The following is a 121,896-nucleotide window of genomic DNA, read 5'->3' as shown; positions in this document are numbered from 1 at the left end:
AGAGAGCCCCCTGAACACACGTTTCTAAGATGGGGAGCAGGCTTTAGAGGCCGGACTCAGCAGCAGCTTGACTGCTGAACAGGGGGAGGGCAGTCCACACGGGGATCCAGATGTGGGACCAAGTAAGCCCCACACTCCAAGACACCTGCAGCCGGACTGTACCCATTAATGGCATCAGAAATAAGCGGGACTCAGTGCTATGTTCAGAGGGCCTGTTGGGGGCGAGTTATGCTCCCAAGTAATAGCCTGGCCTATAAGCCTGGGATCATACAGGGTGTTTACAAGGTGTGAACACTGAGACTTTCATATGGAGAACAGGAAAGCCCTAAATCTGCCCTCTGGGCCAGTCATCACCTCAACCTCCTCACTGTGAAGTGCCACTTCCCCAGCCAGGGTCAGCACAGGGATGGAGCAGCCCAGGTGCGGTGCCCATGAATGACAGACTGCCACTCGGCCCGCTTGCGGGTTATGACAAGTCAACAGCCCAAGATGCCTAGAATGGTTTAAATAAGGGAAGACTCAGAGCATATTCAAAAGCAAACACAATCTCCAAAAGGTCAAGAGTTGCTCAAAATGCAGTAAGAGAACTCAAAAGATTAGAAAAAAAAAACTTTATTTACAAGCATGTGAGTCCCACAGGAGTACACGAAACACACAACATGTGCACACATACAATGAACCTCTGACGTCAGCGCCATGCCCTCCCGGCCACATCCTCAGTGTCCAATCTGCACCACCATCACGGTGACGTTGTCTGCAGAGCCCCGCTGCACCGCCTTGCTGGCCAGCCTGTTGCAGGCTGCTTCGTAGCGGGCGTCGGTGGCAGGCTTCCCCTCTCGGCTCTGAATCTTCTCATCCTACCGGACAGGGAACAGCATGGTGAGCAGGGGAACCAGCACCCCATCACTCCCTGAGACACCACTGCCATGAGAACTGCTCCCTGCTCTCCAACTGACAGGTAAGTCCCTGGGCTCACTGGCAAAATAAACTGGGGCCGGACACGGGAAGGACGGGTATCCAGACTTCTCTGAAACGCCAGTGTGGCTGGGGCGACTGGCTTGTGAGACTCCTCACCTCAAGGCAGGACAAGATGAAGTTCACAGCTTCCTCCGGGGTGAAGACTTTGAAGAGGCCATCGCAGGCCAACAAAATGAACCTACGACATGGGAACCACGGTTAACCCAACTGCTGGGTGCTGCACATCCTGAGACAGACAAGGAAAATCACCCCGTGGTATGATAAATATATGCTGAATTTCTGCCACCACGTCGTACCTTGAGCCACTTCCCAAAGAAGTAAGATGACAGTCTCGGCCTAAACAGAATGGCCTTGGGTACTCACCACCCACGTGAAGGCTGTGAGTGTCCAGGACCACAGAGGGACCAGCACCCACCTCCAGGTGAAAACCATCTTCTCATCAAAACCCCACCCCTCTTACTTCCCAGGGACGTCCCTCTCCTCATAAGGGATCAGAAGTAACAGTTCTCATTCTCCAGGAGTCCAGAACGTGTCCCCACAGCTTTAAGGTGTAATCGCCTTCCCTTTCTCATTCTAACACCCAGGTCTTGGTTTTTCCCTTCCAGTGAGGTGACAGACCCCGGGTAGCTGATCACACAAACCACAACCACAGCCCAGAGCAGTGGGAGCCAGCACAGCACGTTTGTCAGGGCCTGGGCCCGTGTGGAAGCTGACAGATTTCCTGGGGCATCATTTAGAAAACCCGAGGAGTGGCTGGTGGGAACATGTCCCACACCCTAAAACTGACAAGAACATGGCATGCAGAAGGCAAGCACGGAGAGCAGAGAGGCGGGGAGAAAGGGTGCGGCGAGGCCCCTCCCTGGCAGCGTGGGGAGCAGAGCTCCGAGGAGCCACCCCCAGGACATGCTGCAGGAAGTCCCCACATTCCCTCCGCGATCAGTCCCAAGTCCTAGCATTCTGGGCTTTTCTCTATTTTCCTTTCCACTGGGGCCTTAGTGCAGTCACCCCATCAAGCCACTGTGTCGGGTCCCGATGAACCTCCCGGCTCCATCCACTCCAACCTGCAACCACAGCTCGCTGGCCAGCCATGGTTACCTTCTCCCCAGGCACTTTTGGGTGATGCACAACTAGACAGGGGGCCTCTCTACCCACCTCCCATGATTCTCCACCAATTATAATTCAAACCACTCAACACAGCACTCAGGGTCACCCACAGTCTGACCCTGAGACGCACTGCCATCACCTTCCCACCACTCCCACCACTGGCATCTGCTGGGCTGTGTTCTTCCGCTGTCCTCCCTTAATGCCTGCGTGGAGTCCTTCTGCCAGAAACTCCTCTCCTTTCTCCAACAGAGACATTGCCCTTCTACGGCCAAAGCCTTCCAGAGCACCCATACATGTGTGCTCCCCTAGCAGACTGTGGACCCCAGCAGAGCAGAACCGCATCTCACTTATCTTGGTACTGCCAGGGCCCAGCACAATGCCGAAACCATGGCTGTCCCCACCCAACGTTCATTACGAACTGGAAAAAGTCGTAAAGAGAAGACAGGCCACATGTACGTGTGCCTGTCCCTCTGGCGGGTCAATTCACCTGTCATTGGGGGTCAGCTGGCAGCGTCTGATATCTGGCACAGATGTGACCCCGCAACGCTTGTACTGCCCATCCCCGATAGAGCGGGACACCTCCAGCACACCCAGAACACGTCCATCCCTAAAGTGAGAGGAAAAACATTTTAAGACCCTGACAGATCATGGGCCCACAGCACTTCCAATCTGATCTTAAAAGCAGAAAAACGGAGAGTGGAAGATACAACCTGTAGAATTCATATTAACCTGTACTGACATCTCTTAGCCACGTCTACACATATTTGTGCTGAGCCTTCATGGCTCTAGGTTATTAACATTCCTGCCGCCCCTGGCACCTCAGCCCAGCTACAAGCTGATGGGAGCAGCACCTGCCCAAAACCGCCGATTTTGCCCATGGCTCAGAGACCAGACTGGGTGGGGGCCTGGCTTTGTCTTTGTGTTGTGAAGCTTCTCAGGTGATTTGAACATGCAAACAGGGAGAAGAATAGCGGGAACACACAGTATTTTATACTTTGATCCAATCAGATTTAGAAAACTTCTGAGATTAAAGATGGTGGCGTGAGAAGAGAGACAGAGGCTTCCTCCTAAAACCGTATACAATTAGAAAACATAGTTGATGCAACTAATCCTGAAAGAGCAACAGGAAAGAGGACGCATCAGACTGCACACACCTGGAGAAAAGAGCAGACCTCGCCGAACGGGGTAACGTACCGGAGCTGTGGCTCCGCAGGACCCGAGCCCCTCCCCCACCCCAGCTCACCAGCGGGAGGAAGAAACGGAGCAGGGAGGGAGTGGAAGGCCTGGGACTGCTGAATACCTAGCTCCGGAGACCTGCGCTGGGAGCACAAACCTACATTTCATGGTACTGTCATCATATTCTTCTGATTATGGGGTTGGAAAGCTAAGACAGGCAAAATTCCTGGAGACACTGAGATTCCACCCACTTGTGGAAAGCAGGGATCCATATCTGGCTGCTCTGGGACAAACGCTTATACCTGTGTGACCGGCCCACTGGCTCAGGCAGTGGAGACAGGCACAGCAGCCGGAAGGTGGGGAACAGCTCTTTCCTACCCCCAGGCACCAATACTGCTCCCCTGCGACCCCCAACATTGCTTCAGGGGCTCAGCAGCTCCAGAGTAGACCTTCTGGACACTAGAGGGCGCCATATACAAACATGAAACGCCAAAGGAACCTGGTCCAGAGTAAAATTATTAATACAACTCCCGAGAAAGATTTAAATGATATGGACCTCGTGACTCTTCCTGAAAGGGAGTTCAAAATAAAAATCATCAACATGCTAACGGAGGTACGGAAAGACATCCAAGAATTCAGGAATAAATTCAGGTCGGAGATCCAATCGCTGAAGAGCATGATGGAGGGTATTAAAAGCAGGTTGAATACGGTGGAGGAGACAATAAATGAAATAGAAACTAGAGAAGAGGAATACAAAGAAGCTGAGGCACAGAGAGAAAAAAGGATCTCTAAGAATGAAAGAATATTGAGAGAACTGTGTGACCAATCCAAGAGGAACAATATTCACATTATAGGGATACCAGAAGAAGAAGAAGAGAGAGAAAGGGATAGAAAGTGTCTTTGAGGAGGTAGTTGCTGAAAACTTCCCCAATCTGGGGAAGGAGATAGTCTCTCAGGCCATGGAGATCCACAGATCCCCCAACACAAGGGACCCAAGGAAGACAACACCAAGACATATAGTAATAAAACTGGCAAAGATCAAGGATAAGGAAAGACTATTAAAAGCAGCCAGAGAGAGAAATAAGATCACATACAAAGGAAAGCCCATCAGGCTAACATCAGACTTCTCAGCAGAAACCTTACAGGCCAGAAGGGAGTGGCATGATGTGTTTAATGCAATGAAGCAGAAGGGCCTGGAACCAAGATTACTTTATCTGGCAAGATTATCATTTAAATTTGAAGGAGGGATTAAACAATTTCCAGATAAGCAAAAGCTGAGACAATTTACCTCCCACAAACCATCTCTACAGTCTATTTTGGAGGCACTGCTATAGATGGAAGTGTTCCTAAGGTTTAATAGCTGTCAACAGAGGAAACAAAACCACACTAAAGAAAGTAGAACAGCTAATTACTAAGCAAATGCAAAATTAAATTAACTATCCCCAAAGTCAATCAAGGGATAAACAAACAATACAGAATATGATACCTAATATATAAAGAATGGAGGAGGAAGAAAATGGAGGAGAAAAAGAAAAGAACCTTTAGATTGTGTTTGTAACAGCATCTTAAGTGAGTTAAATTAGACTCTTAGTAAGGAAATTAACCTTGAACCTTTGGTAACCACGAATCTAAAGCCTGCAATGGCAATAAGTACATACCTATTGATAATCACCCTAAATGTAAATGGACTGAATGCACCAATCAAAAGATACAGAGTCACTGAATGGATAAAAAAACAAGACCAATCTATATGCTGCCTGCAAGAGACTCACTTTAAACCCAAAGACATACACAGACTAAAAGTGAAGGGATGGAAAAAGATATTTCATGCAACTAACAGAGAGAAAAAAGCAGAAGTTGCAGTACTTGTATCAGACAAAATAGACTTCAAAACACAGAAAGTCACAAGAGACAAAGAAGGACATTACATAATGATAAAGGGGTCAATCCAACAAGATATAACCATTATAAATATCTATGCTCCCAACACAGGAGCACCCACATATGTGAAACAAATACTAACATAATTAAAAGGGGAAATAGAATGCAATGCATTCATTCTAGGAGACTTCAACACTCCACTCACTCTGAAGGACAGATCAACCAGAGAGAAGATAAGTAAGGAGACAGAGGCATTGAACAACACAATAGAACAGATGGACCTAACAGACATCTACAGAACTCTACACCCAAAAGCAACAGAATACACATTCTTCTCAAGGGCACATGGAACATTTTCAAGAATAGATCATATACTAGGCCACAAAAAGAGCCTCAGTATATTCAAAAATATTGAAATTGTACCAACCAGTTTCTCAGATCACAAAGCTATGAAACTAAAAATAAATTACGCAGAGAAAATGAAAAATCCCACAAACACATGGAGGCTTCACAACATGCTCATAAATAACCAATGGACCAATGACCAAATAAAAACAGAGATCAAGCAATATATGGAGACAAATGACAACAATAATGCAACACCACAAAATCTGTGGGACGCAGCCAAAGCTGTGCTAAGAGGAAAGTATATTGCAACACAGGCCTACCTCAGGAAAGAAGAACAATCCCATATAAGCAGTCTAAACTCACAATTAATGAAACTAGAAAAAGAACAACAAATGAGGCCCAAAGTCAGTAGAAGGCGGGACATAATAAAGATTAGAGCAGAAATAAATAAAATTGAGAAGAATAAAACAATAGAAAGAATCAATGAAAGCAAGAGCTGGTTCCTCGAAAAAATAAACAAAATAGATAAACCCCAAGCCAGACTTATCAAGAAATAAAGAGAGTCTACACACATAAACAGAATCAGAAATGAGAAAGGAAAAATCACTACGGACACCACAGAAATACAAAGAATTATTGGAGAATACTATGAAAAATTATATGCTAACAAACTGGAGAACCTACAAGAAACGGACAACTTTCTAGAAAAATACAATCTTCCAAGCCTGACCAAGGAAGAAACAGAAAATCTGAACAGATCAATTACCAGCAACGAAATTGAACTGGTAATCAAAAACCTACCTAAGACAAATCCTACCATTTGCAGCAACATGGATGGAGCTGGAGGGTATTATGCTCAGTGAAACAAGCCAAGTGGAGAAAGAGAAATACCAAATGATTTCACTCATCTGTGGAATATAAGAACAAAGGAAAAACTGAAGGAACAAAACAGCAGCAGAATCACAGAACTCAAGAATGGACTAACAGGTACCAAAGGGAAAGGGACTGGGGAGGATGGGTGGGTAGGGAGGGATAAGGGGGGGTAGAAAAAGGGGGGTATTAAGATTAGCATCCATAGGGGGGTGGGAGAAAGGGGAGGGCTGTACAGCACAGAGAAGACAAGTAGTGATTCTACAACATTTTGCTATGCTGATGGACAGTGAGTGTAAAGGGGTATATAGGGGTGAGCCTAGTAAACAAAGTATTCATCATGTAAGTGTAGATTAATGATAAAAAAAAAAAAGCAGTTCCTGTGTGGTGACCTCCAATGAGTTCTACACAATGATATAAAGGGCATATAAAAGTGTAGGCAAAGGGTCTGTTTGTGTTTATACAGAGGATCAAAGCCTAATTTGGCTACCCCGAAAATGAACTAAGATACGATATGAAAAAGAACTTCCAACATCAGCACTCTCTGGAAGACTCATGCCAGAAGATGATCATCAAAAAACCCCAACAAAGATCCACGCACTGCTACAGCTGTAGATGCACTCATCCCACCAGTTCCTGGACTTGCCATGGGAATGAAGGAGGAGATATCCAAGCTGGCCTGTGCATACAGTAAAACAACAAATTTGACTGGATCTATACTGTTGGAACTCAACCAAGAATTAGGAGAAGTGCAAATTGTAGCACTCCAAAATCTTACAACTATAGACTATTTACTGTTAAAAGAACATATGGGATGTGAACAGTCCCCAGGAATGGGTTGTTTTAATTTATCTGAATTCTCTCAGACTGTTCAAGTTCAGTTGGACAATATCCACCATATCATAGATAAGTTTTCACAAATGCCTAAGGTGCCTAACTGGTTTTCTTGGTTTCACTGGAGATGGCTGGTAATTACAGATATGCTTTGGTTACATACTGTACTCCTATTATGTTAATGTGTGTGCACAATTTAATTAGTAGTTTAAAACCTATACATGCTGAAGTTACTCTACAAGAAGGTATGTAATTACTCTACAAGAAGAAGGTAATTACAGGTATGCTTTGGTTACGTACTGTACTCCTATTATGTTAATGTGTGAGCACAATTTAATTAGTAGTTTAAAACATATACATGCTGAAGTTACTCTACAAGAAGATATGTCAAAGAAATAACCAATCTTCCCAGGTTTTCTTCTGCCTGCTACTTCTATAGCTTTTCTTCTTCCTACCTAATTACAACCCTTAAATAGAATTCGTGCCACATATCGAATTTACCGAGTATCATCATTCTTCCAAGTGGTAAAGACACCTCAAGACAAATGCTGGGCATAGAAGCCACAGGGCATAAATACGCAAATAAGTAAAAAGCTAACCTTGTCAAACAATAAGGCTTCTCTCTCACTTACCAACTTAACATTTCCCTGTATGGCCCCGGAAGATGACTGGTTAGCCAGAGACGGGTAAGATTCCTCAAGGGAGGAACAACCTAAGACAGGCACAGTCGCAGGGGGGCCATCAGGTGAGAAATTGGGGATCAACAGAGGTGAGGCTTAGAACCTCACCCCCTCTGTTCTGAGAGAAATCTTATGCATACGTGGATGTTTTATTGCCCTTGTCTAGCTTGGATTAACACATAGTCTACAGGCACACACCTGATATCTACATTTGCTCTCTTACAACACTAAACTATGTTTTCTACCTTTATCTTGTATCTACCTACCACTTCAGCATTTTATTAAAAATAATAATAATAAAGAGAGAAATGTGGTATCCACATATAAATCAAGTATAAAAATCAAATGTGTATTCATATTTGAACTGACTGTTTATAGTTCATAATGCATGAGCAAAACCGAAAGTTTCTGTGATGACTGCCCTTGTACTGTTCACCATGTAACTTATTCACTATGTAAGAATTTGTTCTCCATGTAAGAACTTGTTCGTTATGCTTCAGAAGATTGGAGACTGACGAAAATTAGGCTTGGGGTGGATTAATGATTGTGCATTGAGCATTGACTCCCCTATACAGAATTTTATTGTTGTTAACAACCATTTGATCAATAAATATGAGAGATGCCCTCACACACACAAAAAAAGTACACACTTCCAATTGTAAAATAAGTAAGTAACCGGGATGTAATGTATAGCATAAGGAATATAGTCAAAATATTGTAACAACTTGGTATGGTGATAGCTGGAACCTAGAATTATCATGTATATAAATGTTGAATCACTGTGTTGTACACCTGAAACTAATATAATACTGTGTGTCAACTACCCTTCAATAAAAAATAATTATCCAGAAAAAAAAAAACCTACCTAAGAACAAAACCCCTGGACCAGATGGCTTCACCGCTGAATTTTATCAAACATTTAGTGAAGACCTAATACCCATTCTCCTTAAAGTTTTCCAAAAAACAGAAGAGGGAATACTTCCAAACTCATTCTATGAGGCCAGCATCACTCTAATACCAAAACCAGGCAAAGACACCACAAAAAAAGAAAATTACAGACCAATATCCCTGATGAATATAGATGCAAAAATACTCAACAAAATATTAGCAAACCGAATTCAAAAATACATCAAAAAGATCATCCATCATGATCAAGTGGGATTTATGCCAGGGATGCAAGGATGGTACAACATTCAAAAATCCATCAACATCATCCACCACTTCAACAAAAAGGACAAAAACCACATCATCATCTCCATAGATGCTGAAAAAGCATTTGACAAAATTCAACATCCATTCATGATAAAAACTCTCAACAAAATGGGTATAGAGGGCAAGTACCTCAACGTAATAAAGGCCATATATGACAAACCCACAGCCAAATTATACTTAACAGCGAGAAGCTGAAAGCTTTTCCTTTAAGATCGGGAACAAGACAAGGATGCCCACTCTCCCCACTGTTATTTAACATAGTACTGGAGGTCCTAGCCACGGCAATCAGACAACACAAAGAAATAAAAGGCATCCAGATTGGCAAGGAAGAAGTTAAACTGTCCCTGTTTGCAGATGCCATGATATTGTTCATAAAAAAACCCTAAAGAATCCACTCCAAAACTACTAGATCTAATATCTGAATTCAGCAAAGTCGCAGGATACAAAATTAATACACATAAATCTGTGGCATTCCTATACACTAACAATGAACTAGCAGAGAGAGAAATCAGGAAAACAATTCCATTCACAATTGCATCAAAAAGAATAAAATACCTAGGAATAAACCTAACCAAGGAAGTGAAAGACCTATACTCTGAAAACTACAAGACACTCATGAGAGAAATTAAAGAAGATACTAATAAATGGAAACACATCCCGTGCTCATGGATAGGAAGAATTAATATTGTCAAAATGGCCATCCTGCCTGAAGCAATCTATAGATTCAATGCAATTCCTATCAAAATACCAACAGCATTCTTCAACGAACTAGAGAAAATCATCCTAAAATTCATATGGAACCACAAAAGACCTTGAATAGCCAAAGCAATCCTGAGAAGGAAGAATAAAGCAGGGGGAATTACGCTCCCTAACTTTAAGCTCTACTACAAAGCCATAGTAATCAAGACAATTTGGTACTGGCACAAGAACAGACCCATAGTCCAATGGAACAGACATTGAGAGCCCTGATATAAACCCAACCATATATGGTTAATTAATATATGATAAAGGAGCCATGGACATACAATGGGGAAATGACAGCCTCTTCAACAGCTGGTGTTGGCAAAACTGGACAGCTACATGCAAGAGAATGAAACTGGATTACTGTTTAACCCCATACACAAAAGTAAACTCAAAATGGATTAAAGACTTGAATGTAAGTCATGAAACCATAAAACTCTTAGAAGACAACATAGGCAAACAACTCCTGAATATAAGCATGAGCAACTTCTTCCTGAACCCATCTCCTCGAGAAAGGGAAACAAAAGCAAAAATGAACTCATGGGACTACATCAAACTAAAAAGGTTTTGTACGGCAAAGGACATCATCAACAAAACAAAAAGGCATCCTACAGCATGGGAGAATATATTTGTAAATGACATATCTGACAAGGGGTTAACATCCAAATTATATAAAGAACTTAACACACCTCAGCACCCAAAAAGCAAATAACCCAATTAACAAATGGGCAGAGGACATGAAGAGACGGTTCTCCAAAGAGGAAACTCGGATGGCCAACAGACACATGAGAAGATGCTCCACATCACTAATCATCAGGGAAATGCAAATTAAACCCCCAATGAGATATCACCTCACACCAGTAAGGATGGCCAGCATCGAAAAGACTAAGAACAACAAATGTTGGCGAGGACGCGGAGAAAGGCGAACCCTCCTACACTGCTGGTGGGAATGTAAGCTAGTTCAACCATTGTGGAAAGCAATATGGAGGTTCCTCAAAAAACTAAAAATAGAAATACCATTTGATCCCGGAATCCCACTCCTTGGAATATACCCAAAGAATACAACTTCTCAGATTCAAAAAGACATATGCACCCCTATGTTCATCGCAGCACTTTTTACAATAGCCAAGATATGGAAGCAACCTAAGTGTCCATCAGTAGATGAATGGATAAGGAAGAGGTGGTATGTAAACACAACTGAATAGTATTCAGCCATAAGAAAGAAACAAGTCCTACCATTTGCAACAACATGGATGGAGCTGGAGGACATTATGCTCAGTGAAATAAGCCAGGCGGAGAAAAACAAGTGCCAAATGATTTTCCTCATTTGTGGAGTATAACAATGAGGCCAAACTAAAGGAACAAAATGGCAGCAGACTCAGAGACTCCAAGAATGAATTAGTGGTTACCAAAGGGGAGGAATGTGGGAGGGCGGGTGGGGAGGGAGGGACTGAGGGGTATTATGTTTAGTACACATGGTGTGGGGGATCACAGGGAGAACAGTGTATCACAGAGAAGGGACACAGTGGATCTCTGGCAACTTGCTGCACTGATGGGACAGTGACTGCATTGGGGTGTGGGTGGGGACTTGATAATATGGGTGAAGGTAGTAACCACATTGTTTTTCATGTGAAACCTTCATAAGAGTGTATATCAATCATACCTTAATAAAAAAAATGTAAAAAAAAAGTGCAATTACAAGGGTTAGCAAAAAAATAAAGAGTGCTCTTCTAAAAAGCATACTTTTACATCAGGCTGAAGTTGTACTTCTGAATTGTCTTAGTGAAGGTACTAGATTTACTGTGATAGCTTTAATAGTTGGCAGTGGTTCTAATTGTGTGTCACAATAACTGATAGAAACCCGGACTAAGTGGTGGGTAGATGAGGTTGAGATACTGGAAATTGCATAATATTAAAGAGAGAAAAGAATCCAAAGATTATGCAAGATAAGGACCCAGATTAGACTGAGCATATGCTCCCTTCCCCACTCTCCCTAAATTGTTCCTTTCGGAAACCAAGAGTATGCGTCCTCCAGCAAGGCCTTGAGGATACACTGGAATGGAATCTACAGCATCATGAAATGTTTCCCACTTGGTGTGCTGTTCAGTGGGGCATGTTTCCCAGGTTTTTAGACGAGAATTCACACTGAGGGAGCCTGACACAGCATGAGGGTGATGCGCTTCACATGGACTCACTAGGCAGATGGAAGAGAATTTCAGTTGAAAATGAACATTTGCTTGGAACTTTCAAAGTGTCAACCACTCAACATTGGTGAAGTCTGTTCTCTTTGAAAATGCAATGTGAGAAATTTTTGACATTTGAAATTTTTACTTCCCGCCCCAGCAATAAAAAAAAAAGAAAACTCCTGAAAATGATTACTCCCAGATTCAGCAGCCTGCTTTCTTTACGTGGGGTATGGGTGTGATCTGACTTAAATGCAAATGGTCGTCATGGCACAGCATGATACTGTGAGCTGTTCTATTTTTAAGTGAGGGATGCAGAGATGGGAGGTGACCTTTGAAGGGGACTCCGGTGGTACAGCAGAGTTCTATTGGGGAAATTGTCCCCTGCTCAATGTCCCCAAGGACAATTCTTATTGGGATTAGTCACTGGGTAACTGAGACACTGAATTGTAAAATTAGAGAAGCCACATGCAAAAGGTGAGTGTGCCTGGCAGACCCTGAAGCTCACCCTGAGCACATCTCTCAGGCACCTGTGTGTGGAGGGTCAGCATCACTGCAGGGCCCCCAGATGATGGAACAAGCAGCTCTGATATGCTGGCGGACACATGCATGCAGCACGGGACTCCCTGCCTGGGTGTGAGCCACTGCCTTGGAGCTGGGAGTTCAGCCTGACCTCTGGCCCTTCACTGTGTCCACAAAGTCACCCTCCCAGTGGTCACAGCTGAGTAGGTACCAATAAAGACTTATGCTAGCATCTATGAAAAGCTAAGCAGTCTTGAGTACATTAAATCAAACAGCAAGTGGGACCTGAAGTGCACAGGAACAGCTCAAAACTTAAGAGGGGTGAGGCAGGGTTTCTCTATCGTAAGAGCACATTTAGGCAGCAGCTCAAAGCACAAGTACCATGAGAAGCCCACAAGGTACAGTGACCCACTGATGGGGTGCCTGGGGGCGACTCCCTGCCCAGGCCATAAACCTGGCTTTGTTTCAACGAGACCGAGCACAGCGACCACCTCTGCAACGGCAGGTCCCGAAGTTATCCCAGTAACTTCTGGTCCAGCATGACTCAGTACAGAAACCATGGAACAACTCCTAAGTCTGATAAAGAAAAACACATATACATCACAGAAGCTGCCATTTTCCTTGTTTGCTCAGCAAAGTTACAGAGTGGAAACCTTGAACCCACTCAACTACAGGGATGATAAGACAAAGTAACAACAGAGTCACGGACTCAGGAAAAGCCACTTATGGTGCAGAAAACGACACACAGGAAGGTCTGATCCTGCCTGACTCTGAAGCCTTTAGACCTAACCTCCAGTTTACAGGGAATACAAGTGAACAACTTAAACAAAACCCTGAAAAAACAGCAATCTCTGAAAGCCGATGACTCTCAAACCCCTGGCTGGGACTACTGCCATGATCCATGCCCAGGGCAGCAGCGACCATGCTCAATGAAGTGCTGAGTCCAGGGGAATCACGAGCAGTGACTGGCCCCTGGCTTTGAAGACACTGGGCAGGGGGAGGTGGGGTCACTGGGGAACTATGAATACAGACAGGGTATTAGATTACCTAATAGAGCCGAAGGAATTAATATTTTCTTGGGTGTTATGTCTGCAACTATTTGGCCTAATACACACAAATACAAAGCGAATATGGCAAAATATTAACTACTGTGTCTACTGGTAGGAACTGAAATGTCTGTTTTACCATTCAAAATCTTCTACGTTTGAAAATTTTGATAAGTGGGATGGGGTGGAAGAAAAGAAAAAAGGACCCACCCTAGCGCTCAGCTCAGGAAGAGAGGGGACCGCAGCCCGCACCTGCTGTCTCTGAGCCTCCCACCCCTCTTCTTTGAAATGAGGAGCTCACCCTATGCCCACACGGGTCGGTCAGGCGCCTACATGCCGCTCTTAATCACATGGGGATTGGGAAATACAAAGCACGGTGACACAGCTGACCTCACGTTCAGCTGCAGGACTGTCGATGTCTCTCTACCTTTCCAAGTACAGCCAAAAGCAGAATTTTAAAGTTATAAAGAAACTTTTGACCAGACTCTTAAGAACTGACTCCTCTACAAAGACCTTCATTTGCCACTGGCTGGAGTCAGCCTGGAGCACTAAACAAAGACGTCCCCAAATGGACGAGAAAAACTACATTTCCAAGAACAAGTAACCAGTGTAGTACTTCTTTCTTGTCTCCAACAGAATAAAAAATCCTAATGGTCAAAACTGTAAAACGAACCAGAAAACACTTTTGGCCAATTTCATGATGCAGCGTCCTTGAAGTGGGCTTCTCCTGAAGCACTCCCTCCTTAGCTCCCGCAGAGACACGGCCGGTGACACACCAGAGCGGCCCGCGGCTTCTGCAGACCAAAGGGCGGCTGAGAGCAGCTCTGTGCGGAGCAGCTGCTCCCCGCGGGGCCCAGGGGCAGAGCCCACACCACAGTCACTCTCTCAGTCACTTCAGATTTTCTCTCTGGAGAACTTGGCTAAACTGCAGCTTAGTTAGTTATGACAAATGATGGTGTTTATCAAAGTTTCTAGGCACAGAGAAAATGTTGCAAATGATGAATTTGAATTTGAGACAGTATTCCTCCTTCTGCACACATAGGGAGACATGTTTCTTATACTTATTTTTTGCTCCCATTTGGACATACATAAAATCCTACAACATCCATTCATGCTTCACTGGGTTAGACCTCAGAAGGCTGGTCTCATCACAGTGAAGACAGCGTAACCTGGCAAGGTCTCGCAGCCACTCCGATGGGGACCAGCCCTCCTCCCTTGCCTCTCCCAGCAGCCTGATTACCTGACGTTTCCTCCAGCCTTCTGTATTCTCATCCGCTCTTCATACTGCGTTGGATTATGCTCCTTGCTGAGGCTTAAGGCTGCGTGCTTTTGACTCTCCTCATTGTAACGACAGAGGATTGCCTGGGAATGTGGAGATGACACCAGTCGTGAAATTCTAAGTTTTCAGTGGAAGAGAAAAGTTAACAATGGAGTTTCAGATACAGTCTCCTGCTGACAAACACAAGCTCAGAAACAAATACACACTCAGGTTCAAGCAGCAAAGTGGTACCACAGAAACACCAGCCAGGGAGAGAAGCCCTGGGGTTTGGGTCCAGACTCAGATGCAAACCCTACTGGGGGCCAGGGGCAAGTGCTACCCCCCTCTAGGTGCTGTCTTGTCATCTCTGAGAAGGGAGGCGCTTAACAAGTGTCCACAAAGCCCTCTAGGCGTTACTATCCACGTGTACAGCACGCAGGACAGGGCAGTTGGGCAGGCTGACTACATGCATTTCTGTTTCCATAACCACGTGCCTTGTGCTAACTTCTGGGTAACCCTCCACTTCACAGAGGAAGCTGAAGTTCAAAAGAGAAGGATTGTGTCTGAAGTCATATGAGAGGGCCAGGATTCAAATTTGAGTGTGACTCCAAAAGCATGTGTGTGCATGCCCACATACCCACATGTACGCTAAGTGTACTCACGCTACTTTTTAAGTCATTTGGTCTAAACACCCATGTGCTAGAGACAGTCTGCTAGAGGATCACCAGACTGTAAACTCACTAGGACAGGTGTCACCAGTCACCAGTCATGTCTGCTGCTACACCCCCAGTGCCTGGTATTTATCTAATCCATACATCACCCTAAAAACCACAGGGTTGGGGGCAACCACCTCTAGGTCTGAAGATGCTGCTTAAGAGTGGGAAAGGTCACTTCAGGACTGTGACTGAAGGACCACGGAGGCTGGTGGAACACCCATCAGCTCACTGAAGGTGCTGCCGTGGGAATGCACACACGGCCCTGGCGGGAGAGAGGGAGGCCAGGAGCCGGCCTTGTGGAGGGCTGCCCTTTGACCCTAAGCCATTCCCCACAACTGTGACCGGGACACAGGAGGCCACCAGTGGGAAGTAATTAGCTTTTCTCCCTTGGACTTAGGGACTGGGGTTAGTGGATGAATGACACATCCCCTAACACCTTTCTAGCTTCAGCTTTTGAGTTATTTGGAAATCATCATGATTTTGAAAGGCAGAAGTTAGTATTTTTTATTTATTACTGTCTGAGGTCAGAGAAATGAAGCTGAAGAATATTTAAGCTACTTGCATACCAATTAAATTCCAACCCACAGCACTATCTAGAGTACACACACACACACACACACACACACACACACACACACACACACACACACACACACACACACACACACACACAATATCACGGAGACAGGGAAACAGTGTTAACAGACTTTCCCCAGAGAACATACTGCCTCAAGTGTAGCTGCTACTCCCCTACCTACAACTTAATCCCTCTAGCCAACCCCTGCAGGGAACCCACTGGAAGAAAAACTGCAGGTCCAGCCATTGTCATTTTAATCATGTTCAACAAGTGCTTGCTACATTGGTTCTCCCCCCGTAAAACATGCTATTATCTAAGCGGGTGGCTGCAAAGCCACATACCCGACTATCTCCAAGGTTGGCAATGTAAAGAATGTTGTCTACAGCCAGAACGCACGTGGCAGTGGACCCATCTTTCCAGGCAGGCTTCCTGGGGAGAAACACATCAGAAATATAGTCACCACCAACATGCACTTTGACACTGATTTCCAGAGTTGAATGGGAAGAGTCTTATAAAGTGCACCATTTCCTTGACAACCTGCTTTGTTCCTTGTTTCAGATTTAGTTACCAGTTGTTAAGAGCTTACTAGGTGCTAAGGTACTTTTCAGACAGTGACCATTAGTATTAAAGCACATCAGGAGACCTAATACCATTTAGGAAACCACACACACACTCCACTCATACTTCTTCACATGGTTATACTTACTGGCTCGAAGCTTGTTTAAGGAACTCTTCATCAGTGTGCTTGAAAGTGTCCAAAAGGCATCTCTTCACCGTTTTCTCTACACTGATTACATCTCCTGTCACAGAAGGAACACAAGAAAACAAATTCTTGAAGGAAAGCCATCCTCCTCCCACTGTCACTTTTGTTTTATGACCAAGAACAATCTCTTATTTGCTCACCTATTAGGCAGAGAGCCATTTGGATTTGGTTTTACCAGCCTCCCAAGTGTGACGGTAAAACATTTACTGGTACCCAAAGACATGTCACGAGAGGTGCGATCACTCAGACATATGGTGGTTCTACACCAGACACACTTGCCTGGCCACTGCCCCAGCTGCCTCAGAGCCCTGCTCCTCAAAGTCACCAATGAGTCCTTGCTGAAGCTCACATGACATAACTCACGAACTCTCACATGCAGCAAACACGAAGATGAACATGATTTATATCTCAGTCTCACCTTTAGGAAACTTCCTGATTAAGTTCTGATGCAAATTCTGTGCAGCAAATTTTGAGGCTCGAATTCCTCCATGTCCATCAAAAACAGCAAAATATGAAACCCGGGTACTGGAAGAATGAACTGAGAGTGAGTGAGATTCTCACAGCAAGGATTACTCTTCTCCACTGAAGTTTCTACACTTTATTTCAAAGAGTGAATATTAGTAAGACAGAGGAAGACACCAGTCACACTGTCTCACAAATGGAAAAAAAAAAGGCTACAACATTAACTAAGACAAACGTTTAAGTAACTCTCATGGCATTTTTAAATTTAGAGTTAAAAATTACCACTTTTTCAAAAATAAAGATGTTAATTTGATTTTTCACTGAAGTTGAAACTAACATTCAGTTTTTCTACTGAAACCAGATTTAAACACTAACACACAAGATAAATACAAGACAGTCAAACGTATCTATGAGAGCAAGGATAGCTCCTAAGCTGTACACAAATTCTAGCCAGTATCCAATTCTTGGAGCCTTTCTTACCAATCTTATTCCTACCTTCTTTCAAGTTCGGCCAGAAAATTCATACATACGGAGTAAATGGCATGAAATAATGAACTGTTTCAATAAAGGAGGAAAAGAGCCCATGAGACATGGCATTTACTCTGCAGAGCGGCCTTTTTGCTAACTTTTTCTGGAATTCCTCTCCAATATGGGGCACGATGAGCCAAGAGACAGTAAATTCAGTCTGGTCTGTGACTCAGAACTGTTCTCTGACAGCATGCTATTTGCTAGGTACGGTTTCGTGTTCCCAATTACATCACTCCCCGAAGGATCTGCCCCCCTGGAGCTCTGCAGAAGCCCCTTTCCTGTGTGAAAACCAACTCCAAGGCATCCTCGCATGTTGGTGAGCAGCAGCAGGGCAGCAGCAGGGAGCTGTGTGACGGTAGCTTCCGCAGGTGGCTGGCACTCTGCAGGGCTGTCAGCTCCTCCCGACTAGACCCTATCAACTGGACAAAAGCCACTGCTTCCAACACACTGTATGACTAACTGGTGTCAGTTAATGAACACAGCATATACTTGTTATTATAGGAATTAGGTGGCATATGTATCACATAATACACACGCTATTATATATGTAAATACAATTCATGTTAGTGACCAACTCAATGTCCTAACCTTCTGGCCGCTTTTCCTTCAATTTTTCCTTCAAGCCTGACAGATGGCTCCACTTTAGTTTGTTTTTTTTGTCCTCTTTCTGGGCCCTATCTGCACTAGCTCCCCCTGATCACCACTCACTGCTGTAATTAGTAGCTTCCAACTCTTATCTTCTGGGGCACAGAGTAAGAATACGCCCTGCTAGGAGTTCTTCAGATACTGAAGAATAGAACCCTTCAAAGACCCACCACACAGACACTCATTTCCCATTTGGGAGGGTTTCCCAACTTCAGCATGGCAGATATTTTGGGCTGGACAGCTCTCTGTGGGGCTGTCCTGTGTGTCATACAGATGTTTAGTAGCACCCTGAGCCTCCCCACCACCAGATGCCAGTAGTACACTCCTCCATTATGACAATAAAAATTGGGGGCTGGGAAGCCTCAACCCAGCTAAGAACCCCTGATATTGAACCAAGGAGCTCAAGTGATATGTTAGTCTTGCTGATGCATACAAACTGAACACGGTCCACAACTCTAGTCGTAATGGAAACATTTATGCCAACCAGACTTGCAGCTTGGACACTCACATGAGGGATGACAGGGGCCTACATTCCTCGGTGATGTCATTCAGGATGACGTGGGCATCCTGCATCTCCTCCCGCTCACCCTTCCGCTCGGCCACATAGCCTTTCAAACCAAAGATCACTGAAGAGGCTAAGGAAAAGAGAACAAAAGCCAATACAAAACTGTGCCCTGTCCTCAGGAAGCCCTGGTCCCAGAGCAAATAGAGGGATTCTGGCTGTTTTACTCAGCAATGTCCTAAAGGTGCAAACACTTAAGCCGTACCTCTCAAGGCATCTATTGCCCTGGCTGCAAGATTTAAACTAAAATCAGACCACTGCCAGGCAGGGCCAGTATCTGAAAGGCTGAACGGTGGAGAGGAGACAGAGCTACAGCCAGTTACTACAGAAGCGCTTAGTTTAAGGCGGCATGAAGCCAGAGCACGGCAGCAAGGGGTGTGCAGTCATCTGCAGAGTAGGATTTAGGCTAGGGGCAAGGATTACATGCAAATCGAGTCTCATCAGTCATTTAATGAGGCAGAAAAATTCCTAGTTTAGAGAAACAAGTAAGTAGAATTTATCCCAAACACCCTGCTGGGCATCTGAAAACATGTCCTTTTAAGCTTGAGGCTGGTGAAGAATTTGAGCAAATGGTACGATCAGTTGCTTTAACTGAGGGAAAAAAGGATAAAGGAGTCTACTGTAGGCAAAGAGACTTACTTATGTTTAATGGCCAGGCCAGCTACTTAAGCTGTTTGCTGAAACACTAGGGCCACGTAAATAATAAAATGAGCACTTTTGAAGTGCTGTTGCTAGTAGGCCGAATGCTCTTTGGCCGAAGCCAAGCTGAAGAACAGGTCTTTATAGCAGAGCTGGGGCAGGGCCTTTGGCGTGCCTCCCTGGGTACCCTACAGCTTTCATTTGAGATGGTTTGGGGCAAAAAACAGGGTGGTCTGGTGCAGCACACAGAAAGCCACTGTGCTCTCTCTTCAGTTGGTACTTTTCATTTCTTCTCCCCTAACTTTGACAAGTTCCAAAGCTGACTACAAATTTCCACCATTTTTTCCAGCCTCAGCCTCTCTCTTGGGAAGCTGCTTACTGAGCTAATCACAGAATTCAAAGTGACAGTCAAGAGACTGTGAAAGACAGGAAGTCAGAAAGAAACTGGCATTTTTAATAAGCTAACCATTCACTGGAGGAGAAATCAAACTACCCGGGTTTGTGAACCTTGAGGGATGGGGGTCGGCATCCTATCTGACCAAAGGTGGGGTCAGAGACAAACATAAAAGTAAAGAGAGAGGAAGCCAGAGTAAACCGGCAGGTAATCTGTTTGTAGAAAGGGAACCCTACCTGCTTCTTAAATGCAGACATAAGCAGCTAGTACCATAAATCAGAGTGGAGCTTGCTTTTGCTCTGGGTTGTTTTAAAATATGAATCTAATACATTTGTTTTCAAACTGTGTGAAAACCTTTACAAACTTTCTTTTCCACAAGCTCTTCGCTGCCGTTCTTCTCTTCTTCAGGGGCTTTTCTCTTTGCTCCTTTCTCTTCATTCTTCACCATCTGAGACATCGAAGTGTCAAGAGAACCTGGAGATAAGTAAAAGCCAGACAGAAACAGCTGTAGAATGTTAGGGAGTCCCTAGCACACCAGGCTCCATCCCAGCCCTGAAAGACAAAATTGTATGTCAGACCTAGAGGGGTGGGGCAGAGGACTTGGGTGCCCACCACAGGAGACTGCAAATTCAGAAAGATCCAGGCCCTGCTCAGACCAGCCATGGGAGGGGTTACAAGATAGGGCTCAGGAGTAAAAACACACATTTTTGGGCTGTAGCACATACACGATATTTTATATTACAGGCCCTTTTTATATAAATAAGCAAGTGTCTAAAACCTGCAAAGTGACAGGTCCTGAACAAGTTCAAAGAAGTAACAAGAGCCAAAAAAAAAGGCTTAGTATGATGTAAACGTCAGGTTTCAAGAACTTCATGTATCCTCAAAGGCAAAAAAAGGGCTGCTGAAGCTGCTCCCACTTGTAGAGGGCTCAATGTGTACTCAAAACCAGCACTGAGAGCACTTGCAGTGAGCACACATCACAGAACAGGAAAAGTCATTTCAAATCCCGGTTCTGCCATCTAAGACATATGCCCTTACAAGTTACTTAACCTTACAGCCTCAGTTTCTTCATCCGTAACACGGAGAATACTGTCATCTCAGAGGGCTGTTTTACAACTGACAGGGACAAAGTATATAAAGCATTTATGACAGTACACTGTCCACCAATTATCTACTGGATGACAGCTGCTGTTGTAATAGTGGCCGAGGTACTCTCTGCATTTAGGTAATAAGCATGCAACCATTTATTCAACTGCTCTGTTAGATGTTTCTCAGTAGTGAGGAAAAAGGCAATGAAAATCCCTGCCCTCAAGAAGAGTCAATTACTTACAAAGGACAGATTTCGTCAACAGAGTGTACAGACATCCCACCACACATACTAATCAGGCAAATTCACTGAGAATGGTTTGCAGATGTTCCCAGCAGACTCCTGTCACTTACTGGGCATGTTCCAGTTTTCCCAACATGTATGTAAAATCCTCCTTTCTTTTAAATTGCAGAACATACACATTTTAAACCTTTGTTGTTGACTTCTAACAGAATCACAGTGTAGTCAGAGAATGTGGTATTCAAAATCAATTCTTTATTGGGACTTACTTTATGGCCTCGAATGTAGTCAGTTTTTGTAAATAGAGAAAAATATAGAGTATTTCTTCTCAAGAAATCCAAAAAGCGGATGCAAAGTGGATTCTATATCCACCCCCTGCATCCCCCCCAAAAAATCAAGCGTGTTAACAGTGGTGTTGAAATCTCTGTTTTTGTCTTTTGCACTATGGTTAACTACAACATAGCTATGTCGAACCTCCCTTTCTTTAATTAAATCTGTTAAGAGCCCTATTTGCACACATTTAAATTCATCATAACTAACAGTATTGTCTTTATTGGGAGGATTTTAGGCTAAACTGTATGAGAATGTTGTAATTTTTTGGTGTAGGTTCACAGCCCTAAAAACTTGAGAATTCTTATGCAAGATGACTGTGATACTTTTCCTAAATATAGGAACTAATTTAATCCATACTTTCTAGAGCAATTCCAGTAATTTTATAGTAATGAATTAACAATACAAAAAAAATCTACTGGAAAAGCAGCAAGTTTTCTATTTGAAGGTTTTTATACCACAAGAGAACCAGCCTGCACCCCCACTGTCCCCACAACACACATCCTACTCCACTCCCACCCCCAGGGAATTCCACGTGATGTTCTCATGGGTTGGAAAAACAGATTCCCCATTATGACAACCTAAAGAAATCGGCTCTATTCAACCCTCTTGCTTAATTGGGACATAAAAGGAAAAGGAAAACATTTACAGAACAGGTAGAGCCAAGTTAAGAGGCTTAAAGAAAATGAAATAATATCAATAAACAGAATCCTGAGAATATGTAAGAATTGACTGGAAATTAACTCAGGTCTTGACTTCAAGAAAATGTCTGTACCAGTCACTAAACCAGTGTCATTCAGACTTCACTTTTTAATGATCAAAATTCTTAAGTAACTGGCATAAGACAGAAGACGTATTTATCCGAATATATGGGTTCAGGGATATATAAAGTATTTTAACTGTATTTCATATATTCAGACACTTTTGCTGGATACCTTTAGGTCTGTCAGGAACATAAACCCAGAATCACAGTCCGCACGTTTTTAAAAAACAGTAACAACAAAGTTCAAAGTAACTTACTGAACTCTTAATTCTTAAAGTCAGTTACAATAGGTCGAACCCCAAGAAGAAGATAATCACCACAAAGTGATGTAGCAGTATGGGCCTATCTTTTGGCTTCCACCCGATGTACCTATTTAGTTTTAAGAAACCTTTTATGCCTTACACAATTTAATGTCATTCTAAACACTGTTGAAACTTTAAATAAATAAATTTACATTAAGAGTAAAGTACTATGTATTTCTTCCCTCAGCACATTGGACTTTTCCCTACCACTTACCTGAATCGCCACTGCTGGCTGGTGGGAGATCATCAAAAAGCAAAGGTCCCCCCGATCCTGAAACACAGCAGAACACTTGGTGAGCCACACACCCTGGAGGAGGCTTAAGTCTCAGAATCCATCCCACCAGGACGCCTACACAGGTCATTTGAAACAAACTCAGAACTCTTGTGTCAGTCCAGTGGTAACTCATACTTCGGTAAATAACGTCTCGAACCTATTTTGCTTTAAAGTCTTATCATTTTAAAGGAAACAAAAACCTGCCTTTAAGAGTTAAAGCTTATTCCAGCTACTAAGACAAACACTCAAATGAACCAGAGAAAACTGCTCAACACTTTTACGCAGCTTCTCAGGGCTAGTGACTAGCGGATTTTTCTGCCTTACCTGACGCCATGGATTCAAAACTTAAGACAGTCCAACACCTAAAACATCTGCGTGTTGAAAATGGGGGAAAGGGAAAAAGATTGAGACAACTACAATCCCAGGATGACGCGTTGACACACACCTGGGAGAGCCTGGAGACTGTACCTGAGTCAGTACTGCTGGCGGGAGGGAGGTCGTCGAAGAGCAGAGGTCCTCTCTGAGCTTCCTCATTCCCTAAAACACAGAACACATGCTTAGAGAGCATGCGGTCAGCAGCCAGGGTGGGTTTTCAAAAGGGGACACCTGTTGAGACAAGTTTGCCACTAAAGTCAATTTCCTCCTCTCTGTCGGACAATATTTACTTTTAAAAGTATTTTACTGACAGCTATTTAATACGGTCATTTGCTTCCAACAATTACAGTCAACATAAACAGAATGAAAGAGACCCAACAGGTATTTTAAGGGCCACTGGGTATTCTGAGAAAAATAAATATTTTTCTTGACAATTTCACTATTGAAAGCAAAAAACATTTAAAAATCTTTCTTTAAAAGTGAGTCCTGGGAAGAAACAAACTTATTCTACAGGAAGAAAACAGTAATTTGGTGCCTCAAGACAGAACTTCAGAGATAAGACTCTTAAAAAATCCTGTTTTGATTGCATTCTGAATTAACCACCAAGCAGAATCTCAAGCAAAGGAGCAGAGATTGTGAGAGGCCAGGAAAGCACATCTGAGTTAACTTGGCATCCCCATCACAGCACCCAATTCAGTTAAGTATCTATGGGGAAAAGTAGGAATTTCAGATACTCCAAAATAAACCTTTTTTTAAGCTAATTTTTTTAGGCTTTTATTTTATCTTATTTTTTTATTAAGGTATCATTGATATACACTCTTATGACAGTTTCACAAGAAAAAATTTGGTTATTACATTCACCCTTATTATCGAGTCCCCTCCATACCCCACTGCAGTCACTGTCCATCAGTGTAGTAAAATGCCACAGAGTCCCTATTTGTCTTCTCTGAGCTACACTGTCTTTCTTGTGACCCCACACACATCACGTGCACCAATCATGATACTCCACAATCCCCTTCTCCCTCCCTCCCCACCTGCCCTTCCCCACCCCTCCCCTTTGGTAACCCACTAGTGCCTTCTTGGAGTCTGTGAGTCTGCTACTGTTTTGTTCCTTCAGTTTTGCATCGTTGTTATACTCCACAAATGAGGGAAATCATTTGGTAGTTGTCTTTCTCTGCCTGACTTATTTCACTGAGCGTAATGCCCTCTAGCTCCATCCATGCTGTTGCAAATGGTAGGATTTGTTTTTCAAGTTAAATTTTTTATCTAAAAATCTGAACATTCACACACTGAAAGTATTTGTCTTAAATGTTTTATATTCAATTATCCCTTCCCACATAAAATGTCACCACCATTCCTCATTCTCCAGCTTTCCCCTCCGATTCCCAGTTCAGCAATTGGATGAACTCGCACAGGAACGTGGGGGTGAACACAGGGCTGAAGATGAAGGTCTGGGCACTCACATCCCAGGAGATCCCACACACTGTCCCACCTCTTGTTCACAAGGTCACATACAGGAACAGAATCATTTAAATACAATTCACTCGCAAGCTCCAAAAGGCTCATCCATAAGTCTTTGTGCCTCTATGTAGAAATGAGCTGGTTATCAGTTCTCTTTTAAATGCAAAAACTTGAATTAAAATTTATTAACTCCAAGAAGGAAATTTCTTCAGGCATCTTTAGGTCAGAAGAACCTTAAATACCTGAAAAATCCCCGATTCAACAAAAAATAACTCCTCTGCTTTATACCCCAATACAAATAGTAAACATCTATTTCATTAAACTATATTCTTACCCCCCAGGATTACCCTAAAGGCAAATACTTTAATTTTTCACACAAGTATGACAAAGACTCTATAGAAAGTATTCAAAAACCTGTATTCATGGGACATTAAAAGGCATTTTGGATAACCACTTACTCAGTGTATTATTAATCCTTCTACAAGAATCCCTAATATTCTAGCAGACCACTGCAAGGGGAGCCCAAATTGCACTGGGTCTAATCATCAAAATGCCCATTGTCCTAAGAGACTCAAATGGCATGGGATGATCCGCAACAAACGTGCTGCAGTCCACGGAGTCAGAGAGCCGGGTACCTTGGGAGAGGGAACACTGCAGGGGGGAGGCCAACCTGAAGAGCAACCAACCCTTCCACTTGTGCCAGGTCAGATTTTAACTTCTGAAGTAAAATCAAAATCAGGTCTTCCCAGTGCTGATGTCCAACGGGGAATGTCTTCTCTTTACCCAAGTAACACGTTTGCAGTTCTTGCAAGCATTCCCCACGATTCCAGCTTAGCACTGCCTGGCCACCTCCTTGGCTCCAAAGCTGTCTTAAGTGCCCCAAACTGAGCACCACCTCAGTGAGTGGCCTAGCTCCTGGGGCAGAATGGAATGAGCCTCTTCTTCTTCCTTTCTCACTCTGGCATTCTATGCGTTGTTATTTCCATTAAACACAAGGAGATCATCTCACGTTTTTGTTGGCCATAACTGAGAATGGCTTATAAAAATAAAAGTAACATTTACTGCTTGCCAGGCTTTCCTAGTGCTCTACATATTTAATGCATTTAATCCTTACAACAATCTTATGAGGTAGGTGCTATTATTACTGTTACTTACAGATGAGGAATCTGAGGCACTTAGGTTAAAAAACTACCCGAGAGGGCCAGTGAGGAGTGGGGGGTTCCAAGCCAAGCACTCTGGTTTTCCAGTCCCTGCTCTTGGTGGGGTGGTACATGGCGTCCATATGCTGGCCTGGCACCATTCTAGGAATCTCATATGGACCATTTCATTTAACCCTTACAACCACTCCATGAAGATCTTACCTGTAAGATCTCTGGAACCCTTTGCATCATCAAGAGGATCAAACTTGGAGTATGTTGCATCTGGACTCTTAAAAATCTGTAGGTCACAGATGCTATAAAGGGAACTTTTGACTGGCCAGAATACAATTTTGGATAAAGAGTAATTCAAACTACCTGGGATTGCAATCATTGGACAAAGTGTGACCTTGACCCAAAACTTTGGAAGAAGTTCCTCTGAATTCTTCCCCCCCAGGATTACCCTAAAGGCAAATACTTTTTTTGTAAAAAGTTTTTCATTACAGCTAATCTGTAATGAAACAAGACAGTTTTTCATTACAGCTAATCTCTCCTAAGATTTTTTTTCCAGTTATCTACATTCTGAAGCTGAGTCTACTGATAGTCATATTCCATGCTGAGAAAAACACTCTTGGGTTTATCATAAGAGTACATACAAGAAAACAATAAAAAGATAAAATATTTTGTCTAACCAGTCTTTTATTCCTGAATTTCCTTTTCAACCACAAACAAAATACATGTTTTCCAAACACAGCACAAGTATAAAAATACAGCCTGGCCTCCCCAGCAGTCCCCCACCACAGCAGCAGTTGAGTGTGTTTGTTCTACTTTCCTTTATGTTGATGTACTTGTATAGGTGCATTTTAATTGTTAAAAGATAGAAGCATACTGTACTCAATACTCTGTATTCACTGCTCACATAAGCCATCAGTGCATGTTCAAGGTCAGCACATCTGGGCCTAATTTTTCTTTCCAATAGCTGCTTACTATTCTACTTGGGACTTGGGAAGGGCTGCCACTCACTGATGGGCATGCAGGCTGATTGCGGCTCTTCATGTGACACCATCATGATAAACAACCTTAGATATATATCCTTTCTTAATCTGCTAAACTGTTGGTCAAAAAGTATGTGCAGTTAAATTTGACAGATGCCAAACATGCTCCCAAAAAATTGTGGTTCCTTCTCCCAACACACTATGGGAATGTCCATTTCGCTACATCCTCACCATGTTGCCAGTTCTCGATGTGACTGTGAGCAGCCTAGGCGAGCAGCCTGGTACATCAGGGACCTGCTATCCTTCCACAGTGGTTGAGGGAGTTGAACATGGATTGATGGGCCACTGGCATTTCTTCTAGAAACTGTCAGATACATCCAGAGAATTTTTCTGACATGGGGTATCTTTTTCTTACTGATCTGTATGAGCCTCACACTTCTCTGGTATAGTAATGTGTACTGCAATAGCTTTTTCTGTTTGTCTTTTGCTTTTGTGATTTTTGTCCTGCAGAAATTTTTGTTTTTACACTAGTTAAATACATTTATATTTTCTATAATTTGAGTTTTTTCTTGATTAACCCTGAAATTTTACGTCTAATTTTTCTAGTATCTTAGTCTTTTATATTTAAAGCTCTAATTTTTAAAAAATTCGTATTTTGAATATGGCCTGCCAAGCAATATTTATTTAGTTCCTGACAGCATTTGAAGTATACTTGTGTAGCAACCTAATAAATGAAAGAACCACCCTATAGAACCAAAACCAAGTTGGGGCTGAAACAACTTTAAACCAGAATACCTCAACCTTGTTTGGATTACCATATATAATAAACTGCCCATCTTAAAGACATCAAGTCACCACTTTTATGAGTATGAGAGAAGTTCCATTCCTGTCTCATGAACATACTTCCTCTTTTAGGTAAACTATACATACACAAACTTGAATACTTATTTGGGCTAAAATCTGATGTTTAATGCATTCTTTCTACAAATGTCTTCAGGACATGAAGAGAGGCTTGGAGGTAGGAATTTTAGATGATATGTTTAAAACAAAAATCAAAGAACTGAACAAAATATGTTATCTGAGCAGTGTGGTAATTCTTCCCTTTGGACACTTAAGTGTTTTCACAGAATCTGTTTAAGAGTGCATTTTCTTCTCTTTTAAACAGCTGTTAAGTTACTGGCTCATGTACTCGCAGCTAAGCACTGACCACGTGCCCACCCTGAAGGAAGCACTGTACATGGAATGCTCACTACAGTCCCTACACTATGGGTAAGGGGCAGCACGCTTACTACTTCACAGATGCAGGAACAGCTAAGGAGGATACAGTGAAGAGCAGAGTTGGGACCTGAAACCACTCTGATCCCACTCCTGGAACAACTTTTTTCAGGGATTATGAAAATGACTAGGTCTCTTACTGTTCCCTGCATTAGTTCAGAAATCTCTGGCACCCACACATCATGTGTGAGGGGCATGATGGCACAGTTGTGCCTCATCTTTCCATCTACTTTATGAAACCAACCTTATGTTCCCTTCATTTACTGATTTTTAATTTTATCAATTAATACCATCAATTTTCCAAAATAATGTATGGCACTTAAATTAATTTTTCAAAAATCGCATTATTTCCACAAGGTCGTGAAATTAGATTCTGTTCTTGTTCAAATGATTTTTTTAACCTGTTAAACTTCACCTCATTGAGTCTAACTGCCTGTCAAGATAACTTTGGATCCCAATTCTGTCACTCACTTTAAGTAATCCTTCTCAGCTTCCTGTGGAGAAATTAAGAAAGCACGCTTTGTTTAAAAGCTATTTTAAAAATACATTCAGCCAAGCAAGACCTGACAGTCAGTAGACTCCCCTCAGGCAGGGAGCAGTTCACAAATCCACTCTCCAGGGAAGCAGGGTTTAAACACCATGCGACCCCTCTGTGGTCCCGGCATCTCAGCCACGGTTGGGTATGTCCACCCCACTGTATTTGGCGACAGGCTACCAAGTGCCAACTTGTAAGACTTGAAGAGTTGTCAGGTTTCCTATCACCTCAAGGGTGTCTTCCCCAAGGAGACCCAAATTAATTTCGGGTAAAAAGTTATAGAGATTTTTTTTTAATACAAGCTTACAGGCACATCTGCAAATCCAAACTCCGTCCCAAGCACATTCAGTCAGAAGTTACACTCCATCAACAGAGTAAAGACTTGCATACACAAAGCTGAAGTTTTTATGCACAACTAGAATAATCTAGAAAACGAATAGCCAGGTAGAGCACACAGTTATCTGGATGCTTCTGTACCACTAGAATGGTCAGTGGGGAAGGGTACCGGTGCCATTACTGGGAATAATGGCCGATAAAGACTGGCCGGGCCTTTCCCACGTGCCAAGGCAGAACCCAGGCCTTGCGGAGGGCAGCACGAGCCCTTTAGGAGCCGCAAGCTGCACCACTCCCCCACGCCGCTGTTCTCAGGCAAACTGGAGAACGGTTCCCCCACATCCCGCCCTTGCCTAGAATCTCTGCAGATCACAAGTCTAACCGCCTTCGGAGACCCGATTCCAGCACCACCTCCTTCCCCGCTTCCTCTGGACGACTACAGACACCCGCCTCCAGGCACTGGGCATTTCCCATTTCCCGGTCATTAACTTTTGCCAGCGGTCGTCATAAGCACCTGCACCCGGAGTCATGCCCTCTGACAGCAAAGGCTGCTCTCGCCGAGGGGTTGGTTCCCCGGGAGAGCGGATCCTCGACCCTGGTCTCCAGAACCCGCAGGGACGGCCAGCCGAGGTCCTCTGGGGTTTTCCTAACACTGAGAAGGACCTTATTCCCAGACTTTTCGATTTGGTGGGAGTGAGGTGAGCCTGTAAGTCTGAATTTGTTTTTAAAGTTTTCCAGTTTCTCTGCCACCGTTAGGCTTAGACTAAAGTCCCAAACTACAGCCTCCAGCCTAATGTCTTGCACGTGAATCAGGAAGTCTCGCCGAATTAAACCTGCGGTCACGGCCCGACGGCGGGGCAGCGCTACCAAGGCCTGAGGGTCCAAGTGCGGGCGCGCGGAGCTCGGCCACAGCCCGCGGGACGGGCACCGGGAAGGGCAGGGGCGCACGGTGAACCCCGGGACCCTGGGAGCCCAGAGACGGAAGGCTCTCTCCGGGCTTCACCCCCACGACGCGTCAAGTTGGCGCTCGCTTCCATTACTGGGGTAAAAACAAAGCAAACCAAAACCCTGCGCTCGCGGCCCGCCGGGAATAACCTCGCTCCCGGGAGAAGTGATTTGAACGCAGGCCGCAGAGCGGCAGCGCGGCGGCGGGCGCGGGGCCTGGATGTCGCGCCCCGGAGGGCCGCTCGCTGCGCGCGGACTCCGGGCGACCCGGCCGCCGCCCCGACACATGCGGGCCGCACACAAAAGGCGTGGCAGCCGCGCGCTGCCCCCGGCCCGCCGCCGAGAGCGCGTCCTTCCTCCCGCGCAGCGAAAATGGCGGAGGCCTCCGGGGCTCCCGGAGTCGCCGGGCCCGGAGGCCGCACTCGCCCGCCCACCGCCGCCTCAGGCGCCGCGGCCTCCCAGCCGCCGCGGTCCTGCCCTCAGCTGGGCGGCCACCGCTTACCGGCAGCTGGGCGCGGCGAGCGCTCGGGCTCGGGCAGGTCCCCGAACAGGTCCATGGCGGAGGTGGGCGGCGGCGGCGGCGGCGGGCTCCACAGCCGGCGGCGGCGGCAGCGGTGGCGACGGCGGCAGCGGGTAAGCAGCGGGGCGGCGGCGGCCCGGACGCCGTCAATCACCTGAAGGCGGGCCCGGAAAGCCACCAATCGGCGCGCGGCTTGCCCTGGCCGCCCCAGAGTCCTACGCGCGGGAGGGGCGGGGCAGTGAAGCGGCGGCTCGGCGCCGCGCGCACGCGCGTTGGTGTCCGCGTCGCGGGTCGCGCTCTCGCGCACGAATCCCCGGAGTGTATGCCGCGCCGCCATGTTCCCCGCGTACGCAGGGGCGCCCGGTTCCCAGAGGGCCGGTGTGGGGACGATGGCTGAGCTCGCGGGCAACTCTAGGTAGCCGTCGTGCCCGGGGGGGCTCCGTGGAGCTTTTCACACCCGTGCCGTCGCCCGCCCTCACGCCGCCACGCAGGCCTCGCTTCCTGCCCCGTTCTGGATGTTGAGACCCCGAGGCATGGCGGCGCCGGCCGGTGCGGCGGGACGAAGCCCCGGCGGCGCAGGGTGCGAGAGGCGGCCCGAGCTGTCTGCTGGACCCGCCCGGCGGCACGCACGGCCAGCCTGATGTTCTGCTGCATGTGCAGCGCTCTGGACATCGGGCTCTGGAAATGGGACAAAACGAGGCCCCATCGTGTAAAACACAGAAAAAAACACGAACATAGTCTAAGCCACAAAAGTGACCAAACATCTATCTGTCTTGGCTACTAACAGCAACTGCTCCTGCTTTACCGGTTGCAAGGTTCGCCCTTGTCTAGTCCTGCCACCTAGGTAAGACCTCCTAGGACATCAGGCAAGGAGTTGCCTCTTGCGGACGTGATCCCAGCAAAGCCAAGCCCGCTTCCACCAGCGCAACCCGGGTCTCCCCACCGTCCCTGCGCTTTCCCCGTGGCAGGGGTCTCCTTGCTGGATGGGTAATAAACCAGCCCCTCCTACCCGAGATGGGTCTGGTGGTCTCCGGCTTTAGGACACCGGCGGCCCCTCCAGCCCTCGTGCCTCTCATCTCCCTGACCCCCGGCTCCTCAGGCCCAGCAGGTGAACTGCCTCTTCCCACGGCAGAAGCGGTAACCATACCAACCAGCGCTGCTTCCTCAGCTCGGCTGCTCCTCAACTCAGCCCACCGGACCCAGCTCGACCTCCTCACCTCCCAACAGCGCCCGCTAAGCTCCCCAGGGACTCCCCACTCTACTGCTAAGTGTTCCTGATCTTTCTGATCCTCACCGTACCTGAATCCCTGCAGGACTGACACGATTCGCTTCTCTTGTCCTTTGGTTTGTGGATACATTACTCTCCTGGGTCTACTTCTGCCCTCCGGCTGCTCTCTCTCTGTGTCCTTTCCAGGCTCGGCTGTTTCTGAACAGCTATTAACTGACCGAATTCTTTAAGACTTGATCCTGGGTCCTCTCATTCCATATTCCCTCTCTGGGCAATCTCATCCACCCTTGGTTTGAGTTACCACCATTCATCTGAACATGATTCGCTAATTTATATTTCCTACCACTTCCGGGTCCACATGGTCACATAGGTATCCATGTGGTATCTCTGGATGTCTCAAAAGTACTTCATACTCAACACGTCCCAACTGAAATAACTTTCTCTACTCCCCACCCTATCCCCTTCAATCTGCTCTCCTTCCAGGGCTGACACCCCTCTGTGTTCCTACGGCAGAACCCCTCTCTGGAGACAGCCTCTAAGATCCCATCTCCTAGCAGTCAGCTCTCGTGCTTCGAGTGTGGTCAGGGCCTGGGACTTGCTGTGGCCAAGGGTCTAGTGAGAGTGTCGGGATGTATGTGATTATGTGCATGTGATTCCTTCACATGGGTTTGCGTCCCATCCTGCTGGGATTCTCTGTGTCCTTCGCTGGCTTTGAAAAAGCAGGTTGGCAGGCATGTTGTGAGTTGGCAGTACGGAGAGGACCACAGAAAGGAGCTGAGGGCTGCTTCCAGCGGACATTGGGGAGGGCACTGAGGCCTTCGATCCAAGAACCCACAAGGAAATGAATCCTGCCAACAGCCGGGTGAGCTCGGAAGTGGACCCTTCCCAGTCCAGCCTCAGAGGAATCCTCAGGCCCGGCCAGCCCCTCGATTGCAGCCTCGCAGGGGACTCTGTTGTGCCCGTCCTCCTGGCCTGTAGAAACCGGGGTATAATAGGTGGGTGTGGCTTGCTACGGTTTTGTGATGCAGCAGTAGATAACTCCTGCCCCTCCATCACCAAGTCCTATCAGTTTTATACCGTGATTTCGTTAGAATCCACCCCAACCTCCACCCTCACCAAGTCTGTCACTGAATTACAGCCCCGCTTCAGGCTCCCCTCGAGGCTTTTCCTCAGTCCCGAACACTTGTCTTTCTCATGTGGGACCCTTGGCCTGGAATGCGCTCTTTCCCCTTCTCCAGGGTGAACTGGGTTCATTCCTCGGATTGCAGCTGCGTCCTCGGTTCCTCAGGAAAACCTTTCCCGGGAGCCCAGGTGGACGCCCCCTCCTGCTGCCCCCGCAGAGCTTCCGTCGTGGCTGCCACCCTCCGGTTCCTTGTGTGATTCTCTCAGTGATGATCGTATCTCCCACCAGAGTGGGAGCAGGACGAGGCCTTTGCACATTACTGCTGGTACCCCCGCCCCTGGCGCATCGTGGGTGCTCACGTGTGTTGGCTGGCTGGCTGGATCAGTGAGCGAGGGACTGTGTCCCTTGCTGAGGCTCAGAGTGCACGGCACGACCCTCGCTACCCCAGGATCGTCAGGAAGGTTGGAGCCAAGAATGGTGCCTCCTGTGGGCTTGCTCAGGACTCCCCAAAGTTCACTATTTTGCTGTTAGAAAGAGATGGATTTCTGATTATGAGACTTTACACTGTCCAGAGATGATGATGTCCCAGGACATTATCAGCAGCTTATGTGGAAGATGGAATTTTCCAATTTGCTGAAACAGTATCTCCCATCCCACTTGGTCTTCAAAAATGTGTTCTTGCCACCCCCCCTCCCCTCCCCCCATCAAGAGGTAGGCTCAGGGCCTCCACCCCCTGAACCTGGGCGAGCTGTGACCACGTCCACGGATAGAGAATGGAAGATAAGCCATTATGTAATTTCCAGGGCTGGGTCATAAAAGTCCATGCAGCTTCTGTCTGATTCTCTGGAGGCAGCTGCTCAGGGGAAGTCAGTCACCAAGGAAGAAGTCCGGCTTTTCTGAGGCTGCCCTGCTGGAGAAGCTGTGTGTAGGCCCTGTATTCAACAATTCCAGGTGAGCTCCCAGCCAGCAGCCAGCACTGACTGCCAGCCTCGCAGAGTGAATCATCTCGGACATCCATCCCGGTAGAACCCCCAGATGACCCCAGCCAGCATCTGCGTATGAGCTCATGAGGGCCCCAAGCAATGACTGCCAGCTAAGCCCGTTATAAATTCCTGACCAACAAAATCACAAGCAAAATAAAAAAATGTTTTTAAGCTGCTAAGATTTGGGGTTATCTGTTACACAACGGTAGCAGTAGTCAGAGTGGGATGCTGACAGATCAAAATCGCACACCATATGGTACTGTCCTCTGGGACCATGCAGCAGGCAACTGGAAGGGCTTGAGAAGACTGTCAGCGGCCCCCGAGGGGCCTCACGGCTGATGATGAGGCTTGAAGAAAAGTGAGAAAAATGTTATTCGAAGATGGAGAGAAGAGTACCATTATTAAGCGCTGGTGGAAAGTTTAGCAAAACTATTGCCTGCAACAATGGGGAAATAGAAAATGGACCCAACGCACTGATGAATCTGGCTAAGATTTCCAGGAACAATGTCGGAAGTACCATGGCATCTACACGAGAGACCTCAAGCACGAGGGGCCAAGCCAAGCCCTGCTGGAAATTCTATCCCACAAAATACAAAATATGGGCAAAATGAAGCGGTCGTTCTAAACTGCTAAATTGGTGGGTGGGGGGAATACCTATAATGCAGAGATAATAACTGAATAACCTGTTACACAGCTTGTTTTGTGCACTGTGACAGAGGGCTGAAAAATAAAGAAATGACAACAGTTCTTCTCCTGTGGCAATGGGGAGGGGGATATTATAGCAACTCTGGTTTGGGGAAGTTTAAATAAATGCCAGAAAAACTCTCTCACACTGCAAAAATAATCAACTTTGCTATTTTTATTGTAACCCATGTTCTGTAAGGAAGGGGCAGAGAACTGTGAATGCCACATGCCTGTTTGGGACCAAGTAGGCACTTTGCATGTGTGAATTTGATTGAACCTCTCAACAGCCTTGTGAGGAAAACAGTGTTGCTTGTTGATAGGTCTGCAAAGCGTTGCCCTTGAATGTTCAGGTGAGAGACAATTAGCACTGGAGTAACATACCCACTGAGGCCGGGAAAGAACAACCAGGAAGGAGCAGGCACAGTGATTCTCAAGTAGTTCCTCTATCCACTAGCAGGGGAAAGTCCTAGCGATATATGGGACATATGCGTGTGCACGCAAGTGCATGTGTGCGAGCAAATGCATGTGTGGAGTGGATAGATGTGGTCAAGGGATCTGAGGGGACCTGGACTGGACACTTCACAGAACCATCTACCTGGGGCTTTGAAAGTTGGATATGATTTTAATATACCGAAATTAGAGATTCATTTTGGGTGGAGGGCAGAGCACAGAGGCCTGGACATGGGGCTGCAACATCTCAGTAAGGGATGGAGGAGTTGGGCACATGGTGGGACTTCAGGGTCTCAAGTTAACTTGGGCTTATTTCACAAGGGGTCCTGAGTGACTTTAGCTCAATGTGGGAGCTAAAGATCTTTTTGCAATTAGAAAAATGTCAGTGTTCCAAAAAAGAGATGGATGGGAGCAGCCTCTTCTGTTCCCCCCACCCCCATGTGCTTGATCTGTAGCCATTTCAAGGGGTGACCAACCCATCTATTGTCACAGCAGAAAGAGCCCCAGAGGCCTTGTAATCCTCCACTTCATGTTAGAGGAGAAATGTGGCCAACACTGAACGCTCTTTCCAGATTCAATTTATTGGCTTCTCTTTATCTAGATGTTGGTGTGCCCCAGGGCAGGGTCCTAGACCCTCATGTCTTCCAATTTACTCTCTTCCAAGGTCACCTTCATTAGTTCTTTGGCTTTAAGTACAGTTGTATTCTGGCAACACACCTGTGCATACCTCTTACCCTGACTTCTTCTCCAACTCCACATACATATGTCCCAAGCTGTTTACTCAGTAACCCACCTGGATGTCTAATAGGCATTTCAAATCATGCCATTTACAACATTGGCCAAATACAGCCCCTGCCCTCTCCCCAAATACCTTTCCTCCCATGTCTTTCTCAAACTGCCATCCACCCAGTAGGTCCTGCCAACAAGTGTCATCTTTGATCCCTTCCTTTCCCTCATCCCACACACCCAGTTCCATGGGAGGTCTTGCCTGTTCTTCCGAAACTCTCCCACATCCCATTTCTGCCACTGCAAACTCAGACCAACCTCCTTACAAATTTCTTTTTCTGATGAAAGAGACTGCCTCCTTTCTGACCCTTGTCTTCCTATGGTTGATTTTCCAGGAAACGAGAGAGGTCTTTTAAAAACATAATGTGGCCCTCCGCTGCATTGTCTTTCCATTGCTTCAGCCAATCCATACTCCTTGACAAGCTCATGAGGCAATACCGCCTGTGGGTATCTCCAACCTCCTGCGCCCATCCTGACTGGCCCACCTGGGCTCCTTTCTCTGGGTTCACTGGGCTGCTTGGACTCCAGCTGGGCCCTTGCACATCCTTCCAATAGGAAGAAGGTCCTCCTGCTCCAGAAGTGGCCACCACCTGCCCAGCCCCCTGGACTCAGGTCAAAGGTCACTTTCTGGACCCCCTACTCAGGCACTTAGGTGAGCAGTATCAGTTTTATTGGTGCACATGTTGGACTTCCCACAAATGAGATTTGATCAAGCATTTTTTGAAGTTTTTTACCCAGGAAAATAAATTTGCCAGGAAACTTTGATACTTTATTCTCTTAAGAAAGTGACAAATAGTTCACTGCAATTCACTTTTTAAAAAAATTTTATTTTGGTTTCAATAATGTACAATTACATGAGCAACATTATGGTTACTAGACTCCCTCTATTATCAAGTCCCCACCACATACCCCATTACTGTCCATCAGTGTAGTAAGATGCTACAGAGTCACTACTTATGTGTGTCCCCCCCAGTACATTATGTGTGCTAACCATAATGCCCCTTTTTCCCCCTTATCCCTCCCTTCCCACCCATCCTCCCCAGTCTCTTTCCCTTTGGTAACTGTTAGTCCATTCTTGGGGTCTGTGAGTCTGCTGCTGTTTTGTTCCTTCAGTTTTTTCTTTGCTGTTATACTCCACAGATGAGTGAAATCATTTGATACTTTTCTTTCTCTGCCTGGCTTATATTTCACTGAGCAAAATACCTTCTAGCTCCATCCATGTTGTTGCAAATGGTAGGATTTGTTTTCTTCTTATGGCTAAATAATATTCCACTGTGTATACGTACCACCTCTTGTTTATCCATTCATCCAGTGATGGACACTTAGGTTGCTTCCATATCTTGGCTATCATAAATAGTGCTGCTATAAACATAGGGGTACATATGTCTTTTTGAATCTGGGATCTTGTTTCCTTTGGGTAAATTCCTAGGAGTGGAATTCCTGGGTCAAATGTTATTTCTATTTTTAGTTTTTTGAGGAGCCTCCATACTGCTTTCCACAATGGTTGAACTAATTTACATTCCCACCAGCAGTGTAGGAGGGTTCCCCTTTCTCTGCATCCTCACCAACATTTGTTGTTGTTTGTCACTGCTATTCACTTTTTATAAAAAAAATTTTTTTTACTACTTTATTCACAGCAGGTACATGATTTTCTGCTATTTGTAACAACTAATTTCTGTATGTTTTTAGTAAATAATTTTATGGAAGTAAAACTATACTTACAGAAAAGTACACAAATCATCAAAAGTACAGCTTGATGGATTGTCACAAAGTGAACAGGCCGATTGACTAGGGCCCGGATCAAAAAATTGACCATTTCATGCAGCCCAGAAGCCACTTGCGGTCACAACCCCCAAGGTTGCTAGGTAGACTCATTTTGCTGGGCTTGTACTTGACATAAATGGACTCCCGCGGTGTGTGCTCTAGCTCTGCCTCCTGTCACCCGACACGATGTTGGTGAAATCCCTCTGAGTTAATAGCCATAGTTTGTCCCTTCTCATCACTGTACAGTGTTCCTCCGTTTGGGATGTACCACAGCCTGTTTATGCATTCTCAGCGTGATGGACGGCTGCACTGCATCCAGTCCGTGCTGCTGCAAGCATTCCTGCACATGCCTCTTGGTGAACGCTGGGACTCATTTCCACTGGGATATGCCCAGGGATGGCATTACTGGGCCAGAGGGCACATTTATGTTCAGCTTAGTCGATACTTTCTTTAGCTGAGTTTTTTACTGTGGTAAACATACCCAATAGAAAGTTTATCATTTTAGCCATTTTTAAGCGTACAATTCAGGGGCACTAATTATATTCACAATGTTATACAGTCATCATTAGTACCTATTTCCAGAACGTTTTCACACCCCAAACAGAAACTCTGTTCCCATGAAGTAATATTGTAACCAAATGAAGAAGTTGGTCTGTCTGCCTCCACACTGTATTTGCCTCCTTTGCTGTCTTAACCTTTGGGCCAAAAGTTAAAAAAAAAAGGAAATGGGTCCAGCTCAGCCCTGCAGTCCTGCATGCAGGCTTGTTGATCATCAAAGGGAATTTTGCTGACAGTTTGAGATTTCTGCAAAAGCTCCTGCCCAACGCTTGCCCCCTCCAGGAGATAGGCAAATAATGATGGCCTTGTCAGAGTTTTAGGAACATCACAACCAGACCTGGGTTGGCAAGAGTCAGCTAACCAAGGACAGAGTTTCTCAGCTCTCCTTGGACACTCACTGGCGCCCAGATGTCTGCGGCCTTGAGTCACTCGCTAACCTGCCTCCCTCCTGCCCTCTGCTTTTCCTAACGTAAAACAATCTTGCAAACAACCCTGAGTTACAATGGGGCCTCAGGACATGAGTCCTCCACCTTCTAGGTCTGCAGACTTTCCAAGGAGTTGCTTTCCTTGCCTCAATGCCTTGTCTCTCAACTTACTGGCATGTTTCATGGTGAGTAGCATGAGTCTGGACTTGGTATCAATATCCCCTATCTTTCCCTTCCCCTATCCCTGGTAAGTCCTAGTCTGTCTCTGTGATTCTGCCCATTCTAAGTAACTCATATAGGTGGAATCACACATATTTTTTGCATTTACCTTATATAACCTAGCAAAATGTTTTCAAGATCTATCCAGGTGCAGAACTTCACGCCTTTTCTTGGCTAAATAATATTCCACTATATAGACCCCCCCATTTTGTTTAAACATTCATCTGTTGATGGACATGAGTTGCTCCCACCTTTTGGAGGCTGACAACAGTGCTATGAACATTGCTATTACAATGATCTGTCTGAGTCCTGTTTTCAGCTCTTTTGGGTATATTAGACCCAGGGGTGGAATTGCTGGGCCTCACAGTTATTCTATGTGTAGTTTTTTGAAGAACTGTCATACTCTTTTCCACAGTGACTATACTATTTTACATTCTCATAGCAATTGATTTCTGTATTTTTGCTACAAGTTTTTATGTATATCTCCTTAATATCTTTCATATTATATCAATGTAAATTATCCTGTTATAATTAAATCTTATATTAGTATTTTCAAATGTATCTAAAATTTTGTAAACAAATACAGTATCTACAAAGCCAAGTGGTACAATATTCAGGAAAAGAAGAAAAGTATAAGCAGAAATGGATCAAGTTAGAGGGGACAACTGCAAGTTTGCCTAGAGAAACAGTATTCCAACCACCAAAAATGAGGGCCCTTAACATTGACATTATTAGAACAGAATTACCATCAAATTCAGTTGAAGATTCTTCTTCAGAAAATAAAGAGAAATATTAGAAATTTCAGGAACTAGTGAATATTAGTGTGAGCAAAAGTCAGCAGATGCCACTTGACATACATTTTAATAATTCTCCATTGCAGCTGCTACTTTGTGATAAAATAAAAATGATTTTTTAAAATCACAAAGCCAAGATGTAGATTTTAGGACTCTGCTTCATGTGATGACTGAAGATTTTTCTAAGGACTATTTATTTTCCTTAAGGTTCTAATGGCATACAAATTCACTATGGCCCATTTCTTTCAAAAAATTATCTTTATTTTTCACACATGCTTTCTACAGTAATACACAGATTCAAATTTTTGAAATTGAGAAAAAGGTCTCAAAGATTAGAAAAATCCAAGAAATGAAAATTTGCTGTTTCATTGTGATGGTCTCTAACATGGATGTGCTAAAAATAGTCCTACTGACAGTTTAGTAGATGATACTTTGTGGGAGACAAAATTGGAGAGAAGAAAATGGCAGAATACTTTGAGTGATTTTAGATGTCACTTTTTGAACAAAAAATAACTTACATCCTAGGAAATCGTAAATTATTGATGTGTCTTCTCTAATAATTAAATTCAAAACGAATGTATAATGCTCCTTGCAAACTATATTAGGTCTGAAACACTACCAAGAATAAAGGAAGCAAATCTGTTTCCTCACTTTGTGATTGCATACCAGATGTGGTCCATTGTGAATAAGTGTGTCAGACCAGGCAACCTGCTTGCATTAAGAATAATGTTGTAACAATAAAATAAGTTGTATTGATTTCATCGAAATGAAAGAAAAAATTTTCTAGATTTAGTTTATGAAATTAGAGGTTGGAAAAGATACTGACATAAAAATGCTTGTCATCAGGGATTTAAAAACTGGAGAAAATATGGCAGGTTGTATATGAATATATAAGCCATTATTTTTCCCAAAATATGATTATGCCAAATTTCTGCCTTCCTTAGCTCATAATCTTAATATGCAAAAATGCTGCTTCTGTGAAATCAAATTTGATTTAAATTTTTCAGCATTGTACAAAAATATATACACTTTTTTTGGTGAGTAAAAAGATGAATGAGAAGATAAGGTATTCTTACATCTGTTTGAAAACCTACATTAAAAACACAATGTATGGGGATCAAGATTAAATACAATCAAGGTACTTCACAAAGACATACATATTGAAATATATACCAAATGAAAAATACATTATGCTGACACCTAAAGCATCTTGCTGTAAGTAGATCATATAGTTGTTTGCAATCTATCTGTGTGGGATGATACTCTAAATTAAGCGTAAGTGTTAAGGAGGCTATATAATAAAATGGCTATACATAAAGCTGCATGCTTAATAGAAGGCTTGCCTGTTTGCTTACAACAAATGAAAGTAACTATGAAAGCATGTTTGAATGTAAAATTTTAACAAAAGATATTATACTGCCTGAATTTTAAAATATAGGAATAAAAATTGTAAACAAGGAGAACCAAGATGGCGGCGTGAGTAGAGCAGCGGAAATCTCCTCCCAAAACCATATGTATTTTTGAAAATACAACACATACAACTAATCCTAAAAGAGAGACCAGAGGACACAGGACAACAGCCAGACCACACCCACACCTGCGAGAGCCCAGTGCCTGGTGAAAGGGGTAAGATACAAGCCCTGGCCCCGCAGGACCCGAGCGCCCCTCCCCCCAGCTCCCCGCGGGAGGAGAGGAGTCGGAGCGGGAGGGGGAGGGAGCCCAGGACTGCCGAACACCCAGCCCCCGCCATCCGGGCCAGAGCGCAGACACAGTGCGTGCGCGGGGGGGCCCTGGATACTAGGGAAACAGGGCAGCAAGACCGGTGAGCGGGTCCTGCAGCCAGCGCACCCGGGACAAAGAAAAGCGAGTGCTTTTCCGAAGTCTTAAAGGGACAGGGACCCCACAGCTGGACAGAAGCATCCCGGGACACTTAGCCCAGCAGCTGGGAATCCCAGGGAACTCTGGGCAATCTAACCCCTGGGCAGCAGGGCAGCTTGGAGGCTCCTCACGTAGATAAACAGCCTCCCGGCCATTCCCCCTGCCACGTGGCCCCGCCATATTGGAGCAGCAGCCTGAGGCCGGCCACGCCCACAGCAACTGCAGAGCTAAACAAACTCCATAGTGGCCGGGCAAGATCAGGAGCCCCGTCTGCGTGCAGCTGCCCAGCACAAGCCGCTAGAGGCCGCTGTTCTCCCAGGAGAGGAAGGCCATAAACTGGCAAGAAGGGACTTTCTCTTACCCAATACATGCACCAGCTCCCCACAAATATATCTATTGCTATGAAAAGGCAGAAGAAATTGATACAGACCAAGATCACAGAGGCAAACCCTGAGAAGGAGATAGACCTAACCAGTCTTCCTGAAAAAGAATTAAAAATAAAGCTCATAACCACGCTGATGGAGATGCAGAGAAATATGCAAGAGCTAAGGGATGATGTCCGGAAGGAGATTACAGAAATGAAACAATCTCTGGAAGGATTTATAAACAGAATGGATAAGATGCAAGAGGCCATTGGTGAAATAGAAACCAGAGAACAGGAACGCATAGAAGCTGACGCAGAGAGTGATAAAAGGATCTCCAGGAATGAAACAATATTAAGAAAACTGTGTGACCAATCCAAAAGGAACAATATCCACATTATAGGGGTACCAGAAGAAGAAGAAGAGAGAGAAAGGGATAGAAAGTGTATTTGAAGAAATAATTGCTGAAAACTTCCCCAAACTGGGGGAGGAAATAATCGATCAGACCATGGAAGTACACAGAACTCCCAACAGAAATGACCCAAGGAGGACAACACCAAGACACATAATAATTAAAATGGCAAAGATCAAGGACAAGGACAGAGTTTTAAAGGCAGCTAGAGAGAGGAAAAAGGTCACCTACAAAGGAAAACCCATCAGGCTATCATCAGGCTTCTCAACAGAAACAATACAGGCCAGAAGAGAATGGCATGATATATTTAATGCAATGAAACAGAAGGGCCTTGAACCAAGGATACTGTATCCAGCATGACTATCATTTAAATATGAAGGAGGGATTAAACAATTCCCAGACAAGCAAAAGTTGAGGGAATTTGCCTCCCACAAACCACCTCTACAGGGTATTTTAGAGGGACTGCTCTAGATGGGAGCACTTCTAAGGCTAAATAGATGTCACCAGAGAAAATAAAATCACAGCAAAGAAAGCAGACCAACCAAATACTAACTAAAGGCAAAAAATAAAATCAGCTACCCACAAAAGCAGTTAAAGGAAGCACAAAAGAGCACAGAATTAAACAACCAACATATAAAGAATGGAGGAGGAGGAATAAGAGAGAAAAATAAAGAATGACCAGACAGTGTTTAAAATAGCTCAATAAGCGAGTTAAGTTAGACAGTAAGATACTAAAGAAGCTAACCTTGAACCTTTGGCAACCACAAATCTAAAGCCTGCAATGACAATAAGTACATATCTTTCAATAATCACCCTAAATGTAAATGGACTGAATGCACCAATCAAAAGACACAGAATAATAGAATGGATAAAAAAGCATGACCCATCTATATGCTGCTTACAAGAGACTCACCTCAAACCCAAAGACTATAGGAACAAAGAAAGACTGAAGGAACAAAACAGCAGCAGAATCATAGAACCTAAGAATGGACTAACAGTTGCCAAAGGGAAAGGGACTGGGGAGGAAGGGAGGGAAGGGAGGGTTAAGGGTGGGGAAAAAGAAAGGGGGCCTTACGATTAGCATGTATAATGGTGGGGGGGCACGGGGAGGGCTGTGCAACATAGAGAAGACAAGTAGTGATTCTACAGCATCTTACTATGCTGATGCACAGTGACTGTAATGGGGTGTGTGGGGGGGATTTGGCGAAGGGGGGACCATAGTAAACATAATATTCTTCATGTAATTGCAGATTAATGACAACAAAATTAATTGATTAATTTAAAAAAATTGGAAACAAATCACTGCATGATAGTGTCAATTATTTTGAGAAAAGTGCATATCAAATAGAAACTGATGCCCAAACATTACAGATGCCCTAATTTCACCTTTGAAATGAATATATAAACAATTAAAGTGTCTTTGGATTTTGAAGTTTTAACTGGAGAAAAGTTATTTTCTATGCATACATCTGATTCACAGAAAGTAACCATTTAGCTGATTCTCAAACACTCTGATTTAAGTCCTATAGGAGTTCACTGGGAAGCTTCAAGCAGCATGCAGTAGTACTTCACAATGAAGTCGACACCGAGTCCATCTTGTAAAACTGACTCACAAATCTGCTCAGTGCGGTCCTACCCAGTCTGGAAGTGGCCTGTTGGCCTGGAGAAGGCTGTTAGCACTGCCAGCCCCAGCGGCACCCTGTAAGACATTTCAGTAAGCTGCAGTTAATCAAAAATCATTTAAGATCATCACTTGGGGAAAAGAAATCAACATGGCAGTTCTCTCCATTGAAACCCGGAGAAGTAGATGACTGAAAATATTGATGAGTTTGTTTCCATTAAGCCCAGGACAGTAAAGTTGTAAACTGGATTTTGTATAAATAAAATATCTAAACTTAAAATATCTTGAGTTTTAATATACCTACTTTTTAATTTTTCAATAGTTTTTCACGTACTTTAACATTCTGGGAAAAAAACCATTAGATACTGTTTTCCTTTTGCTTCAGTATCAACAGGCAGGGCACAGAGTGGCTGCTTCTGAGTGGGAGTGGGGACTGATTGGGGAGGAGAATGGGGACATTTTCTGGGGGATGGGAATGCTCAGCATTTCAATAAGCGTTTGAGATACAAAAGTGCATTTGTCAAAACTTAGTAAATGTTCACTTGCAAACAGGGCATTTCACTTTAAGTTTTACATCAAAAGAAAAAGACTGTGAATCCTTAATAAAAACAAACAAACAAACAAATAAATAAAAGAACATGTTCTGTGTCACTCAGGGAATGGAAATTAAAGATAATCAGATGCCTTGGAAAGGCTGGATGGGGACGGAACACTTTCTAAACAAGAGTCCATCTTGTCATGTAACTCTCTGGGTACATCTATCTCATGATGTAACAATTCAGGTTACAGTTTAAAAAATAACGATAAAATACCATAAAAACAATATAGTGAGCACAACATTAGGATCTTCTAATTTCCACTCCTGAAGGCTGGGGTAGGGGGCAGGAGGCAGGGCGCAGAGTTGGGGGTGGCATGGCCCTCAATAATCCCCATTCTCCGGCATCTGCAGTCTGTGTTACCCCTGCCCTGGAGGCTGGGCCGAACCTAACGAACAGGATAGAGCAAAAAGTGACAGGATGCCGCTGGGCAACGAGGGCAGACGAGCCTGCCTCTGGCCTGGCCCTCTGCTCACTGGAAGAACGCCACCTGCCTTGCTGGGAGCTGCCCGCTGAGAGGCCCACGGGGCAGAAAACAGAGCGAGGCTTCCAGCCGAAAAGCAGAAAAGAACACAGCCCAAGCCCCTGTCTAGCACCCCGTGAGGAACTGGGCCCTGCCAACCTCCCCAGGAGTGAGCTTGGGCCGGGCCCTGTGCCCGCCACGCCCGGCCGGCCCTTCCCTCCTTGTAAGATACCTTGAGGCAGAAGCGCCCGACACAGCCGGCCGGGTCCCTGACCCGCAGAAGCTGCGAGACGACGGATACTGGTGTGAAGCTGCTGGGTCGTGGGGTGACTCGTTGCACAGCCGCAGGCCACTTCCTCATTGTCCGCTGCTGAGACTCTTCTCCTGTAAGGTGTGGAGGCTGTGGTGGTCAGCTCCTGCCAGCCCTGGCTCAGCACAGCCCTGGGGGCTCCGGCCCTGGGGGCTCCGGAGGGCGGCGGGGCTGCACTGCAGGGGTCTGATCACCCGTCCAGCTCCAACTGCCAAGAAGCTGCTCCCACCAAGCCAGACCTGGACAGAGAAGCAGGTGCAGGGCGACACCAGCGTGAGCTCAGGCTCTGCCTGCACCTGGAGAGACAGGAGAGTAGAGAAGCCCAGGCACAGCACCTGCTACAGGGCGATCCCCTCTGGGTCGGGGGGGCTAGCTTTACTCCCACACTGCCAGCCCCTCCTGGTTTTCCCGTCAAGGGTGGTGGATGACTTCACTTCAGGCACCAGAAAATCCCCAGGAAATTCTCAGGTCAAAATCGGGGGCTTGGTGACCTCTGGGGTCTGAAAGGCAAGTCCTCCTCTGCTCAGCCTCCTACCTCCGTCTGTCAAGGTCACACTGTCCTGCAGGGCTCAGATGCCACCTCCTCTAGGAAGTCTACAGGGGCCTACCTGTGTGAGCATGTGTCGGGGGGTCACCTCACCTTCTTCTTACCCCAGCACTATTTAATGCTGTACTCTCCAGCCTTTGTTCCTTCGACATTCACGGGCAGGAGGTCGGCCTCCTCTGAAATTCCATTCTCCTTAAGGCAGAGGCCCTGTTCCCCCAGGAGGCAGTGAAATTTCCTCCTGGGACCTCTCTTGGCTGCAGGGTTCCCAGGCTGCCCATAGGCATTTGTGCTCAGCTTCCGTCAGAAGGGTATGCATCCCTCAACCTCTGCCCCCTGCCCTGCTGGTGCCACGGAGCCTGTGCAGGCCCTGAGGTAGGTGCCACACCCAGGCTGCACTAGAGCACACAGGGACAGGCAAGCCTCTGAAGTCCAGGGATGCAGGACCTTGGCACAGACTGGGTCTAAAGGCAAAGCCTGAGGACCAAGGCCAAGAGCTCAGTGCCCAGAGGACCTGCAGGGGCTTCTGGGTGGAACCAGCCAGCAGCCAGCCACCCCTGAGGGTCCTGGGGCCTGTGAGGAACTCTCGCTGGAGCAGTGGAGAGAAGTGGGGCCTGGGCTCATGGCCTCCCCTGTAGCTGGGACATATTCAAGCACAGCCCACGTACCAGTTCGTATGGGAAATTTGCTTGTCCCAGCATCCCCAGCTGAGCGGTGGTCCTCTACTGAAGTCTGAAGTCCCCCTAAAGACCCTTCCCTTGCCCCACCCCTCAGCTATGCTGACTGGGTGGCCCCTTTTTAACTACCAGCGGCATGACCAGCAGGGCCTGTCCTGGTGTAGAGGGAGAAAGAGGGTACAGGAGCATCCTGCCCTTCCACCCAGCCCACCTCCCCACGTGGGCAGACGACCCCCCAGGACTCACCTTGGCAAATGCTGCGCGTGCCTCCTCGCTGCCCCCAGCTCTTTCGGCAAGGTGGGGCCGGCAGCGATGTGCTGCCCTGGGGAGGGAGGAGCTCAGACGCTGCAGCGGAGGGACAGAGAGGGAGTCACTGGCCCTGCAGAGGCTGGACTGCCCCCCACCCACAGCCAGATCTGGGGGCAGGCAGGCTTGGCAGGGCTCCTCTTTGGGAGGGAGGCTGAGCAGAGGGAAGCTGGAGAAAGAGAAGGAAAGGCCAGAGCAGAGGCCGGAGGCCGAGAGGGCCCACGGAGGTGGGTGTGGAAGGCGAAAGGAAAGGTGGGGAGAGTTTGGTGAGGAAAGAAGGATGGAAGGAGGCCTGAGAGAGGCAGAAGGAAGAGAGAGGGAGGCAGACAGAGGAAGAGAGCGTGACAGCAGCACCAGGCCCAGGTGACTTCAAGGGGACACTTTCAGGACTTAAGGGCTGTGTCAGGCCCATGCTATCTGAACTGTTCCCAAGCACAGAAGTTATAAGCAAGCCCCCAGTCTTTTCATAAAGGGAGCCAAACACAGACATCCAAACCTGCAGCGCACACAAGAAAACTATAGATTTTTTACACAAGATTCATTAAGAATTTTGGTGCAAAAATCTTACAACACATGTTGGAAAAAACTATGGAGACAGTGACAAGAAGAGAAGTTGCCGAGCGTGAGGGAAGGGAGAGGCGACCAGGCGGGACACAGGGCACTGTTAAGGCAGTGAGCCGGCTTTGTATGCTACTGTATTGGTGGCAACAGGTCACAGAACATGTGTTCAAACCCACAGAAGGTAGAACACTCAGAGTGAACTGTCAGGTAAACTGTGGGCCCCAGGGGATGATAATGTGTCCATGCAGGTCCATCAGTCATAACAAATGTCCCATCTGGCATGAGGTTGACAATGGGGGAGGCTGTGCATGTTGGGGACAGGGGGTATACAGTGAATCTCTGTACCTTCTGCTCAATTTTGCTGTGAACCTAAAACTGCATTAAAATGTAGTCTATTAAAAACATCTTACATGATTGGAAAAAAGATGGCGGCCTGAGAAGTGTGGCTGAAATCTCCTCCCAAAACCACATATATTTTGAAAATACAGCAAATACAACTATTCCTAAAGGAGTGACCAGAAGTAAGAGTGCACCAGCCAGTCTACTTCAGGAGAAGTAAACATCTCATGGAAAAGTGTAAAGTAAAACGGCCGGGACCTGAGCACTCCCCGAACCCCAGCTCTCCAGCGGGAGGAAGACAATCAGAGCTGGGAGGGAGTGAAAGCGCAGGACTGCTAAATACCCAGCCCTAGCAATTTACTCTGGGAGTGGAGACCCACATTGCATGGTGCTCAGGAGATTAGAGGGGCTGAAAACCAAAGTCAGAGACTAAGACTGAGAACAGGTTCCCACAGCCTGCTGCCCTGGGACAAAAGAAAGGCGGGCTCTTTGAAAGACTTGTCAACAGTCAGAGAACTGCTAAAGGGGCAAGGGTTTAGGAGAAGGAACAGATGGACAAAACTGTCCTGGCACCCTCAGCCCAGCAGGCTGAGAACTTCAGGTGCTCCATCCCCCTGGTTGGCAACACAGCCCCAAGGTCCCTCACCGCGATAAGCAGACTCCCGCTCCTTCCTCCCTGCCAGCACCTGCGCACAAACCTGCTGTCCCCACCATTGCTGCAGACCAGCTGGAGGGCAGCCCCGCCTACAGCAACTACACAGCTTAACACAGAGGCATCTCCCTGCACGCGGCTAACCGGCTCTGAGAGCAGAGACAGGCTCGGTGACTGGGAAACACGAAAGGAATTTGCCCTCCAGGCAAACCCCTGTGCTGCTAGCCTGCAACACCGCCGTCACCCTAGGCCATCTGGAGGGCTGCCTTGCCCACGGCAGTTTAGGGGATTAACCCAGAGGCTGCGCCCTGCACACGGTTAACCCGCACAGACAGCGGAGACAGGCACGGCGGCCAGGAAGCATGAAAGGGCTTTGTCCTCATGGCAGACAACCGCGCCACTTGCCTGCAACCACTCCCATCCCTCCAGGACTATGAAAAGGCAGAAGAACCTTGTTCAATCCAAAATTCCTCAAACACCAGAAAGAGGGCTCAGTGAAACTGAAATCACCAATCTTCGTGAAAAAGAACTCAAAATAAAAGTCATAAGCATGCTAATGGAGCTACAGAAAAATATTCAAGAGCTAAGGGACAAATTCACATAAGGAGGGAGATAGACACCTTAAAAAATACAATAACTGAAATGAAACAAACAATGAAGGGATTTAAAAGCAGATTAGATGAAGTAGAGGAGACAGACAGTAAATGGAATAGAAATTAGAAAGCAGGAATACAAAGAAAGGGGTTGACATCCAAAATATATAAAGAGAGCTCACATGTCTCAACAAACAAAAAGCAAATAACCCAATTACAAAATGTAATCAGGAGGCAATACTAGATGGAGGGTTTTCTTTCTGTCCACCGCCATTCTCCAGGTGACAGAAGAACGTGAACTGAGAATGTGGCAGCAGGGCCAGGGACATTCACTCATTCAACCTAGTAATGAGATAGAACTGACAGTTCCCAGATGCTGCCTGGCAGGACTGAAGGGCAGGAGGTGCCTCCCTGACTCTGAGGACCCCTCCCTGAGTGGTGCAGGATGGCCACACTGCTCCCGGGGATTCAGGACACGAAAGGAAGTGCCGGTTTTGCAGGAAAGCTAAGCTCAGGCTTGAACTTGCTGAGTTTGAAGAACTCATGGGGTATCTGAGAGGCAACAACCAGGGGCAACTGGATGAACTTGACTAGAGCTCCAGAGAGGACTGGGCGGCAAGTCAGTGACACAGTCAGCGAAGCCATGGAGATCACACAGATTGTAAGAAGAGCCAAGGAAAGAGAGTCCTCACAGGGTGGGCCGTGAAGAGCCCTGTCTAGAATCTGAGGAGTGGTTGAAGGGGATGCCAGAAAACTGGACAGACGACAGTGTTTTTAAGAAGCATGAGGTTAGTGGCCGTGTCAAATGCAGCAACATTTTGGTCAGATGAAAACTGAAGAGTCTATTTGGCAATGAGGGCATCAGGCGGCCAGTGTCTGAATCCTGCACTTTGGGAAATGGTGGGAAACATGGGCTATGATGACATTGTGTGATCAGCAAGCAGGTGAGGAAATAAAGAAAATGAGAATGGAGACTGTTTTCAAGAAACCTGACTGTGAAGGAAATACTAGGACAACTAGGAGACCTCCACAAGGTCTAAACAAGTTTCCTGGGAGAGAGCAGGCGGGATGGAAGGCTGGGGCTACCTCACTTGAGATGACAGGGTCCACGGTACGGTGACTGACTTAGATGTCTGAGGGTACACACGGGACTTCCCGAGGCCGAGGTGGGGCAGGGTCTGCAGGGGAGAGGACAGAACGCCCTATGCCATCCACTGACAGTGGCTGGAGAGCATGGCAACAAGCGGGGACAGATGGGTGTGGCCATGCACCATCCTCAAGGGAGGGATTTTTTTTACATGAGGATGGAAGAGCAAAGAGCCTCGGAGCTCCCACGAGGGGCTGGAAGTCCTCTGGGTCACGGGGATAAAACCTCATCCATCTAAATCCAATACACTCTGGGATCCCCCGGCTACGCTCCAGCAAGCAATGCCTTTGCTACCTGCGTGCAGTTCGCGGTGGCCCGTGCCTCTCTCTCTGTGGGCTCTTGCTCACCTTAAGAGAATGCAAGTCCCGCGACCGCAGGGCTCTGCTCCGTCTCGTCTCGGTGTCCCCGGCCCTTAACAGTGCTCAACGCATTTGCAGAGACGCTGAGCAAAGCCGAGGCTTGGTCTCCGGCACGGCCAGTAAGGCTTGTGCTCCGTCCTCGCGAAACCTGCTTCCACTCCACAGCCTACAGCCCGTTCCTTGGACACCAGAGACTGCAGGCTGTATTTTCGCGCCATTTGGGGCCTTTTCATACCCCCAGGTGGCCGGCCAGCGGCCCTGGGCTGGGGACGGCGCCGGCGGCGAGCTGCGAAGGGCCCCAGATGGGGCGGCGGCGCCATCACCTCCTGTCCCGGTCGCGGGGATGCTGGCGACACCGCAGCCCGCCGCACAGCCGCCGCAGCCACCGCGCGGGCTCCGGGTCGCCGTGGGGAGCCAGGCTCGGAGCGCCGGGCGGCGGCGGGAACTACATCTCCCGGGAGGCCCCGCGGCGGCGCGGCGCGGCATGGGCGGAGCCAAGGCCCTGAACCCCGCCCCCGGCGCGCCTCCCGGAAGTCTGCGAACGGTTACGGAGCCCCGCGAACCCCTCCGGCGCCTCCTAGCGCTGGAGAGCGCGGGGCGTGGGCTCCGGGGCGCCGCTCACTGGTTCGTTCACACATTCTCCGGCGTCTCCACCACCGGCTCCGGGCTGCCCGGGAGCGGCTCACCGGCGGCGCGAGCTAGCGCGGAGCCGCAGGAGCCAGGGCCCAGAGGCGGCAGCTAGGCACTCCGCGGGGCTGGCTGCCCAGGCTAGGGCTGAGATGGGGGTGCCTGGACCCGGCCGGTGGAAAGAAGACCAGCGGAGGTAAGGATCTAGAGTAGAGATCATGGGCTTGATGGAGTGGGAGTGGGGTGACAAGAAAAGAAAGAAATCGAGAGTGACCTCTAGGTTTTCTGCCTCATGCTTGGGGTGCCATGAAGTGACTGGGGCAGTGGCCGTGCGTTTCGGGATGAGGATCGGTTGCGCTCTGGCAGTGGCTTGTGATGCCCATCAGACGTCTAAGTGGAGACACTGAGGAGACAGGAGGTAGAGGGGGCCAACCCGGATGGAGATGGGCTTCGGTTCAAGGACACACGGATGAAACAGACCGGATGGGCCGAGTGGGGTTATGGGCCCCGGGACAGGGAAGGGCTGCGCCCACATTGCGGGGTTGGCAGGAGAGGAGCACCTGGCAGAGGAGACCGAGGGTGGCTGGTGAGGTAGGTGAGCTGGAGCTCCTGAAGCAGAGAGGAGAGTTTCGGGGCGGGAGCAGTGATAACCCGCCCGTGAAGAGTGCCGCACTGAAGGTTGAGTAAATTGAAACTTAGAGATGTGGAAGCACAGAGGTCCCTCGAGACCTTGACGAAGGGAGGGTACAGTTTCTCCACTGGAGAGGACTGAAGCCAAGGGAGAGGTGTGGGTGTGGAGACCGAGTGTAAAAGGTGCTTTCAAGCACTTGCTTTTGAGCAGAGAAAGGAGGCAGAGGCTAACGGTACCGCAGGTCCAGGGTGGTTTTATCCCCTCTTTTGCCAGACGGAGATACTACAACTTGTAGTCGATGAGAATGGTCCAGAGGGAGGAGAGCCACTGAGAAACTGGGCAGGACTGAATCCAACGCCTGATGGAAGGCTGGCACCAACTCCATCAGGATGGAAGGCAGAATGCAGAGGCCTGGGTGGGTGCAGCTGGCAGAATAACAGCCCCCAAAGATGTCCACGTCCTCATTCCCAAAACCCACGAGTATGTTACCTGATATGGCAAAAGAGAATTTGCAAATCTGGTAAAGGATTAAGGGCCTTGAGACGGAGATTATTTTGGATTATCTACCTGGGCTCGACGTAATCCCAAGGGTCTTTAAAAGTAGAGGAGGGAGACAGAAGAGGTGGTCAGAAGGTGATGTGACTGGAAGAAAGGGCAAATAAGATGCAAGGTGCCTGACTGCAGCTGGAGGAATGGGGCCACCAGCCAAGGAATGTGGGTGTCCTCAGAGAAGGAAAAGGAAGGAAATTGATTCAGCTTCAAGCCTCCAGAAAGGAATGCAGCCCTGCCCTGGTTTAGCTTCACGACTCCTGCATCAGACTTCTCACCTACAAAGCTGAAAGAGAATAAATTTGTTTTCAACCACCAAGTTTGTGGCAATTTATGGCAGCTGTAGAAGACTGATGAAGTGGGCCAGGAATTTGAAGTGGGAAGCAGGCAAAATCATGAAGCAAGGCTATCAAATGCCATGTCTTTGAGTGATGTCTTTGAGGTAGCCTAGGAGATTTCTGACCTCCTGGGCCCAGTTTGACCTCAGATCAAGCTGCTTGGAACCATGATGCTTTCACTTCAAGCCATGAACTGGGTGGCTTTCTATGTCCCTGAAGTCCCTGGCTCTAGGGGAAGCTCCCTCTTCAGTCAAGAAAAGTGACAACCTAACACAGCAGGCTAACATCTGCATCATGCCCATGGATCCTAAGTCGGGTCTTCGAAAGAAACTTCCAAACCACATGGCCAGCAATTAGGCATTAGTTTTCTTCCTGGAAACTCATGAACCAGAGAATGGTCTGTTTTCCTACTGCGTAGTTATTCTAGAGACAAATCTCATGTCAGTGGTATCCATCTCCAAGATGCACACAATCCCCAGGGACAGCAGGCCAGGACCAAGGACCTGCAGGGGAAACCCATCTGGGACCTGGCAATAGGGAGGTGGACGCACTGTCCGCTTTGAGACATGGCACTGGGCATCCTGTCTCCACCGTCACTCTACTCACTTTGCTGACAAAAGATGAGAGGTTTTAAAAACATTCCCCAGCATTAGATATACAGAAAAAACATGCTTCATTTAGTATTTACACATTTGACACATTAATGACACTGCATTAATTCAGTCATACTTCAGAAGGGTAACTAACTCCAAAATCCTTTAATAGAATTGGAACATTTGATGGCAACCTAATACACAAACTCAAGTGTGCTAAATACAAGAAGTTCAGAGAGCCCTTCTCTCCAGCAGCTGTGGCCAATGCTACAGAATGCACCTGCCTTCCCGGTGTCCTGCCTGCAGTGGTAAGTTTGAGCCTCTGCTCAGGCCAGGTTTGCCAGGGCCAGGAGTCTCCCCTGCCTGGACCCCAGCCAGCCCCGAGGAGAGGCCCACCACCACTCTGGTCATCTCTGCATGCAGGCCCACAGTGCCTGAGGAGGCTGGGGAAGGTGAACCCTGGAAAGCCCTAGGAGCTCTGCAAGATTCTCCCACCCTCCACCCATCTGGGGTGCTGCAGAATCCATAGAAGTTAATGCCTTCAGAAACAGGCTAGGGGCCTCATTGGGCTGCTCATCCAGTACTGCCCTGGAAGCCATCTACGAGACATCAGGACCCTGCCCCACCATATCTGGGCCCCAGGGAGAAGGGACTAGAGCGTGGGAAGGCTGGTGGCCACCCTCTCCCGACAGGCCCCCAGCTGGCGTAGGTCACCAAGGCCTCCAGACGCTTTGGGCTATACGAGCAGCTGTCAGGCCGCCTGGGGCCACTGGCACCAAGTCCAGTCCCTCAGCAGGCGCGCGGTTCAGTTCAGCCTCGGGGGCCTCCTCTAAGTCAGAGCAGGGGTCGTCACCAGGCCCCGGGGGACTGGGCAGCGGGGAGCCCAGCGCCCCTCCAGTGAGCCAGCAGCTACGCTTAGGGGCTCCTGGCTGCCCGGCCAGGGCGTCCCCCAGCAAATCTCGGAAGCTGCTCCCCTCCCGCAGGGGCATAGACTCCAGCAGGTGGTTCAGGAGCTCAGCGGAGACGGTGGCATCGATGGCCTGGCACGTGGACACGAACGTATGCACTTCGTGCATGCACTGGATGTAGCCGGCGGCGAAGCGCTCGCTCGCTTCCGCCTGCAGTTGCTCACGTTCTGCGCCCAGGGTGGGAGGGAGAAAGCCGCGTCCGGCCTGGTGAGCGACGACGGCTGCGGCGGCCATTCGCCCGGCCCGCGAGGACGGGGCTCACCCAGGAGACGTGAGAACGTGCCCTCCTCCTCCGAGAGTCCTCGCCGCCAATGCCCAGAGGCGCCAGGCGGGGAGATCCTCGGTCTGGGGCGGGGCCGAGCTGGCAGAACGCGCCCCGCGCCCTGGTGGCAGACACCCACGGCCCGCGCCCCCTCCCGCGCGCCCCGCCGCCACTCACCGCGCGCCCGACCCCGCAGCGCGCCCTGCACGCGCCGCACCGTCAGCTCCAGCACCTCGGCGTTCTCCAGCTTGGCCCGCACCTGCGCCGGCGGGAGCGCCGGGTGGGGAGGGGCGGTGAGGACCGGCCGCGACGCCGCCCGCCGGCAGCCCCCGGCCCTCCCAGCCGCCTCACCTCCGCCCCCGCCAGTAACAGCCGCAGCTCCTGCAGGCTCTCGTTGATCCGCGCGCGCCGCTTTTTCTCCACCAGGGGCTTCCGGGCCTGTGGGAAGCGGCGTTTGAGCCCCGCCGCTGCGCAGCCCTCGGCCTCCCGCCCGCGGCCCCGACCCGCACCTTGCGGTTCCCCCTCCTCTCCCAGCCGTCCTCGTCCTCCCGGCCCGCGCGATCCCGGCCGGGCGCCAGGGGTGGAGTCATGGTTCGCACCGTCCGGTGCGCGGCGAGCGCGATGAGCGCCCGCGCCCCGAGCAGCTCCAGCCGAATCGCCGACGCCTGAGCTCCCAGAAATCTTCCGTCAGCGGCGGCCCCGCCCCTTTAATAGCATTTATTTGCATCTCAATGCGCCGATTGGTCGCGCGGATTTAGAGCCGGCGGCCGAAAGGCGCGCCTCAGCCAATGGCAGCAGTTCTCTTTGTCGGGCCCCGCCGCCGGGGTCGCAGGCAGCTGGCAGGGCGTGGCTGACGGCCGGGGCCCCCCGCCAGGCCCCTGCTAGACCCCGGCCGGGTGCAAGCGCGGGGGCGTTGGCCCGGGGAGCGGTGGCCCGCTTTGCGCCTGCCTGCCTCTCTACCTGAGCAAGTCCCCAGGTGTGCTGTGCGTGCGAACCGAGTCCCTGCATCTATCCGTGCGTTCACGCACTCGCTCTCGGTGCCTCCCACCTGGAGAGGGGCGCTCCTGCGAGCCATCCGGGCGCTAGGTCCTGGGGCAGAGCCACGGTCAAGGCCGCCGTCTCCGAACCTGGAGGGGTCTACAGATCAGGGCTGGGGTGGCTGCGGAGCCCTGGGGAGGAGGGGGCTCATGGAGCAGGGGCTACGAGCGGCCCGGGGGCCCTTGGAGTTTCTTGGGGATTTGTGGGTCCCGTCGCTGGACTGGACCTCCGAAGCCACGCTCTCTCCGCACGGATCTCGTGGGGCGGGGTCCGCGGACCTGCCTGCACCGCTCCTCCTCCAGGCTCCCTTCTGGTCGCTCCCCACCCCGCCCCTCCTTTCCTGGTATCCCCCCACCCCCCAAACGAGCCCCTGGTTCTTTTCTGGTTCTCATCGCCGACCCTCTGAGCCCCCACCGTCTCCCCCAGTCCCCTTCACTCCCCCGCGCCCACCTTTGACCTTCCGTTCCCTTCCAGCCTTCCCACCGCCCATCCTTTCCTGGTGCCCATCCCTGTTCATTTGTCCCGAGCCCCCTCCCGACCGTCCTCGGCTCCCCCTTCCCTCAGTCCCCCACCCCACCCCCCGCCAGGCTCGCGAAGGCCGCCGTCTGGTCCCCGTAACTTGATGCCCGTGACAGTTGGCAGCTGCAGCCGCTTCTGCAGAGAAAAGCGGAGGCCGAGCCAAGAGCGACAGGTGTTGGCCGCGCCTTTGTCTACGCCGCTTTGTCCTGTGCGCGGGCGGCGGGTGCGCCAGGGTCCGCCAGACGACTGTCACCCCCACTGCGGGCCGCCCATCTGGCGGCCCGGCCTCCGCGGGTTGGGTGCCGCGCCCTTGGGGAGTGCCCTGGGGACCCTGGCCTGGCCCCTGCTCCACCGGCCTCGGTCCATCCGCCACCCAGCAGAGCCAGAATGCCAAGATGCTTTCTGGCTGCCGGACATTTGCACACCGAGCCTTTGCTTGGAACACCTCCAAACCCCCTTCAATGTGTATTTCCTCACTGTCAGGTCTCAGCTTCCCCAACCCTGTCCCTGGTGGGAATGCACCGTTACCTCACAACTCACTGAGGATTGGGGTTGTCAGGGTCTGTGCCCCTCCGGGCTTTGAGCATCCCTGGTCAAGGGCACCGTTTGCCCCAACCCTGGCTGGAAGGCAGTAGGGGAAGGGAACATCCACAGACTGCAGGGCCATGGGGTGGCAGTGCTAGGCCACAAAACAGCCCAGCCCACCCCAGCCACCTGAAGATGCATCTGGGAGCCTTCCCTGTAGCTATGTCATTCTGGGATCCTCACCAGAGGGAGCTTTATAGGCAGGGCAAGTTTGGTGAGAGGTTTGAAGTTTCCCAATGCCACCTCACTGCCTCTGTAATTACCCGAGAGCCCCTTCTGCTGATTCTTACCTGTCCCTGCTCTGAGCAGGCCCCTGAGACCCCGCCCCCATCCCAGCCAGCACTGCACACCCAGCTATGAACCGACACCTTTACTTCCATCACCTCCTCTAGTACTCCGTCTCTTCCACATGCCAGAAAGCTCAACTCTCTTCCTTCTACCCTGCCTGGCTGCTTGGAGACCCAAGTGTGCTACCCACCTACTCCTAGTTGTGGGGCTGACAGATGGGGGTGCTTAAGTGGTAGACCCCAAGAGAGCACATAACTGGCCTGTGACTTAATTTTCTTCAACACTCAGACTTCACCCCAGAGAAGGAGACCCCCCCACCGCCAAATAATAAGCTTTCACTACTTTGAAAAATGGCAATATGGAAAAGTAAACTGAGTGATATTTCTTGTCCTCTGATTCATAGCCTTCCCATTATCCACTATATTGTTTGAACAAACAGGTATTTTAGAATGCTCTCCATGAAAGGCAGTTAATATTGGGACATGATGACTGGGGACCTGGGGGAGGCCTCTGGGAAAAGACCAATTATCACACCTGATTGGATGAGGCATGGGTGTGGGGGGATGGAAGGAGGCAAGATAAAGGCAAAAGGTGCCAGCAAAAAATGAAAGGCAACTAGGAACTCCAGGAAAAACAAAAAGCTTCCCCAAAGGAGAAATGTAATCTCAGCATAATACTTGGCCTAATAATCCTTTCTCAGTCACAATAATGTAACACTGTTCATAAAGGCTTCAGCATTTAATCTCAATCTATAGAGAAGACAAGGAAGACTTAATTGTGGTTGTAGGACATGATGTAAAGTTGAATTTGTAAAAATAAAAGGTCAGGTGACAGTTGTCAGAAAGGAGGAGGATGAAGGAAGAGCTAGGGACCTCAATGGGCTTGTCTTACATGGAGGATGGATATTGAGCATTGCTGTCTAGAGTTGAAGGAAGGAGAAGTTAAGTGCTGGGATATGTCTCTGTGTGACCAAGTACCTTTGGAAATAACAGCATAAGGACAGAGCAGGTTTAAGAGTAGCAAAATCCTTCTTGGTTGGACAGAAAATTGTCCAAGGTCCCATCTTTGAGGTCAGTCCCAATTTCTCTTAGCAGGCTCATTGGCTGGCTGGCTGGCTGGGCCTTTTCCTTCCAGAAGCCTAGTTATTCCCTTTTGGGGCCACCAAGCCCTCTCCCCCTCTTTCACACAGCCTCTCCTAGCAGACCCACTTCCTGCCATTTGTCCCTCGGACTACTGATCCTACCTTCAAAGTTTGCCTGAGCATAGACTTCCTGAGCATTTGGGCCTTTTGATCCCCCAAGATCCAGGAACAGAGGCCAGCAGAGGCTGGGCAGGGCTATAGTGGTCACAGGGGGACCAGTTAGTGGCAGGGGTGACAGGTCATAAATCCACAGGAACAAAGGCAGTGGCCAGTCTGTGGATGTTCAGGCCCCTTGTAGGCAATCAGCCCAGGAGATTAGGAAAAGCTCCTTTTGGTTAGGAAATAAAGCGGAGGGGAGGGGGTGCCCTTGGTGTTACATGGTACATAAAAATGCAATTAAAAGTCCCCAAAAGCACTCAGGTCAGTGAAACACCCAAATCTTGCTATTTAGGGGGAGTTAGCAGAGGCCTCCGTGCTCACAGGGAGGACTTTGCCTTTTGTGTTCCCCTTCCCAGGGCGTGGCCAGGGCAGGACACAGAACTGAGCCCTCTCTTGTACTCAGAGCTTCTGGGGGGCTGGGCTCTGAGTCCAGGATCCATCATCTCCTTGCCCCACCTCCATGGTCCTGGTGTGAAAAGTGGGAAAGAGCAGGCTGGCCTCCACTGTCTTGACCAGGCCCCATGGGGCTTCTTCACTGTGGAAGGACTGGGCAGTTGGGGTGGGGGGAAGATTGTGCCTGCTGCCTGTATCACCTCCAATGGACATGAGACCTTTCTGGCCGGCATCTCTCAGACCTTTCTACCTTCAGCCCGGTGGCCAACATGCAGGTGTCGGGCCCAGAAGGGAGAGACACCTGGGGCAGGGCAGGAGGGAAGTGAAGGGGGACTGGGGTCGCCTTGGAGTGGAGAGGAGCTCCAGGGGCTCAGAGTCAAGCAGCCCCTCTCCTGCACCTGCCAGTGAAAAGATGGGGAATGCTGGGTAACAAGATTAGGTTTACATCACAGGAAGACCACCCAGCTGCCGGGCCTCGTGGTGAGGGTGCAGAGAGCCCTGAGGCATCGGAAGGGAGCCGGGAGAAGCAGGCTGTGCCTGGCAAGGCACACAGGAGGCCTTGGTGACAGAACGATCCTTAATACAGGGTTTCTAGAGCTCTTTTTGAAAAAAAACTTTTAATAATCTTTTATCTCTTGTTTTTATTCTGTACTACATTAAAATACAATTAAAAATAAAAATATACTCGTTTTATTTACCAAGTTTCTAAAGGGCAAAAAGTCATAAAAAGATATAAGCAGTCAAACAGATATACTGCACTGGGTGAAGAAAGTTTGGTTTGCACAGGAACAAACCAATTGTCTGGCAAGGCTGAACAAGTCATTACACAGACTCTGAGAGTGTTACATCTTTTTAGGAATATATTAAAAAGAAGGCTCAGTTTAAAATTGAGAGCAAGTTTTTATAAGCCCCTGTAAGCATACATACTAAAGAGTACGCAATCTGATACATGGCACAGTGTAAACAGTTTCACAAAATGCTTACTGTCAACTTCTCAGCACGTGCTGAAGCTACGCAGTTAACAATCGACGGGTATGCGTTCAATGGACACCGCAGATGGTGACCACTCACAGCAGCAGAGAATGGGCAGCTTTGAGTCTACGTAACAGATGGAAACTTGACTAACATCAAATCCCTTAATGGTCTGACTTTAGAGGCAGGAAGCGGTTGGAGCATCTAATTTCCACACAAATGCACAACTACTTCATTTTGGGAATCTGACGGTGATGATAGTTTGCAAATTAAAAAAAAAAACTGTTTTTGTTTGAGTTTATGAAAAATAGAATTCATATTCAGCCATCAGATGGTTTTACTATGACAACCAACCAGACTGAAGGAGACACTCTCTGTTCCAGCCCCACTGCTTCCCAGAGAATGAGGGGAGTCTGCTTCCTTCTCAGCTCCTGCAGACTCACCCAGTTTTAAGTCAATGGTTTCATCCGTGGTAACTCCTGATTCACTCCAGGGACCAACATGATTTTTCCAATCTCTGCATCCAGATGATACAATTTGAGGGTTGGAGCAAGTTGGGCAGACCACCCTCACTCTTCCCAAGGGTCGCAATGCCTGAAAGTGCTGGTGGCACTAACGGACATTGCCACAGAGACCAGAAGCTGCACCAGGTGGTCAGGCTCATGAAAAGAATAAGGGCCAGTGTCCCTGGCCAGGGTGCGGTGGGAGAGGTGAGCTCACAGCACCCTTGGGAATACTGGCCCACAGTGTCAGCGGCTGCTCCCTGCCAGGACCACAGCTGATGTTGGGAGGCTCCAGCGAAGAGCAGACAACGAATGGGTCCCGTATGTGACCAGCAAAGCCTGGTGTGCAGAGGAGAGTCACCATAAAGAGATGACAGACAACACATTTTTATCTACACCTCGGCCAGGGTCTGCAAAGGATGCGGAATGAGGAAATGTGCAGAAAGGCCTGGGTGTGTTAATCTGATGGAGCTGGTTACACACACCACTGGGCTCCTTTGGGCTAGACTGAGCATCTGAACTTTGTTCACCCCCAACGAAAGCTGCGTCAGATCGAGATGTTTCCCGCCCTAGTACCTGCAGCTGAAGCTGCCAGTTGCCAAACTACGCTTCACACCATTTAAAGTGAAACATTTTGAAAGAAAATTAGGAGAGGCTGGAATCTCCACTTGTTATGTTTTAAAAATATCTAGTCTGACAAAATGATAATTTAGATGAAAAGCAGCTCCTGAGAGAGCAGACTTGCCCAAACACACTCTGGGGAGGCTCCGGAAATCCAGTGCCCCCGGCGTGGAGTCCCATATGGCATCCTAGCTCTTTGTCACAGTCTGGTACGATGTGTGGGACAACCCACAGGAGGCCGGTGGACACTGGTGCCCCGGACAGAGGCCTTGTCATGGCCCAAGGCCTTCTGGGAGCACTCGGGCAACTTCCCCCCGCGTACAAAGAGGGGATCCAGTCTTTTTCAGATAACAAGGAACGCTCTTCCCTTGCCTCCCAAGCTGCATATTTGTATTTTAAATACAAAATTAATTTTTCCCCAAACCCTTCCCACCCTCTATCCCTTAAATCACCCCTTCAGAAAAGTATATATTTTTTTCTAAAACAAAAAAAACAATGTAAGTGTATCTGTCCATTCCGTTAGAAACAGCATGTAGAAGGTCCACCTCTTCCGCATCATCTAAGGTAGATCGCTAGCTGTCGGGGTGTGGCCAGGGTCATGCCTGCTGTTCTTTCCTGTGGCTCAGTGGGGGTCTCTCCTCTTCTCTGGTGTCTGCTGCTTCAGTGAACCCCAGAGGAGGCATATCTTCCTCACGGGGCATGCAAGTGCCAACTTGTCCCTGGCTGTCACAGTAAACACACTCCTTAGAAGAGAAAAGGTGGAATGGGGAATGAAACAAGATCTTCATGACAGGAAAGTGGTTCCAGCTGAGGGTGGCGCAGGGGGCCAGGGGTCAGCTGTGCGGTGCTGGGGGGGTGTGAGGGCAGGCGGCCTCTGCCTGCTCCTGGGCCGTGGGAGCCCTGCCTGCTCTCGGGAGAGGGCAGAGCTGCTCCCAGGGGCCCCGCCCTCTGCTCCCCCAAGGCCAGGCAGGAGCTGGGCCCACATCTGAGAGGCAGCTTTGCATAGTGGCGGGCTCCATCCTGGCCTGTGGGGCCTGGAGATCAGGTCCAGTCTGGCTGCCCTCTCTGACCTTGGTTCTCTGGCCTATGAGATGGGACGGCGACCATGTGCTGCCTCATCTGCTCATCCCCGACTATCTGTTCAGTGCCCGTTGTGCTCCAGGCATGTCCTGGGCACTGGGGTTCAGCAGTGAGCAAAGACAAAGGTCCCTGCCCCAGTGGAGGTGACACCAGTGGGGAGAGGGTAGGGAACCTGAACAAGACGTGCTCCGTGCTGTACTGAAAGGTGGGATGTGCTGGGCCGGTGTGGAGCGAGGCATGTGCGGCCATCTGTGATTTCACAGTGGACATTCGGAAAAGGCCGCAGGGAAGGTGACAGCGGTGGTCTTAAGACTTGCCTTTGACATTGCTCCCTCAGGGGGTGGAGCCCTGCCCTCAAGCATGGGCGGGACTCAGCGACTTGTCTGCAATGAGGGGGATGTGATGACAAGGACAGTGGTGGCCCCTGGGGCTGGCTCATGAGAGGCGCTGCAGCCTCCCCTTGTTCTCTCCAGGGAAGAGGGCTGCTGCGCCATGAAAACCGCGTGGTGAGGGGCTGAGGCCGGCTTGCAGCCTGCAGGCATGCGAGGGGGCCTCCCCACAGGGCACCCTCTAGCCTTCAGACGGCAGAAGACCTGGCCAGTATCTTGCCTTCAACCTTAGGAGAGACCCCAAGCCGTAACTCCACAGCTATGCTGCTTTTTAAATTCTCACCCCAAAGAAACAGCGGGAGATAATTTTATTGTTTAAGTTACTAAATTTTAGGGTTACTTGCTCTGCAGCAGTAGATAACGAATACAGTGGCATGTGAAGAAAGCCCGAGGGAGCCATGTGTCTGAGGAAAGAGGATTCTAAGCAGAGGGAAGGGCAGATGCAAAGGCCCAGAGGCAGGAGCCTGCCTGATGTTCAGGGCCCAGCCAAGGGCTAGGGTAGCTGGAGAGGAGAAAGCCAGGGAGGCAACAGGAGATGGGAGATGTAAGGGGGCTGGAGGTGCATGGCTTCGCAGCGAATCCTTGTGGTGGAGGTGGGCACCACTGGAAGGACCTGGGCTGAGGGGCGGCATGACCTGAGCAGGGGGGCGGGGCAGCAGAGAGTGCAGCTGAGGGGCATGGGTGACAACCCGGGCAGGTAGCACCATGGCTTGGATCGGGGTGGTAAGGCTGGAGGTGACGGGAAGCGGCTGGTTTCTCTCCACCTTGAAGGTGGAGCTGTTGTGGCTGGGAGTGGACTGGATGGGCCTGAGAGGAGGAGGGTCCAGGATCACAGCAGGGGTGTGGCTGGGCAAGTGGAGTCAGGGCGGCACCCTGGGTGGGCAGGGCAGGTGTTCTCTGGGGGCACCAGGAGTTGGGTCTGGGGCAGATCAGCTTTGGTTGTGGGCTACAGGGGACTTCAGCACAGACGCTGTCCCATTGGGAGGCCAGGGCAGGTGGTCCCGGGAGGAAGCGAGTGCAGACAGATGAGAGGTGTAACCCGTGAGCCTGGGGCACTGTGCCTCTGGGAGGAGCAGGGAGCCCAAGAGCGGGGCCAGGCGGCCAAGGTGGAGCCCCGAGAACAGTCTCCCACTGCTAAACGCCAAGCAGCTCCTGCAGGGCGAGGACAGACACGGCGGCGGCTCCGGCTGCGGAGGACACCCAGGCCTTGACGAAAGCAGCTGGCCAGAGGGCGGGGGCAGAGGGCACGGGAGGTGTGAGGGAGGTGCAGGTGGCCTGGCGGGAGCAGGCATGGGCCCTGACTCCATCCCCATGGTTATTTAATGCTCTGTGTGGAAGTAGAGGGTTTACAATAAGAAAGGTAGTTTTTAAAATTGAAAATGGAATTGAAAGAAAGGGAAAACATTCAAATTTCAGCAGGTAATTGAGATTAGGTTCGGGAACAACGGTGAGAAGCCACTGAAGGACGTTCTTTGAAGCAGACGGCAGCATCACCATCTTTTTTTTGTAATGAACTTAACTTCAGAAGTTTTAAATTTATGTTTAAAATTTAGATTTAAATTTGCAAAGACAGTGCAGGGAGCCCCATCACAGAGCCTCTTACTGTGGCATCGGACAAGGAGCCCATGTGCTCACCGCCGCGTGGAGCACCGCGGGCAGCCCGCAGGGCTGCCCCCAGGGGTGGGCCTCCTGCAGCTCCCGCCTCTGGCCCTCCGTGAACCTGGGCTGGAACTTCCGCAGCAGCCGCAGCTTCTCTCTGTCCTCCTTCAAAACCGCTTCCAAGTCCCTTCACAACATGGAGTAACAGGTGAGATTTACAATGTTTCAAGTGCTTTCAATTTTTTAAAGCATACACGTTTTCTACCCACTCTTTCAGTATCAATGTGATTTTAGATGATTTTGTTCGATGCAAATTTCCTTTTCATTTAAAGTAAGGTAATTTATTTAAGGTAACTTTGAATCTCCTTAGTAAATAGTTTGTAGTTTTCCTATTAAAATGACAATCCAGGTCATGATCTTAGTTTTACTTTAAATCAGATGTTTGGTGCCTGCAGACATTCGGTTCTGCACAGGCTGGCTAACCTGGGAGATTCTCACTGCCAAAGTTGTGGCTAGAATAACCTTCCCGCCTCCTGGCAGCTCCGGGCCGCTGAAAGCTGCCCCGAGACACTGGGGGCCCCGCAGGGGCCAGGACCAGGATGGCTCCTTAGGGCAGCCAGCTGCCTGGGGCTGCCCACCTCCCCAACCTTGGTTTCTGTAGCTCTAAGACGCACAGACCCCATCTACCCTCCAGGGTGACTGGGCAGCAGAGCAAAAGAGACGAAGCAGTTGTAGAGTGCCACCCTGGAGGATTGCCAGGAGCCTGTCTCCCTCACAGCCTGTGGCCCGTTGATCCACAAGGCTGTGGGCACACCGTCCACACTGCAGGGCTCCATGAGACCCGCAGAACCATCTAGAGGGATTGTGCCTCTACCTGCTGCACTCAACTCGGCCTAAGAGAAGGGTGTCAGAGGGAAGGCCCCCAATGGGGTGGTCTTACTGTCTGGGGAGCCCTTAACGCCAGCCCTTCAGGTCCGGGGACAGGCAGACTGCTCACCGGGAAGGCACCTGGTATGTCATCATCACGCTGTCATCCATGTGGGCCATCAGCAGCCAGATGGGGTCCTGGAGGACATACTTGAGGAAGTGTCCGCTGTCCCCCAAGTCCGCCTGCACGCTTGCTTCGTTATTATTCTCTGAAGAGTCAATGCTTCCTAAATATCTGCTGGTGTGACTTGTGTCACTGCCTTTAGAAACATGAAATGTGGCAAGTCAAAACCTTTTATCCTAAATTAAACCTCACGTAACATGCTTGTGTGCAGCGTGAAGAGTTTCACGGGTAATGAGCACCTGGCCGGTGACTCCCCCCTTCCCTTCCCGATTCTGGAGCTCTCTGGATAATTTTAAAAAAGGCTTTCAGCTAGTGCCACGGAGGCGATTCCTTCCTCGGGAGGCCCCGAGGGGGCCAGGTGGGGCCACGTCTTAGACGCTGTGGTCTTCCGTCTCAGGAGCTCACTGTCTCCTAGGCCTGACCACGGAGAAGCCGCTTGGTTTTGTCAGTGAGAGGCAGCTGGCCAGGGGGAGTGGGGGGCTGTACCCCGCAGTGGGGAGGTCTACAGAAGGTGAGCTAGAAGCTCGCTTCAGGGAGCAGGGGCCTGAGTCTGCGGCCAGCACATGCTCTTCCCATTACGGCAGCTCCAGGTCACAGCGGAATGATCCTGGCTGGGAAACGTGGTCCACACGCTAGGTTCACATAAGTGGGACTAGCTGAGGAAGGCGAACCACTACTGGCCCTCCTGGCATGTCCCAGGAGCCTGTGGGATGGTGAACAATGGCCAGTGGGGCCTGCGGTGCCAATGGCAACGGGGAGCAGGGAGTGGGGACCAGCAGGCCTGCACGGGGCTGGCAGAGCGGGAGCAGGAGCCCATGCTGCCCAGCTGTGGCCCTGAGGAGCGGCTCTGGGACCTGCCAGGAGCTGGGCCCAGGGCACACGTCCTGTGGCACGGGAGAAGTCTAGGATGCCCATCTCCGTCATTTGAGAATCTCCCAGAGGCACTTAAAACCGAGCAGCCTAAAACATACCGACTGGCCCAGGACTCAGTGCCCCAGAGCCGCCAACACACCTGTCCCACCTCTGGGTGCGTCGCAGCCCAGCGAGCTGGAGCCCAGGGAGTCAGAGGTGGCTGAGGCCCCGCTCCCAGACAGGGCCGACCCTGTGGCGGAGCAGAGGTCCCCGTGCAGCAAGAGGTCGAGCAGGCCACTGGAGGCAGAGAGGGCATCGCTGTTCTGGGTGTTGGCAGGCTCACCGTGCTTTAGGGCAGAGAGGACACTGCAGTCAGACCAGCGCACAGCTGGCTGGGGCCCACGGTGACTGTCGGCACAAGGCCACTTGGAGGCTGGGAAGTGCCCACTTAGATCACTGGCCCTTCCTGCACATGCCAAAGCAGGCCAAATGAGCAGGCCCTGGGGTTACTGGGACTACAGCGAGAATCTTGGTGCGGGTCTACGAATGCCATCTGATTAAATTTAACTTCAGTATCACACCAAAGGCAGAGGTTCTTGGGGAAATAGCTTGAAGCTTGCTCCTCTCCACAGCAGGCATGGAGGCAGGAAAGGACCTCCGAGGTTGCCCCAGGGCTATTCCTCACAGGGGCAGGGCTCTGCTTAGGGCTCCTGTGCCCCACGAGTGGGGACACCTTGGCAATGAGGGAGGGCCTTGGCCTGGGAGCAGCCTGGCCCTCTGATCCTTGGAACCTGGACTGTAGGTGCAGGACCCCAGAACCAGGAGTCAGGGGCAGATCCCCTGAGAGAGCTCATCTGTGTTTGTGGGGTTCTTTTCCTCCCGGGAGCAAAGGTGGGGGAGCCCCCCAGGCCCCCCCTGAAGCGCCCACGGATCGCCTGCCTCAGTGAATGCTACTGCACTCCTCTGCTCGTTCAGAACACGAAAGTGTTTATGGAGGTGAAATTATAATTTTGAATAAGAAAACCACCCCCACGTCCTGTAATGTGCAAAGATGGGAACCAGAGGGTGCCGGCTTCAGAGTCCTTGGCACCCCCCTCCTTCCCTGGGGGAGCCTCTGGTGCCCCCTCCTGTGGCTGCCCACTGAGCAGTGTCTAACCTGCCTGGGCTGTGTCCCTGAGGCACTCTTACAGCTTCCAGGCCTGTAACAGGTCATGAGGTCCCCTGAGGCTGCCTGGTGACCATCAGACGGTCCACCACTCCAGTACTCTGCACTGATGGGTCGTCTAGCTGGAAAACGCTCGTTTCTAGCACATGTATTTATGTCACAATGGAAATGGTGTGGCAGAAACCTCAAGCGTGTAAAACTGCCCACGTCTGAGACAAGGCTGTGCCTCTGGCCTGCCCGCCGTGCTGGTCTGCTGCTTGCTTTAGAGAAAGGGCATCAGGAAACCCTTACGGTGGGCGGTGCCTCCGGCCACTGGTCCCGGGACGTTGCAGGCTTGCAGCCTGGCCCTGCAACCGTTGTCCCGGAGGCCCCCGCTGCAGCGCTGCCCTCCGGGGCCTCCTCCAGCTGCAGCAGGTTGAGCTGCAGGGGGGAGCTGCCTCGGGACTGGAAAAGGGGCGGGGAGGCCCTGCCTGTGGGCTCGGCGGCCAACGGCGGGGAGGCCGGCGCGGCTGCACGTGACGCCGGTGGCCCAGCCCCTGACTGAGGACAAGCACATGGCTGTTTGGGGAGTGAGGTCTGACCGGAAGACTCAGGCCGACCGGGGAAGAAGGCCTGCGGCAAGTTTGGGGTCACCGAGGGGCAAGAGCAGCCGGGCAGCACCAACGCCATGACCGGGGCCAAGGGGGCTGCGGATGCTGGGGGCTGGACCGCACACGTGCGCTGGGTGCCCACGGGCACGGCAGGGGCCGTGACAGCGGCGTGGGGGGCCCCGGGCGCCGCTGCCGCGGCCCCGGGTGCTGGCGCGATTCCTGGGGGTGGGAACACGCGCAGGGAGTAGGCTGGCCCCGGGAGGGGGAAGGGCACGGCAGGGCCGCTGGGCGGGGACGCGCCCGAGGGTGACCAGGCTGCAGCGCCCAGGCCGGCCAGCGGGGGGCGGTGTGGCCTGGGCCCCCCAGACCCGGGGCTCTCGGCGGAGGCTCGAGGCTTGGCCCGTCTGCACTTCAGTTTTCTGTTCTTCCCAGTTTTTTTCCAAGATGAATCTATTCCAGAGGTATTTCTCAGTCCAGGAGCAGCTAAAATAATGGAAAAACCACCCGAGTTAAAAATGTAAAACTGGGGGGCGGAAGATGGCGGCGTGAGTAGAGCAGCGGATATCTCCTCCCAAAACCACATATATCTATGAAAATATAACAAAGACAACCCTTCCTAGAATAAAGACCAGAGGACACAGGACAATATCCAGACCACATCCGCACCTGAGAGAACCCAGCGCCTCGCGAAGGGGGTAAGATACAAGCCCCGGCCCCGCGGGAGCCGAGCGCCCCTCCCCCCAGCTCCCGGCGGGAGAAGAGCAGGCAGAGCGGGAGGGAGACGGAGCCCAGGACTGCCGAGCACCCAGCCCCAGCCATCCGGGGCAGAGCGCAGGGCCCTCGATACTGGGAAAACAGGGCAGCAAGAACAGTGAGCAGGCACTGGAGGCTGGGCGACAGAGGACATAAGAAAAGCGCGTGACCATTTTTTTTTTTTTTGCTTTTTTGCTGCTTTGTTTTGGCGAGCGCTTTTTGGAAGTCTTAAAGGGACAGGGACCCCAATATTAGGGAAACAGGGCAGAAAGACCGGTGAGCAGAGGCCTGAGGCTGGCACCGGAGAATAAAGAAAAACGAACGACCACCTTTTTTTTTTTTAATTAAAAATTTTTTTTTTTTTAATTAAAAAAATTTTTTTTGTTTTTTTTTGTGGTCGTTGTTTTGTTTTGGCGGGTGCTTTTTGGAAGTCTTAAAGGGGCAGGGCGGGCCACTTAATCCAGAGGTAGGGAATCCGGGATCTCTGGGCACCCTAACCCCTGGGCTGCAGGGAGCAGGGAGGCCCCTTACGGAGATAAACAGCCTCCCAGCAGCTCCTGCTCCAACGCGACTCCACCATCTTGGAGCAGCTGCCCGAGCCAGGCCACGCCCACAGCAACAGCAGAGATTAACTCCATAGCAGCCGGGCAGGAAGCAGAAGCCCTGTCTGCGCGCAGCTGCGCAGCACAAGCCACTAGAGGCCGCTGTTCTCCCAGGAGAGGAGGGCCACAAACCAACAAGAAAGGAAGTCCTTCCAGCCGTCACTCGTCCCAGTTCTGCAGACTATTCCTATCACCATGAAAAGGCAAAGCTACAGGCAGACAAAGATCACAGAGACAACACCAGAGAAGGAGACAGACCTAACCAGTCTTCCTGACAAAGAATTCAAAATAAGAATCATAAACATGCTGACAGAGATGCAGAGAAATACGCAAGAAAAATGGGATGAAGTCCGGAAAGAGATCACAGATGCCAGAAAGGAGATCGCAGAAATGAAACAAACTCTGGAAGGGTTTATAAGCAGAATGGATAGAATGCAAGAGGCCATTGATGGAATTGAAATCAGAGAACAGGAACGCATGGAAGCTGACATAGAGAGAGACAAAAGGATCTCCAGGAAGGAAACAATATTAAGAGAACTGTGTGACCAATCTAAAAGGAGCAATATCCGTATTATAGGGGTCCCAGAAGAAGAAGAGAGAGGCAAAGAGATGGAAAGTATCTTAGAAGAAATAATTGCTGAAAACTTCCCCACACTGGGGGAGGAAGTAATCAAACAGACCACGGAAATACACAGAACCCCCAACAGAAAGGATCCAAGAAGGGCAACACCAAGACACATAATAATTAAAATGGCAAAGATCAAGGACAAGGAAAGAGTGTTAAAGGCAGCTAGAGAGAAAAAGGTCACCTATAAAGGGAAACCCATCAGGCTAACGTCAGATTTCTCAACAGAAACCCTACAGGCCAGAAGAGAATGGCATGATATATTTAATACAATGAAACAGAAGGGCCTTGAACCAAGGATACTGTATCCAGCACGACTATCATTCAAATATGACGGTGGGATTAAACAATTCCCAGACAAACAAAAGCTGAGGGAATTTGCTTTCCACAAACCACCTCTACAGAACATCTTACAAGGACTGCTCTAGATGGGAGCACTCCTAGAAAGAGCACAGCACAAAACACCCAACATATGAAGAATCGAGGAGGAGGAACAAGAAGGGAGAGAAGAAAAGAATCTCCAGACAGTGTATATAACAGCTCAATAAGCGAGCTAAGTTAGGCAGTAAGATACTAAAGAGGCTAACCTTGAACCTTTGGTAACCACGAATTTAAAGCCTGCAATGGCAATAAGTACATATCTTTCAATAGTCACCCTAAATGTTAATGGGTTGAATGCACCAATCAAAAGACACAGAGTAACAGAATGGATAAAAAAGCAAGACCCATCTATATGCTGCTTACAATGAAACTCACCTCAAACCCAAAGACATGTACAGACTAAAAGTCAAGGGATGGAAAAACATATTTCAAGCAAACAACAGTGAGAAGAAAGCAGGGGTTGCAGTACTAATATCAGACAAAATAGACTTCAAAACAAAGAAAGTAACAAGAGATAAAGAAGGACACTACATAATGATAAAGGGCTCAGTCAAACAAGAGGATATAACCATTCTAAATATATATGCACCCAACACAGGAGCACCAGCATATGTGAAACAAATACTAACAGAACTAAAGGGGGATATAGACTGCAATGCATTCATTCTAGGAGACTTCAACACACCACTCACCCCAAAGGATAGATCCACTGGGCAGAAAATAAGTAAGGACACGGAAGCACTGAACAACACAGTAGAGCAGATGGACCTAATAGACATCTATAGAACTCTACATCCAAAAGCAGCGGGATATACATTCTTCTCAAGTGCACATGGAACATTCTCCAGAATAGACCACATACTAGGCCACAAAAAGAGCCTCAGAAAATTCCAAAAGATTGAAATCCTACCAACCAACTTTTCAGACCACAAAGGCATAAAACTAGAAATAAACTGTACACAGAAAGCAAAGAGGCTCACAAACACATGGAGGCTTAACAACACGCTCCTAAATAATCAATGGATCAATGACCAAATCAAAATGGAGATCCAGCAATATATGGAAACAAATGACAACAACAACACTAAGCCCCAACTTCTGTGGGACACAGCAAAAGCAGTCTTAAGAGGAAAGTATATAGCAATCCAAGCATATTTAAAAAAGGAAGAGCAATCCCAAATGAATGGTCTAATATCACAATTATCGAAATTGGAAAAAGAAGAACAGATGAGGCCTAAGGTCAGCAGAAGGAGGGACATAATAAAGATCAGAGAAGAAATAAATAAAATTGAGAAGAATAAAACAATAGCAAAAATCAATGAAACCAAGAGCTGGTTCTTCGAGAAAATAAACAAAATAGATAAGCCTCTAGCCAGACTTATTAAGAAGAAAAGAGAGTCAACACAAATCAACAGTATCAGAAACGAGAAAGGAAAAATCACGACGGACCCCACGGAAATGCAAAGAATTATTGGAGAATACTATGAAAACCTATATGCTAACAAGCTGGGAAACCTAGGAGAAATGGACAACTTCCTAGAAAAATATAACCTTCCAAGATTGACCCAGGAAGAAACAGAAAATCTAAACAGACCAATTACCAGCAACGAAATTGAAGAGGTAATCAAAAAACTACCAAAGAACAAAACCCCCGGGCCAGATGGATTTACCTCGGAATTTTATCAGACATACAGGGAAGACATAATACCCATTCTCCTTAAAGTTTTCCAAAAAATAGAGGAGGAGGGGATACTCCCAAACTCATTCTATGAAGCTAACATCACCCTAATACCAAAACCAGGCAAAGACCCCACCAAAAAAGAAAACTACAGACCAATATCCCTGATGAACGTAGATGCAAAAATACTCAACAAAATATTAGCAAACCGAATTCAAAAATACATCAAAAGGATCATACACCATGACCAAGTGGGATTCATTCCAGGGATGCAAGGATGGTACAACATTCGAAAGTCCATCAACATCATCCACCACATCAACAAAAAGAAAGACAAAAACCACATGATCATCTCCATAGATGCTGAAAAAGCATTTGACAAAGTTCAACATCCATTCATGTTAAAAACTCTCAGCAAAATGGGAATAGAGGGCAAGTACCTCAACATAATAAAGGCCATCTATGATAAACCCACAGCCAACATTATATTGAACAGCGAGAAGCTGAAAGCATTTCCTCTGAGATCGGGAACTAGACAGGGATGCCCACTCTCTCCACTGTTATTTAACATAGTACTGGAGGTCCTAGCCACGGCAATCAGACAAAATAAAGAAATACAAGGAATCCAGATTGGTAAAGAAGAAGTTAAACTGTCACTATTTGCAGATGACATGATACTGTACATAAAAAACCCTAAAGACTCCACCCCAAAACTACTAGAACTGATATCGGAATACAGCAAAGTTGCAGGATACAAAATCAACACACAGAAATCTGTGGCTTTCCTATATACTAACAATGAACCAACAGAAAGGGAAATCAGGAAAACAACTCCATTCACAATTGCATCAAAAAAAATAAAATACCTAGGAATAAACCTAACCAACGAAGTGAAAGACTTATACTCTGAAAACTACAAGTCACTCTTAAGAGAAATTAAAGGGGACACTAACAGATGGAAACTCATCCCATGCTCGTGGCTAGGAAGAATTAATATCTTTAAAATGGCCATCCTGCCCAAAGCAATATACAGATTTGATGCAATCCCTATGAAACTACCAGCAACATTCTTCAATGAACTGGAACAAATAATTCAAAAATTCATATGGAAACACCAAAGACCCCGAATAGCCAAAGCAATCCTGAGAAAGAAGAATAAAGTAGGGGGGATCTCACTCCCCAACTTCAAGCTCTACTATAAAGCCATAGTAATCAAGACAATTTGGTACTGGCACAAGAGCAGAGCCACAGACCAATGGAACAGACTAGAGAATCCAGACATTAACCCAGACATATATGGTCAATTAATATTTGATAAAGGAGCCATGGACATACAATGGCGAAATGACAGTCTGTTCAACAGGTGGTGCTGGCAAAACTGGACAGCTACATGTAGGAGAATGAAACTGGACCATTGTCTAACCCCATATACAAAAGTAAACTCAAAATGGATCAAAGACCTGAATGTAAGTGACGAAACCATTAAACTCTTGGAAGAAAACATAGGCGAAAACCTCTTAGACATAAACATGAGTGACCTCTTCTTGAACATATCTCCCCGGGCAAGGAAAACAACAGCAAAAATGAGTAAGTGGGACTATATTAAGCTGAAAAGCTTCTGTACAGCAAAAGACACCATCAATAGAACAAGAAGGATCCCTACAGTATGGGAGAATATATTTGAAAATGACACATCCGATAAAGGCTTGACGTCCAGAATATATAAGGAGCTCTCACGCCTCAACAAACAAAAAACAAATAACCCAATTAAAAAATGGGCAGAGGAACTGAACAGACAGTTCTCCAAAAAAGAAATACAGATGGCCAACAGACACATGAAAAGATGCTCCACATCGCTAATTATCAGAGAAATGCAAATTAAAACTACAATGAGGTATCACCTCACACCAGTAAGGATGGCTGCCATCCAAAAGACAAACAACAACAAATGTTGGCGAGGCTGTGGAGAAAGGGGAACCCTCCTACACTGCTGGTGGGAATGTAAGTTAGTTCAACCATTGTGGAAAGCAGTATGGAGGTACATCAAAATGCTCAAAACAGACTTACCATTTGACCCAGGAATTCCACTCCTAGGAATTTACCCTAAGAATGCAGCAATCAAGTTTGAGAAAGACAGATGCACCCCTATGTTTATTGCAGCACTATTTACAATAGCCAAGAATTGGAAGCAACCTAAATGTCCATCAATAGATGAATGGATAAAGAAGATGTGGTACATATACACAATGGAATACTACTCAGCTATAAGAAAAGGGCAAATCCAATCATTTGCAGCAACATGGATGGAGCTGGAGGGTATTATGCTCAGTGAAACAAGCCAAGCGGAGAAAGAGAAATACCAAATGATTTCACTCATCTGTGGAATATAAGAACAAAGGAAAAACTGAAGGAACAAAACAGCAGCAGAATCACAGAACTCAAGAATGGACTAACAGGTACCAAAGGGAAAGGGACTGGGGAGGATGGGTGGGTAGGGAGGGATAAGGGGGGGAGAAGTAGGGGGGTATTAAGATTAACATGCATGGGGGGGTAGGAGAAAAGGGAGGGCTGTACAACACAGAGAAGGCAAGTAGTGATTCTACAACATTTTGCTATGCTGATGGACAGTGACTGTAAAGGGGTTTATAGGGGAGACCTGGTATAGGGGAGAGCCTAGTAAACATAATATTCGTCATGTAAGTGTAGATTAGTGATAGCAAAAAAAAAAAGGGCAGTTCCTGTGTGGTAACCTCCAACGAGTTCTACACAAGGGTATAAAGGGCATATAAAAGTGTAGGCAAAGGGTCTATTTGTGTTTATACAGAGGATCAAAGCCTAATTGGGCTACCCCGAAAATGAACTAAGATACGATATGAAAAAGAACTTCCAACATCTGCACCCTCTGGAAGACTCATGCCAGAAGATGATCATCAAAAAACCCCAACAAAGATCCACGCACTGCTACAGCTGTAGATGCACTCATCCCACCAGTTCCTGGACCTGCCATGGGAATGAGGAAGGAGATATCTAAGCTGGCCTGTGCATACAGTAAAACAACAAAATTGGACTGGATCTATACTGTTGGAACTCAACCAAGAATTTGGAGAAGTGCAAATTGTAGCACTCCAAAGTCTTACAACTACAAACTATTTATTGTTAAAAGAACATATGGCATGTGAACAGTCCCCAGGAATGGGTTGTTTTAATTTGTCTGATTTCTCTCAGACTGTTCAAGTTCATTTGGACAATATCCACCATATCATAGATAAGTTTTCACAAATGCCTAAGGTGCCTAACTGGTTTTCTTGGTTTCACTGCAGATGGCTGGTAATTACAGATATGCTTTGGTTATGTAACTATACTCCTATTATGTTAATGTGTGTGTGCAATTTAAGTAGTAGCTTAAAACCTATACATGCTGAAGTTACTCTACAAGAAGATATATCAAAGAAATACTCAATCTTCCCATGTTTTCTTCCACCTGCTACTTCTATAGCTTTTCTTCTTCCTTCCTAATTACAACCCTTAAATAGAATTCGTGCCTCATATCAAATTTACCGAGTATCATAATTCTTCCAAGTGGTAAAGATACCTCAAGACAAATGCTGGGCATAAAAGCCACAGGGCATAAATATGCAAAGAAGTAAAAAGCTAACTTTTTCAAACAATAAGGCTTCTCTCTCACTTACCAACTTCACATTTCCCTGTATGGCCCCGGAAGATGACTGGTTAGCCAGAGACGGGTAAGATTCCTCAAGGGAGGAACAACCTAAGACAGGCACAGTCGCAGGGGGGCCATCAGGTGAGAAATTGGGGATCAACAGAGGTGAGGCTTAGAACCTCACCCCCCCGTTCTGAGAGAAATCTTCTGCATACGTGGATGTTTTATTGCCCTGGTCTAGCTTGGATTAACACATAGTCTACAGGCACACACCTGATCATCTACATGTGCTCTCTTACAACACTAAACTATGTTTTCTACCTTTATCTTGTATCTACCTACCACTTCAGCATTTTATTAAAAATAATAGTAATAAAGAGAGAAATGTGGTATCCACATATAAATCAAGTATAAAAACCAAATGAGTATTCATATTTGAACTGACTGTTTAGAGTTCATAATGCATGAGCAAAACCGAAAGTTTCTGTGATAACTGCCCTTGTACTGTTCACTATGTAACTTATTCATTATGTAAGAATTTGTTCTACATGTAAAAACTTGTTTGTTGTGCCTCAGAAGATTGGAGACTGACAAAAATTAGGCTTGGGGTGGATTAATGATTGTGCATTGAGCATTGACTCCCCTATACAGAATTTTATTGTCATTAACAACCATTTGATCAATAAATATGAGAGATGCCCTCACAAAAAAAAAAAAAAAAAAAGAAGGACCGACTTCCAATGGTAAAATAAATTAGTAACCGGGATGTAAGGTATAGCATAAGGAATATAGTCAAGATATTGTAACAGCCTGGTAGGGTGATAGGTGGAACCTAGAATTATGTATATAAATGTTCTACCACTGTGTTGTACACTTGAAACTCATGTAATGTAATACTGTGTGTCAACTACCCTTCAATAAAAAATAATTATTAAAAAAAAAAAAAAATGTAAAACTGTGTGCAGAATCTCAGACATTTGAAGGTGACTCCTAGTCCAACAACCTGTGTTTCCCAGTAGCAGTCGGGGGCCCGTCAGGTCCACCCCGATGCTCAGTGAAGTTTGCATAAACTAGACTTAATTTAAAGGGCCACCCTTAATTACAAGGTCACATTCTTTGTTTTCTTCTGGTATTAAAATGTGTTTTCTTTTATGGAATAATAGTCATGACAAATGTTACTAAAAAGGGTTTATTTGTTCCCCCCACAAAAACCCCATTAAAAAGCCAGCAAGTCTGTGCTGGGCCCCAACAGGGGTTTGTGAGATCCGAAAGGAAGCGGGACTGTCTCATCTGACCCCATTTTCCGACCACACAAGCTTCGTCACTACCGCTCCTTCAGGAGAGCCGTCTCCCGCCTCACCTGCCAGACGAGCCTGATTCCACTGCGAGTGGAAGTCAAACGGTGGAGGGCGCACTTGCCATCAGAAGCAAACACTTCCTCCCCAATGACCAGGGCTGCAGAGGCGAGGCCTTCCTCAGGGGGCGGGAGGACTCGGCCAGTCACAGAAGGGACTCCGGAGTGCCCCCACGCCGCCCCTGGGCACAGGCCGCACTGGGAGCACTGCAGGCTGGGAGGCGTGCCAAGCTTGGTGTGGGCGGGCAACGGCCCGGGCCTGTTCTCCCTCGCACGTCAGTATGGTGACTTGGGGCTCTCGCAGCGGGTGTGTGGGGACATGTCCTATCACCCGTGCTAAGGGCCTTTGCTACCTGCTTTAGACAAAGGGGCACCCAGGGCAAACCACTAAGCGGGTGGAGGTTTTACGATTCAGACTCCGGTGTTCTTCCTGTAGGAAACCTGTGCCCTGGTGGGACTGGTGGCTGACGCAGGGCTCCTGGGACACCAGCCCAGGGTCTCGGCAGGGCCGCTGTGGACAGGTGTACTACACAAACTGGAGTGCAGTTCGTGGGTGGGAGAGAGCTGCCACTGCGCACAGGCCCGGCCCAGGGGGTAGGTCTGCCCAGGGCTGGGGCAGAGCCTCTTCCTGATTCTCACAGACGTTCCCTTCACTCTGGCAGTGCCCCTGAGTCTGGGGAAGAGGCGAAAAGAAGAGTGGGGAGGACTTAAGCTTCCAGGACGGCAGCAGCCTCTTCCATGCCTTAGACTTTCGCGTCAGTGTGTCTGCCCAGGGACCCCGGGGAAGCCGGGCCCTTGGGGGGGGGGTGTCGACGGGCTCACTAGCTCTGATCCCTGGGTCAGGCCTCGGGAGCCCGGGAAAGAGATGCCATCTGCCCCTGGGGCCTGGGAAGGAGGCTGGGGGTCAGACGCCAGGCTCCCGGACCAGAAAAGGGGCGAAGAAGCTGGCCTCTCCTATTTCACCCCTTGCCCTCTGGCTGCTGGTGGCTCTTGGCCCACGGGTTGTCTGGCTTTGGAGTGTGTAGTCCAGCCCTGAGGCCAGCCGGCCAGGAGGGTATGTCCCTGCGGAGGACATCACTCCGTCACATGGTGACAGCCAGGGCGCCCTCCTTCCTCAGGAGCCCGCCGCCGGACGCTCTGTCAGCGAGAGCTCCTTCCCTCGGGCGAGAATTAGCTGTGCCCCGCCTGGTTTTTGTGAGGGTCCTCTGCGGGTGGGCAGGTGGGGGGTCCCCTGCCCCTGGCAGTCACATGAAACGCCTGACAGCATTGCAAGTGCCGGGGCCCTGTGTGCCACGGGGCGCTAGCCTGGGACCGTCACCTCTGTTTAGAGCACCGCCCCCTTGGGAGTGCGAGGTGACATCCTTGAGAGCATCCCAGCCAGAAAGGCTGCATCAGCAGAAAAACCCACCGCTCTCTCGGAACTCCCAGGTCCTAAACGGGGGCAGCTCACACTTGGAAAACAGCCCTGGATTCGGTGCCAGGAAGAACAAAGCACTTTAAAATCGCACGTTTAATCCAGGTACTCACTCACTTCTTTCACTCGACTGCCCCTTGGACCTCTCCTGTAAGTAGTAGTGGCAGCGGGACTGGAAGACGCTGAGTTTCTTTCTCTCTTTGAACTTTAGCAGGAAGCTCTGCTCCTCCTTCTGGGTGTGGGCGGCCAGCACTTCCTTGGTGAGGCCCAGCCTCCTGAAGGGCTCCTTCTCCAGGCCCAAGCTGCAGGGCAGCGGGGGGCCCGCCAGGCACCCGGGAGACTCGGGCCCGCTGGCTGCGTCTTCCGCCGTCTCTGCAAGGGGAGAGCAGGCCTGCCATCGCAAGGGCCCTTGTACTGAGAAACGGGGGAGAACCCGCGCTGCGTCTGTGCAGAGGCTCAGTCACGGGACGGGGCTTCGCGGTGCCCGCCGCGCGGGGGCGGGACTCACCACGGGGTCCCTGAGCTTTCCGAGAAAGGCAGCATCAAGAGGCCAGAGCAAGGACTGAAGCTGGGTCTCTGGAGTCAGTCTTCTCAGCAGACTGAACCGGGGGGACCTCTGGGTTCAGCCTCGGACACGGAACATACCCCGAGACTGTTCTCAACTCTGAGAGCCCAGCAGGCTAAGGTCACCCCGTGCTGGCTTGGGACCACAGCGCGTGACAGCCATACCCACGTGGAACTGTGGGGGCAGACGGGGCAGGCAGGGCTGCTGAGCGTCCTGCAGGGAGTCTGGACACTGACTCTGACGTGTACCTCGCTCACCCTCTCGTCCCAGCAAAGAGCAAATGCAGGATTCGTCTCTCAGGGAGTTCTGAAGGACAGGCGGTGACCCCTTAGCCGTACTGCTGGTGCGGCCGGTGCTGGCTCCTGTCCCCAAACGGGAGAGGGCAGGGGGGCGGCCTCCACCTGGGGGGGATTCCTGAGATCCCTGCTCAGTCCTGGGAGGCCAGGCTCAGCACCCACAGGGCCCCTCGCCTACTGACACCCACGGCCACCAGGTGGCGTGAGCGCAGTGAGATGGGACACCCCACCCTGATCTCGCGCTTGGATTTCCTGGGCCCCCTCGCTGGGCTGTGCTGGGTTCCTCCGTCCTTGGGCAAAACTGGAGAACATTTTAAGAGGGCCCTTCGGAGTTCTGAAGTTGGCTGTTAACATGAGATCGCCTTCACATCACCCAAGAAGCAGGAGGCGTACCAAGCTCAGGCTGCGGCTTCTTGTCTCCCACGTGGACAATGGTGCTGCTATAGCTGCACTGGCTGGGGAGGGATGCCACGCTCTCCGCCTTGCCCCGTGGTACCAGTGAGGTCAGGTGGGTGCTAACGTCTGCGCAGCTGTTTGCCTTGGAAGGCGATGCCGTCTCTGTACAGGAGAAAATGGGAGCAGATACAAAGTGCACTGAATCGACTGTCTGGGTAAGAAACCGCTGTCTCGATGGCACCCCCTGTATCCACGTGCCCACACAGTCTGCACACGGTCTGGCACCGCTGTCTCGATGGCACCCCTGTATCCACATGCCCACACAGTCTGCACACAGAAAGGTGGAGAGGAAACTGGGCAGAGGCAGGTGGCCGGGCAGCATAGGTGCTTGCGAGCAGCTGGCGGCCCTGTGGGCCAGGGCACAGGCCGTCTGTCCATCACGGTGTGACTGTGCAACTGCTCGTGCTCCTGGCAACTGTCTCTGATCCGGCAGCCCACCCACAACACAACGTTTGGGCAGTCAGAGAAGTAGTTGGACTCCTGGTCCGTGGCCGGTGCTGAGACACAGGGAAACGGGACCTGCCCCGGAATGACGACGAGATGCCCCCAGGCCTCCAGCAGCCCCGGCGATCCTGGTCTCGAGCCCAGAATCACCTCCACCTCCTACGGATGTTGCTGGCTTCTGAGCTACTCTGGTCACTTTAAAAGATGCCTGTGCTCACTTGCGTGTCCCTGCAGCCCCGCAGAATTCAATCGGGAGGGGCGGGGGCTCCAGGCCTCCCAGGGTCGCCTGATCCCATGTGGAGGGTCTAGGTGAGTACACGTGCAACAGCTCAAAGAACAAGATACCTGCCAGCCGCAGCCCGGGGCCGGCCCTCCGCTTGTCACTGGCCTGTGGAGCAGGGGTGTTGGCCGGGAACTCGCACTTCCTCTTCAGTGTGGTGGCCTCGCTGCAGCTCTCCAGGTACCTGCGTGGAGGGGCAGACGGGGCTTCATGGAACACCAGGGCCTGTGAGTGGGTGAGCGAGCACGGGAGGCACCTGGCGTGTCCACACCTGATGACACTGTCCAGGCAGCTTATCTGCTGGTAGGAGCCGACGGGCTGGTTCTTGCAGGCCAGCTCTTCAGGAACACTGGCCTCCGGCAGGCTGGTCCCTAAGCTGTCCTTTTCCATCAGGGGGACAGCTTGCATCGGAGCAGGGGAACTTTCTGAAAGATGACAGAATTGTTCTTTCAGTCAGTACTTGTTTCCCCAAAGCGTACGTTCTCTATTTTACAAAGCGTTTTACTTCTACCTAAAGAGAAGGCTGGGGCCTCAGTAGACCTCACAGGCAGGCGACCCCATGACAGCCTGATACTCAGGCAGCCCTGTGGGCTGGGTGCGGCTGTGCCATCTGCAGAGGGAGCCAGGGTGCTGTTACCTGGCTGGGACCTGCTTCTCTCTGGGGCTCAGCGGCGACTGGTCTAGGCTGAACCCAGGTCGGCAGTGGGAAAGGCCAGTTTCATACTTGACCTCCTGAAACCTTTAGGGCCAATAAGAGCCCAGATGCTTTACAGCCCAGTCAATACTGCCTCACCAGGGAGTCAGTCCTTTTAAACGGGACCCAGTGGTGATAACAATCACAGTAATACTGGCCTCCAGCACAGCCTGATGGGGACACTGCTATTCCTGCCCCCACCACACACAGCACGTGCTGCCCCTCTGTGGGGCCCTTAAGGGCAGAGCCATGGCCTGCTCTTTACTGGGTCCCCAATGCTCGGCCAAGTGTAGCATGCAGCATGTCCACTGGGAGCTGCCCAAGGCCCAAAGTCCTGGCCAGGAGGAGCGAGGCCCGAGCACACAGGTGAGCGAGAGCCCACCATGGGAGCGGACGGGCACATGTGGGGGCAGACGGCCAGCGAGCCCACCTGTGAGGCTGTGCCGTCTCCACGGGGTGAGGGACCCGGCTGCAGCGGGGCTGGGGTGACAGCCGCCCCCGCCAGCAGGCTCACGTGAGAGGGCAGCCGAGAAGCAGAGCTGCTTGGGATGGTTTGGGTTTGAGTATCTGCAGGACAGCTGGGCAGTTCCTGGGAGCACATGCGTTTGCTCACAGGTGTACGCACACGGCCCTCTGGCCACTCTGAAGAGGCAGGACAGGGCTATAGGGAGACATGCAGCCCCAGTCTCACCTCAAGAGGCCCCTGGGGCATAAATGTACCCCTGGGCCTCCCCTCAAGGGGCCTGCAGGGCTCAGGTGACCCCAGGAAACAAGGACCAGCTTTGCTGGATGGTGGGGAGTGGGCTACCCCGCACTGTCACACAAGTACGCCTCTGACAAGAGCGGGCATGTAGCAGACGTTTAAAAGGAGAATCCCCTGCCGTCCAGCGGTAAGAGGCACCCAGTGCCTTTCCCCCCGGCCACTCTAGTTTCATGAAGGAGGTGGAGAATCTCTTTTCACCTGAAGCAGACCTTCCCTTTTGTTCCCCAGCTTCGTCAGGATGATGACTTCTGCTTTTGACCTTGTTACCATTTTTACAAATTCCCTTGAAGAAAAACAAAATGAACACATTACTCACTCAGGAGACCCTCCACGTATTTCAGCCCATCCCCAACGGGGAGCCCAGAGAAAAGCCGAAACTATCCCAGCAACAGGGAAGAGAGTTCTGAATGAGAAATCCCAGCAGCGCGACCAGGTGAAACACTTCTGCTGTCTGAGGAGTACAGGCACGGCTCAGCGACACGGGGTGCGGCGCCGGACCACGGCGACAGGCGTGTCTCGTAACAAAGTGAGTCAAACGAGTCTTTTCCCAGGGCATGGCAAAGTTATGTCTACACTACACCGTGATCTCCTGAGTGTATGATAGCATTATGTCTAAGAAGATGATGTACATCCTTTATTAAACATGTTCTATTGCAAAAACACGCTAACCATCACAGCTCTCAGCAGGTCATAACCCCTGATCGCCGTAACAGGATAATGAAAAGGTTAGAAATAATGTGAAAATCTCCAAAACGTGACACAGAGACATGAAGTGAGCACATGTTGAAAAAAATGGCTCACTCAACACAGGGTCGCCATGAATGGAGAGTTTGTAAAAAAAATGCTTTACCTGCAAAGCAAATAAAGTGAGGTCTGCCTGTAATAATAGGAGCAAAATAGCAGTTACGCTCCCTTCTTTCCACCCTCCAGTAAATCTTCACCTGCTTTAAATAATGTTCATCCGAACCTTTGGCCACAGTTTTCAGCCACTCCCACTCTCCGGTTAGGGAATAAGCCCGAGTGAGCCGGGTTCAGGGAGCAGCAGGAAGTGGCGGGGCGGAGAGGCTGAGGCAGCCGGCGGGGGTGACCCCAGCACACCAGTTTCTGTCCTGAGCCCGCAGCTGCTCAGGGAGGGGGACAGAGAGGGACTCACGGCTCTCCTGCGGCAGGGGTCCTCGTGGCCGTTGCTGTCGCTGGACGAGGCCTGGCTCATGAGGTGTTCGTGGGACCCGTTGCTGCCCAGGCTCCCGTAGCCGCTGGAGCCGCTGTGGGGGACAGGCTGCGGAGACAGCAGACAGGACTGTGGACGTGGCTGTGTGTGGGGCTCGGTCACCCCCAAAGCCCATTTCACGGACGGGCCATGACAGAGTGGGGCAGCACGGGAGCCCTGGGTCAGGTGTGGGGTGGGCTCCCAGCCTGCACCCCCAGGGCCAGGTGGGGTCCCACCCCCAGGGCCTGCACTAAGGGGAGACCCACTCAGCCCTCTCCCTCAGCTCACGTGGCCGAAGGCCGGTCTCAGTTCTACGGAGGGGTTTTAGAAGCACAGGTGCATTACAGCGTCACCAGCCTGTGGCGGCTAAGCAGAAGGCTGCTCAGCCATGGCTCATGGTGCCCACACTAGTTTTCTGTGAGTACTGTGTCCCCAGGCACAGAGAGGTATTCTCAAGTGCTTCGGGGCCAGCATGGTGGCGTTTTAGAGTGATATCCCCCCATACAAGTGTGGGAGGCCATGCCTGGGCTGGTGCCTGGGACTCAGGGTGAGTCGGGGTGCAGGCGCTTGGTTGAGTCCTTTAGCCAACTGTCCAAAACATGGGTCAGCTACAAACACCCCAAACATGTAAGGCTGGGGCTGCCTCCACCAGGCAAACGCCGGGCACCGACTGCCCAAACCAGCTACGCAGGTGGCACAGAGAAAGGCACAGGCAGTAGGGTGCAGGGCAGAGTGGGACGAGCCTGAGAAGGACGGTGGCAACCCCAGGATTCAGAGCGGTGCCAGGCTGCTTGCACGGGGGAGGAGGGCGCGCAGGTACCCACCTGCAGCAGCAGCCGGTGGATCTGCTCTGTGAGCTCCTGAATGTCGGGGTGCGCACTCTTCTCCTCCACGTGCGGCAGAGCTGAGAACACGTCCTCGTTCAAAGGGCCCCTGGGCAGTTTCAGTTTGCCTGTTAGTTGGGGCCCCAAGCTGCACACCTGCCAGGCCTACCTCCTCCCTGCAGACCCTGGGGCGGCCACCTGCTGCTCACCACTTCCCTCCTCCAGGCCCTGCTCTGCCTGAACGAGGCCCCTCCCACCCGCGGGCAGGGGCAGGTCACCACAGGTGCGTGGTGGGAGGAGACCTGGGGCCTGGTCTCCTGGTCCTGCTACACCATCGGCCAGCGGGAAGCGAGGGCACCGAGGCACGCCGGGCGCTGGCAGGACTCACACCCTGACTCTGTGTCTCCCGATGATGAAGGAGATTTTCCGGCTCCACGGGTTGACGAAGCCGGACCAGCTGGTGTCCAGGGTGACGTACTCGCCGTTCCAGGCACAGAAGCGAATGGGAGAATAGTCGAAAGGCTGCCCACCCGACTGCACAACTGGGAGAGTAAAAAGAGTGTTCAGGACTGGAGGAGAAGCAGCCAACGCTCACGGTACGACAAAAGCAAGGTGAGATGCATCTGACTTTGGAATTATCTGAAGACGTAAGCAATGCCGACACCCCCCTGCCGCACCTGCAAGCCCTGTTTTAAGTTGCAACAAGAAACTGCTTCCAGCAGGGATATCACATAGTTCAAGAGCTATATCTGCGCTTGCCTCGGCTGGCTTCCAAGAGGGACGCTCAGTGCCACCTGTGCCTGTGAGGCCCGGGCTTGCTGGAGACATGTGGGGTCCACTCCTGTGGCCTGGCCAGCAGCTCCCTGCCGCAGCCAAACCTGTGACCCCCTCCCAGCTGCCGGGGAAGCCAACAGTAAAAATGAGATGCCAAGATCTCGGGACATGACCACTTAGGAGCCCTGTGAGCTGACCAGCTCTCCAGCGACAGTGTTAGGACTGGGCCGGGGGCAGGCATCCGTTCCTGCACGCGCTTAGCCCAGCTGACCTCAGGAAGAAGCCCCAGGAGCGCCCCAGCTCTGTCAAGCCCCTCAGATCTGCTGTGATGAGGGGACCTACTCTTTTTGTGGATGGTGAGCATCAAAGGCCTGTCACTGGGGTGAAGGTGCACAAGCAGAGGGCTCTCGATGAGGTCCTGAGGCAGGTAGCCCAGGAGGGGGACAGCCCTGCAAGGAAGCACAGGGGGTCACCACTGCAGCCGAGCCCCTAGCTGCACCTCGGACACGTTCCACAACACAGCTGCCACACGGCCACGCCACCTCCCAGAACCCGTTGGGAAAAAGAGACAGACTCCAGATTCCCCAAAGATCAAAAATTGGAATTAGGATAACAGAGAAACAGTCTTTCAATTAATTAGCATACAAAACATTACAGCACCCCCTGGTCCCCTGGGGCCTGAGACAGGAGCCCAGGCCCTGTAAGGCCCCCAGCACAGGCTCAGCTCTCCAGCTCTGGGTCTTGTTTCCTGAAAAAAACAGGCCATGGTAACACTTGTTTTTCTTCTTTTAAGATATTTTTCTGTTTTTGGATCATCTTAAGTTCAGCCAGATGGGGCCTCTTGCCTGGACTCTGGGAAACCTGTTTGTGTGCATCTCTTTCAGCTCGAGATGCTCTCCTGTTAACTTTGGCCGCCATGTCTCGCCTGGTTTATTGTAGTCCTGGGAGACACCTTTCCTGGCGGGGAGAGCTGGCTCTGTGCCCACGGGGTCTTCTCTTGGAGCTGCGACTTCTGTAGGCTGAGCTCTGTGCCCTGCCTGGGTCCGGCACCTGCTGCTGGCTCGGCCACTGTCCCTCTGCCCGGCTGCCTCTTCTCTCTCAGGCCAGTCTTCTTTGCAGCCAAACAGATGTTTTCTCAAACTCGTCTGCTCACGTGGGAGGACATTCTCCCGTCTTCCTAGTGAAGGCTCCCCACTCCCAGTGGTGCGGAACTTCTTGTCTGACTGGTGTTATTCTTAAGATTTTCTCCTTGTCTGAGGCATGCCCTCTCCAGGCCTTGTGTGTCCCTTTGGACAGGATGCAGAGAATGTTCTTGGCACCCTCCCAGCGAAGGCCTGGCCAGGGGAGGGTGGGTGGGGAGAGGGGAAGGAGGAAGAGGGGCAGGGGGCAGGTGGGGAAGGAGCTAAGGAAAGAAGGCTCCGCAGACGGCTGGCCCATACAAACTGGCTCACCAACTCTCGGACACATGTGAGTGAATAGACACCGGGTGGTTCTTAAGTCCTGAGACAGTTCTTAGACTTCTGAAGGAAGAAGACTCACCCTGTGCTTGCGTTGTGAATGCAGCTCCCAGGCCTTGCCCTGTTCCCTGAAGCCCAGCCTCTGGTGATTCTGCCCCAGGTGGTCTGAAAGGCACAGCCGAGCTGCCTGGGGCTGGAGGCTGTCGGTCCCTGGCTGCTGGAGAGCGGAGCTTTCCCCGGGGGCTCTGCGGCCTTGATCCGGGGGCAGGCTGCCCGCAGGGCCCAAGGGAGGGCCAGTCCCTGACAGCATCTGTAGGTGACCTCGGCCATCTCAGAAAGCCCGGCACGCTGGCACCTCTAGGTCCCTTCCCACGTGCCTTCTGAGCAGACTCCTCCCTGGCCACTGCCAGTGGCATTCTCTCTCTTCACAAATCTGTGCCGGAGCTGGGAGGAAAGGCCCCTGAGGCCTTGGCCCAGCCACAGCCCATCCAGGGCCCCTCAGAACGTCGGTGCTCCCAGCTCCACGAGGCCGTGTGCACCATGGCGGGGAGGCCAGGGAGGGTCTGAGTGAGGCTCCGGCACGGGGCACGGAGGTGGGCCCGCCAGAGCGGCCTGTGGTGCGGTGGGGCCTGTACTGGGGCTCCGGCCTGACACTGTCTTGGGCACGCTGTCCCCAGTTGTACCATCCTTAACTTGTGTGTCCAATTTTGAAACAAGTTTAAACAGGATAATAAAGACACTCGATCAGAACAATTGCCAGCCCCCAAGAATGCCCCATTTACAGTGTTTATATCTTAGGAGGTCTTTAGTGTAATTCCATAATTATCTCCCTGCCTGTATATAGTTATGTATTTTTTTGATTATCACGTAAGTAAAACCAACACAAAGCCTTAACTGTAGCTACGCAGCTTCAATATAAAAAACATGAAAGCTCATTGAGCTTTATTTAGTTGTTATTGAATAACTACAAAGATAATGAGACACTGAAGACCATGTAAGCAACCTGCTGATGTGAAAGGTGGGATATGAATTCCAAGGCGATCAAAGCGTAAGAGCCGAGGGCAGGCGGAGGGGACGGCGCCCCACTGCTTACCTTTCGTCGACATCCTGGAATAAACAATTTGGTGAATGGGTGGTCGTAAAAATTCTCTTTTCAGCAGGAATTCTAGGAGCTGAAAGAATAGAATTTTACACAAATTTCTGATTCTCAGGCAATAAAATATGAAACACATACTTAGTGTAGTTATATTACGACTACCAGAAAATACCACAGAGACCCACAGTGGGGTGGCTACTGCAAGAGTTAGAAAGTGGCCTGTGAGCCACAGACCCATTGCAAAGACAGCAGGGCAGGCCCTACGCTGGTGATGGCCAGCCAGCCTCTCTGACCGCCCTGGAGGCCACTGTGGGTCTAGAAAGCTGGGAGTTGCCATATTAACAGAACCAGGTGGATATTATAAACTTGTCTCAACGAAATCATGCTGGAAGGCCGTCTTCGTGATTTTTAAGATACAGCAAAAGTAAACTGAACACGTTATTTTTAAAAAGTGAGTTTAATTATTTAGATTCAAAATTCTCAGCAAATATTGTCTTGGGGCCCTCACAATTTCTGAGGGGGCAAAAGTGATGAGTAATTTGCATAAAGGACGTCATATGTCCAGATTTTCTTCAACTGCCAAATTCATGGCTAAAACATCCAGAATTCCAGAGCTTTCATTTTTGAAAGAGATTCTGATCATTTTTGGGATTAACTGGATGAGATTTAAGTAACCCTCTAACCTTTATGGACTAAGTGGAAACTCATCAAACTCTTGAAACTCACATACCTAAAACATTTTCATCACTTTTAAGATACGCCCTTTAAAAAAAAGACATCATTAACCACTGAGAGAAGATTGTGAACAACTAAACTCAGAGCACAGTGGGTCCCTGTGGTTTGGAAGTCACAGGCGGCGCCTGTGTGCAGACAATTCTGAAACCACGCGATGCGCTGAGCCCCCCAGGAGGCCCCTGGCCAGGTACCGCGGCCGGAACGAGGACCGCGTCACAGGGCAGTTTACGAGGAGGGGTCGCTAGAAGGACGTGATCAGGGAGGCAGAGTGCCTTGGGTCCTTAGGGCTTCGAGGCAAGAACCCAGATTGGGGTTCTTTCGGAAGGGAGGCCTGAGGAGCCAGCAGGACCGGGGCACAGGGCGAGCTACGCCCGCTGGGGCGACTGGGCGCCTACGGGTGGCTAGCTGGGGGAGAAACAGCAGAGCCAGGACAGAGCCAGGAGGCCAGCCTGCCTGCAGAAGCCAGTACCGTCTGGAGGGTGGGAAATTCAGTGGGAGGTGGGATGGGCCGAGGTGGGGAGGAGGGGTGCCCGGCACTTTATTTCTTAGTGGGTGGGGGTGGTTTGGGGTTCTGAGCCTCTTCAGAGGCAGGGAGTGCCAAAGGTGCAAGGTCTGGGCCCCGGGCCATCAGGGCCCATCAGGCCTGTTCTCAGCGCGTGGCTGGGAGGCAGTGGCTGGAGAAGCAGAGGGCACCATCCTCATAGCAATGGCCTGGCTGTGGATGAGAGATGCCAGCACCCAGATGCTTCAACCAACACGAGGAGGTGGTGTGGCAGGGGCTACAGGCGGGCGAGGCAACACTGGTGGGTGTGCCGGGTCTCCAGGGAGATGGAGACCGGGCCCAAAGGCTGGGCAGAGGCCTGGGCTGGGAGGAAGCTTAGAGACATGGTGTCCGAGCCTGCCTGTTACCTTCGTAGCCCGAGTGCACTCTCTCTGCCAGCAGCATGCAGCACAGCTGGCTCTCGGCGCCCTGCGGCTCCCGCACCCTGACCAGGTAAGGCGTCATGCGGAACGGCAGGTAGCGAATCTCATTCTCGTGGTTGTTCCCGGCACTGCAGAGGAGGGCGTGACAGGAGCTTGGGACTGTGGCAGAAGGAATCGCCCTTTCCCGCAAGTTACCTCCCCCAACGGCTCGCTGTACATCTTAGCAACCCTTTGATTCATTGTACGGACGCCTGCAGAGCAGAGCCAGGGTCCTCGCTTGGGACCCGCCGTCTGTGGTCTGTGCCTCTGCCCACCTGAGCTGGGACCCACCGACCCACTTCTGTCCTCTCCCTCCAATTTTCAGTGACACGGAGGGTACAGCAGAGTCGACAGCCCAGGGCAGGGAGGTCTGCTAGCAGCCCTCTTCTAGTGCGGTCTGCATTTTAATTGGGAAAAGGGAAGCTGCTCCCACAGTGGGAATCTAGCTCCGACTTCTGAGCGCGCCTGTGTTTGGCCAGGGGTCACTCCTGGCACTCCGGCTGGACACTCAACCAGTCACCTTGTGTCAGGCCAGAAATCTGCTGGGAAAGCTATGGGGCTCCCCAGAAAAGTGCCCCCTTGAACCAAAGGCTACCTGTGCTCTCAGGGTCCTCATGGGCCCTGGGTCCGAGCCTTCCCGGGTCAGGGCAAGCCCAGGCTCCAGGCTGACATTCACAGGCGTGACTTAAATCACTCCGTGGTCGCCCATGCTGTCTTAACTCCCTGTGCATGTTTAAAACGCAGCTCATTAAAACGTGTTTCACAGACTTTTCAGGAACACGCGTGTTGCACAGACGGCAGTGCGTGGGGATGCATGATCCTCTCCACCAGGAGCGGCTCAGGAACGGGTGGGGAGCACTTGGGGGCCGCCTCAGCCTTCACAAGAGGTGCTGCAGATGGAATGTTTGTGCCATTTCAGATTTAGGAAAACTAGTAACTGGGCTTACCTGACACGGCAAAAGAAAGATTTCTCCTCCATGCATTCCTGAGTAAAAGAATCTAAAATAAAAAGCCCAAAGTCACTCATCCAGCCGCATAGCCGAGCACAGACGGCTCTCTATTTCTCCTAAAGAGAAGCAGCAGGAAGAGTCAAGGTGTGAATGCGGGTTTAAAGCACAAAGTGAAGCCCTGAAAAATCTGTTATTACCATTCTGGCTAAAATTAAGTATATTTCATGAGTGTGGACATACCAAATTATGCAATGCTAAAAGGTGACAACCAGGAGTTTCGCCCTCTTGAAATGGCACAGACACACCAACTAATAAGAATTTAATTCTGCAAGACATATAGTGACTGACCGCAGATTTTTTGCATGAAAAGCCCTAATATATCAACCTATGTATTTTGGGGGCTATTCAGTTCTACTTGAAGCAATGTGGGGCGTTTCAAAGCTTATGGCAATCTTTTCAATGAAACATCAACTTTAAAATGAAAATATCTATTGAAAACCTGAGGTCAACGATGCAATCTTGTCAGAGCTCAGGGAACAGAGTTCCTGATAAAGGGATTTTTCAAAGGAAATCTCAGACTCTGTCACATAGTTTCCTTTACTCAAAAGAAATGAAGGGAAACGGACAATTACGTTAGGGAAAATGACATATAATTAATGGCCAGAAAAGGCCCCTAAGAAGTCACCTGGTCCTTCTTTCTCATTTCAGACAAAAATCTGGTCGCGCCCGTCCCGGGCCGACGGTGCCAGCCTGCTCATGCTGGCATCCGCGTGCGGAGTGATCTCCGGCCACACGGTGACCTAGCCCTGACCGGGTCTTCACAACACACAATAAACCTCAATGATCTGACTGGCTGGTCCCCAGGTTGGGGTGTGGAGAGCAAACAGCTCTGTGTCTGAAACAAGAAGCAAGCATCCCTCTTCTGTGCCAACGCTGAAGCAGGCGATGCCTCTGGCCCCAGGCTGCCTGCTGCCAGGGAGGCGCGGCTGTGGAGCTGCAGCAGCAGGAGCGGCAGCCCCTGGCCCGCCAGTTGGCCCTGGGAGCAGGGGAGGCAGAGCGCAGAGGAGGGGGCACCAAGAGGAGCACTGGATGTGAGCAGGGGGGCGGGCCAAGGACGAGCAGGACATGGCTGTGGGGACACGACCACGGCTGGCTCTGGGGTCAGGCTTGTGTGGGGCGACCCAGGTACCACTGCCTCTCCCCAGCTCCTTCCTGCTTCTGCTGTTCAGTCCGACCCCAGTTAAGCATCAGAGCCAGAGGGGCAGGCAGACGCTGCAGGACTCACGCTCCCAAAGGGGGCTTTTGCTGGCCACCCTGGTCTCTGGAAGCATGGAGGGGCTGCAGGGAAGGCCTGAGCTGGTGGGGACCCTCCCCCTTCCAATACTTTCTGCCAGGATGCTGTGGCACATTTCTGCTGAGACCTGGCTGATCAACCATCTCCTTCTGCACCTACTACGTGCAGGCCTGTGCTGGCACTGGGACGTGCCACGGTTAACAGCAGGGACCTGCTGCTGGGAGCAAGGAGGGCAGGCTGGGGCGAGGAGCCCCACACAGGCAGACAGGACAGTGGGCACCCCCACACCTGCAGCCCACAGCCTGGAATGCCCGGGAAGCCGGAGGCCTGAGCCCAGGAGGACATCACAAGGCTGCCTCCACCTGAGGCAGACAGCACCTCCACGCCACTCTGGCGGCCACACCTGGTCACACAGCCTGCAGGAGGCGGCACCTGGCCGGCGCCCACCAGCCCCCCAGTGCCTCAGCCTCCCCTCACGCTGCATGCTCCCAGCAGGCCTCCAGCTTCTCAGAGCAGCTTTACTTCTAAAAGGCCTAACATTTCTTAAGATCTGAAATGGTTTTCCCTCTGTAATATATGAAGAGACTTTTTTCTAAGTTTACTCTGACCAACAGCTGTTGACCTCTTGTCTGGGATGGGGAGGGTGGGTGGTGCCCGTCTCAGGCAGGGGTGAAGTGGGGAGCGCGACCCCACTCCCGGGGCAGCCCAGCCGGCCCCACCCCTGCCGTGCGGCTGCGGACCCTCACCTGGCCCGCTGCGGTCGCTCCATGGCGGGAGCTTGTCGGGCATGGTGGAGCTGTGGAACACGCTGACGTCACCGGGTGCCAAGAACTCCACGAGTTTGGCGTTGAGAAAGGCATCTCTTTTACAGTGAAAGATGGAAGCAACTTGGTCAGAGATGTACAGGACTTTCCCAGTGACCAGGGACACAGCCACAGCAAACATGTCCTGGGAAGGAAGAACACGGCTCCATGAGAACAGGTACAAGGGGCCTGCACAGGTCACGCTCCCCGGGGACACAGACGGGGGCAGGCAGACATACGGCCCTGGAGGGAACACCTCTCCTTCCCCTCTCATAGATTTTAGGGTCCAAGTGGAATACTTGAAAACACTTGAGGCCCAGGTGTGGGGCTCCCTGCAGGTGTTGTCCCACCCTCCTGGGCATGGGCTTCGGGCATCCAGGCTGGTGATCTAGGAGAGGGAGGGGCCTCCACCCTCTCGCTCTCTCTCCTGGGCCATCGACAGCAACCTCTGCTAGCGAATCTCTCTCTGAGGGTGCTGGGGACTGTTTGGGGAACTGGAGACCCAGGCCCCCTGGCCCACTTCGGGCTCTCCCGGCCCACTGGCCTTCTGAGCACAGGGCCAGGGGCTCCCTGGATGTTAGGTGGCAGTGGAATGCTGGAGGAAGGATGGGGAAGATCGGGGAGCCTGTTCTCCAGGGCTGCTCTGCTGTGACTGCATGCTGGGACCCCCACTGACTCCTGTGTCGGCTCACCAGGGAGGCCTGGGATGGGGTGGGGGGTGCAACTCAGTGCTCCAGACTGCCGATGGGCCCCACCTTCATGGGCGACTTAAAAATGCAGGAGCTTTGGAGTCTCAGGAAACTGAGTTTAAATCCCAGGTCCTCCTCCAATGAGCTGATGTTGCCTAATATGTCCTTATTCCTCGCTGGTATCACACGGGCCATGGTGGAGCTTGCTCCGGCACATGCCAGTATGGGGTGGCATCAGCCCCGAGAGGACCTCTCACAGAGAATAATATTAGTCTGCACCACAGCTGCTGCTTCTGAACCACTGACTCACAAGTTTTTGGAAGTGCTGACTCATTTCCTGAAACCCCAGCCTCTACTGCCATAAAGCCACTGGCTGCAGCAGTGTGGCTAGCCTGCCCCAGTGCAGATCTCGTGCCACCCGCAAACCTTCCAGGAGAAGATTTCACTCCCGTAAGACACTGACCGCATTCTTCACCACGAACTCAGAGGTGACGCTCTCTATGTCCTCGATGGTGTAAGAGGGCACGCTGGCGCTGCAGGGGTGGCTCTCGGAGGCCATCAGCAGCTGGTAGTACTCCTCGTTGGCTGCACGAGAGATGGCTCACTCTCAGCAGGAGACCAGAGGGAGCAGAGAAGTTTCCTAACTGTTGCTCATGAAAAATGGGGCATGCAAATTATAGCCCTGGGATACTGAGGGGACAGAATGTGGAGAAATGTAAAACACAGAAATCTGCTTTTTCCCTGAAAAATCAGACTCTGATTACAGAATTTTTAAATGATAAATACAGGTTATTTTAATAATATGGACACAGAGTTCTACCTAACCCCATTAATCATGATGTGACATTGATGTCTCCACGGAGGACAGCCATGGCCACCCCTGCGTCCGCCTCTCTCAGTGGCCTGGGCCAGACACTCCCACCCAGACAGAATCTGCTGCTTAAAAACACAGGCAGGAGCAAACTGCCCAGAGAGACCCTGAGGATGACAGCCACTCGTCCTGGGAGTCCCGCACAGCTAGGGGGCGCCGGACCCGGGCCACAGCCGCCCCCGCCTCTGGAGGAGCCCTCAGGTGGGTGGCCCCAGGACTCGTCCCCAGAGTTTGACCTGGGATCCTGCCAAGCCCGGTGGGACCTTTGGATCCCAAGGCTCGGTCTTATCTGCTTTAGCTTTCCCCACCAACTAAACCCAGGAACTGGTCGGTTTCCGAGTATACTTTCAAGTCAAGTCCCAGCTGCTGGGAAGGGTAGGGACCGCCATCCACCTCACGGTGGGCCGGCCTCCCGAGTTCTCACGTCACTGCAGATGCCAGGAAGGACACACCCAGATGGACAGCCACCGGGGCGGAGCAGCCACCCACGCACAACAGCCTCCCCTGCAATGCCTCCTTCCAGAAGGGGCCGCCTCCCGCAGGTGCAGCCCCCAGAGCTGCGCCCTCTCCAGCAGGAGGCACACCCCCAGGGTCACCAGATTCTCAGCTGGCATTTCAGGCCCTAGCAGCACTGACCGGCAGCACCAGCTCTTGGCCTGCTGCTCTCGGTGGGCTGCTGAGGGAGGACCTTTGCCGTGCTGCCCACCGAGGCCTCCTGAGGCCGGGAGCAGCCCCAGGGAGGCATGCTGGCACCACCCACTGCCAGAGAACCACCTTGCCCTGCAGAGCGCGTGCGCCTGGGGCAGGCTGGCCGATCACGTGGTCCCTTTTTACTGTTTTGACCCTCATGCAACAGCCACACCTAGGGAGCCTGCAGAGAAGCTCCGGGCTGGAGAGGGTGCCCACGGGCCAGCACCCGGGCCCCAAGAGCCCACCCTTCCATGCCTGGTGCAGATCTCCAGTCAAACGCATGGGACTTAGGTGTCCAAACACCAGAAGACACGGACTGTCCATAGTGTGGCTCTGTGGCCACGATTTTAGGGACTGGAAATGCTGGAGCCTCATCCAGGGCAAAGGTGTGCCTTACTGTCTTGGCGACAGGCACCTGCAGTTACCTGAGACCGAGAAGAGAGGGTTGGGGCCCCTGCGCGGAAAGGGTACAGTCACAGGAGAAAATGAAGGAAGTCTGAACCCTCCTGCAGGATTTTAAGGGCCTTGGCGTTTAGGGAGATGTAAGGTATCTGAGCCCAATGGCCGGTATTTCAGCACATGCACGGCTTGCTCACAGGCCCTGCTCTGTGTGTACAAAGAAAGTGCATGTGTTCTCAGACGGAGGCCTTAGTATATTCCACTGACCAGCCTAAAAGCTCAAATGCTGCTGTCTGGCACTGAAGCCCAAACACTGCCCTATGTGGAAGCAGGAACTGCAGGTTGGGGAGCTGCTATGTGCCCCCATGGTAGAAGGGGGCGCTGTGCCCTTTCCGCCCGCCAAGTTGAGAGAACTGGCCAGGGAGGTCTTGCGTGGGGTCCTTGAAGGAAATACCCGCTGACACCTGCCCCTCATCCCTTCACGTTATCTCCTCCAGGTGTGGTAAGCTCTCGCGAAATGCTGAGCGATGTCCCACCTCGCTCCACCTGAGCCGCCCTCCTTGCCCAGCCCTGTGGAGCCCAGCGCCTGGGAGAGCATGACCTGTCCCGGGCCAGAGCACGACACCAGGAAGGGCCAGCCTCCCCTAAACACCAGCTGTCCCAGCCCAGAGCACTAAACCTTTCCATTGTAAATAGGTTTCTTTTATCAGCTAGTTTTTTACCTGCTTTTTTTTTTCTCCAAAAGTCAATAGAAAACTTCCAATGAATTGAGGCTTCCGATCAATTGTGATTTCCTAAGGTCTCTAAGTTCCTTCTGCTCTTTCAGGACGGAGTTGCAGAAAGTCAGCACAGTCTAAGCTGTACTCTGGGGGCACTGGAGACTCATCTCTTTAGGTTTGGAACAAGTGCACGAGCCAACATACCTCTCACTTGCTTCACGCTCTGCAGGGCATACTTCAAGGTCGCCAGCGTGCTGGCTTTCCCTTTGGCCTTCTTGTCTGCAGGGAGGTGGACTTTCAGCTCCTTCAGCGTTTTTATCAGTTCTTCATGTGTGTCTGCCCTGGCAGACTGCTCACTGAGGGAAAGAGGCAGACAGATGCCAGCACCTGAGTGCCCCTTCGCCGTGCCTCTCGTCCAGATCCAAGCAGGGCACCGGGACACTCTTGCTGGCACAGTTCTCTGTGGCATCCCTGGCCTCACCCGATAAGAGGCCAGCACACCCTCGCCAGCCGTGACATCCCAAACGTCTCCTGCCATTGCCACACGTCTTGCATGGAGAAAAATTGCCCCCAGTGGAGAACACCGCCCTAACCTAAGTGAATGCAGCAGAAGCCCCCAGCCAGGATTCTCCCCCATGAGGGCGCGAGGCCGGCAGGTGGACCTGCAGTCTGGCTGAGCAGACTGCATCACTGGGCTGTGCCTCCTTCCCTGTCTCAGACGGAAAGTGCCAGGGAGTACAGAGACAGTGGAGGGCTTCCTGGGGCGTGGACGTGGGTGATGGGTGGGAAGGCCTGGCAGAGGTAAGGAGATTTATAAGAACGACCTCCAAATGTAGGGATACAGGGATGGGAAGAGCACAGAACAGACGGGCACCTGCTGAGGGAGATGGGCTGTTTAAGGCACAGGGTGCAGAGACATTGATGGGAATCATGTCTCTGGGCCTCGGCCAAGAGCCCCTGTGCCCAGGACTGAGGGCTGGATTTGCCTCTGGCCATGATATGAAAGTATCCGTGGACAGGAGATTATGGGTACACTTGTTACAGATATTAAGAAGGGTGAGGAATGTTCCTGAGGAACATGCCTAGCACGCAGACAAGGTCTGTCAGATAAAGCGGGAGGAGCCACGGACCCAGAGCAACATCAGAGGCTCCGAGCAGGCCATGGGGACTGCTGGAGTCGGAAAGGGCACGGCCAGGTCTACAGGGAAAATGGCTGCACAAACCAACAGGCTCTGGCTGAAGCCTGAAAAGGTCACATCACCCCCAAAACTAACCACCAATAACCAATCTTTTGATTTCTCTAAAGTCTCTAAATCCAGGGAGTTCTGATCAGCCTTACCTGCAGCCACTTGTAGATGGGTGGTGTTCAGACTTCGCCATCATTAGGCTAAAGGCATCTGGACTATAAGTACAAGAAATAAAAGCAGAGCTCACCCTGTGCTCCATCCACTTCCCCACCCAACCAGTGACAACAGGCGGGATCATGCCATTGTAGGGCAACTTTAAAGATACGTGGTCCAGATAAAACCGGGTCATAAAACCTTCAGGTACCAGCCAAACCAAGTACTGAGGGATGGAAACCCACGCCTCAAAGACAAGTTCATTTCTGTAAAGCGCCGCTGTTACGGGTCGCCTGACTTTTCTGCCTCCTAAGATCTCCTGACATCCACCATCTACCTATGGGCAATTGGAGACTCAAATTCAATGGTGGCATCCTCACAAGGAAGGACAGACCTTAGCATGTTTTAGTTATTCTGAGTTAATAAGATTTTCAAAAATTTTGAAAAACTTGATAATCAAGATTTGAAGACTGCAAAAGCAATCAAATTACAGCAGAGGGAGACACTGGGAACACAAACGACCCAGCTCGTCAGGCTGGGCCCAGGCTGCACGCACCCCTGGCGGTGGGTGGGAGGCTCCCCCAGCTCCTTGCTGTGGCCTTCACAGTTGCTGCCCCGCGAACCCCGGCCTGTGGAGCAGTTTTCGGTGCCTTCGTTTCCACTGGAGCCACTGCTCATGTCGACGTCTTCCTGGAGCGGGGCTGGGCTGGCCTTGGGCTCCACCAGCTTCTTGGTTGGGTTCCTGGGGCCCAGGAGACAGTCAGCATATTCATTCATGCTGCTTCCTGAATGAGGCTGCAAAAGAGAGTAACAGCCTCAGGCATGAGATGCAGTTCCCCGTGGGGCACCCCACCGGATTCACCAAATTAGCAGAAAAGTCTGGGGCAGGCGGAGAATTCTCTGCCCCTATCGACTGAGCTCCTGTCTGCCAAGAGTTTGGAAGGCCCCAGCCCAGACACGGGGTTGCTGCTGACCACTGGCCTACTCAGGAGACAAGGGCGTGGACGATCACGGCCTAGCAAGGAGCTTGGGGAAAATGCAGATTCCCACTGAATGGCTGGCAGGGCCTAGGAGCCTGCATTTTACAACCCCCCTAGGTGATGTGGGGGAGCTGCGGGGTTCAGAGACCTTGGCCCTCGCAAGTTACGGGGACCCACAAACCGGCTGTGTGCATGGGGACCCCAAAACCAGGCTCCAGGCAGGGGGCACACGGGGAGAGAGAAGGCTGAGGGCAGAGGGTGGAAGCCCTGCTAGCTGCCCAAGGATCTGGGCACCACAGGCTGTTGAGCGCTAAGGAGCACACAGGTGGGCTGTGGAGGGGACAGGGACTGGCACAAAGCTGGCATGGAGTCTACACTTTCTCCAGGTAACTAGGAGCCATGGAAGCATTTTGAGTACCAGACTCATGTAACTTAGTTTGCTTTGGACACATCGTCCCTGCTGCGCTAGACAGAAACTTAGCCTGGTGCTTCGCGGGCAGGTGGGTGGAGGCGAGACCAGCGCTAAGCTTCCACAGTAACCCTAGAAGAGAGGAGGGGCTGAGCGAAGGCTGAGCACACAGAGCAGGAAGCATCTGACCAGAGCCTGGGGCCCAAGGACGGGAGGGTCATGTCCCGGGGAAAGGAGTACCCAGGGTGGTGGTCCTGGCAGGAGGCAGATGCCAGCTCGAGCCAGCGGAGAGCTTGGTGAAGGCACCACATGGGAGGGTATAGTCAGGGTTAAGGGAACAGTAAGACTCGTACCCTCGGTGTAGCCAGCTGTGTGTACAGGTTGGTGGGGAATGGGGGTCGTTAGCAGGGCTGATGGCACCTGGCGGTGAGGTGTGCTAACAAAGTCCTTCCAGAAGGGACTCTGGGCGTGTCCAGCAACCTTTATAATCCACACCCCTTTCCACACCTAGGAAGCCATTCCATGGGAATGCCCCCTCCCTGTGCACAAGGATGTATGAGCAGGGTACATGGAGCGATAAAAACCCAGAAAGGACCATCAGCAGGGGGCTACTGGCATCTGTCCTGGGCACCTTGCCCACCATGACCATCCTAGCCAGGCACCAGCCTCAACTTCCAAAATGGGCGTCCTGCCCCACCTGGTGCGCACCAGGCCACACAGTGAGGGAGACCCTCTCTGCTCCCCCACTCAGAGTGTGGCCCTGGTCTGCACGAGGGTCTACAGCTCCGCGAGGCCACCTGCTGCACCCCGGGCATCTCCTCTCCTTCATCCCGCACTCAGCCTGCACACGGGGGCGGGTCCCTCTGCACAGACACCCCCCACCAGCTCTGCTCCCCTGTCTGCTCTCCTTCAAGGCACTGACACTGTCAGCCTGCACATGTCTGTGTTAGAGCTGTCAGCTGCCCCTGCTGTAACCCCGGGACCTGGCACTCATTGCTGAGGCACAGAGCCAGGGACTTCTCCACTGTGGGACACTGGGGACCCACCAAAAAGAGGAGGACCAGCCACACCAGCATGGAAGATTCTAGGCCATGAAGACACAGGTCACAGAGCAGTAAGGAGCAAAAAAATAAAATAACAGGTGGCACTTAAGCAGGGCTGGCACCTTGCTCATACCGTCCTAGGCACTGCTCTGCATTAACTTGCGCTTACCGCGCTGGGCACAGAGGGCCGGCGTCACCGCCGAGAAGAGGCCGGCCCTCTCTCCTCCCCCACGGGGATCACTCTGTAGCGGGACAAAGACCATCAGCAGAGGAGGAGCACACCACCGACCCTTGAACAGTGCAGGGGTTGGGGTGCTGACACCCCACACACAGTTGAAAACCCTGTTTAACTTTTGATGCTCCCAAAACTTAACTACTAACCGCCTACTGTTGACTAGGAGACTTACTGATAACATTAACAGTCAACGAACATGTATTTTGTACGTTGTATGTATTATATACTGTATTCTCACATTAATATAAACCAGAGAAAAGGACATGTTACTAAGAAAATCAAATTAGATAAAATACATTTATCGTATGGGATTGTATTTGCTGGAAAAAATCCACCTGTAAGAGGAACCACGCAGTTCAAACCCATGTGGTCCAAGGGTCAAGTGTACAGAGTAGGTTAACGGTAAGAGCTGCTAGAGAAAGGGGCAGAGCAGGGGGTTGGGAGGTGTGTGGGAGGGCTGGTGCCAGGGAGGGTGCCAGGCAAGGCCCATGCACAGGTGGCATCTGACCTCATACCTGGGCCCAGTGTGTGGTGCTGATTCAGAGTACTGGGCCTCAGTCTCTCCTAGGCTGTGGCCACTGACTCCTCCCCAGCCACCACTGGCCATACCCCACGTGGGCCTCCTGGCTTCACACCTGAGGCTGCCAGGAGTCTGGCTGTGCGGCCACGTGTGGTCTTGGGTGAAGAGTCACACCACGTGGGCCCTCGCTTACCTAGCTGCTGCCAAAGGGCCCAGGGAAGCAACTGAGCCCAAGAGAGAACACATTCCCTGGGGTGAACTTTGACCACGGGGCATGGGAGAGAGAAAGAGGTCAGCAGATGAAGCCCTTCCCTGTCCTTCCCTCAAATGGAGCTCTGAAGCTTTTCTATCTGGCCTTCCTTCCTTTTTTTCTTTGGCTAGACTTTCTGAGGAGACCCCAAGGCCCTGAGAGACCAGCTGGGTGTCTGTGAAGCAGGGCCATCCCTCAGTGGGGGATCCAGCAGTGGGGCATCCTGGCAGTGGGGCGTCCGGGTAGCGGGGCATCCCGGCAGGGGGACATCCTGGCAGCGGGGCGTCCCGGCAGTGGGGCGTCCCGGCAGTGAGGCGTCCTGGCAGTGGGGCGTCCCGGCAGTGGGGCGTCCCGGCAGTGGGGCATCCTGGCAGTGGGACATCCTGGCAGTGGGGTGTCCTAGCCTTTTCTTCCTCATTTCTGTTTTCCCTTACTCTTGCTGTCCTGGGATTATACCTCCTAATAAAGTGCTATCTAGCATTTAGCTTCGGCCTGGGCCCTGCTTTTAAGAGAACCCAAATTAGGGCAGGCTGAGAGGAGAGAGCATGCAAAGGTCCTGAGGCAGCTGCTTGAGGAAGTTGGATGAGTCTGGAGCAGAGTGGCCAAGGCCAAGGACAGGAGGGGGACATGAGCCCAATCATGTGATGCCTTCCAGAGGCAGAGCCAGGCCCCTGCTTCATCTGAGCGAGATGGGCAACTGCCAGAGAGCTCTGTGTACAAGAGCTGACTTAAACTTTAACGGGTTTGCAGGGTGGAAGCGAGGGACCTCCTGGGGGCTGGGTCTGTGGTACAGTGGCTGGCGTTGCCCAGGGAGCTGAGGGCGTTCTTTCACTCTGCGTGCCAGACACCACCCATCATCCCACAGGCATCCACACACAAGCAGCTGGCCCTTTGTGCTAAGAGAGTCATAAAGGCAGCGCAGTTAAGCAAGTGGCCCCTGGACGGTGGGGTGGCCTCGGCAAGCTCCCCCCCTTCCCGGAGCTGCCTGCTCATCTGTGAGCTGGGCAGCGTGGTGCCTGCCTCCTGCTGGCTGCTGGGAGGTAAATGGCACATATCCTGTGCAAAGTGCCGGGCAGGAAGCCTCCGACATCTTTTACGATCACTGCTAGTACTATAGGAAAACAGATGGGGTAACAAAAGTAATTGTTTTCTAAAAAGGAGATATTTCAATGCCCCAAAACCTGTCTCTGGCTAGTATTTAAAGGACTAAGAGCTCAGCTGACCACCCCCACCCCACGCAATAAAGACATCCTCTGGAAAAGGCCTCCCGCACTTCGCTTCCCGACTAGTACGGTGTTGCGGGCGGGGGAGGGGAGGAGCGGCGCGTGTCAATCAGCTCCTCAGAGCTGCTCCTGTCCTTCCCCATCTCAGCCCCTGGGAACGTCACAGGATTACCTTAGGTGGATGATAAATCTTTTTGCAAAGGGGCCTGGGCAAGCACGGCAGGAATGTGGGGCAAGAAACCAAACCAAATCACCTCAGTCCTCACTATCCCAGGAGCGCACAGCTCCGCGTGCACAGCTCTAATGGACCGACCTCGTTGTGCCAAGTTGGCAAAACCCATGTGCTAGACAAAGCGGACTTTGCCTCCTGCCTCATGCAAACACTTAGGGGGCGCCTGTTCCAGCCAGCACTCCCAGGGTTCTAGGGAGCCCCCGGAAACCTGTTTCCACCCTTGCAGGGAGATGCTCACAGCCCAGAGCGCCAGGGACCCCAGGAAAGCCAAGGTGGCCTGTCCCTAGAGACCCCCTGGCTGCTCCCTTGGTGGAGGGCCCACATTGGCTCTGCCCCAGATAATGTTCAGACCAAGAAAAGAAGCTAAGCTTGCAGCCCTGATTCCAGTCACCGGGCCACACCCTCGTGCGAGGGTTGCCTTGACTGGACAGAGGAACATTTATTTAGACAGTGCAGTCGAGCTGAGCTCATGGTCTGGGATCTGCCTCGTCATGAAAGGAGGTGGGGGGTGTTAGGAGAGGAGCCAAGAGCTGAAACTCACCAAAGCAGCTGACAGGTTCATGCGGGCCCATTACATCATCCTCTCTGCTTTCACGTATATTCACAGTTCCCAATATAAACAGAAAACCAAACTGGGAGCAAAAGCCCAGACTGCTCCCCAGGCCCACCCTCCACTGCTGTCATCAGGCCCACCCTCCACGGCTGTCGTGGTGAGAGCTTCTCCCACTCGGGGGAGAATGTTCTCTGCAGAAGCCAGAAACCAGGGACGGTTCAACAGCTAAGGCAATCGAAGTTCTCAAAGAGAAGCATGAGACAACAGGCAGCAAGTCCCCAGTCAGAAGGCCTGTCTGTCCACAAGCTACGCACACCTGTGTACCTGGCACCCAGCTCTGGAGCCAGAGCTGCCAGCCCCACAGAGGCCCTGATGGCCTCCCAGCCACCACCGAGCCTGGGTCACTGCAGCCTGGATTCTCACAGCCTACATAATCCTGCCTGTCCTCGCACTTTGTAACAGGGAGCTCACAGTCCACCGTGTCTGAAGCCTGTCAGCCACATTTTACAACCCAGGATAGTGCAGCACGTTTGCTACTTCCTGGTACAAGCTGGTTCCCTGAGGACAGCCTGCTGTAATCTGGAGAAAATGTTTGTCCTGCTAAACAAACACTGGGCTCTCCATGGCGACGGCTGGGTAACCAGGGAAAACTTAACTGTGGCTGTCAAAATATGGCAGGGAAGAAGGTGCAGGGAGGGGCTTGTCCCGGCCCCTCCAAGACCCTTGCAATCCTCTCAACTCTGCCTTTGAAAACCTCAAATACAAGGAGACAACCATCAACGCACTAGGTAGAAGCCAGCCCTCAGGCAGTGTAGTCAGCTCAGTTGCTGGCCTCGGCATTCAGGGAGGGAGCCACCCTGGGTGCTGGTGACCAGCGAGCTGTTTCCAACCCTCTGTCACCAGGAAGAGCGACAGGATCCCTCAAGGGCTCCTCTGTGGAACCCTGCTTCCGACAGCCACGTGGCCACGGCCGGTCACTCACTGCTTCTGATGTGCTCTGGATTTGGGGATGCAGTAGCAAACTCGTTACAGATGTGCACACAACCAGATCAGGAGTTGAAAGAGGGCCTAACAGAAGAGCCCCAGAGGGCTGGATGGAGGCCCCTGTCCAGACCTCCTGGTCCTCTGTTGGGTGGCAGGTGGGTCAGCTTTCCATGAGGGTGGGGGCACAGGGTGATTGCACAGCTGCGGGGTGTGTGTTTCTAGTCAGTTTTGCCAAATAACGTAGTTTTCGGCATCACTCTTTGGGCTAAATGCGGAGCAGCCCCGTCAGCCTTGCAATGACCTCAGAGAGCCCGAGGTTTGCCGATGCCTGCTAAAGTTACGTCATCATTTAAAAATAAAGGCATGCCACCTGAATTTTTCTGAAAGTTAAGTGTGTGCATGAGAAATAGTACAAATGAGAGGAACCCTTCCGACTGCCTTCTAAGCCGGCTGACGTGCCTCTCACGGGGTTAACACTACATGACCTGAGGCAAGAGGACATCGGGGAAACCACTGGAAGACCGCCTAACCTCAGCCCCTCAGCACAGACAGGACACAGGCCCAGATGTGGGAGCTGAGTCACCCAGCAGCAGCCAGCTCCCCCTTCCCGCCCAGCGCCCCAGCCTCCACAGAAAGCCAGGGCCGCGTTAGTTCTGTACGGTGAATCATACCGAGATGACAGTGACAGCTGAGAACACCCACGGTGCCATCCTGCACTGGCTTATCACGTAGCTCCCACTTTTAAGAAAGGAGCCGCGTTTTCATCTAACTCACCCACCTCACAGAGTGACTAGCCTTGTATTTGAGAACTCAATTTCTGATTAAAGCCTTCCTGATTCTTGATAGAATCAGACCTAAGTACCATCTTTTGAATAAGGCCACCCGCCATCTCAGGGAGACCTGGGTGTCATCTTCCCTAGGCTACAAGCATCCTCCAGAGGACACGTCAGCAGGCCACAAGCCCACCTTTCCCCTGACCCCTCCCCTCAGAGAGCCCACCGAAAACCCTGGCCATAAACTGCCTCTTGACCTGTTAGAGACCCTCTTTCCTTTGTTCTGCTGGGCACGACAGAGGGGGCCTCTCAGGGTCAGCAATAAACCTGCTAGGACCGTTGAGTTCACATCCCCTCTTTTTTTCTTTCTATTCTTCTCACTCAAACCCAGTCCTGGACCAGAAACTCTAGGTGGGGGTAGGGGGTGGGAGTCTCTGCAGCCGGGGAGAAGGCCAGAGGCCCTGCTGCATCAGCAGGGGAGGTGAGAGGTATTCATGGAGGGGCTTCTGCCATGGTGCTGGGGTTCTTAACATTTGGGGGGCCTGAGGCCCTCTCCCCAAATTCCAGCCCACTCGGGACATAGCACCCAATGTCAGGCCTTCATAACACTGCTGAAGCCTGCCCTGACCTGGATCAAAACCCTCAGGATGATGGGAAGACCCTGGAGACACCCGGGGCCTGGGCCTGACCCAGCCATGGTGTGTGCCCAGCAGGTACCTGGACCTCAGTTTCCTCATCTGTCAAGCAAGGGGTCAGCTCCATTGTCTGTGCACATGATCACCTTTCTGAACTGATTTCTTCTGTGTAGGTTACAAAGACCCTGGCAGTTGAATTGTCATCCCACACCCCGGCCTTCGTTAAGCAGGCCACGACCAGGCCCCTGGTCCATGTCCAGGGCCAGGCAGCCAAGGTATGCCCCGAAGCATGGTACAACTGCTGCATCCCAAGGTGGGACCGCCCCTCCCCACCCCTTCTACTCAATCGGGAGAGAGGCAATTAATACAGGGAAGTCAAGGGCAGGCGGAGGGAGTGAACCTCAGGGCAGCCTCCGTGCCCACAGGGTTCCGGCTGTGGCCTGGCACAGGTCCCCTGGACCCCGCTCACCCAGCCCAGGGGACCCACGGCTGTCCAGGGAAAGCTCCTAGACCAGCGCCGGTGAGCGGCCCCCTCCCCAGTCGCAGACGTCGGCTCTCTGGCCGCCAGCCTGCAGCAGGAAGCCAGCCCCCCGAACAGCCCTCACGTTCCCAGGGACAGCCGCACTGCCCATCGGCTGCCTTCTTCCCGGCCGCTCCCCGTGCCGGGGAGGGAGGACAGGGAGGGCTCACAGAAGAGCCGCCAGGAGTCCCCCCGTAGCTCCCTGTCGTGACGTTGCCCAACCTCTAGGGAGGTCAGTTTCTTGGTCTGTAAAATGGGGATAAGAGTACTCACCCCCCAAGGCCGGTTTTAAGCCGAGAAGGAGTCAAATGGCCCAAAAAACTGTCGGACCGCGCCTCCGGGGTCTGGAGAAACCGCCGCGGGCCCCAGATTACGTAATCAGCGAGCCCGGTGGTGGGACCGCGGTCGGCGCCCCAGCACGGCCCCCGCCTGCCGCCCGCCGCACACTCACCACTGTGCCGCGTCCCCGCTGGTCCGCGCGTTGTCTGCCCGCTCCGCGGCCGCTGCCCCGGCGGCCGAGAGCAGTTCGCAGCCCGCAGCACCGCACGCAGCCGGCCAGCCTCTGTCACAGAGTGGAAAACGTGACCGTGTGCCGTGCCCGCCCCCGGCGCCCGCCATTGGCGGCAGCGCCATCATCTGCATACCGGGGGAGAGCCGAGCCTGAGAGCGCCGCGCGTCCATTGGCTGCGGCGCCAGTCGCTCTCTTTACATAAGACGCACATGGAACTCCATGTTCACCGCCTCGGTTCCTCAATGAAGGCGCGGCGCGTTTGTGCTATCCCCCGCCGTCCCCCCAAGTGGTCCCTTCCACTTCCGGTCTCGGCGTCTTCCATTCAAGACTGCTTGCGTCCGCCGGCTCCGGGAACTCGGAGTGGCGTGTACCACCGCGGGGCGGGGGGAGCTGGGCACGGGGCGGGGACGGCTCCTGGGCACCTCGCGCTGGCCGACCAGCTAAGCTAGGCAGCCCAACACCCTCTGAAGCCCAGGTCCCGGGAAGCTTTCACCTTCCGCAACCGGCCGGACGCGCGCTACCGGCGTCTGGGGCAGCGGGGAACTTCCTGCGGACATCTTTCATTCATTCACTCATCATTATTGGCTAGGCGCTGAGGTTGCCCCGGAGACCGAGACAGTGCTTGTTCGGCGGGAGCTCCTTTTGCACGCCCACCCAGGCCACCAAGGGCGACGCTTGTCCCAGGTCTGCCAGGACCTTTTATTTTTGAGATCATGTGCAGCAATTTTTGGTTCAGCAAATAGGGTCAGTGTTACTTCCAGGAGGTACAAAATAAATAAATAATACCTCTGCCTCTCACCACGTCATTTGGGAGAAAGGATTGTCTCATTAAAAGGGAACTTAATCAAATACTAAATTGGGCCGTGTGGATCATAAATTAGCCAGGACCAGACTTACCCCCAGAGACCACAGAGGAGGCAGCTCTTGGACGCTGGGAAAGGTGTTTGGAAAGGGAGGGTTTTCAGACATCACACGCAACAGAGACACAGAGCCAGAGGTGAGGGGCTCTGGGAGAAAGTGCCCGACTTTGGAGCACCTTGGTGTGGCCATTCGTTCTTTCCGTAAGCATTGTCTGGGGCATGTTAAGCCTTGGACTTCTGTCTAAAGGTTCAAGTGAGCATAGAACTTCCACTCAGACCAGGTAGACAGCTGAGATTTGTTTGTGCGACACTAAGCAGCACGCAGGCTCCAAGGCAGGGCAGCGGCAGTGGGCTCTGAAACTGCAGGGTCCCGGCAGGGAGGGAGGCTGGCTGGGCTCTGTAGGGCTGAACGTGCCTGTAGCATCTCCCTCCACGGGTCTGTTCCCCCTGGGTTCTCCTGGTGACCAGGCATGGGAGGGAAGGAAGAGGTTTGATCCAGTGGCCTGCAGACAAACTAAGTTGCTACTTCTCCAAGCCAAACCCACACGGAGGAATTGCTACGTGTGAACCACTTCTTTCCCACTTCTCGGCAAGGTGTGTGTGCAACCTCATCCGGCACAGAGGCAGACTGGGGCAAATACCAAGTTCATGAGGATGATTATTCTCACATAAGCCCTGGGAGACCTGCTGTGGGGCTTACACTCCCAGGGAGAGAGGCCCCTCCTCCAGTTTCTCTGACATGGACACCTCCACACACTCCCCACACCCCTCCCTAATACACACACACACATACACACACAGAAATGCCAAGTAAATCCAGACCCAGCTGCACCCCGCACACACCCAAAACCCTTTTGTTTCTGCACGTACATTGACGTCAGTGGCGAGCACCATTGTTTTGGAAATGGGTAAGCAGACGTTCATGCACACTGCACAGAGATCTTCTCCTGCTCAATTTTTCTTGGGTCTTGCTCCATATTCAGCCTGCAGCCTAATGTCATATTTCCTCCTTAAATTTAACCTTTTCTATTTCCACCCATAAATCTGGTAGAATGATATTGAAACCAAATATTTTAAAAAATGATTGAATGTTTTAGACCCCTACAACTCTTTGGAATCTAATCTGTTTTCAGTGTCTCATACCTGGTTTCTTCATTCTTGTTACTGGAAACCTTCATTCCCTCCCCAAATACTTGTTAATAATAACCTGAATATTGGGGGATTTGCAAAAATACACCTAACCGGATCCATTGCTTTTGAGGAGTTGACAGTGTAGAAGGGGTGATAAGCCAGGTTTGGAGCCAATTGGAGCTAAAATGGGGTATAAATCCTGAGAGAACAAGACAGACCTGGGCAGAAGCCTCCACTCCAGGCCCATGAATGCCATTCTCACTAAACCAGGATGGTGAGTCTGTGTGTGTGTGTTGGGGGAGGAGGGGAGAGAATTCCTGTTGCAGGAGGAAGGAGGAATGAAACCTTTCCTGGTTAGTCTATACTGATCTGGAAGTGTGTTGGGATTTGCTGTCACTCTAGCACAGAACTCTTGGCCAGGCACATTGTTGTTGACACTGGGGGAGGCAGACTGGCAAGAAGGAAACCTGGGGGTGGGGGTGGTGAACCAGGGTCCCCAGGTGTCTGGGAAATCCTGCTGGTGAAAGGAACTGGCCTCTGGTCTCAGCCTTCACCCTGCCTCCCAGCCAAAGGCTGCTCTGGCCCTGCCCCAGTCCATTCCCACCAGTTCATTTCCTCCAACAGGCCTGGGCCAAGTTGGCCCTGCCCACCCACGCTTGGGCCCTGCCTGGAGGAACCCTCTGTGCTGGACCTCCATGCCCTTATCAGGTGACTCTCTGGCTCTCTCATTCACTCATGCACTCGGCCATCCACTGTTTGCTGGGCATCTACTATGTGCCAGGCCCTGTGCTGGCCGATGCACCTGCCCTGAGCTGGGCATGGAGGCAGCTCTTGTCAGGGACACCCTCAGCCAGTCCCCAGAAGTGGGCCCAAGGGCACAGGCAGCTGTGTCCAGGTCTGAAGACACAGGGGAGACAAGGCCCACCTGTCCCTCATGGTTGGGAAGGCCCTGAACCAGCCAGTGTCCAGAGGACCGGAGGTTCTCTCTGGATGGGAGGCAGTCTGTGGACCAGTGTAAAGAAGGTATCTTTATCATGCTGGCCACCTACCGAGAAGGGCTTTTTGTTTTTTAAGCTAAATATAGATTTGGGGACGGCTGCCCTTTGTTTTGGGGAGATGTGTTCATGTTGTGTATGCATGCCCACATGTGTGTGCATGTGCATGTGCTCATAGGTCTTCCCCGGGAAGTCATAGATAAAGCCACCCATATCGAGCACACAGTCTCCATCTATCCTCACCTTGCCCTGGAGAGGAGGCTCTGAGCATGTCTTTGCCCAGCACTACTGGGCCTGGCATGTTGGCCTCCAGGTCCCCAAAGCCCCTTTGCAAAAGACTTCCTGGACATCACAGTACCACAGCACAGGAGGGCCCTCCAGTGCAAGCGCAGAGTGGGCAAGCTTGCCCTGTTCTCAGCCTGGAGGAGAAAGTGCTCAGTTTTTTTCCATGAAGAATGAGTCTTAGGTGTTCAGATTTTTGTAGATGTCCTTTGTCATATACAGAAGGTTTCCATTTTTTATAATTTGCTAAGAGGGCTTTTTAAAATTATTATTATGTGTAAGTGCAATGGGCTTTCAATCATAGCAATTATTATTTTAAAGTATCTCCCCCAGATAAATCTATTTTTTCAGGTCTGGAAATAATTCAAACCACCATAGCTTTGTCTCCACTGTACAATAGTCTATATTGACTTATTTACTTCATTATTGTAATTTAAAACAAAAAATATAAATGAATAAAAAAATTAGTGCCTAAGATTCTGCCTTTTTCACATTATAAGAAGTTTCCTATTTATTGCTATAGGAATCCAATGATTAAATGTGCATTCAACTGACTCTCTCTTACTATCAGTTTTCTACATAAACAGCATGCATGGTTTTAACTTAAGCCAAAAAACGGTTTGCTATCGTGGCCCTTGGGAAAGGATTAGAACTTCGGACTTCCTGGTCATGAGGCCGTTAACAGAAAAGGTGAGGGCTAACTGAGATGAAAGCTGTGCCCTTGGTGGCTGATGGGGCAGCAGTGGACAGGTCAGGGTAACCGTTCAGATCTTTGCCTCGGGACCTTAAGGGCTCAAGTGTGTGTTAGGTTTTCTGGACTTACAGCTTGAGCCCCCTTCCCAGAATTTCTGGGCCACCATTCCACCTCTCCCTCCTGGCAGGGCCCAAGGCAAGGCAGCTTGCCAGCAAGGCCCCAATGTCTGAGGGGCCACTCCGTGTCCGAGGTGCCTCTTTCTCTCCCATCGGTTGGCATGCCCTCCGGCTGGGCCTCAGGGCTGTGCATCTGGACAGGGTGGCCCCTGCAGCACACTTGCCTGGTGTGTGTCCCCCAAGGTTGGCATCTCAGCATGGCTCTCTGAGGGGTAGCCCAGCTGGCATTCCCCAACTGTGGATGTCATGGGCAGAGTCAGGAAGTGGCTCTGCGTGCCTTAGGGACCAACAAGATCACTCCCATCAGGGTGTCTGATCCTTCAGGAGGCTGAGGTCTGGGGTCCCCATCCATACATGGTTGTGGGCCTCAGGGCACCCCTCAGCCTTGGGGGAACTACGATCCAGCGTGTGCTCACTGAGTTTAGGCACTGCTCAGTGCCTTACATGCATTCTCTATTTGATCCTTACAGCCTGATGGGGTCATGTGCAGATTGCCACAGTCCCTTTGCAAGAGACACCCTCGGCGTCACCATGTACCGAGGAATCATGTGGCATGGTGCCTTATGTCATCCAGGAGAGACAGCCTTTGTCTGCAGAATGATCCCATGGCCACCCTCACCACCCCACCGCTGCAGAACCTGGGAACCAGGTGACCCGCGTCCAAACGCCAATGTCCCTCTTGTCTCCAGAACATTCTCCCTGCCCACTCCCTCTGGGTGTGGCTGGCCAGGGGCTCCCTGCTCCCTCCTAACTCCCCTCAAATACATAAAGGGTCACAGGTGGGGTTAGCTGGGCACAGGTCCCTCTCGTAGACCACCACCCGCTCTTCATGCATCAGTGCCAGCCCACCATGCCCCTCCTGCTGACAGAGCCCTGGGCCCCAAGCCTGAGCCTCTGCCTGTAAGGTTTCAGTAAACCCCCTTTGTGCCTCACTGTGCCTTCCCACCATGTTTGTTCCTGCTCACTGGCTTCTCCTTCGTGCCAATGTGGAAGAAACACCACTTGTCCCTAGAAGCAACAAAGGGGGTTGACTGGGGCACTCTCAGGGTGGGCGCCATCCCCTCTGGGAGTGGTAGTGGGTCACCCGGCTGAGTTGTGAGGGCAGGAGCCCAGGTAACTGTGGACTGGGGCACAGAGCGGTCCTGCAAGAGAGGACAGGAGAGAAGGCTGCTGCGTCCACCCTCCTCCTCCTTGACAGGCTGGGGCCTGTCAGGGAGAGGAGGGGGGCATGGGAGAGCCCACCGCCGCAGCCCTGCAGGAGCTCTGCTGGCCCAGGGAGGGGACCGGGTGTGGTGGGAGCAGCAGGTGCTGAAAGGCAAGGTGCGCTCCCCTGACCGTGCCACCCCAGTACCTGGTGACTGTGAAGCCCGGATGGTTTGCGTGCATGAGAGGCAACATGGATGCTGCTGGGTGAGGCAAATGGCAAGCGGTGGGGGACTAGTCCAGGACCCCTGCCACAGTCACAGTCCAGACAGCTGGCATTCCCATTCTGGGAGGCTCCCAGAGACCTGGAGCAGAAACTAGGACACCTTGTTGGGGCTCTGGTCGCCCTGACAGTGCTTGTGGGGATCCAGGGCGAACTCCTGGCAGCCCTGTCTGGCTCCGTGAACGCCGTGGGAGTGGCTGTAGGCTGGGCCCTCCAGAGGGGGCTGGTCCTTGGCTTTGCGTGCTAGGGTTGAAATGGTCCTTCCAGAGCTCTGCCTGAGATGGGAAAGGGGAGCCACCCCTCCCAAACTGGGTGGCTACGGCCAGGGAACAGGGGCTCTGCCAGGCCCCAAACCCTGGAAGGCTGGGAGACGGAGAATGACAAGGGGGCAATGACAACAGGGACTGTTGGAAAAGTGACGTGTGTGGAAGGTGGGAGATGGTACAGGAAGCTCAACGTGAAAACTAGGGGCAGGGGGCAAGCGGGAGGCTGGGGGTCCCTAGGAGGTTAGAGCCTGTCGTGCTCGCCTCTCTGGCCCACCCTGCAAATCTTCTAGCCCCCTGAGGGACCTGGGAGACGAGGCTGACAAGCTGGCATCTTGACAATATGGCAATGGGTTTCCCGAAGGAAGCTGGTGGCTGTAGGGTCCACCCTGCACCACGTGTCCTGGTCCAGCCTTCCCCACACCCTGTTTGAGTCCCAGGAACCCAAAGACGACGAGGAACGAGGCCCTGACCCCTGCTCCCTTTCGGGAGATCGCAGACTCCAGTCCACATACGCCAGAAGGGGAGGAGCCCCAGGGCTGGTCCTGAGCCCCAGGAAAGGCGCTGCGGGGCAGTGGACCCGCGGGAGGCAGGAGGAGAGGGGGCGTGGGGCGGCCGGAGCGATCAATTACTCGCCCTTGCCCTGTGCTGGGCAAAAATCCCAGGCCGGCTGTTTCACTCAGCCGGTGTCCAGAGGCGTCCCAGGGGCCGAGCAGGTGAACCCGCGCATCAGCCCCGCCTCCTGCCCCGTCCTGCACTCGCTTCCCTTCTCCTCCCCCCTCGCCGTCCTGGGCCTGCACCGGGCTCACGCCTCCTCGCGAGGCCTCAGTTCTGCAGTCTATCCTCAGGCTGTTTTCCAGGGAACCTGAACTAGGACACTGGATATTGAAAACGGTTTGGACTTGAACTGCCCACCTGTCCCAAAGCCACAGGGACCCTATTCCTAGAGGGACTGTAGTAACCAGAGTTCAGCCATGGCCTGTGTTTGTAAGGCTCTCGAGCTAAGGATAGATTTACATTTTTTAAAGGGAAGAGCGAGGAGATACAAACTAAAGGATATGCCACAGAAACCTTACAAGGCTCACAAAGCCTCAATTATTTTCTATCTAGCTTTTTACAGAAAAATGTGCCGACCCTGGCAATGACCCGTCCCATAGTGGCATTTGTAACTGTTGAAGCTTGTCCCCGTGGCCAGTCAGGAGCAGCTGAGGGTGGGCCGCAAGGCACCAGGAGACCAGGCAGATGCGGTGTTCCTCGGGGGGACGATGGCAGTGACACTGATTATGCAGGAGGCGGTTCCTTACGTTGGTGCTGGAGACTTTGAAAAGAGACAATGATAGGCTGAGCAGAGTCCACTGCTGACTTCAGACCAATTCTGCAAGCCTGAGAGCTCCTGGGGCAGCCCAGCCGACTCACGTCTCCTACAGCCACTGGGTGGACTGCTGGAAAGCAGGTCTAGACCCTGATTATCACGTCCACAGCGTGCAAAGGAGACCAAAGTCACAACCTTGACCGGTACCCTATATCAAGGTCAGAGTCAGATAGGGTATGATCCTGGGCCATCGATGTGGGCAACTGGGTAGATGAGCAGAGAATTTCAAAACTCCAAGTTCCCAGAAGTCCCCTAGCTGGCAGAAGCAGCCACTCCCCGCTTGCTGGAGAACAGGTTGTCCTTGCTAGATACCTGCCTTGGGGCAGGTGCCCTGCAATCTGATGCTTGTCCTTAAGACCTGCCCTCAGCACACCCCTTTGATTCCAGGCCTATACCAAGGTGAGGAGGCAGCATAGCTGGAGCAGAGACGGTAAACCTGCTCTGGTAAGGGGCAGCCTCTACACCAAGGGCAGCCCTGGCTAATGTGATGTGAGAGTGAGTCTTCAGAGAGTCGCAGGGGGAGGACTCGCAAGCTGGACTGATACTCGAGGGGCATTCACTGGCCTAGGGATACTCATTTGTGATTTAGGATTCAGTGGTTTGGCGAGGTATGCCCAGGAGCTGGTCCCAGTCGTTTCTTGGGGGGGCTCCCGTGGTGTGCTAGGAAAGGTTTAACAACTGGCTCTCTGAAGGGGAACAAATCTGTAGCATTTGCCAATTTCTGTAGTGTAAATACTCCCACGGTGGCCAGTTTCAAGCGACCCACGTGACTGTCTTATGAAAGTGGTGATACCTACAAGGCCACGCGTGGGACGAGAAGGCAGCCCCCTTCCCCCACCCCACTTCCAGTCCCCTGGGCTCAGTCCAACATGCCAACGTGAGTGCTTTGTTACAAAATAGAATCTGGATTTGCTCAGTTATAAGGAGAAAGGGGTTAAAGTTCGTCACCTAAAAGACTATTTTTCTGAACTCTTTATCTAGAAGGTTTTAAAAGGGGCCGCTGTTACCAAATAATCTCACTAGTCCGTTCTTTGTAAAATCATCCCTCAAGGCTACTGAGACCTCTGGCTTCCCGATGAGGAGTCTGCCGTAGATCATCCCATGCTGGATCTGTCGGAGTGGCTCTTGAGACACTGTGTGCAGCTGGGACGGGCTAGTCCTCATGAAGGCACTCCTGCTCCTTGTGACCATAAGCTCTGTTGTCAGCCCAGGGCAGCCTGCTCAAGTCTGTGTCCCCTGGGCGGGGGTCCTGGTTAGGGCTGCGTCACCTGCCCAAGTCTTGGCGCAAGTCACTAGGTTCAGGGAAGGAGAGGTGGATGCCACACATCCCTTTTCATCCCTGGGGGTGGTCCATGTCTCTGTGACACTTCTCAGCCTACCTCTCACTGTGTGAGCCTGGAGAGCTGGGAGTCTGGGCTGGCCTTGGCATTCCAGCCCCAGAATGATTTCAGCCTGGGCAACGTCACTGAATACCCCAGGCCCTGACTGATGGTTCCACCGTAGCAGGGTGGGGTAAGCATGGCCAGGAGAGGATGAGCTGTGCCCGGGGCCCCCTACCCTTAATGTTGAATATTGGCCTGAAAGATCTAGACATGCAAATGTAGTAAAAGAAGATGGCTTACTTTGTAGATGAGGTGCACAACTTCCTTTATATTTTTAGGGGGGTGTGCTTGTGCAAATGTGTGTGCAGAATAAAACTGAGGAAGGTCAAAACTTCTACAGCGATTTTCTTCTGGGTTGTGGAATGTGGGTGACGTTAGTTTTCTTCTTTATATTTTTTAGTGTCCTTCATATATTCTATAGTGTTTAATACATGTTACATAGATTAGTATATGTAAATTATAAATTCTGTTTAATCTGTACTTATAGATTATAATGAGCATTTTTACAGTTAGAAAAATACAGTTCAAAACTTTTTTAATGACTCAATATGAAATTAAAAATTTGATTTTGAACAGAACGTTTAGCACCAGTTTAAAATGGCTTGCTTTGTGGCCCAGGACATATTAATAGAGATGGAGAATTGGGGCCAGTAAAAAGCAAAAGCACTGAATTCTTTATTGTGAAGTTATTATTTTTGTTTGACTTCTATTTATGTCCCACTTTTTGTCTTCAATAATTTGATAAACATGAGTTTCACACTTTTTTTGAACCACCACTGCTGGAGATTTACCAAGCTTATATTTTGTCATCCAAACCTTCACAGATATGATAAACAAATAAAATAGTCTACAGAGCCACAGTCAGATGTGAAAACAGTAAACAAACCCCAGAAAACATTCTGGCAGGCATAGAGCAGGCACAGTGTGAGTGCAGCCAATGTCCACCTGAAATGGGAGCCCGGAGCTCCCAGGTGGGTCCGACACTTCTCATGTTTGAGGGCTTTTAAGAGCCCCACCAAGACACATATGCTCAGAAAGGTAAAAAATAAAATGATAGGTGTGGATATTCCTGTGAAACCAAAGGAAAATAGACATGGCATAAAACAAAGTAGAATCTGTGCTCTGGGGGTATGAATCTTATCCGTACGGCCTTGTAGACCACACGTGCCCAAGGAAGACACCGGAGGGAGTAAGGCAAGGCGAGGCACTTCTGTCGGGGCAGATGGGGAGACTGTTTTCCTCACTCTGAGTTCTGCATGCAGCCTCCTGCGTTGTTTGTACAAACGTCCAGGTTCAGTCACTAATTCCTGTGCTGTGTCATACATGGCTAAAAAATCAACCTTGTAAGATGTTCCACTGAAGGCCGTGCATCCCTGCCAAGTGGGATTTTGGGCAGCTGAGGTGCGATTTGGCATGAGGCTCTTCCTGCTGCGGCCCGGGCCTCTGCTCGTCGCCCTGGGCCCTCCCGGGCTCCTGGGCAGCCCCTTCCTCCTCTGGCCCCGCAGGCAGTGGGGACGCGCAGGGGGCCTCCTGCTGTGGTGCCACCTTCCGTAAAGATGAGACATGGCCCTGTGTGTCATCTGGCGAGGGCCCTGAGCCTCGGGGTGACAAGGTCAGTCTGCACACGGATCGGCCTGGCAGTCCCCTGACATGGAAGCCTCTGCCTGTCCCCACCTCTCACTTTCTGCCACTGCCTCAGACGTGGACACCGTGTGCCCATGTGTCCCACTCGGGTCCCCAACGTCCATTCTGGCGTGCCTCTGTCCTTGCTGCTCAGGACTCCGGAGTTCTTCCAAAACTCAGAGCCCATCATGCCCCTGCCTTGTTCAGGCAACTTTTGCTGGCATCCGTGCTGGGAAATGGAGGCTTCGTTACTCTCAGTGGCTAAGCTCACCTTGGGCTCTGGGTTCAGGAGTGTTCTCCCAATCTGTTTGGAACTCACTCAAATTAAGAATTATTTCCCCTTTTTTTTCCAAGGATGAGCTTCACCTCATCCTAGCCATGGTTTCTTTTCTTCTCTTTCTTTTTTCTTACTCATTTATCCCCTTTCTCCCTCCCTCTCAATATTTAGGTCAAGATTTCAGGCCACACTTATGTAACTCCAGAGATGAGCTATGCTCTAAGACACCCCTTTGCCGGCCTCATTCACTGCAGGCTTGCAGGCGGACCTACTGCTGAGAACTTTCCCTCCCAGTCTTTGGAGGGTGCTCAGCCCCAGGCCCTGTGACACCTGGGAGAGCTGTGTCGGTTTCTGGTGGGCACTGGGCCTCCAGCTGTACAGCCCAGCGTGGGATGTGTGTGCGTGTGTGCGTGTGCATGCGTGCGCCCGTCACCAGGGACCAGCATCTTTCACCAGCATCAAAGGGCTGACCCATTTTCAGTAACCACCTCCTTGCAGGCAATAAAGCTTTTGTTTGTTTTGTGTAGGATGCCTGAAACGCATCCCCAGCTGAGCCAGGTTGTGTTTAGGGGGAGTGGGTGGGGGTTTAGCAGGTGGGGAGGAGGCTGGGCTGAGGCTCTGCTGTGAAACCTCACCTCCTTTCTTTCTGGAAAATTTCCAAGACCCTTGTTTCCTTTTTCTCGGCCATCGTGTAAACCTCCTTGCAAACACAAAGCGGCCAGTGGGCGCGCTCTGAAGGCACAGCCCTCGTTGGTGACAGGGATTTGGAGCTGGCTGTGGAAGCCTCCGTCCCCCGTGGTGGGGCGCGCCGTGCAGGCACCACACTCAGCTCTTGCTTGTGACCAAGCCCCACGTTTGCCAAGATAGCTTCAAAGAGAGTCAAGCCAGGTGCACCAGCTTCTGCTGGGAGCCTACTAAGTCCCAGCAAGGCGAATTGTTTTGGTTGGTTTGTCAAATTTCATTGCATTTATGATTAAAACAATTACTCCAACTCCTCAATACTCCATGTTCCTCCTGCACGTGGACCCCCAAGAGTCTCGGGGGTGGGCTTGGCCTCATTTAGCAGCTCCATTCAGGAATGCAGCCCCACTTTCTTCTGGATGCTGGCATTATGCCGAGTATTCTGTGTCCTAAATTTATAACTATTGTTGGGCACATAGAAAATTCATCTATTTGGACTGAACAAAGTGAATGAACAGGACTGATGTCTAAATTTGTTAGCTAACTATTGCCTTTCTGAGGAAGCACATTGTGCCTGGACCTCTGCTCTCCCTCTTTAGGGCCCTGTAAGAGGAAATGTGCCAGTTTGTTAAGAGCCAGAAACATGGTGGTAGGACAGTGTGGTCCCCCAGAGCACATGCCCTGGAGCCAGCCTGGGTCCCAGCCCTGCTGCTGCGGGAGCACGATTCTGGGTTCGGTGAGCCCCCAAGTTCTCTTCTGAAAAATAGGGTCAACAGGAACCTACCCTGAGGATTTTTTCTAAAAAAAATTTTTAATTATGGTAAAATATACATAACATTAAATCTACCACCGTAACTCTTATTTTTAAGTGTAAATTCAGTAGTGTTAAATACACACACACTGTTGTGCAGTACATCTCTGGAATTCTTTTCATTTTGCAAAACCAAAGCTCTCTATATATTAGACAACCACTCCCCATCCCCCAGCCCCTTCAGCCACCATTCCACTTTCTGTCTTTAAGATTTTTCACTGCTGGAACTGCCTCATGTGAGTGGAACCGTACTGGAGCTGTCTTTTTGTGACTGGCTTATTTCACTGAGCATAACATCCTCCAGGTCCGTCCATGCTGTGGCCGTGTCAGAATCTCCTTCCTTGTCAAGGCTGAATAATAGTCCCTTGTCTCTGTGTGTGTGTGTGTGTGTGTGTGTGTGTGCGGGCGCACGCACGCCACATTTTGTTTATTCATCCATTGATGCGCACTTGGCTTGTTACCGCCTTTTAGCTATTGTGGCTAATGCTGCTACGAATTTGGATGTACAATCATCTCTTTGAGACCCTGGTTTCAATTCTTTTGCATATATATTCAGAAGCGGAGTTGCTGAATCATATGGTAATTCTATTGCCATGCTGTTTGCCACAGTGGCTGCACATGTCACATTCCCACCCGCAGTGAGCAAGGGTTCCAATTTCTCCACATGCCTACCAACAGTTGTCATTTGGTGGAGCATTTTATCACATTTCATAGTTGCTGCCCCAGTGAGTGAGGGTGGTATCTCTTGGTTTGGGTTTGGGTTTGGTTTTCCCTAATGATTAGCAATGTTGAGCGTCTTTTCATGTAGTTGTTGGCCATCGGCAGATTTTCTTTGGGGAAATGTCAGTTCAAGACCTTTGCCCAGTTCTGGGTGGAGCTGTATGTCTTATTGTTGTTGAATAGTCTTGAAGGTTGTATTGAGGATTAAGTAAGAAAGGGCATGAAATGTGCTTAGCATGGCATCAAACACTGTGCTTGACGCATGTCAGTTATTACATTTAGTGAGCTTTTAATCCTAAGTGTCCTTATAAGGGAAAGAAGGAGGAGGTCAGAGGGAGAGAAGGAGGTGCAGCAAAGATGCTCACGTAGACCAGATGTGATCCCTGAAGAGGGGCCAGGAGCCAAGGAACTCAGGTGGCTTCTAGGAGCTGGAAAAGCCAAGGAAACGGATTCTCGCTGGTTCTCCTGAAGGAGCACAGCCCTGCCCACACCTTTGCTGTAGCCCACGAGATGCGTTTTGGGCTTTGGACCTCCAGGATTATAAGACACCAAATTTGACTCCTAAGTTTGTGGAATTTGTTACAGCAGCAGCAGTTGAACTAACACATGGAGTTTCTGCTCCTGGGGAGCCTGGGAAGACTTCCTCTGACCTTTGCCTTTCAGGGGCTCCTGAGTGAGGTAGGCACCTTTTGCATTCCATACTGAGCCACCCACCCATGAACCACACTCGGCCCATTTCCTCCTCCTCCTTCAAGTGGTCATAGGCGTCCCCAGCACAGCAACAGGTGGAGGTGAGGACAGGCATTGGAATGACAGGTGACAGGAAGGGCTGGACTTACATGGTCTGCTTGTGTCCTCTAGCCCTGTTAGTGCCCAGTCCTGATGTACCACTTTCATCTTAAAATAGGTCCTTTCCAATGGCCCACCGATGGGCACGCCTGACCTAGTGACTTGATGGTTTGGGAAAGCCCAGCTCACATGGCACCTTGTGGCCAGGTTCTCCCCCTCTGCTAAGGTGCAGGGACATGCCGGCAGCCATTTGTCTTTGCTGCAGATGGTGCAGCCTTGCTGCACCCTGGGGTCTCTGCTGTGACTCTCCGCCTGGGGCTTGCCCTGTAACTGACACAGACTTCATGGCTTAGAGCAACACAGCCTCCTTCCCAGTGTAAGTGCCTCTAGGACCAAAGAATCTCCCAGATCAGAGGGCCTCCATGGCAGGGGTGCTTGCTCCACAGCCTGTTCCTGCTCCGGGTCCCACTCAAAGCTGGTGACTTTTCCCGTCACTTGGAATTGTGTCCAGCCAGTATTCCCACACGTGGCATGTGCTGTGTCCAGCACCCAGAATGTCTACCAAGGACTGTGGGTCCTTCTTAGTGGGGGTAAGTGAAAAATGCAGTATGCTCTTTCCTTTGGAGATGATTTTCATGTCCCAAACCACTAGACACCTAAACTCTTCACTGATGCAACAGGCCCCTGAATCTTTTCAGGGTTTCTCTCCCACCCTCTGTAGCATATGCATCCTACTAAGGCCTCTTCTGTATTTCCCGCTTGCTCATATGCCGGACCAACAGTGTCATGCAGAGTGTCCAGACAGCCCACACTATGTCAGGACAGAGGGAAAAGGGTTAACATAGCCCTGGGGCAAGACCACCAGTGTGTGCTTGCCCATCCCAAGTGAACGTAAACTGCCTCTGGTCCTCCTCTTTGGCAGGGATGGAAAAGAATGCATTGGCCACACACCCTGGACTTGATGTTGTGCTGACCTGCACTAGCAAAGATTGTATAACTGGGGCTCCTGCTTGTTTAGGTTTGCAGTGATCCACGGTCAGTTTCCAGGATCCATCTGGTTTTTGTAGGACTTAGACCGATAAATGCCATAGGATAGGGAAAACTGTGTGATAATATCTTCTCTTACAATCGTGTCATTCTCCCCAATGTGATTATTGTGTTTGACTTCCCATCCTGGCTGGGGCTCGGGAGGGGCGGTGTTGGGGTGCCCACACAGCCCTCCCCACTGCTACGGCTCTTACTCCAAGGGCTGGCCAACATGAGGGTTACACCCCCGCCTGCCAAGTATGTCCATTTCAATTATGCATTTGAAGACTTGGAAAATGACCTAGTGGGTACATAGATGCAAAGGTCCTACCAAAACCGAAACCTTGGCCAGAACTCTGTTTACCCCCGACCCCATATGCCCTCACTGGTATAGGGGTCGTGATGATGTTTCAGGTCCCCAGAACCCCACAGCCAGTACTCACTGAAATTGGGGGGTAGTCCTCTCCCCCAAGTACTGTTACCTGAGTAAGTGACCTCAGGGCCCCTTGGGGGAGGACTGGGAGGGATTATGACTGTCACACTGGCAGTGAGGTTGGGAGTCTGCTCCGTCCTTCAGTCACTGGGGTCTGAAGTTGAAAATTGGGTAACGGATTACAGTATTTGTTTGGGGCAGATCCTCTCAGCCTTCTGATCATGCAGCTTTGATTTCTTTGCTTGCATAAATTAAATAATACCCTTGCTGACTGCCCATCCATCTTGCCCTTAGGAATGTTGTGTTCTATTAACCATCTCCATAGTTTTTGCATGTCAGGTCCTCCTGGCTACCATCCGACCTTGCCACTCTTTACTTAATTGTACCTACCTTGTTTCTTATCACTAAGCGCCACTACTTGGCCTCGATTATTTGTAATCATATCACCCCCACAGTTATCAGGAAGCCCAGACTTACAGGAGCATGTCCTACCAGGAGCCCTGGCCTACAGAGGACAGCCACCTCTGAGCTTCTCTGCCATGTTGGCATGTTTCTCGCCAGCCATTGCTACCGCGTTCACCCCTTGTGGCAGTGACAACAGCGATACGTACACAGACCTGGTTCACTTCAGTTGTTTATTGTTGCTCGGAAGGCCGGGAGAAGGTGAGTGAGAAGAAGCAACAGCCGGGGGGAGTGAGTGAGAGGAAGAATGAGGGGAGAGAGGGAGACAGAGATTGAGAGAGTGGGAGAGAGTGAGTGAGTGAGAGAGGGAGAGAGAGAGTGAGTAAGTGCTTCTCTTTCCTGCTTATGCCTTATATAAGGGAAGCTGGCCTATGGTGATCAAGATCATGCAAGCCTATAGGAGCAACTTCCTTATGCTAATGCCACCAAACCAGGCAGGGTGGCGCCCAGGAAGCGTGCGCCATCTTAGGGCATTGGTCAACTAGAGTGGAAGGGCGGTGTTCAGCCATAGTGGGACTCAGCCTCGGCCGTAGGCCGGCCCCTACACATTGCTTTGGTAAAAGAAGTGACCTCCAGGTCCTCCCGCCTCACCAAGTCAGCTAGTGGGTTTGCTGGCCTTACTTCTCTGAGCCTTTGATTTTTTTCTGCACGGCAGGGCTGGTGGTTTTCCTTCACTTAGTGAGAGCCACAGCTTTTTGCAGGCTTCCAAGAGCCATTCTAACCGAGTACTAGTCCTGCCTTCCTGGGTCCTTGCCAGGGTCATACACCCTGTACTGCTGAAAACCATCCCCTCAATTTGATCATCTCTCCTTTATCCGACTTTGTGTCCTAGCCCCTGCTGGCTCCAGCTCCTGGATGCCCTCCTCTGTGCCCTCCTGTCCTCTCTATGCCTTCCTGGCTCCTGCTGGTCTGTGCTGGCTAGTCCCCGCAGGTCCTGGCAAGGTTATGTTGTGACTTGCCCCCAGGGACTGGTCTGGGGCCAGGAGGGACATTTTGGAGAGATCCTGAGAGGGGCATGTGTCATCTTGCATGATAATGACCTCTGTATTGTCTTCAAGAAGAGGGGGACTGCTGAACCTTAGCAGGCGGTTCAGGAGAATCTGCAGATTCCAGATTCCTGAGTTTATCAGTTCAAGTGTCCCCGCCGCCCCCCAGTCTCCCAGTCCCAGTCCTTGTCAATCGGGAGTGTGACCTCGGCACAGTACACTTCCCAGGGCTGAGAATTTTAGCTTTGCAGGAGCCTCACTGCCCTTATAGTTTCGGGCCTGGCTCTCGCCATTTCTCATCAGCTGTAAGGGACAGGAGGTTCTTCACGAGCTGCCAAGGGCCCTCCGGCTCTCACACTCGGTCTTCACCGCCTTTATCTGCTGCCCCAGCACCTCACAGCAGCCATCTGGCCCCATAACCC

At 50.9% G+C, this 121,896-nt stretch overlaps 3 protein-coding genes and 3 long non-coding RNA genes across 10 annotated transcripts; 2 read left to right on the top strand and 4 right to left on the bottom strand.

The window, feature by feature from the left end:
- Nucleotides 1–596: 596 nt before the first annotated feature.
- ILKAP (ILK associated serine/threonine phosphatase) lies at nt 597–30,843 on the bottom strand. Of its 4 annotated transcripts, XM_036901164.2 has the most exons (12): nt 30,673–30,839; nt 23,584–23,652; nt 23,056–23,112; nt 20,474–20,593; nt 19,033–19,159; nt 17,308–17,414; nt 16,833–16,926; nt 16,468–16,555; nt 14,816–14,937; nt 2,570–2,689; nt 1,075–1,156; nt 597–857 (listed from the first exon to the last, which is right to left on the bottom strand). In XM_036901164.2, the coding sequence occupies exons 1-12, from the start codon at nt 30,725–30,727 to the stop codon at nt 717–719; spliced, it is 1,182 nt and encodes a 393-aa protein (XP_036757059.1). In that variant the 5' UTR covers nt 30,728–30,839; the 3' UTR covers nt 597–716. The 4 variants fall into 4 exon arrangements, with proteins under 4 accessions (XP_036757059.1, XP_057359356.1, XP_036757063.1 ...); XM_057503373.1 differs by lacking the exon at nt 2,570–2,689 and having other exon boundaries at nt 30,673–30,841; XM_036901168.2 differs by lacking the exon at nt 30,673–30,839 and having other exon boundaries at nt 23,561–23,642.
- Nucleotides 30,844–31,099: 256 nt separating this feature from the next.
- On the top strand, nt 31,100–34,203 carry LOC118920402 (uncharacterized). Its single transcript, XR_008998113.1, has 3 exons — nt 31,100–31,505; nt 32,402–32,549; nt 32,642–34,203. It is a non-coding gene; the product is annotated as an uncharacterized LOC118920402 (long non-coding RNA).
- Nucleotides 34,204–36,599: 2,396 nt separating this feature from the next.
- LOC130684021 (uncharacterized) lies at nt 36,600–50,961 on the bottom strand. Its single transcript, XR_008998114.1, has 4 exons — nt 50,513–50,961; nt 46,814–46,912; nt 45,269–45,642; nt 36,600–44,055 (listed from the first exon to the last, which is right to left on the bottom strand). It is a non-coding gene; the product is annotated as an uncharacterized LOC130684021 (long non-coding RNA).
- Nucleotides 50,962–50,967: 6 nt separating this feature from the next.
- LOC130684020 (uncharacterized) lies at nt 50,968–52,323 on the top strand. Its single transcript, XR_008998112.1, has 2 exons — nt 50,968–51,347; nt 52,056–52,323. It is a non-coding gene; the product is annotated as an uncharacterized LOC130684020 (long non-coding RNA).
- A 1,075-nt stretch (nt 52,324–53,398) lies between these two features.
- Nucleotides 53,399–59,076, bottom strand: HES6 (hes family bHLH transcription factor 6). Of its 2 annotated transcripts, none has more exons than XM_036901169.2 (4): nt 55,002–55,871; nt 54,844–54,930; nt 54,670–54,751; nt 53,399–54,397 (listed from the first exon to the last, which is right to left on the bottom strand). In XM_036901169.2, exons 1-4 carry the CDS (start codon nt 55,080–55,082, stop codon nt 53,973–53,975), a joined length of 675 nt encoding a protein of 224 aa, XP_036757064.1. In that variant the 5' UTR covers nt 55,083–55,871; the 3' UTR covers nt 53,399–53,972. The 2 variants fall into 2 exon arrangements, with proteins under 2 accessions (XP_036757064.1, XP_036757065.1); XM_036901170.2 differs by having other exon boundaries at nt 54,269–54,397; nt 54,710–54,751; nt 55,002–59,076.
- Nucleotides 59,077–59,243: 167 nt separating this feature from the next.
- PER2 (period circadian regulator 2) lies at nt 59,244–105,231 on the bottom strand. The gene is made up of 23 exons (XM_036901172.2): nt 105,026–105,231; nt 96,774–96,959; nt 96,217–96,279; nt 95,082–95,233; nt 92,662–92,783; nt 91,453–91,654; nt 89,410–89,461; nt 88,409–88,551; nt 86,762–86,840; nt 84,554–84,660; nt 83,826–83,979; nt 83,438–83,546; nt 82,557–82,682; nt 81,602–81,686; nt 80,218–80,371; nt 80,012–80,130; nt 79,160–79,324; nt 78,023–78,277; nt 67,139–67,920; nt 65,843–66,029; nt 64,777–64,966; nt 63,816–63,966; nt 59,244–61,454 (listed from the first exon to the last, which is right to left on the bottom strand). Exons 1-23 carry the CDS (start codon nt 105,214–105,216, stop codon nt 61,308–61,310), a joined length of 3,921 nt encoding a protein of 1,306 aa, XP_036757067.2. The 5' UTR covers nt 105,217–105,231; the 3' UTR covers nt 59,244–61,307.
- Nucleotides 105,232–121,896: the final 16,665 nt, after the last annotated feature.

The sequence above is a fragment of the Manis pentadactyla genome, chromosome 6, assembly GCF_030020395.1.
Source record: "Manis pentadactyla isolate mManPen7 chromosome 6, mManPen7.hap1, whole genome shotgun sequence".
Lineage (NCBI taxonomy): Eukaryota > Metazoa > Chordata > Mammalia > Pholidota > Manidae > Manis > Manis pentadactyla.
Note: the sequence above shows the minus strand (reverse complement) of the source record. Positions and strands in the feature narration are given on the sequence as shown.

Coding starts and splice junctions, on each gene's coding strand:
- ILKAP (XM_036901164.2), bottom strand. CDS start 30,727: ATGGACCTGTTCGGGGACCTGCCCGAGCCCGAGCGCTCGCCGCGCCCA. Junction 14,938..16,467: donor CCAACCTTGGAGATAGTCGG/GTATGTGGCTTT, acceptor CCACATTCCCAG/GCAATCCTCTGTCGTTACAA. Junction 2,690..14,815: donor AAGGCTGGAGGAAACGTCAG/GTAATCAGGCTG, acceptor CTCTCACTTTAG/GGATGGACGTGTTCTGGGTG.
- HES6 (XM_036901169.2), bottom strand. CDS start 55,082: ATGACTCCACCCCTGGCGCCCGGCCGGGATCGCGCGGGCCGGGAGGAC. Junction 54,931..55,001: donor AGAGGAGGGGGAACCGCAAG/GTGCGGGTCGGG, acceptor CGCTTCCCACAG/GCCCGGAAGCCCCTGGTGGA. Junction 54,398..54,669: donor GCTGCGGGGTCGGGCGCGCG/GTGAGTGGCGGC, acceptor CCCTGGGCGCAG/AACGTGAGCAACTGCAGGCG.
- PER2 (XM_036901172.2), bottom strand. CDS start 105,216: ATGCAGATGATGGCGCTGCCGCCAATGGCGGGCGCCGGGGGCGGGCAC. Junction 88,552..89,409: donor TCTTTCTTTTGCCGTGTCAG/GTAAGCCCAGTT, acceptor CCTCCTCTGCAG/TGCCGGGAACAACCACGAGA. Junction 67,921..78,022: donor GGGGCAGTCGAGTGAAAGAA/GTGAGTGAGTAC, acceptor CCATTATTTTAG/CTGCTCCTGGACTGAGAAAT.